Here is a 125,002-nt window from a genome sequence, read left to right as displayed (position 1 = left end):
GTGGCCATTACCCCTTGTCCTGTCCCCACAAACCACTGAGAAGAGGTTGGCCAAATCCCTCTGTCCCCCACACCTCAGGTATTTATACACATTGATTAGATCCCCTCTCAGTCTTCTTTCCTCCGGGCTGAACAGACCCAGATCCCTCAGCCTTTCCTTGTAAGGAAGATGCTCCAGGTCCCGTATCATCTTTGTGGCCCTCTGGGCTCTCCGTTGGACTCTTTCCAGGAGATCCCTGTCTTTTTGTACCGGGGAGCCCAGAACTGGACGCAGGACTCCAGGTGAGGCCTGACCAGGGTAGAGTAGAGGGGGAGGATCACCTCCCTTGACCTGCTGGCCACGCTCCTTTTAATGCACGCCAGGATCCCATTGGCCCTCTTGGCCACAAGGGCACACTGCTGGCTCATGGTCAGTCTGTCATCCACCAGGACCCCAGGTCCTTCTCCTCAGCATTCCTCAACAGCAGGTCATCGCCTAGCCTGTACTGATACCTGTGGGTTTTCCTTCCCAGGTGCAGGACTCTACACTTGCTGTAATAAGCCTCATTTGGTTTCTTCCTACCCATCTCTCCAGCCTGTCCAGGTCTCGATGAATGGCAGCACAGCCTTCTGGCGCGTCAGCCACTCCTCCCAGCTTTGTTTCATCAGCGTACTTGCTGAGAGCAGCGTGTACTTGCTAATCATCTGCCCTTGATGATTCCCTCATCAAGGTTATTGATGAAGATGTTGAACAAGACTGGACCCAGCACCAACCCCTGGGGAACACTGCTAGTCACAGGTCTCCAGCCAGACTCTATGCCGCTGATCACCACCCTCTGAGCTTGGCCAGTCAGCTAGTTCTTAACCCACCTGACTGTCCACTTCTCTATCCCACACTTTCTCAGCTTTGCTATCAGGATGTCATGGGAGACAGTATCAAAAGCTTTGCTAAAGTCAGGGTAGATGACATCCACTGCTCTCCCCTCATCTACCCAGCTAGTGATGCCATCATAGAAGACATCATAGAAGGCATAGAGGTTGGTGGAGTACGACTTCCCCTTGGTGTGTCCATGCTGACTACTCCTAATAACCTTCTTATTTTCCAATTGCTTGGAGACGGCATCCAGAACAAGCTGTTCTAACACCTTTCCAGGGACAGAGGTGAGACTGACTGCCCTGTAGTTTCCCAGATCCTCCTTCTTGCCTTCCTTGAAGACCGGAGTGACATTGGCTATCCTCCAGTCTTCAGGCATCTCTCCTGTCCTCCAGGACCTTTCAAAGATGATAGAGAGCGGTTCGGCGATCACCTCTGCCAACTCCATTAGCGCACATGGATGCATCCCATCAGGATCCATGTATTTGTGTGCGTTGAGCCCTCTCAGATGCTCTTGTCAACAAGGGGGGAGATCTCCACTTCCACTTCCCAGACTCTTTCTCCTCCCTCCAGGGTCGAGGAGTCCATTGCGGCCTAGCTAGTGGTCAACAGCCGTTAGATGTGTTGTTCTCATGGGTGGGGAGGATTGCTCTGCCCTTCCTGAGCGCGCCCTGCCCACGCAAACTGCTGCACTCTGCCCTGTTTGTCCACCCTGGTCACCGCTCTCCCTCGGGGCTGCCTTTGAATGCCAGGGTAGAGGGGGTGCTGCTGGCTCCGCCTGTGCCTCATCAGCCTCCCTCAAGAGGGCTGCCGGGCCCTGGCAGCAACCTCTGCTGCCTCAAGGGGCCTCAATGCTGGAAAAAAAGCCCTGCCAGTCCCGATCCCCTGCTCTACGGCAGAACATGTCTGCCCCAGAGCCAATTTCCTCAGCAAATGATCTCTTCCTGAGACAGTAATCTCTTCCTCCAAGACAGGGCAGTCTAGTATTACATAGAAACTTCCTTCAAAGAATTATAACCTGAAATCTGCTGAAAGCTTCAACTTCCTCCATTCAGATCTGTGCTCCGAAAGCCTTCTCCCACCACTAACCACTTGATGCTCAAATGTAACTTTGTATAATGCCACCATAGAGATTAAAAACATTCTGATTCAGAAGGGGTAGTTATAATCACTGGCATAGCTAAAGACCCAAAAACTCTTTTGCAAATGACAGCATCATGCCTTGACTGATGACATTCTGTGTAAACCTTGTTAAGTCTCATGCAGAAAAAAAATAATAATAAACTTTCAAGTGCTCTGCCAGGAACACATCTGAGAAAACTAGCAGCCATTAAGATCAAATCCTCTGAGGCATTGGTTGACACTGCTTTGGGCAGTACCTGCTAAGCAAGCCTGCAACTCCATAGGCTTATGTTGCTGTTTTACCTTCTCACTTCTTGTGGTTTATTAGACTAAATACTAATCCAGTGTAAACTGAATTGACTCATGCATTTGACTGCAGCATTGTAACAAGATTTTCAAGACAATGTAAGTTTGTTCTATTATGTCCTGTTTGTTCTGATTTGCAACAAATAAAACCTTAGATTTCATGCAATGCCCTTTGAGATGTTAGTTTTCTTTGGAATCTAAATTTAAACTAAAATCAGTCTCTAGTTCTACCAAGGACAAATATTTTTAAACTGCTGCCAGCCATGCCTTTTAGCCTGCTGTCTCCCTTTTATAATTATTGATGTTGGCATTATATCAGGAATAATTTTCTTGGTATATCAATAGATTTGTGTTTATTTCGACGTTTTACTTTCTGAATAAAAAACTGGTTTTATTCATGGCGTCAATTTCAGTGGACATTTTCAAACAGTACAATCAATTATACATGCATTTTAACAGCATTTTCTTTACTTTATCTCATTAAGAAAATCATACAGTCTTTCTCCACTAACCAGTTTCCAGAAAGGAGGAGATTAGTTACAACAGACTGCATCATGCTGAAAGATTGAATATGCCTGAGAATTGCTAGTCAGCCCCATAGCTTTTCAAAGTGAGGTCAAACCTGGATTAGAACCAGACACCTGGCTGTTCCTGGCTGATGCATGTTCTAAAAAGAAACTCTGTGATCTCAGCCTAGTTCCTAGTAGAAGCATTCCTCATCACATTCAACAAGCATAAGGAGAAAACAATCCTTTTCTTTCCACAGACCTATTCTGGTCATGGTCCCAGATTATGATTAGCTCACTTTGATATGTTAACCTCTGAGAATTTGGGGCAACAGCTGCATGAGCTATTAATTAAAAATATACATATCAGTATTATATTGAAATAAATGTGTAATCCCTACATCCACATTGTAGCTGTTCTCACCTATCTTTTACCTAGGTTGGGATAATGTTACATACATGTAGTAAAACTCTTAGCACAGTCTTATCAGTGGGCTCAGGAGGATCTCACTGTACAGTAAAGTTCTGTCTGTGTAGGAAACTATACCATTCTCTGCCTCAAACACTGCCTCATATCCCTGTTGTATTTTCTGGTACAGATATGTTCCACACCCTTAGACAGAAGGTTACATCAAGATACAATGAATTACTGAATGCTTAAGAATATTGCTTTCCGAGTCTTCTTTTAATCTGAACATTTACTTTAAGGTGGGAATGGGTTGAGGTAAATGTCTCTGTTTTTGTCTCGTGTGTTCATTCAGTTGTTCTACCATAGGCACTTTCAGGACATGAATTATTCACCAGATAAGACAAGAAGACTGAAGCTCAATAAAAACATGTTAAGTTTCCAGGTCCTATTCAGATGCTAAGATTAGCTTTCATCTTTCAGATAATACATATTCAAATTCATTAGCTAACCTATTATTTGACAGAGGAACTACAGGTCACATTAATGTTAATTTACTAAATCACTTTACTGAAACTCCACACCAGTCTTTGGCTTTCACCTCTCCAAAACATTAGCAGGCTATATCACATATCATTGGTCAGAATCAGAGACAAGTGACCACAGAGCAGCATGAAAGCTGATTTTAAGAAATGCAAGTCTCAATCAACTTAATTTCAAAGGCCCCTGAAACTTAGTTTTGCCATCACAGCACTAATCCACACTTGTCAGTTAGTGCAAGATGTATGCATCTGTATACTATACATTTCTTGAAGGTTGTGATGGCAGTGTTTCATCATATAACATACTGAAGAAACATAATCAGCTTTTGATGTTTCATCACAACACTACTTACTAACTCCTGACACTTCTCTGTATTAAAATCAGGAGAATTGTAACATGTAAAGAAGTTGTCTTCTTACCTTGTAAACTATAACCCTAACTTTCATGAAGTTCACATGGTCATATTCAAGACATAGGGAAACAGGAACAAACTGCTGTGACCATAAAAGCTTAAGCCCCCCAATTATTCCTGCTCATGTAGTGAAAAATCAGGAGGGGAGAAAAAAAAAAAAAAAAGTTTCTACTAAAATATAGCAGAAGGTTTGTTTTTGTTTTCCAGAAAGAAATGTTCATATTTCTGTCTAGTCAGTAGATGTTCAGGTGACGCCAGATTCCAAGTATTTGTAATTTTCTGTTTCTACGTTTGATGAGGAAAAGTCATCTCTTTCACCCTCTTCAGACTTTTCTATACATCTTTGTCAAGCTCCAAACACAGGAATTGTCTTTACCAAAGAAGGAACTATTCATTCAAGAGAGTTCCACATGCATATGGGCTTTCTTCCTTCTTATTTTACTGGGCTATGGACAGTTACTGCTTGTGGAAGAAAGCTGGGACCATTTCTTCACTGTAAATATGGCATGTTTAGCAGCAAATAATGTATACGCTGCTCTTGTTAAATAGCCCACGCTGTAAGCTGTGTTACTGCAATCATGTTGCTGCTTACAGATAAATTGCTGTCTTATTTAACTTTGCATACCTACATCAGCATAAGAACTACATTAACCTCACTGCTACTGAGATATCACAACAAGACATACAGTCTGTGGACCTCCAATCCCCAAATAAATTTAAACCCCTTAAAAGACATAGCTGGTAATGAGAAAACTCTCAACATGAAGAGCCTTTCAGAAACAAAAAGGTCATAACTAACCTGCACCACATCTGAAATAACTCTGTGTATGGTTTTGGCCTCCAAGCCGGCACTTGATCTTCCATTCATGGAACAATTACGTGAAACTTTACCTTACTACCTTATGCTGCCTTAGCCTGACAAATTCTGACAACAAGGACATTACTAAGAAAGGCCCCCGTGTCCTCTCAGACTCATTACCATGAATTCACTATTTTCTACCTAAAATGACAACCAATTCTGAAAAGAGAAGAAAAAGTAAGTAGAGGTAAAATTCTTCCTTTGGTTCTTCCCTAACAGGTATCGACTCCCTTCTATTCACAAGGCAAATATGAAACTTTAAAAACCCTAACTTCTGGACAGTTTTCCATTTCTTAATACAAACTTGAATATACCTTGTGATTTTTAGTGGGTGTTAAAGGGGATCTTAACACCACAGTGTAAATTTTACATTGAGTGAGAACCTAATCACTAAGAAATAAAGACATATTAAAAAAAAAAAAAAAAAAATACACACTTGATAAACAAAGCAAAAACTAAAACAAAACTTTAAACTCATGCAAAACCTCTGGAAACACATGAAATTTTCACTCAAAAAAGTCTCCCTGTAAGGCCACTGGAAGTGTGATACTCTGCTTGCATACAATTACATCAAATATTATAAAAACATATTAATATATGTTATATGTATGTTATATATATATATACATTATATATGGTTTATGTTTAGCCCAGAGTTGACTGGTTTCACCAGATATAGTTTGTCAAAATAATTCACAAAGTTTTTCATCTCAAGTGCACAAAGGTAACAGAATAAGAATAAATCCCAGATAAGACTCTGCCTTCCTCATTCTGAAGTGAAGAACACATGGCACTGATGTATACTAAAACTTGCACATAGTCTGGCAGAAGAAAAAGCATTGCTCTGACACAACATAACCCTTTGGAAACTGGGAACAGAACAAAAGGGGATGGATACAAAAAGGTTGTATAATAAAGAACAGTTAAAACAAGCTGTTAATTTTTATTTTATTTATTTATTTATTTATTTATTTATTTGGAAAAGTGACAGGCAATCTGCCTGCAAGCTACTGATATATACAAAGACAAATAATTTTTACAGACTGTTTAAAATGATTTTTGATGAGTCTTCTCCCCCAGGGGAAGCACTTCACCCCATTTTGCTTTATTCCTCTAGCACATGGGACAGCATGCAAGATGAGGGAATGGTTCAGGTAATGCTCACATGATTTCAATCTCATCTTTTTTTCTGTCTATAACGGGCAACCTCTCTTCATTCACATGATTAGCAAAATTCTGATATAATGGTGACTACAGTTTTGTTTTGTTTTCATCCTGGAATACCAGGGTGACCTTGGGTATTGGGGCACTTCTTTTTGCACAGACAAATACAGACATCACTGGAAAAAGATTATTTGAAGCAAATGTACCTCTAGTGCTTACCATTAACACTGTGCATTATGACTACATGACTGTAGGTGATAAACATTTTCCTTTTCTGAGGATTGGCATTCTTTGGCCTATTAATTAATACAATACAATACAATCTAAAGAGCAAGTGTGTTCTTGAGTCTTGATGTTCCCAAGTCTCATACTACTGTTACATCCAACTAGAGGAAATAGCGGGTTTTGTTTTCTGCCTTAAATTGTTTCATTCATATGTCTGGCTTTCTCTACATACAGGACGGTCTTTTAAACATAAGCAAGGAAAAGCTTGAGCTATTCCTGTCATCACTTAACTTTTGCAGCTGAGGATTTAAAGGGGCCCAATGCCTGAAATTTATGTTCCAGCCCACCAAGATTTGCCATATCCAAGATCCAATAAAATTTATGGAGTGCCATATAAGGCATCCACTACTTTAGTCCAGAAACCATTTCTGCCATTCTCCCCTACAGCTAGGACAAACAGATACACCAAAGAGAAAGATCAAACTGCAAAGGTTTGGACAGAAACATCCTTATTACCTTTCTCAGAGAATCAGAGACAACAGGGCTGAAAGGTGCTGCAAGATACCATATAGACCATTCCTCAGCCCTGAAGTATTAACTATGCTCTCTTGATAGACCTTAGTCTATCCTCTTCTTAAAGAACTCTGCCAGCTGAGACCTCACTGTCCCCACATAATCTATTTCACGCTCTTCTTAATCTTACTATTTAAAAAAATAAAATAAAATAAAATAAAATAAAATAAAATAAAATAAAATAAAATAAAATAAAATAAAATAAAATAAAATAAAATAAAATAAAATAAAATAAAATAAAATAAAATAAAATGGGAAGGGAAGGGAAGGGAAGGGAAGGGAAGGGAAGGGAAGGGAAGGGAAGGGAAGGGAAGGGAAGGGAAGGGAAGGGAAGGGAAGGGAAGGGAAGGGAAGGGAAGGGAAGGGAAGGGAAGGGAAGGGAAGGGAAGGGAAGGGAAGGGAAGGGAAGGGAAGGGAAGGGAAGGGAAGGGAAGGGAAGGGAAGGGAAGGGAAGGGAAGGGAAGGGAAAAGGATTAGTAACCTGATTTCTAAATTGATTTTCTCTTTATAAAATTGCAGAGATGTTTAGGTGGGAAGGGACCTCTGGAATTCTATAGTCTAACCTTCTGCTCAGAACACGGCTAACTTGAAAGATAGATAAGATTGCTTAGGGCTTTGTCCAGTTGAACTTTAACAGTTTCATCATGAGTATTCTTTTTCTCATATCTAGATGGAATTTGCTTGGCTATAACTTATATCTGTTGTCCCTTCTGTTGCTGGCTATCTCTGAGAAAGAAGAGTGAGAGCACAGGAAGTTTAGAGCACAGGAAGTTCCGCACTGACATGCGGAAGAACTTCTTCACGGTGAGGGTGACGGAGCATTGGAACCGGCTGCCTAGGGAGGTTGTGGAGTCTCCTTCTCTGGAGATATTCAAGGCCTGTCTGGACCCCTACCTGGGCAGCCTGCTCTGAGGAACCTGCTTTGGCAGGGGGGTTGGACCCGATGATCTTTCGAGGTCCCTTCCAACCCCTACAGTTCTGTGATTCAATGATTCTGTGAAATTCTCTTATCTGCAACCACCCAATATATAACTGGTGATAAAAATAATATCCTTCTTAGGTTTTTCTTCCTCTGGCTGAAAACAATCAGCTCCCTCATCCTGTCTTCATACATCATGAATGCTGGTGTTCCTTCATTGGTCTTCCTTCTACTCCCAGATGTTTACCAGCTTTCATCCCACTTATCAATATACCCCAAAACAATGTTATCCTCCTCTTTGCCTGACATCAAAACTCCCCTAATAATTGTCACCCCAAACGAAGCAAACATAGCTCTTTCAGTCATATCCAGAAAACATGTTTACTGAGCCTCCTTGTTGCTCACATGGGGACTTTCTCCAATCTATGCTCATGTTCCTCGACCTGGAAACAGAGTGTTCCAGACAAGATCATGTTTATCCTGAGTACAAAAGAAGGATTATTTCAAGGATATTTAATTCAACGTATTTATACATCCCAGAATAACTTCATTTTCTCCCCATTGTATTATGATTTTGCAGTTTTGTGGTCAATTTGAACCCCAGTATAGCACTTTGGTCCTTTTCTACACAACTACTTTTTTTACCAGTCATCTTCCAGCTTACATGTAGATTAAAATTGGCAACTATATGAGTTCAGGATGCATTTTCTTGCTGAATTGCATTCTGATTTTTCATCTTTTCTTCCAGACCTGTAAAGGTCACCTTGAATTACAATATGTCTCCCCAGCTGCTTGCACATCCTGTGCTGTCTCTGATTCTCTTGATTAAACTGACTCATGACATCCATCCTAGCTTACTCAGCTGCACATCTCAGGGATGGAGTAGTCTTCTCATGAAAGAAGAGCCTGTATACAAATCTACAACCCTTCTTTTATACAAAATTCACTATGCAGTAGTGCAACAAAGAAATACTTTCAGTCACTACAGAACTGGGAACAGAATTTGAAACAAATGGCAGCATTTCCACTGGCATACTCACACTGACTTTGAGCGTGACTTTTATTGGTACTGCAATGTCACATAGACCAAAACATGCACTAGACCTGGTGATCTTCAGCAACGTTATAACTGACGTTATGTAAACAGTGTATTTTACAGATGCCATACTGGTTGGTGTGTTGGCACTTCAACTATTTATGTACACCTCTCACCATGATGCTTAATAACTTCTATTTAGTTCAGACATGAGTAGGACAGATCTGCATATCAGAAGGGACATCTGTATGAAATTTACCTTCATCCCTAAGACCGACAGGCTCTTCTTAGGTTCTTCAGAAGAAACAAACAAATAACAAAACAAACTTTTATTTCCAGGTAGAACTTATTTGGTATTGTTTTTCTTAAATAAACTATTTATTTTTAAATTTCTTCTTAAAGGCAAGTTTTCTAGCATTCTAGAGCCGTTAAAACTGCTGTATGCATTGGAAAGTCACATAGCTGAAAATACAGACTTTTGACGTCCAGTGGACTTTTAGGAAAAAGGAACAGTTTGAATTTACATGGGCCAAAAATATCATCTTACTGTGGTCTAGTTCCAGGCTTATCTCTCTAAGGAAAGATCAAAGTATAAAAGTAAAATAAAGAGATACCTTTTCTGTTCCAGCTATTACTACTAGTCATCCATTGTACAAAAACTGTACATTTCACAACTGTTAAAAAATAATGAAACACACACAGAAAAATGTATATATACCAGAAATATGCCACCTTATTTGTGTACTCTTAGTCTGGTCTGATTGTCAGTTATTTTCTCTATACCCAGCTTGGGTATCTGAGAAAATGATGAGATACTGCTTCAATTACCCGTCCTCCACATATCTTACATCTATATCATTGGGGAATGAAAATGCTCAGAATATACATTCCAGAAAATTTCCTATATTATGTGATAATGGTGCCTCTTACTAATTATTTCTATATCTTGTACCCACACAGATTTTCTTTGGGTGGCATCCACTGATTACTTAGACTCTTTCACAAAATAGGAGATGATGTCCACCATACTCTTCTTTTTGTCTGCCATTCTCATTGTATCCTTACAACTTTATCCCCATGTTTGCCCTAAATAATAAATATATATCCCCATGTTTACCCTAAATCAAGATATTAAGTTCTGTAGTTTCTCACACTATTTTGAGGTTAAGCTTATTAATGTTCTGAGTTTGGTGTTTTTCACCCTCACAAAGGAAATCGAATAGAATCATAGAATCATAGAATATCCTGAGTTGGAAGGGACCCTTAAGGATCATCAAGTCCAACTCTTGACACCGCACAGGTCTACCCAAGTTCAGACCATGTGACTAAGTGCACAGTCCAATCTCTTCTTAAATTCAGTCAGGCTCGGTGCAGTGACCACTTCCCTGGGGAGCCTGTTCCAGTGTGCAACCACCCTCTCTGTGAAGAACCCCTTCCTGATGTCCAGCCTAAACTTCCCCTGCCTCAGCTTAACTCCGTTCCCGCGGGTCCTGTCGCTGGTGTTAATGGAGAAAAGGTCTCCTGCCTCTCGACACCCCCTTACGAGGAAGTTGTAGACTGCGATGAGGTCTCCCCTTAGCCTCCTCTTCTCCAGGCTGAACAGGCCCAGTGCCCTCAGCCGTTCCTCGTACGTCTTCCCCTCCAGGCCTTTCACCATCTTCGTAGCCCTCCTCTGGACACTCTCCAACAGTTTCATGTCCTTTTTATACTGTGGTGCCCAGAACTGCACACAGTACTCGAGGTGAGGCCGCACCAGCGCAGAGTAGAGCGGGACAATCACCTCCCTCGACCTACTAGCGATGCCGTGCTTGATGCACCCCAGGACACGGTTGGCCCTCCTGGCTGCCAGGGCACACTGCCGGCTCATATTCAACTTGTTGTCTACCATGACCCCCAGATCCCTCTCTTCTAGGCTGCTCTCCAGTGTCTCATCGCCCAGTCTGTACGTGCAGCCAGGGTTTCCCCGTCCCAGGTGCAGGATAAAAGAATAAAAAAAGAATAAAAAAAGAATAAAAGATCTGATGTGTAGCTTTCACCAATAGTTGTTTCTGCGGACATCATTTGTGGGGCCCTGTCATCCCACTGAACTTAAATTAGGACCTTTCAGCAGCTTGTGATTCTACTTGAAAGAGAAAACAAAACAAAACAAAACCCAGGGCCGCTGAGAGAATTTTCCCAAGTGAAACTTAACATTCAGAAAGCAAGAAAAGGTTATTTTTTAAAATAAAAGCTTCTATAAAATATAGCACTATAAACTGCTCCTCTGGAATTGAGACAAATTTAGTATAGATTCATCACTGAGAAGCAACTTCTGGTATGCAAGTTATCAGCAACAAGCTTTTGAAGCTGTCTTCTCTAGACTCTATAGAGTAAACAGAATGGCATATATTTCACTGTATACGTGCTCTTGCATGGGAAAATCCAATTTAATCCTCGGAATTTAAACTCTCTGTGTTCTGTTCTTGGTCAGGCAGCTGCTTTTAGAAATAAAACTTGTCTTCTAGCAAGGCAAGGAGTGAACAGCATTGACTGCAAGTGATTAGAAGTGAAGCTTTTACTTCAAATACAGAATGCTTTGAGCTGCTTCAAACATCTGGCTTCTGGTTAATGGTACCCTGTGAGCAAAGGACAGTAGACAAGAGGGAAATGAATGAAACTGGAAATTGAATTATTTATCAGGGATCTAAATAGACCTCTCTTTGGCACACAGACTTCTTAAATTTTATAGGTTTTGAGTTTAAAGAATGGTATACATGATGGAACACAGCTACTTTGCCAGATCAACACAATGAGTTAAGAACTTTACATTTGCAGTATCCTTTTTCCACCTTCTAGTTCTCTGCTGGCTGTCAAACCAATGTACATTTCATGGTGCATGAAGCAAAGCACTAGAGAAAGAAAAGGGAAGCAGCCACTGAGGTCACTGATCCCACAGCTAATATAAGGGCAAATTTTGGTTTTGTCAGGTCAACTTTTCTTCATGTTATGATCAGCTCAGTCTCTTTGGGCTAGAATCTTCTCACATTAATCTGGTGTGCACTAAACTACCTAATGTGAAGACCAGCACTTAAACTTCTCTAAATGTGACAGATTTAAAAAAAAAAAAAAAAAAAAAAAAAAAAAAGAGAGAGAGAGAGAGAGAGAGAAAGCTTTTCCATTGGCCCTTACTTTGTGAATTTATTTGTGCTTACAGATATTGACTTCAATTTTGTAATTTCACACTCATTTCATATCTATAAGCCATTAGATAAGTGCTAGGATGAGAGAACAATCTAAGTTTAGTTCCCTGTGAAAAATAAAATAAAATAAAATTTTATTTACTTAAACTTCTAAATGTGCAATGCAATGAGTAAATACAGAGCAAAACAAAGAGATGAGACAGGGACACTTGGGGCTGGATGGGATCCACCCAAGGGTACTGAGAGAACTGGCAGAGGAGCTGGCCAAGCCCCTATCCATCATTTATCAGCAGTCCTGGCTATCGGGGGAGGTCCCAGTTGACTGGCGGCTAGCAAACGTGATGCCCATCTACAAGAAGGGCTGGAGGGCAGACCCAGGGAACTACAGGCCTGTTAGTTTGACCTCAGTACCAGGGAAGCTCATGGAGCAGATCCTCTTGAGAGTCATCACGCAGCACTTGCAGGGCAAGCAGGCGATCAGGCCCAGTCAGCATGGGTTTATGAAAGGCAGGTCCTGCTTGATGAACCTGATCTCCTTCTATGACAAAGTGACAAGCTGGATGGATGAGGGAAAGGCTGTGGATGTGGTCTACCTTGACTTCGGCAAGGCTTTTGACTCCGTCTCCCACAGCATTCTCCTCAAGAAACTGGCTGCTCTTGGCTTGGACTGGCGCACGCTTCGTTGGGTTAGAAACTGGCTGGATAGCCGGGCCCAAAGAGTCGTGGTAAATGGAGTCAAGTCCAGTTGGAGGCCAGTCACTAGTGGCGTTCCCCAGGGCTCGGTGCTGGGGCCGGTCCTCTTTAATATCTTCATCGATGATCTGGACGAGGGCATTGAGTGCACCCTCAGTAAGTTTGCAGATGACACCAAGCTAGGTGCGTGTGTCGATCTGCTCGAGGGTAGGAAGGCTCTGCAGGAGGATCTGGATAGGCTGCACCGATGGGCTGAGGTCAACTGCATGAAGTTCAACAAAGCCAAGTGCCGGGTCCTCCACCTGGGGTGCAATAACCCCAAGCAGAGCTACAGGCTGGGAGATGAGTGGTTGGAGAGCTGCCAGGCAGAGAAGGACCTGGGAGTGATGGTTGATAGTCAGCTGAATGTGAGCCAGCAGTGTGCTCAGGTGGTCAAGAAGGCCAACAGCATCCTGGCTTGCATGAGAAACAGTGTGACTAGCAGGGCTAGGGAGGTGATTGTCCCCCTGTACTCGGCTCTGGTGAGGCCACACCTCGAGTACTGTGTTCAGTTTTGGGCCCCTCGCTACAAGAAGGACATCGAGGTGCTTGAGCGGGTCCAGAGAAGGGCGACGAAGCTGATGAGGGGCCTGGAGAACAAGTCCTACGAGGAGCGGCTGAGGGAGTTGGGCTTGTTCAGCCTGGAGAAGAGGAGGCTCAGGGGTGACCTTATTGCTCTCTACAGATACCTTGAAGGAGGCTGTAGCGAGGTGGGGGTTGGTCTATTCTCCCACGTGCCTGGTGACAGGACGAGGGGGAATGGGCTTAAGTTGCGCCAGGGGAGTTTTAGGTTGGATGTTAGGAAGAACTTCTTTACCGAAAGGGTTGTTAGACAGTGGAACAGGCTGCCCAGGAAAGTGGTGGAGTCATCATCCCTGGAAGTCTTTAAAAGACGTTTAGATGTAGAGCTTAGGGATATGGTTTAGTGGGGACTGTTAGCGTTAGGTCAGAGGTTGGACTCGATGATCTTGAGGTCTCTTCCAACCTAGAAATTCTGTGATTATGTGGACAAAAAAACAATAATATATTTTTCCCTCCATTTTTAAGAAGAAAGGATAAATAACTACAATCAAAAATTAAAAAAAAAAAATAAAAAAAAAAATATTTTGGAGGACATTAAGAAGGAATTTATTTGTTAGGGTAGAAAATCTTACCTACTTTCCTAATTTACTAAAGCTTCACATGCTAGGGTTTTGGGAAGGAAGGAGCTTCTGCAGATAGTAGTGTCTGCATAAATATTGTTCAGTACCAGAACACTGTCCTGGTGGCAGACAGTTCTTATCTTAGCCTACATAAGAGAATGAGATGCAATCACATTGTTTTATCTCATGTATGGATGATAAGGGCATTTCTGTTGCTTATTTTGTGATCAAGATTCTTCTGACCTGTAAGAGCTTAATATAAGCTTTGTTATCTATTGCAAATGAATCAATGCCACGTATAGGAAATTGAATTATTTCCCTTAGTTATGTTCTGTAGTATCTGAAATATCAAAAAAGATTTCAAATACTGCATTATCCTGCATTAAGCTTTCTGTGAATACGCAAGGGCTGTAGTATTAAGCTGAAGCATAGCAGATCCGTTAGCTCAGTAGGGCTGGTAATTTTTAATCCTATTCGTTAGTCTTAATTTTACCACAAGTCTGAGCTCTTTTATATTTTTCTCTATATATTATTACATAGACAAACACACTTTGAAATATGGGATGTTTATGCACGCTAATTTAGGGTATCTGGGAAATTGTACCACTGGAAGGGAACGACGTTATTCCCAGAACAGAAATTAGAAATATGAGATTTCTCTCCTCACAGATTATTCTTTGCATTTCCACATCACTCCAGCAGAGAGAAAGATTGGCACATTCAGCGCAGGACCTGTTTTCCTTATGGTTCCCAAGAAATTGCTGGAGGCTCTTTGAGACTACAAGGACAGAGGAAAGACTACAAACAGGCTTACAGGGATCTTGTATATGAATGACAGAGAGCTGACCACACACATCAGACCAGATCATCTTCCATGGTAGAATCAATGCAGATATTTTCTACTCTCAGTTTCTGTCTTGATTATCACTGTAGTTTTCTCAGACTTCAGTTTCCTGGCAAATGAGAGATGTCTCATGCAATTTTAAACATAAGAAGACCTGGGAGAAAAAATCAGAACAACTTTCTGCTGGATAACATGATTTGGACAAACAGAGAAGTTTCATCCAATATAAGAGCAAAATTTTGTTTCATTTTGTTATCTGATTTCTGTAACACTTGATACAAATAATTTTGTTTAAGTGTAAGCATAACTTCATTCACATTCTGTTAAAGACACTGCATCTCATTTCAGTTATGGCAAAAATTGCTAGTTTACAAAACATTTCAGTTTGAGCTTTCACTTATACTTGCTTTTCATCAAGTATTTTTCTTCTGTTATAAATTTTGGACAAAAGCAAAAAATATCAAAATATGAGAAGTGAAAATTTCCCAAGTGACAGAAAATGTGTCTGTATATAAAAGATTTTTATGCTGCAATGCACAGCAGGAGAAAGAAGAAATTCTTCCTGTGACAGTCTGTGCTGTAAATCACAAATGCTGTGGTGTGTCTCTGTTGTGGTTTAACCCAGCATGCAGCTAAGTACCACACAATTGTTTGCTTTGTGTATTTTTGCTCCCCCTGTCCCAAACCCCAGTGGGATGAAGGAGAGAATTGGGACCAAAAAAAAAAGAAAAGCTCGTGGGTTGAGATAAAGACAGTTTAATAAGACAGTAAAATGAAAGGAAAATAGTAAAATAATAAAATAAAAATGCAATAATGTCAGCAATTATAATAATAATAATAGAACATGCAAAGCAAGTGATGCACAATGTAATTGCTCACCACCTGCTCACAGATGCCCAGTCAGACCCCGAGCAGTGGCATTCCCCTCAGCCAACTTCCCCCACATTTGTTGTTCAGCATGATGCCATATGGTATGGGATATCCCTTTGATCAGCTGTTCTGACTGTCTGCTCCCAGATTCTTGTGTACCCCCAGATTCCTCAATGGCAGGGCAGCATGCAAAACTGAAAATGCCTTGACCCTGCATAAGTACTGCTCAACAACAACTAAAACATCCATATGATATCAACATTATTCTCATCCTAAATCTGAAACGCAGCATCATACCATCTACTTGGAGGAAAATTACCTGTTTCCCAGCTAAAACAAGGACAGCCTGGCTGAAGCAGCCATGCCTCAACTAAGCTCCTCTGTGCTAGCCACTCCAACTCCCTGTGCCACTGCTTCTCTGCACTGCCCTCTCCCTCTGGGTCTTTCCCCATCAGGCCAGGGTCCCAGCATTGGGCTCACAAGGTCCCCAAGTGCCTCCCCCAACACCTTGCCTGAGGCAGGGTTCCTGCACCCACCCAACCCAGGACCAGAATGAAGCTGGAATCTATACTATTTCTAGACTCACTTAAAAAGTGAATACTTTGTAATGTGGCCCTTGAGTGAAGCTGTTTATTTGCAATTTCATTCAGGAAGAATCATGAAAAAAATTCTGTGAATAGCATGGCTGCTTGAGACAAAAGTTTAACAGAAACTTCCTGCACATGGTATGTTTTTTGTTTATAGATATTATCAGCAGAGTCTAGTTCAGAGATACTAATATCACTTGAATTCAGGTACTTTACTGAGGAAAGGAAAAGTCTGATGAAATCAGTCTACATTGTGAAAGAAAGATAATATTGTCAGCATTAATTGTCAACATAGTCCACTGTGATAAATCCCAGCGTTGTACATGCAGCTCTCTGTTAGATCTTGTTGGCTTTTTTCTCATTTTAATTTTACCCTGAAAGTAAAAATTACAAAAGCCAGGAGGCTACTATTGCAGATGGATGGACTACAAGACAGAGTGCACTAGCTAGATAAAGTATAATTAAATATTTACCAACACCTATGTGAGGCCTTTAAGTAGGCAGATCCTGTGAATGTTACAGCTCAACTTCTGACTACTCATTGACACAAGGTAATGTTTGAAATAAGTAACAGGTAGTTTCACTGAAAATATGCAAGCTAATGAATGGACAGTTCTGGGTTTTTCTTTGTGTTTGCATAAAGACCCACAAAGTTCTTTGTAGATCAGTAGTGCTTTGTGCCCAAGAGAGGTGTTGAGGAGACTGGTTTTGAAAACCCAGTTGCTACAAATTTTCCTACCTTCCACTTCTCTTGCATGCATTTTTTCAGTGACCATATTTGCAGTGTAAAGCAGTGAGACCATGAGATTTAGAGCATCTCATGAAAAAGGCGATGACTACGACGGCATGGTTGGAAATTAGTTTGAAATAGCTTTATGCTACAGAAAACAGTGAATTTCTACAGTGTTTGGAATAGCAGTCTTAAACCACAGGATTGAATAAAGTACAAACAAACAAAACAAACAAACAAACAGATATCCAGTGTGATTTTCACATCACCCCATTTCTACATAAATCTTGGGAGGTTCAAACTGGTCATTAAGTGTTTCACCGAGATCAAATGTAGCCCTAGAGCATGTAACCCAAACTGTTGATTGAAATTCCACCCATGGCGGTTTTCAAGACATGGGTAGAGGCAGCTGACACAGATGTGATCTAGCATTGACAGGAGTCGTGTTTTGCAGCTGAAATCCAGACCTCCAGAGGACCTTCCCAAACAAAATGTATGTGATTCTATGAGACTTAGACATCAACTTTAATACAACTATTCTACACCTTTGGTGTCAATTACAGGAAAAAGTAAGGCTGACTCAACAGTCTGCTTGTTGTCTTTTAAGACAGCCACAAGCCCACGCTATTTTTATGCTAGCAAGCTGAGAGAATGGATTTCATTGGCTTTATACCAGCATCTATTGCTCATATAACAAAACAAATGTTGCTTATTTTTAAAATTGACAGTTTGGGTGCTTGACCATTCTCTATGAGAGAAACCTATGATTCAGTGTGGTTCACTGGGCTGAAATTTGGGGATTTCAATTACTTTTTAAAGTTATTTGCTATTACTTTCTACCCCAGTTTACAACCTTCTATAAACCCATTTTCTCCAAGGCTTTCTATCTTCTTTATACTTTATTGTATCTTTTATTAGCTAATTTTAGAGCAACCTTTCTGTTCAGGAATTCAGTGCATCCATTTGCAAAACTGGATCCTTCTACCTTTATTTCTTGCTACTACACAGAGAAAAAAGGAAGTGTTATACAGCCTGAAAATAGCTTAAATTTAGCCAAAGTTTCTTCAAGATAGACCTGCCATGTCTTTGTGTCCAAGGGGATAACAAGAGAATATTCTTACCTCATTCCACCTGATTCACTTCCTTGTCAGCTATCCCAACTTCTTGGCCTTCAGTCTTAAAGGGAAAGAAATCTATTATTATCCCATCCATACTCTTTCATGCTTTTCTGCTTTACATGCTTATTTAGACTATGGTCCAAAAGAAAATGACTTTTTAAAGACTTTCTCTTTTTCCCACCCTGAACTATGCGAAAACGGTAATAAAAATGATTGATTTCTAAACTAGACAACCTCAAGTAAATCCTTTTAGGCCTGAGCTTAATTTTTGGAGGGTGGGTCAAGAGATAATTAGCTAGATTTTATGCTTGGAATCTCTTCATGTCATGAGTAAGGAAAGTTGTAAGGAGGAACTTTTAATCCTACTTGCACCGATGCAAATCTGGAGAATGGCAATTCTCATTGTGGAGTTCTACACCACATACACCACTATAACAGAGTAAGTGTTCATAAAAGTGGAAGACAAGATATTTGTCTTACCAACAATTTATATGGACAGAGTAAAAGAAGTCAGAATTTTAGCTAAGTGTTACATTTACTCACCTATACTAACCTGGATTGCTAGTTGTTAAAACTAGCATTAACTGTTGTCCTTTCTTTCCCTTTCTCTTTTTTTCCCATAAGCTCTTGTTCATATTCCAAATAGAAACCTATTAGATGATTAGCAGTAAGTGACAGAAACTGCCTTTATTTAAATGTAGTGGAGTGCATCTTGGTGCATTAAAATCTTTTAGACTTTAAAAAGCTGAACATTCAAATAATTTTGCTATTAAAATTTTCTTTTCCAACATGCCAAACCTGGTTTAACAAAACCTCATTTAAAGTCAAGAAAAGTATGCTCAGCTATAAACAGTTGGACTCATCATCTTTAGGGTTGTTTTTATTTTAAAGGTTTTCAGTAGAAGCTTTATTTGTGAAGATTTCTAAAGGACAGTACCCTGTGAGTGGCGGTTTCACAGAGCACTCTGAAAAAAAAATCCATGGAAAAAAAAAATGTCCCTTGACGTTTAAAGATTTTTTATTCTTTCCTCTATGCATAATACCAAGTACATGCAGGGAGTAGACTACTTTCATCTCACACTTGTGAAATATGAAGGGGATGGAAAAAATCAAGCAAAGGTTAAGCAACCCAGAAGCTCCCCCGCATGGGGTGCTGAGCCTGGGAATTCTCTACTGCCACAGCCTGGCAGTGCCAGGGAGGCCCAGGTATGCACATTAGAAGAAGACATGGCATTGCAGGGGCTCTAATGAGAGTTTTGTTTCTAGTATACCTTTCTCATAATGCACCATTGCACAAAACCAATTATTTCTGTAATCAGGAAAGGGCTTGCTCTTACACTTTATTTGACTTTCACCCTGAACTTAAAAAGAAAAGGAAGAGTTGAAAAAAAACTCACAGCATATCAGGATAATTAATTATGGTAAACTGTAATTAATAAAATATTGTTCTGGTTTCTTGTATGAGAATTCTTCACTGTCAGATGGAATTTTTTCTCACAGTCTTCTTTGTGACTCTCTGATTAGTCATTTATATGGATATCTCAGCTCCAAACTCTTGCAGAGAACTGTAAACCTTGAAGGAGCTTCTATTTGTAACTTGATAGCTATGATATGGGCCTGCCCACCTAAGTCTTGTAAGTCTCCTTCTGTTGCTGATACACACAAATTATAAAATCTCAAAGACCTTTCCAAATTGCTACAATAACTCTCTTCCTGCACAGCTGCCTGAAATTCTATGTTAAAAAATCATTATAACCTCCAGCTCTACATAAAGCTGTATCACAGAAGCATGTGAAGAAAAACAGATTTTAAGTACTCATGCAAAAGTAAATGAAAGATAACTGGTAATTTGGTCAGCTTTCTACTCTGCACCTTAGGAGACTGCTCTCTTCAAAATGTCATTTTGCATTTCTTTTTTCAGTGAGTGATATTGTTTAAGAAAATCTCAATTGCTGGTTACCTTTCTGAGAGGTCTATAACCTCTGTGAAGCTGAAGAATAACTCTAATCCATTTATAAAATAAAATTTAGCTACGTATAAGTAGTGCTGAAGCTACTACTACTCCTTCAGCCCTGAAAAGCTATTTAGCTTATTCTTCATTCCCTGATCCTTCTCTTCTAGAAGTCTCACCAGAGCTTCTGAGTCACTGTTCAAGCTGCAAACCTTCCCCATGGCACAAGAGCAACTCCTCTGCTGTGCTTCCTAAGCAAGAGGGGAGGTTCACACACCATTAACTATGGGCATACACACCTGGTTCAAGAGAGGGAGATGCAGCTGCAGCTAACTTCCATGCTGTCATGTATTCCAGTGATGTGTGGGAATAGGGCAGGCCCCTGGGTTACCAGAAGGAAATTAATTCCTCCATCTCATAGCCCCCTTTTCCTTCCCAAAAAACTACTTCAAGCTTTACCTAATGTGGAAAGAAAAGAAAGGCCCTAGACTCAGCCACGATTTAACATGGTTCAATGAGATATGTAGTGCCTCTTCCCCTGGACAGCAGAGAAAGGAATAAGGGGTTGCTCTCACCAGAGGGCCCCTTTGCAGCAACACTCATCCTTCTGCTGCCAAAGGGTCCCAGAATTTGCCAGTCACACACAACAAAGCTCCTATATCGTCACATGCCTCACAATCCATTAATACTTTAATTAATTATTAATACATTAATAATACATTAATTAATTATTAATACATTGATACAAATCTCAGTGACTGAAAGACTAGGGTCAGCTATAACTTGAAAGGTATTTTTAAACCTGGAAGCATATGAGTAAGAGCTCCTTTGTTCTGATTTTATGGATGAAATATGTTCAGGGGCTGGATGAGATGAGACTATACACCAACCTGAAAGAGAAATAAGATGTTCACTGCAGAACTGAACCTGTTAACCTCTGCAGTGACCTCATCTAACACCAAATATTCCCCTCCCCCAGTCTTCCTCATGTTAAATAACTGGGGCATTCTTCAGGAGCCAGGTTTGCTGCTTTACCTATGAGGAATGCAGGGAGAGGGGGAGCAGTGAGTGAAAAGAGACTGGCACGAGAAGAGTAGCTCTTGCTGCAAAGAAAGGCTCTCCAGCTGGGGCTGTGTAGGAGGAAGCAGAGATTCTACCAGCAACCAGAAAGGTGGAGGGTTTGTCGTGAGTTTTATTTTTTTTGTTTAATGCGAGCTAATTTTATTCTCCTATGACCCCTTTCTCATGTACAGCTCTCAAAGATAAGAGTTTATTGTACTGCAGAGCATTCTAAAGACAGGTTTCCATATTGGGCAGACAGGGGCTTTGTCAAAAATCTCAAACATTTTAAATCAACAACAAACACCCCATCCAAAAGTACCCCCACCCTGTCATTAACAAAACTTGCTGGTCATTACTGGATTTCTCATCCTAAGAGGACTCCTAATGTCCTATTTTTGACCTACAGGGTTAGAAAGTGTGTGTGTGCAGGCATAAGAGACAGAGAAATGACAGCTGAGATCCTTTCAGAATTGTGGAATTCCAAGATGGTTTAAGTGTGTGGGTGAGGGGCAGAAAGCATGAAAACAAAACAAAACAAAACAAAACAAAACACATCAAGCTCCTTATGCTTCTTGCCCATCCTCAGTTTATCTATGCTCATTGAACAGAGATGAGAGCAGATCTGCATTAGTATTTTCTGTCTGCATCTGCTGTACCCAGGCAAAAATGCCTCGAGGCCTGCCCCAACTGTCCTTCCCCCACAGTGCTGTTAATGTACTGAGAGGCACTGTTTTGTCCTAGTAATTTTTCTACACATTTCCACTACATCTTATTTTCTGCATGTCTGTGCTCTAATTTTATTTACCAGCTTTTCAACCCCAAAGGTAAAAAAAAATAAAAGGAGATACCAAGAACAAAAAAAGAAATGGCAGGAAACTCATGTCTTTGTTCTTCTCACATGGACAGTAACACTCTCTTTCCATAGCTGCCCTTGCCACCACATGACAAATCGCACCTCTGTACTCTTCTGAGTGTTCCCTCAGTCCTGTCTGTTTTTTCCAACTGGGCAGTACAAAGTAAAGGGATTTGTGGAGTGACAGTTAATTCAGATAATTGTGTTTTCCTGCTGTCTGTTTATTGGAGATGCCAGTGCGCTGAGGGCAGAGGATCCCACGTGCACATGTATGCCTTATGTAGTGCACTGCATGCCTGCAGCTGCCCTTCTCTCATCCCATCTGTTGGAGATGGATGTTGATTTCGCTCATCTTGCCTCCTAAAAAATCAGCAGTAATAATGAATGAGCTCAGTGTTCAGTGGAATGTTGGCAGATTTATCTGGGCACATTAAGTGCATGTGCTATGCAAGGTTTCTGTGCTGCAAAAACACAATCAAATCTGTGGATCTGAATCCCATGATTAAACATCCCATGGTAGTTAGGTCTTTGCATCACTGTCACCTCTGTGGATTTCAATCTATCACTTTTCCTCTCATCAAGAGACCTTTCTGTTGTGTTTCCTGTCTACCTTGAATTTTTTTTACTGTAATTGTCAGCTCAAAGACTAGGCTCAGAGCTCAGAGCTTGTTAGGCAATGTCAAAGGACTTTTTAGATTTTTTTTTTCTTTTTTGTCATGAACAAGGTTAGTTTTTTGAAACCTTCTATAAAGGGTTATTGTGTTGTTGTCAAATGTTAATTCATATTCACATTTTCCCTGACAATTTCTAAGCAAAGTCCCTTTTTCAGGTCAAAGATATTTTCTTTTCATCTTAGTTGAATTTTTATTGTAAATTAAAAGCTGAGTATGAAATGACAGCTTTTTAAACCTTGAAAATATTTGCCATCTTAGCTTTTCATCCCAGCCCAAAGTGTAAATAATTCTGAAAACCTCCTAAGAACAGTACAGAAGAGTAATACCAATTCAGCTACCTATGTGCTGTAATTGTGGAATGCAGTATCACAGGCTTTCAAGTCTGCTACGGAAATATCTATTCACCTAGAAGTATAACTCCTACTAGTGCAGCCCACATGACTATAACTCTTCAAACTGTTCTCACTTTCTTGCTATCCTCTGCTTGAACCCCCTTACTATTTTCTTCCTTATACAAGAACTTCTCTACTAAAGCAAACCAAAATTTACTCTTCCCATGGAAGGTACTTAAGGAGGAATGGTAGAAGCAGAATTCGTCCTCTTAGCCTCAGTCAAATGTTAGGGACATCTTGAAATAAAGGTTCCACACTATGGTAACTGATTCTTTTTCAAGTTTTCTGTTTAGTTTGTTATTTGTTAGTTTTACCATAACATGAATTAGATGTAAAGTCCTGTGTTTTGTTGTGGTTTTGTTTTATTTTGTTTTACTGCACATATATAACAATGCTATGCATTTGTCAGAATTCTGCAAAAAAATAGCAGTAAAGAAATTGTAAAAGTCTTATCTTTGGATTGTGAGAACAGGGAGCAGTGGACACTGTAAACAGTGACTGTCTTGGTAGCATTTTTTTCAGAAGAATAAAGTAAGAAAAGGAATGAAGAGAAAGTCTGTTGCCTTTCGAAGTAATCAAAGTAATTCATGAAGCAAACAAGTCCCTCCAGGAAGTCAAAACTCACTTTCCATCCTCTAATAATGATGAAGAGCAGTTAGAAATAAATTAACAAACACGCTTTTTGGCAAATATGTCTTATATGAAATGTAACAAATGAAGGCAGATGTCCTATAACTAGTAACCTGATTGTGAGTCCCACTTCTTTGTTTAAAAGAATATGTCTTGTTACTGACTGGAGACATCTATATATGCATACTATATCTCCCAGATGTAAGAAGAGTCAACTGTCATTCTGGGGTAAAATGGAGAAAATATTAATGCAGTCCTGAGGACAAAGACTTCAGGGTGTTGGTTGATGAGAAGCTCAACATGAGCCAGCAATGTGTGCTCACAGCCCAGAAAGCCAAATGTATCATGGGCTGCATCAACAGCATGGGCAGCAGGGTGAGGGAGGTGATTCTCTCTCTACCCTGCTCTCGTGAGACCCCACCATGCGTGCCGTGTTCAGCTCTTCGATCCCCAACCTGAGAAGGACACAGACCTGTTGAAATGAGTACAGAAGAGGGCAACAAGGATGACCAGAAGACTGAAATGTGTCTCCTATGAAAACAGGCTGAGAGAGTTTGGGTTTTTCTGAGAATACAAGTCTAGAGAATACAAGTCTCCAGGAAGACCTTATAGTGTCCTTCCAGTATGCAAAGAGGGTCTACAGGAAAGCTGTGGAGGGACCCTTTGTCCAGGAGTATAGTGATGGGACAAGGAGTAATGTTTTTAAACAAAAAGGGGTAGATTTATAGTAGATATTGGGAAGAAATTCTTTACTCTGGAGGTCGTGAGTCACTGGAGCAGGTTGTTCAGAAGAGTTGTGGATGCCCCATTCCTGGAAGTGTTCCAGGCCAGGTTTGATGTGGCTTTTGAGCAACTTGATCTAGTGGGAGATGCTCCTTCCCATGGCAGAGGTATTGAAACTAGATTAACTTGAAGGTCCTTTCCAACCCACACCATTCTATGAGTCTGTGATTCTATAATGCTATGATCATGACCAATGTCATTTCTTACGGTCCTCAGACATCTCACTGGAAGTCTCATTGCCTTTTTCCACTTACAAATATCCCACAAAGTAACAAGATTGAATTGATTCATACTTCATTGTATTTAAATTGTACACTTTTCATTGTGTATGATTTTAAATCTGAAACACAGGCTTGGCATACAGAATTAAATATACAAGAATGAGAAATGTCTTTTCCTCTTTGACTGCTTTGTAAATTACTATATTTGATGGAACAAGGATATGTTCACAACCCACTGAAACTATCAGAAAATTTTGCATCAACTTCCCTAAATTCAGGAATCCAAAAGGAATATTATGGCAGCAAAATCTACTCTTGTATAATGGCCTCAAGTTCCTCCTGCCAATGCACATCTTCTAACAAATATGCCAAAAAAAGCTGAATCTTCCCAAAGCGGAAAAGACATTGGAGGTTTTCATGTCCTTGCTCTGAATGATTTTAATATCTATGAATGCTCATAGCCCACAGAAGTTTGATAAGTTCACTCTGAAATCAGTCTATTTTCAAACACTCAAAACTATCCATAAAAAAGATTAATTCTGCCTCCACATGTGCATATGTGTAGTCTGTTCATGTCAGCTAGGGATACACTTAAGCACATAATCAAGCACCTCACTAGATCTGCTCACTACCAACAATAAATAAATAAATAAATAAATAAATAAATAAATAAATAAATAAATAAAAGAATAGAATAGAAAATGTAGTTGAAAAGCAGTTGAACATCCACATGACAAGGGTGGAAGCCCACCACTTAGAGGCCTGAGGTTTGCATCAACCTACAAGCTCCCCAAGCCAAATTACTCTTTTCTTGCTTGCTTGCTTTTTTTCTTCTTCTTCTTCTTTTCTTTTTTCCCTGTTTCTAAAGAGGATACAAAGAACAGCTTCTTTTAAAAGGATGTGGTTCATATAAATAAGTTTCAGATAAATGCAGCTGAGCTTTCAGGTCCTCAATGGGTATAAACCAGAAGAGCTCCAGTAATGTAAAAGAAATTAGGCTAGTTTATGCCAGATTAGAATCTGCCTGGATTAGACTCCAAAATGGCAGAGACAGGTCTCATAGCATTCAGTTCAAAAAGTAGCACAGGAAAGTAGTGTTTTCACACAAACTCCTCAAGCCTTCTCTTTTGAATTTAACTTCAAATGGTGGAGCAAAGCAACCTGCTTCCCTTGGGTCTGCTGTTTTTGTGCTCATCAGGCTCATTCAATGAACAATTTTCACCAGAAAATGTTGTTTTTGTCTGTTCTCTGCCTCAGAATTAGGGCCCATGGGCAAGTCAGCAAGATGCAGATTCTCACAGACATTTTAGGTGCTGTCCTCAAATTAGTACTTCAGTTAACTTTCAGAAAATGCCACATGGTTGGATTTCACCTAATATACTTGCTCTCACAAAATAAATAAATAAATAAATAAATAAAAGTCTCTGTTATCCCAGGCCAGTGGCAGATCTCTTGAGCTACATTCCTTCTTAAATAACACAATGACTGGGAGCTTTGAAAGGTTATGCTAGCAGTCCTTAGAAACTTGCATATTCTGTGACAAAGGACATATTGCAGACATTTATTAATCCCTGAGCTGAAGTGACATAGAAGTTACTTGCAGCCTGATGAAACGTGTAACACCCAACTGACTCACATGGCTAATACCAGTTCTAAACTTAGCCGCAGTCAGAATTGTAATTAAGAGCATATACATTTAGGGAATAGAATAATCTACTATTCAAGTCCAAACAGCCTTGTGAAGCATTACTGCTAAACTGAATTTACCACTGACTGGTAATTTTTTCACCATCCCAAATCCTATGTCAGAAGATGTTCAGGCTGTTACAGATAGATACATATTAGGCTGTAGATAAAAATAATGATATAGATTTAGATATTTATGACTATAAAACATTATTCTTTTAAAAACTTATATCTGTTATACACATGTGATGTGGATCTGCTGAAGGGGGAAATAATTTTATTGAGTTATAGCCAGGAAAAAAGGCATAAAGAATACAGGTAATGCACATTTTTCAAATAGCAATATAAACATAAACAGAAAAATGTTCAAGTTAGAGTCACATGAAAGATTAGGCTAATCTTCAGATGCATTTTAGACTTGTATGTACAGCAGTTTTATGTTAAAAGTTGAAATACAAACTCCAGACATGCAACGTATCTCAAGATTACAAAATAAATAAAGATGAATGCAAATAAGAACCAACACTTGAATCTTCTTCCAGAACAATGAGAAAATTTGATATGTTAGAAACATTGTAAAAGTTACCCAAAGTATAAGAACTTATTTACAAAAGAGAAAGCACAGAGCCCCAGTGGTTTGGGGGATAAAAAAGAGACATTAATTTATTTCCAAACAAAATCTCAGGTAGTTAGGTCTTCTTGTGCCTGGGAGTGAATTCAAAAGTTTTGAATTTTTATTGCACTCTGAACACTCCTTTTGTAGTACTAAACAATTCCTCTATGAAAGAAACCTCCAAGAAGACCAGGCTTTCAACAGTTTGAAAGAAGAAATCCATCTCAATGAGAGTGCATGCTTCATGGGGATATCACAGTTATTTGTCCAGGTGAAAGTTTTTTCAGCTATTTCTGCTAACCAAAGATGATTAGAGAACAAGGAATAAATATGTTTGGTTTCAGTCGCTGCAACAGTATCTTCCCAATAGTCAGTATCTGCAAGAGGAAAGCAACCACACTTAGGTAATGCAAAAAACTATAGAAAGTATCAAGATAAAATCATTAGGCTCTACACTGCATACAGAATAATGGCTTAGATTCAAGTGAAAAATGCACCATTATTTCACTTTTCTTTCAGAGGTGCTATTATTAACTGAGTTTCACTAAGCATCATCAGTGGTTTTCCTGCTGGAAAGGTTTCCTTCATCAATTTTATGCATAATGAAACATCCTAGAGGAAAACAGTATTGCTTCCCCTATTACTGTTCTTGCAAATTAGATTTTTATGGAGGGCTTTATTCTCTTCAGAAAAATAGGTCAGCTCCCCTGCAGTAATATACACGGTACAAGGCCTACCTATCTGCTTGCAATGAATACAGTAAATGTAACAACCCCTTCATGCTGGGCATTTTGACATGCAACTAATTCAACTGGTAAAATGACTATTTCCAACGGACAGATTTCCCCTGACCTCAGAGTTGAATAGAGGCCTAAATACTTAAACCCTTTTCTAATTCCAATCTCCCACTCTGAAAATATAGGCCAAAAATATCCCCTTCCAAGAGATTAGTCCTGGAACTTTATTGGGCTTAAAGTTACATTCAAACAAACAATGTCCTAAGAAAAACAGTGGCTACTGAATAGTAAACAAAATGTATTCCAAAGGCATCACATCATGATTACAATGACTTCAATTTTTCTATAACTTCTAAAATAAATGTATTTTCTTTATGTATTGGAAAATAAAAAGACATGATACATAAGAACAAGTTAAATAAATGGAAATATATAGAATAAATTAAATAGATGGAAATAAAAATATAAAATAACTGTTTGCTTAAAACCAGTATAAAAAGAAACAGAACATATATTCCAAAATAGCTTCCTAGGCAGACTCTGTAAGACAAAACATAGGGAAAAAAAAAGAAAATTAAAAATAAATAAATAAATAAATAAATAAATAAAAAGGATTAATCAAAGTAGTTTCAATTACAGGAACTGAAGAATTTCTTTTCAACTGGGTCTGAGAGGGAGTAAGAACTGCTCTGACCACAAACGTATACCTCAGCCATAATACTTTACAAACACATGCCTGACTTAAATCATGTGTCTTTAGATTGGTCATGATTTAACAACACCTTTTTTTCAATGTGTGTGCAGATACTTCACTCCTTCAGGCAGCCTGAAAGGACAAGTAGGAGGGAGAACCCTACAAACATTTGTCATCCACATTCTGAGAGCTGCAGCACAGGGACCACACTGTCACCTTGCTGCTTGTCAGAGAAGGTTGCCCTGTCACTTGTTTTCATGTTCCTCAGTTGTGACTTAACATGCAAAAAGCCACATGAAATCCATTTGAAAATTTTTGAACTGAATCCATATGAAGTAAAATAAACACTTCTTCCTATCCCCGAATACAAAAGACATGGCTTCTTCCAAAAGAGATGTCTGTGTGTTAATCTGCAGTGAAAACAGTGCCAGAGATGGTACCCTTTGAAGTTAAAGGAGAGTTTCCTGCTGCCGTTATGATGCCCAGATTCCTGACTGAGTTGAGAAATAACATGGTAATAGGCTTCCTAAGCTTCAAATAGCTCTCTGTAGATCACTCTCTTGCTCCATTGATCGTAGGAGGCATCAAGGTGACTGAGTTAGATGTTTTACTCAAATACTTCAAACAGCTGAACTGAAAACAGTGGTTCCCTACGAGGGCTCCTTATTCTGTTGTGAGTAATTCTCTCAGCATGAAGTTCAGCCAGGACAGGGTGGTAGATTTGAGTAGAAAAATAGGGAATGACATCTCAAACTTAAATACCTGAATTTTCCTCTGCTCTTTCTACTTTTTTTTTTTTTTTCTCTCTACTGAATTGTGTTAGCTTGAATCAAAATTGATTTTTTTTTGTCAGCTTTCTTAGTATTTTTGTACTTTTCTTCTTTCTTTCCTGTTCCTGGAGAACAGGAAGAAAACAAACAAACAAAAAAAAAAAAAAAAAGAAAGTTGGAAAAAGAGAGGAATTTTAAAAGAAAAATTATTTGTTTTTGTTTTTATTTTAAAATTAACTGAATTTTCTTTGTAATTTAAAATTAACTGAATTTGACATATTCATATAAAATATAAAAATGATGAATGCTGCAAAAGTGGCATTTTTATACTCTTTGATTACATGTTTTTACTGTATGAACTTCTTGATTAAGAATTGTCAGACTAAAAGGTGCAAGCATTAGAAGTCCCTGTAAACTGGCATCCTGAGCCATAATCTTTCAGGGCAGCATACAGAGGTCAGTTTTGAGCAGTAGAGCATCTACGGTATAATATAGTAGTGTATGTAATACAAGCTAGGATAACACAGAGTAAGAGATTAATATTCTGCATCATACTGTGCTCTGTTATTTTTATCCTGCTGTTTCTTTCAACTCACCGTCTCATGACTCACACCCTCCCCACACTGGAATTTCTGTCTCAGTCCTGTGGCTCATTGGTGTGCTATGGAAGACGATGCCATGGAAAGCCATCTGGAGACCTGCACTACTGCATGAGCTCCAGACCACTCTGAAAAGCACAGAGACAGAATTATTTACTGATTTATCATGCAACTACTCTGACATGCAGTTTCTCTAGCAATCAGTCTTCAGTATTTGTGAAGGTTGAAGTTCTTCCTGTTCTTATTGCCTTGGTGATGTCCCTAGATATGAAAAGGGTTAAAAAATTCAAATTTCTGGTAGTCTTAAGGAAAACTGACACTGTACAAAACCTTTACAAAAATTACTAGCCTCCTCCTGTGAGGTGTTGCGGGTCCCTTTTGAGACACGTTAATGAAATGCAGTATCAATAAAATAGCTGTTCATTACACATTTCTTGACTAGCTTTATCACCTTAGGGCATGATCTTAGATACCACAATAGAAAGACCATCAAGGATTTATGCTTCATGAACCCAAAACACAGTTACCTGATATGGAATAGTGAGAGCCATCCCTCACCGGCAGACATGTGATGAAGACCAGGTCATAAGAGGAATTAGATGCTTAAATCCTTAGTAATTGCATGCTTAGGTACTGTAATACAAAATCCCATGCCAGTCTGCTGCAGTATAAACCTGTATTCATACTTCTTAAGGGACTCATCTTCTCGAGTCCTAGACTCTAGATTCTGTTGAAATCCAGAAATAACTAGACAGGAATCTGAGTATTATCAAATTCCAGAAATGAGAGTGATCATAGGAAACTCAGTTTTCTAGGCTATTTCCATTCCATTCCATTCCATTCCGTTCCATTCCGTTCCATTCCGTTCCATTCATTTCTTTATGTCTCTGTTGAGTGTTAGAGACCTCTTTCAAGAATCAGAACTTTCAACTCCATTTTCCTGAGAGCATTTTCTAACCAAACAGAAGCAAAGAACAGAGAGGATTCACTTCTTTTGTGAACTCCCTAGGTTAGAGGGAATACCTCAATAACATGTGAATTAGCAATTGGATACCATGTATTCCTTCAAGAATATTATAAATCTAAGGCTAGATGGTCATCTTTTCTCCTTTTTCATTAGGAGAAGTCAAAGAAACATTGTCAATGGAATATCTGCATCCTGCCAAAAAAATGACATTTGTATCAGGAAAGAGAATCTCAGGGCTGAGAATTCCACTCAGTAGCAATATTTGTCTCACACAGCTACTGGAGCAGTGAGGTCTCCAAGGACTTTAGCAAGTATTTAGTCAAAGCATTCTGCTTTTTTGCTGAGGTGGTAGGTAGGAATGGCTTGGATATGGGGTAAGGTTAGCAGAGGGATCATTTGTGCTACAGTGCATTATTCCAGCTTTCACAAACAAATCTGCCAAAAGGTCTCAACTAGCCCTTTATCTATCCCTTTTAAATCATGTGGCCTCCTGCTTTTCCACTCTGTCAAATCTTGTTTTGCAGGTAACAAAACAGAACAAAATAAAGAAAAATATGTTTTATTCCTATCACTGTTTTGTTCTCCAAATTTGTCTCGGGGCAAACTTCATATACTGTCAACTCAACTCAAGTCCTATATGTGGATTTCTGATGGTGACTCAGAGACAAGGCAACAAATCTTTTGTTGGTAACCTAAGCCAGCAGAGACATTTTGCTGCTCAGCATCCAGATGCCAGCTCAAGTCACCCATCACATCCTCTGCTCTCTCTTCTTGTCCATTCCCAATGTAGCTGGCTGCCTGGAGGGAAGAGGATGTGCGTGAGAAAGAACTAAGACTGAAGGCTTGCACATCTTCACCACATTCAAATGTCAGGTCTTCCATGAAGACAAAGGACAGAAGCTTCCCTCAGTCCACTCACAATCTAGAAATGTGACCCCAGACTGGTAAGTCATGTCATTTCTCTTGGATAATTCTTCCAGCTGGAGGACAATCCATGCAAAAGCCTGCGGAGGATATGATTAGTGACCTGAAATGAAGCCTGGGAAAACTGCAGTAGAAGCTTCCACTAGAGTCAGCACCTCAGGACAACAAATGATGTTGCAGTTTGATAGATGATTACAACAACAACATAAACCACCCGCTACAGGGTATTGGAGCAGTTAGAGAAAAGCTTGTTAAAGCAGCAGTGTCCTGCTGTGAGCAGCTGTGGGCTTTCTGTTCAATAGACAGGCTCCTTGGTACTACTGACTTAAACAAAACTTTTTGCTTGTAAAACTCACATCAACAGTATTTTCAAGTAGTGTTGAGCTGCAGTCTCTTGTCCTGAATCTGTATTTGTTTGGAGCTGTTCTAAGATGACTATATGAAGTAAATGGGGCTTTTGAAATATCTTAGTTTTCAGGTTTGTCTTATCATCTGAGAGGCAAAAAAATCCAGAAAAACAATTGCTCATAACAGCTGGGAAATCACTTGTAAACAGGAATTCTTCACTCACATCAGGCTGGTACTGTGTTGCTGCACTTCCTTGCACATGTCTCATCCAGGTGATCCAAACACAAGGGAGGGAAGTTGCAGAGGCACAGTCCAGTGTGCTCACTGCTCACCGGTAGTTGACAAGCAAGGTACTTTTTCAGTGATTTTTTTTTTTTTTTTTTTGAGGATGTTAGGTCTCAAAAGAGATATGTGATATGGAAACATGCCTGTTTTACATGTAGTTCAGAGTTCTCTGGGAAAGGTTCTCAGATGGGACACTAGGTCTTTACCAGCTCTTGCAGACAATATCTTGAAATTCCTTCCTCAAGAAAGCTTGTCCCACAACATGTCTCTGTGACAGCCGCTTGTACATGATTGATGAAATTATGTAAGGGCACTGTAGGCTGAAAGACTATGTGTCCTGGACGGTAACTGTACAATTGTACAATTTTTTCTGGGCCAATCTAAACATGATGCTAACTGAAAACATGAAAAGAATGGTCTCACTCCTTGTGACTTCCCAAGGTAACAGCAAACACTCTCAAACATACACAAAAAAAGAAATTAAAATGGAAGATTCCTGTGTCTTGCCACATTCCCATACACAGCAGCCAGGTAGTCAAATGAAGCTTAAAGGTTGATCTACACTATTTTTTGATATGTGCTAGGCAGTAGATGTGATTAATTGGAGGAGTTTTGAGGGGAGGAGATGGAAGGGATGAGAATGAAAAAGCAGATTTAGAAGATATCCTCTTGGGATTTTAAACAGCCACTTCAAACCCCAAGTTGTCAGTATTCTAATGAGCAACTTGAACCTGAGTCTCTAATGTTGGTTATAGTCCCAAGTCACTCACACTGATTTGGTATACTATTATCCTTTCATCTCACATGAAAAAAACAAATGGTTGAGTTAATGGAGGAAGGAAACTGGGTAGGGAACACAATACACATTCAACTCTACTATGGGTCATAAAGGATTTTGGTCAACCAGCTGTCAAATAGAGCAACCCACAATTTTTCCTCACTACTACAAACCTTCAGGAGATCTCATTCATCTTTGATGGCTTGGGATGTCAAGACCCACCCTCTTCATCTTCCCGCTCATTAAATGAAAAGCTGAGTGAGGCTCTGAGTCCATGACAGATGGTGTGTGTCACTACAGGCTTCAAGTTTATATGTTTACATCCTCACCTAACAAAATGTCTTCTGGCACTGTTAATCTACGAAACTATGCAAATACTTTTCTGAACTCATCCCATTTTAATCCTGTATGTAGGAATTTTCAACCTTATCTGCTAGCAGATTTCTCAAACTTATTTTAAATAAGATTTTTAGTACATGCATCCCCTCTAAATGGATCTTGACTGCACATGGAAGCCACCATTGGATATAAACATTAGCAGGCACTGAAAATAACACAGAACGAGATTAGTTCCTTGCTTGGTGCATCTCTGAAAAGCACTTAAAGTAATTGAAGCAAGACTAAAGCTTCCAGGATGAAACTGAATCTTTAAAGTGTAAGAATTTTGCCTTGAATATGAGGTGTAACCAGTTTCAAGACAAGTATTACAGTGCTATATTTTGAACAAGAGTTAACAGGAAAGAAATCTGGAGGGAAAAAAAAATGCTACTTGATATTTTGGCACTAGAAGCATGTGAGATATTTCTCCTTCTTACAAAGAGTTTATGTCCTAAGAGGAAAGATTTATAGTTTGCTTTTTCAAGTATCTACAAGTAAGTTTTGGACTTAACAGTATTAACTGATTCATGCAACTTTTATACTTTGTCCATGAATGATTTAGTTGCCAATCTCACTGTATTTTAAGTAAGATCATCACCAGATGGTGAGCAAATAGACTCACTTATTAAGGGATTTTATAAAAAGTGTAACTCAGCAAATATACCTCTGAAACACAATACTGATGTGCAAGAATCTAACAATTTTCCCTAAGAAACTACCTGATGCTACTGTAACAGGATTCAAGTTATTGACAGAGATCATCAATATTCTCTCTTTGAAAGGATTGTCAGAATCCTCTCCTCTGTATGAAAGAGAATGCTGAGTTCAATTCGGATCATTGGGAAGTCAGTGGCAAAGTTCCAAGGATTTGAATAGAATCAGGGCTGGGCCTATTGTTTTTGAGACAGACACTGGTAATTATCTAAACTGCACAATTTAACTGCCACAAAAAGGGTCAGATTAGCTTTTCATTTTCATGCTATTTAATTAAATCAGCCCTGATATGTTCATTAATATGAGAGCGATCATCCTGAGGCATTGCTTTTCCTCTGTCCCTGCTTTTGCCCAGGCTATGATGTGAGGGCATACTTCTCTGTGAACTGGGAATGAAGACCAGGAATATAATAACATCAGAAAAAATAAAGAGTCTGCTGAAACAATACCATCTACCTCAACACGAAGAAGTATTGGGCAGGTTTCTGGTCCTAAAGCTACCAGCTGCAAAGGCAAATTCAGGCTGGCAAGGCAATGTTGTGTCTGACAGAATATAACTTCAACAGGTGTTGCTAGAGCCTGTAGGAGGTGTTGTCTCTCTGAGCCTCACAGAGGCTGTCAAAATTAGCAGGACAGCTTGATAAGGCAGTCTCACTAATGTCTTTGCTAGTTGTTCAAAGAACAAGGCCATTCACAAATTGAAAAGAGCAAAAGATGAAACCATCTTTCAGCACAGTCTCACACACCCACAGCCAAGACACACAGATTTACTTTCACTGCAACACTTGAACATCTCCAGAGAAATAAGATTATTGAGCTCCAAATGGCTAACGGACCCAGTCAGTGCTCAGTGGAGTCCTTTATCATTCATTGTTGCTCCTCATAACTTAGAGCATTCACTAACGTATCTCAGCCTCCTGAAGCCTACAGAAACAAGTAAATCAAAACTTTTAGATCTCAGCAGATCATAACATCCTATTCTGTATTCAGGGGACAATTTTACAGTGAATGCAGCAGTCATTTATTCCTATTGAATGTCCACTGTCACTGTCACTAACACATCTCTTGTCATCATTGGTCCATATTGATCTTTTCTTGAATATTTACATTTCCTCTGGAGAGGTGGAAGTGAAATAAAGTATCATCCCCTCCTCCCCCCCCCTTCTTCTTTTTTAACTATTTGGGACAAAAAAGAACTTTGAGGGCCTTCAGAAGGAGGAAAAAGCTAGATGAATATACAACTAAATGGCCAGTAAAATTTGTAACAATATAATGTATAAAGAAAAAATATTCATAAGCATTACAGGGATATAAATATCTGTATACATTCTGGAAAAAAAAAAAAAAAAAGCTAGAATACTTCTGGGAATGTCTATGTGAGCAGTGTAAAGACAAGATAGCCAGAATGTTCAACAGAAGCATTCAAATTTGAATATGCCCAACTCTCACCACAGTGAACATCCAGAAGACCTGGCAGCACCCACTTTGGGTAAGTGCTCCTCTTCAGTTCCTGAGAAGGACTACCAGTGCAGACACGGCCTTTACTACCTGCAAAGTGAAGGTTTTGATCACTATGCAAGCTGCAATCAAGGTTATGAAGATGCCAGGGTGCATGTGGAAAATAAAATGAAGCTGAAAATGTCATGCCGCCTTTACATTAATTAGTGGATCAGCGCCATTTAGGATCCTGTGAACAGATTTAGATGCTGGAGTTCAAAACATGAAAAGGCCCCCAGAAAATATGCTAATGATCCAGGGCCTTGATCAACCGTCATATGTAAAGTTGTAGAAAAGACTGGGTTATTTACTTCATAAAGGATAAGACTTTCAGCAAAATTTATGTTATAGAGAACAAAGTAAATCAGACTAGGACTTTTTGTTCACTGAGAAAAATATGCTAGGGACAATCAATAAAATATATGTCAGGCAGTTTAAAAACAGGAAAAGGAAATACTTTTTTACAAGGCATGCAATTAAGCCATGGAATTAGTGACACAGGAAATTGTACAGGGAAAATACTTAACTGTATTCCAAAGGGGCAGGATATTTAAGGGAATATCCAGATTATCCACAATTATAAGTTATAGACAATAAAAACATGGAATCAATGGCTATTCCAGCTATCTTTTCAAATCCTTAGTATTAGTGTGGCTATGACGCTATACAATGTCTTTAAACATCATTTTGTTACTTATAACTCCTCAGATAAGTTTTCTTAAGGAAACCCCCAAGTCCCATTTGCCTCAAATTCCTCCTGCCTTCTATAGCTCCGTTTTATCCAGGTTAAATATTATGCACTGACAGTGACACCCAGCCCTATATAGTTCCATGTGATGCCTTTCTGGAGAGCACAGAACCAATCTGAATCATAATTTAAGTTTGGAGATGACAGTGAATAATAATTATCTCATCCTTAACCTTTTGCAGACTGCTGTCTCTGATTTTTTTTCACTCTTTCTGAGCAAGGTGCAGACCCATTGCTATTCCATCCAACTGATAGTAGGAAAGTTTACTGAAATCAGCAGCAGTGCTGCTTAAACCCATATTTATTGAAGCCAGTAGCAAATTTTCCATTAAATTCTGTAGTAGAGTATCACGCCTTCAGAGTCCAGATACAATTCAAATCAAATAAAAATAGAGCAGACATTTCTCTGACCCTAATTCCAGGTCACCAGTCTGTTTTGCAGCTAGGAAAGGTAAAGTATTGTTCATAGCTCACAGGATTAAGTTACTCTTCATTCAATAGCCAGGAAATTTGATGAGAGCTATGACATATCTGCATATTGAGCAGCACAGGTCATTCTCAATTCTACCTGTACTTCATGCTGGCTCATACCGATTGCATTCAATACCTACAGATGGCAAAAGGAATTTAGGACCTGGGGGGAAAAAAAATAAATAATAAAAAAATTCAAGACTCAGTGCATTGTAAAATTATGCCATTTGTTTACAGCAAATTATAAACATGGCATGGCTGTTTGTCAATGATTTTCAGTCCTTTCAGACTTATCAAATGACTCTTAAAAATGGGGATTTTATGCTTAGGAAAAAGTCATTTTTAGTCTGTTTAGTCCCTGCGCAGTCATTCTCCTTTAAAATAATAAAGTTTAAATTTGTTTCAGTATTCTGATATGGACTTAGTTATATTGAGTCAGACTTACCTTTAGACTTACACAGAGGTGTATGTACCACTTCCAGTCATCACACCATCACACATCAGATCTAGCTATTATTCAGGTTAAGTTTTCAAAGTGTTCCCATGTAAACGAAGCCTTACAGCTTTTGAAAAAACCTATCTCCGACATGTGGTCTTTCTCTACAGCAGGAAAATTGCAGTAACATCCTAAAGTCTGATGACCCATAGTAATGCCCATATCACAGACACTGCATTTTGCCCAAGCAAATGTAGCTGCCACCAAAATAGGCCAAAATTCTACAATGTAAACTGCATGATGATTCTCAGAACATGTATATATTTTGGCAATGCCCCAGCTACACTTCTGTCCTTTCTTATGATTTATAACCTATAGAAGTAACAAAAGGTAAAGCACAACTATTTGGGGATTTGCCTTTTCTTTCTTTCTTTCTTTCTTCTTTCTTTCTTTCTTTCTTTCTTTCTTTCTTTCTCTCTCTCTCTCTCTCTCTCTCTCTCTCTCTCTCCTCTCTTTCTCTCTCTTTCTCTCTCTCTCTCTCTTTTTTTTTTTTTTTTATTTCTGTAAAAGATGCTTTTGTAAGATATTCCTTGCTTTTAGCCTGTGTGCTTATAGAATTATTTTGAAAAGCTACTAGGCAGATGGTCCCCAAATGTGAGTTAATAACTTGTAGGTAGCTTTTGGGGAAGCTTTTTGAAATCCCTTCATGCAAAATGATTTTACAAACTGCCTGCATGCCATTCTTTGACTATTCTAGCAGACTTTCACAATGGTCAAGAGAAAATAGCAGATTATATTCTATTTGTATTGCAGCAGATTGTTATATTTATTTTCCAATGGTGCAAGAATATAAAGGGAAACAAAATAATTCACAAGGCTTTTGCTGAAGATTTTTCTAAAATTTTGAATTCCTTACTGGATACAAAGTCAGGTTCTGTGTGCCTATACCCCTCTTCTGTAGCCTTTCTGCAGTATTTATTATCATTCAAAAAAGGCTGTTTTTTCACAAAATTGAATAGGCTGAGGATTTGACAACCATGAGTCAGACTTCACAGCATCATAATCTTAATTGAAAAAAAACAGATTTTAAATGTAGAGCTTTTCCTGTCTACCTTTGCATTATTACATATACTGCATTTTTGCATAGTAAAAAGTTAAAAATGTTGTTAGTGTCTGATCTGTAGAGAATTTTACCATTTTTTTTAAATAGATATCACAAGAAAGCCATCACTACAATGACGACAAAATGCTGCACTCTTTCTTAGCAATGGCAACATATCAAACACCTTCTAATTCCCCCACAAATTTTCCATATATGAACTGATGAAGTTTAAGTGCCCTGACTTCAGGATGATCCATAATTTCAACCCAAGATATTAAAAATAAATAAATAAATAAATAATAGCTACACATACTGTTAATACATGTGTATCCATATTTCCTTTTTAAAATCCCCAATTGCTTCACTTCTTACAGCTCTCACAAGGAGAGGATGAGAGAAACAATACACCAAGGCTGTTAGATACATTTCTTACAGCATTGTTGGAGCTGGTGAATGCAGAATCAGTAATGAACACTGTATGAGAATGTAAATAAAACAGATCACAATGGCCAGGAGCAGAAGTGATAAACAAATTTGTAAATTCAACAGCAAATTGTATATAACAACTATTCTACTAGATGTCACTAAATTGACGGTAATTCTGGCCAGGTATACTTAACACTTTCATTTGAGTTTATGATTGTAAGACATGTTGGCAGCAAGTGTGACCACATGGTACTTAAAATTAAGATATTAGTATCCCATTCAGGAAATACATTCTCTGTTGTGCACCCTGGCACTATGTGACCTTGGGAAAGTAGTTCAGGGCCCAGTTATGCTTTTCAGGTCCCATTTTAAACACAGCACAGTAATATTTCTTGCTTTTCTTACCATCTATTCTCAAAGCAGGCCATGAAGTCCTATCCCATAAAGAAAATGCCACCGTGGAAGTAATATGTATGGATAGTTGGTTGGTAAGTAGGGAGGAATCAACAAACTCTCTGCATAGTACTTTATTCTTACAAAAGGAAATAGGATGAGCTGTTATTCAGTTCCAGGAAGAAAAGAAGCTGCAGCTAGCACTACTGCTGTGCATGGATGCTATGGGGCATACAAACTAATCTACTTAAACTCAGCCTTTTTAAAGTCTAATACTAAAGAGAGAGCTTTCTTGAAAACTCTTTCCTCCATTCCTCCTAACCCTCCAAGCACTCCACTTCAATGCAGCAGAAAAGAATAAGAGTTTTGGTTTCAAGATTTTGTTTCCTCAACTTGTAAAACACCAGGATGGCATGAGACAGACCATGACAAACCTGGCCCCAAACTCACTGAAATCAAGAGGGGTCTCTTGGTCTCTGCCTGTCTGTCTCTCTCTCTCTCAGTTACAATGGACTTTAGGAGAAGTTAGAAGTCTGAAATTTGTTCTGAATGTACTGCTAGAAGAATGGAAGGACTCTGTCTAAATATGCTCTTATTTGCCATATTACTAAGCACAACTCTGCTTCTTGCTGTAATTCTATAAATGGCATCTAATCAGTATTTGTTACATTTCAGAGAAGTCTGTGAATACATTTTTTTAATAATGTATTTCATTCACTATGTCCTTCCTGTATTCATAGAGTACAATTTTAGGAAAGCTAATGTAGTAACTTTTCCCTAAGAAAAGCAGTATTCATTTGGCTATCTTTTCTTTGTGCACTCGGCTACCTTTACAAAAGTTTTAAAAATATTTTTTTTAAGGCTAGAGTCCTGCCAAATTTGCTTTAAAACAGCCAAGACATTCAAAAACTACTGATAAAAGACAAAACCAAAAACACAGAGTAACTAAAAAACTCTCCCCTTGGAAACAATCAAATCCTTTTACGGAATGAATCAGAATGAATCCAACTCAGTTCAACATGCTGTCTTCTGTAAGGCTGATATACTCTATTTCTGTGGTACTCCACACAGCAGTTGCAGAGAAATCCTAACATATGTCAAAATAGCTGTACCTAGACTTTCTGCTCAGACCACCAATAAGCCAGAGTGTCCCTGAGTGGGGAGCCATCCATAATATAAGCCAGACCAGGGAGCCCTGCCAAGGACAGAATATGCACTCCACAACACACGGGCTGGTATGTGCAGCACCAGGCACAGCCACATCCACTCAGCCTTGTCAACAAGTGAACATAACATAAGGTAAACAGAAAAGAGATGATGATGAAACGAAGCATTCTGGGCTCTGGAGACTGCTGACTCTGCAAAATGTTCTCATGCTGGGAAAACAATGGTGCATGCTTCAAACAAGCATGCTACCATTCATCAGGGGAGAGGGGAGAGCCAGCTGTACAGAATATGCCAAGCAGGGTGGAAGAAGAGCCACTGATCCTGTTGAGCACTGACCCATGGGGCAATTCAGCAGATTCTGCTTCTCACAGAGGCAAGACACAGCCAGTCAGCAGACAGGGCTAAGCACTGAGCTCAGCTGGAGCTGAGGTCCTGCCACTCACTGAGCACTATTTTGCCTCAGTGAAAAGCACCAGCTCCTGGCCCCAGGCTCCTACTGAGATCCAAACTCAACAGAGCCAGCAACACAGCGGGAGTCGCCTGCAGCCCTGGATATAGACATAGCCAATCTGCTCTCAGCAAGCACTGATATTGTACCCTTAGGTATATCCTGTGTTGGTTTAACCCCTGTTCAACAATCCCCTGTTCTCTTAGGGTGGTCTGCTTCTCCTCGAGTAAAGAGCAGCATTTGACCTGCACGCCGTGAAAGACTATTATTTGTTAATGAGACATTTGCTCTGTTGAGAACAGTTAAAATGAGCATGCTGCAAAGCCTATGAAAATTCACATTCATAGCACTACTAATCAACTGCACTCATCCTCCAAATTCTGCCATCTCAGTGTGAAATGAAAAGACTGGATTCACTGCAAATCAACTCAGCTCTACACTATTTTGTCCCAGTCACATCAGCACCGAACTAGAAGGAATAGCCATGGATCAGGAAGGAAATTTGTCTGAACCACTTTGTTTGTTATCCTTGCATGTTAAATCTTGGAAAATCTTTTGTTGTTGTTGTTTGTGTGTGTGTGTGTGGTTTTTTTGTGTGTGTGTTTGTTTTTTGTGTGTGTGTGTGTGTGTGTTGTTTGTTTGTTTTGTTTTGTTTTGTTTTGTTTTGTTTTGTTTTGTTTTTGCCAGGATCTTTTGCTGTAGTTGTGCCTTCCTTTGAGAAAGATGCTAAATCAGCTGTTTATCATTTGGTCTGAAAGGTGAATAAGTATCTCCTAACAGAATCAGAATCTTCTGGAATTCCCTTCTGCTCTTTTCTTAAATTGAGAAGGCACTCATTGAACACACCCAAGTAGGTACTTCATGAGTAAGACTTCTTTTCTATAAAGGTACCTGGCTCATGTCTCCTGTTCAGTGGGGACTCTAAAACTTTACAGAATCAGCCATTGGCAGAACTCCCAGGATATTTTTCCATTTGCACATATTTCTAAAAATGTCAGCACCAGTCTAACCATTCTCATCTGGGAAGCCTGACATCAGATGTGCCCAGGAAAAATAAATAAATAATTAAATCTAAAATGAAAACCCCTTCTTAAAAGGAAAACAAATTCGAAGTATGTTACACTGGCTCCTGTCTCTGAGTTTTATGCAAATAACAGGAGGAAATTTAACAGTGTGCATTTACACCCATTATAATTCAATTAGAAAATCAGTAGTATAGATTTTGGGGATAAAAAGTGGATGGCATATGAAATTAAAGACTGATTCTTGAATGCTTGGGTTAATTACCCAACAGCAGAAAATAAATAAATAAATAAATACAAAAATAAAAATCCCAGGCAGAGTTTTAAGAGCCATGCTCTCTTTGCAGTCCTGGAATTAGAACCAGACAGCTAGATAACACTACATCTAGCTGTGGGAGAGCTTCCCCAGGGAAGAAGCATTTTTGCATGAGCATTTTGCTCCAGACATCAGTCTCCCATTATTGTCTCTTCCAAATGTGGGCCCTTCACACACCTTCCCAGCATTACCTGCTGGGAAATACATATAGATGAGCAAGATGTGCTACGTTGCTATTTGCTAGCTAAGTTTGGACAATAATCAGTATTCTATCTCACACTTTCTTCTCCCCACAGCACATGTTCTCAACATGCTAACACTATAAGAGAGGTCTCTGCTTTGTTTAGTCTGTCAAAACTCAAGGGAAAAGGACATGACTGCAAACCTCAAGTCTATATGAGTAGGACTCCTGGAACAGAACAAAAGTTGGTTTCAGTAGGACTAATTCACAGTTACAGAGTAAACAAAGGGCCGGATGGAATCCTGAAATATTTTAAATATATATCACTCTGCCCATAAACACTGCAATAATGACATCACAACTTCTCTCTCCAAGACTAATTATTAGAAAAGCCCCTTCTCCTTACCAGCTCCAATAATGATTTTGGTCACTTACCTCTGTGAAAATTGTTCATCTGATTTGTGTCAATATGGAACAATGCTAGGGCCGCATGATATGATGAAATGCTACTTTCTGTCTTACATACCCTTGTATAACCACAAGTCTCAGAAAAACTGAGTGGTTAATGTATATAGTTCTTGTATTTTGCAAAGGAATGGTCCAGCAATTCGTGTCAATAGGGGATAAGAGAACAAAGGGGTTTCAGAATAACTGCTAACTATTGTGACTATTGCATGGAACACTATGCAAGTCTCTGATATCTGGCCAAGAGATTAAGGAGAAGTGAAAAGCTGAAGGATGACTAAAAGACAAAGCTTGCAGGGGATGCTGTATAAGTCTCTGACATCCAGCCAAGATGGACAAAGGAATACAAGAATAAAAGCCTGGGAGGAAGACTACGAGCCTTCAGCACGAGAGACCCCCAGAGACTGATACGCATGCACCAGTAGGAGGGTTCAGATTCCAGGAACTAATTATAATTAGTTCCCTGCCTTTTCTAGAAGTAATAATGAATATGTAGGAGCCTAGGAGCATAAAAACCAGACGCCTGATGTAACTTGTGTTTGTCTTGGTGGAGCAGAGACTCCTGGCGCACCCAGCGCTGTTTGCTTACCTCTATTCATTTAATAAACTGTAAAACTTTGATTGTAATCCTATTTGGGACTTAGCCATTTGTTACACCTCTAAGGTGTGTTTGGTTTGAATTATACTTTTGACTTCTTGTTTTGTTGTTGTTGTTTTTTAATACCCATTTAGGTATGTGTTCTGTCTCTAGGTATTGAATAATTCCTAAATATGATTATTCATTACTGAAACAGACTTTGAAGACTGATGCCCTGGGAAGTTTAATGAAACTTTCCAGGTGGTGTATCTAAGCATTCCAGACTTCAAGTTCTCATGGTTGCATAAGACATAAACCCCACAATAAGCCGGCCCACTCATTTGCTGGAGTAAACCCCCCTCCACAGCAGAAATTCTTCAGAATATTTGTTTAAATTGCCATCATTGGACAGGTCTCCAGTACTCAGAAGTCTTGTCCTGCCAATCCTCCTAGAAGGATGACAAACTCTGTCAGAAAACAGAGACTAAGAACAAAACTGAGTCATTAGAAGAAAGACTAGGTTCACTGGAAGATCATAAGTTGTTCTGCCTACAAACACTAAAAAAAATGAAATCCCCTCGATACATTTACCTGCCCTTAACACTTCATTCAGAGTGACTTGCTTCTTACCTATTTGTTGGGATGGCTGAGGTCATTAACATCTTAAATTATTGCAGTTATTGTTGTCATGATCTACAAATTACTACATCAGAAAAGATCTGAAGTTGAAGTTTACTTCTAGACATCACACTTACTTCCCAATCTGACTGAATGTAACTAATGTTCCAGTCCCTGGCAACCACAACAGAGAAAATGCTGCCACACAGATTCTCCTTGAAGCTACAGAAGAATTCTAGTGGTGGTTCACTCTACCCCTGTGCTGGGTGCTCCACTGTTTTACAGCACTGGAAGCAGTAACAGTTACATGCACTTGTAATAGTTTTGCTTTCAGTATTACATGCAAAATCCTAATGCTTTGTAAGAAAAGCTTAGCAATGCTTTCAGATGCTTTCCTGAATGCACATTTTTCTGAGGCTATCTCACATGGACTTAGAGAAGTCACAAACATTTGAAAGCTAACAGTGGTCAGAAAGTATTTACATATTTTGACCTATCACTAATCCCCTCTCAGTTTTCAATAAATTTAGGACCAAATTTAACTTCTTAGCATATATGAAAAGGAATATAAACCTAACCCACAGTGTAAACAGAGTGGACCAGCACAGAAGGATCTTCAGGAACAAGCTAGGTATCTGCAGATCACTTAGGTGAGGCTGACCATTTTGTTGAGAAGGACACTGGCTTCAATGAGATCTCTGTAGGTCTCCTGCTGCCTGAATTTCTTTGTATTTTTTATCTGTATTTGTATTTTTATCTGTGTTTTCCAATACAGTCTGCCACATAACAAGAACAAGTAATGTGCTGGGCCACCAGGGTCTTTATTGTACTACAGTTCCTAAGCAGAATTACAAGGTGCAGTGATTGACACACAATGGATAGCTTACAACAGGATGGTGCATACAGAAAAGTCAGGCACACAAAAAAGAAAGCAACAGTATCCTGTTCTCACTGTCAGATTCACGTGTTCTCCACTTGCACCTAGGAAAGTGGGGGACTTTTGTAGTGACTTTTAGTATATGTGCTTATACACAAGTTCACGTGGAAGCAGAATTAGATGTGAACAGAACTCTGCAGAAATAATTCTGATCAGTGAACAGAGACTGACTATTGTTTAAGGTTAGAAATTACCAACAGGTGGAATATGTAAAGCTTTTTAAGGTACTCCAAGAAATTGTCTGAAGGCAAGATACCATGCAGTATCAAAGTGGGGTGTACTTCTTAGCCCTAAATGTGAAACAGAAGCTATTTAATGGACACACTGCACTTGTCAATTAAACAGTTTGAGGAAATATTCCTGGGCAATTAATCCCAATCACCTATACTGTTAAAAGCTTCTGGTCACACTGGCAAGTCTGTACAAAAAAGCTCTCTCCCAAATACTATCTAGGCACAATCTGGGAATTAGCACAGGCCAGGAACTGAACCCATTAGGCAATCTGCTTCTGGTCACCTTGTTATGGAGGGAAAGAGCACAGGCTGCTATATGCCATTTGGCCTCAGTGACAGAGAATGGTCCTGGGGGCATTTCATTTTCTAATATAGATGCAGTCAGGATGTCTATGAGAATTCATATCTCCTCCTCAGTGGAATATCCAGCTTCCTTACTAAAAAGAACCTACCCCATTTTCCACTAGCAGGAAGCAGTGCAAATTACATTTTAAAAATGTTTCCAAGCCATCCAGAGTGTTTTCCCTCTCATGCTCAAAAATCCTACACTCCTCAGCCTCTGTTCTTTCATCAGTATGCATCACTGAGATCACTCTTACATCTCTTGGAATTCTTCTAGCATCTGTTTAAAATGGTTTCATTTTAGAATATCAGTCTGAAATTCTCAAGATGAAAAACAAAACAACAACAAAAACAACATACCAAACACAACTAGGACGAGCTTGTGGGGATTCTTTTATGCAGTCAAGCAAATTCTGCATCAGACTGCAGTATTAACTATTAGAGAAAGGTAACAAATAAAAATAAGAAAATGCTAGCTTCTTGTAAGTAACTTTTCCCCATTCTGTAATATTATCACCTTGGCCATAGTTTACCTGTTATAAGCATTGCAACCTGTGAGTTACCTGAGTGAGTAACCTGTGTGTACCTGATAGAGCTCTTCTGTGCTTCATCAGTCATGGGGACAGGGCCACTAAAGAATCAAACAGTGCTCTTCTCGGCTCCAGAGGAATCTAGACTGAAATGCCTTGACTACTACACTGAGAGGTTCAAAGCTTCTCTAAACATTCTACAAACTGACATGAGAGCCACTATACTTAGTATGTTCACAAAAGGTCATTCAGAGATACTGTGTGGGAAAAGTGGGCCCTGGGAATCTGACTGAAATTTTGATGTTTACTGGGATTTACTCCCTGAGGTCCCCACCAGGATGCTGGTATCTGCTTAGGATCTACAGTCTGGATCTCCATAAATAGAGGTACCTGCATCCTTTCTTTCAACACACCGAGTAGACTTTTAAAACATGATCCATTGAGATACTGTGTAAGTATTTTGCCCAAAGCTGTAATCCAGAAGCACCTCTGGGAGCCACCATTCCTTTCTGAGGCAAATGTACTGATATCCCAGCTATAGATTCCTTCTCTTCCATATGTTTCTTACTTGGTTCAATGAATCTTACTTCCTGCAAAACACAGTGGGTAAACTTTAACTGGAAGATACTACTTCTCAGAACTGTTTTCACCCTTCAGACCAATCATTTCTTAGCATCAATTCCCTTTCACGGCCAGAATTTCTAAGCATGTTAAAGATTATATTTCCTAATTAGAACATTCTGAGAATTAATTGTGTAATAATAAAATAATATCAACGTGACATTATTTTTATTATTTCATTATTTTATATTACTGTAGTACTACCACAATAACCTTTCTTGTCTTTACATAAGGCAGCATTGCCTTGAAAATTGTAGTGCTTTCTGAACTAAGGAACTCATAAAATTTGCTCTGAAAATTAACACTTAAGCATTCCCTCAATTACACCCCCTCAGATTTTCAAATAATTTTAAACAACAGAAAAGAAATTATAAGGCTACACTGCTTAAATAATTCAAATCATGTTCAGCTTCCCACTCCCCCCAGCTGCATGTATTTCTACGTACAACTAAACAGAGAAAAGAGAGAAGAGCTAGAAGAGATTTAACTATGCCGAACTTTCTTGAGAGAATTCAGTATGGAGTATCTAATTTGTGTTAGAATCTAAACTAATCCCTATCAACTCTGGAGGGAGCAAAGAAAACCTTGGAATGTATTTCCAGGGAGCTACCAAGTACTAGGACACCACCAGTGAAGTGCTACCACACAACAAAGGAATTTCAGCCTTACTGACCTCTGCTCCCTGCATATACCTCAGACCTTTAGACAGAGGTGCTATCAATCTAGTATTTTTAAATTGTACTTCTTCTTCCAATATCTTCACACAAACTGCAATCCTGGATCTGTTTTTATTATACAATTGTATTCTCATTAGCAGAGCTGCAAGGCTTCATTGTACATGTACTCTGTGTACTCCTACATGACACAGACCACACAGCCTCTGCTACCTGGACTTGGTTGAGGCCATGAACTGACAGAAGAGACTGCATATTTCAACTTTTATCTCCAAATTGGCTTCCTTTTTAAATTTGAGGAGGATGGAATACTCTTGAGAGGAGTACTGTTATTGATTTCCATCAAAGGTGGCTTCTCTAGCAAGATGCTTTCCTATGTCAACTTCAAACACAACTAACTCTAGCAATGTGTCCATCTCAAACTGAAGGGAGGCAACTATGGAATTACTAGCAGTAATCACATCTACTATGCACAGCAGTAGGACAGCTCTGCCAGTTACTGCTTTGCAGTAATGACTGCTATCACTACCAAATGGACGGTGACAAAAGTGAAGGTACGAATGCACAGTGAGGTATTAATCCAAAGGGTAAAAGCCAGGGTAATCTGAGAATGGAATAATCAAAGTTGGAAGAGTGAAGGATCAATAGAAGGCAAAAACATAATCACTTCTACTTGTAGAAGCAACTCTTCATCTCAGATCTTGGTTTTCTCAGTTAATATCTGTGAAAACTGGGCAATCCTCAGCCTCAATCATTACTCATGTGAGAAGGATTGCAATGGGTGACATAAATTATAGAGGAGAAAACAATAACAAACATGAAAGAAAGGCAGTTATCTCTGGCTGTTTAAAGGCTGCTTCCCACAAAATAGGAAATGACAGTGTATGTGGCGTATTGTAGTTGAAACACAGAAATGAGATCCAGCATGTCAGAGAAGTGTTACAACCTGCAGTGATTTCTTTGGAAACATCCTCCTGATGACAACCAACTTGTCTGAATTACTAATACAGACAACACTTTACTTCTAAATTCTATCTGGATAATTAATTCTGCAGTAACCATAAAGGCCACCTGTGCTGGAAGGCCCATGCAGTAATGCTCTGTTGCCAGCTAGGAAGGTTATTAATTTTACTGTTAGATGAAGCCATTTCCAAGTCATGTCACCTCAATGAAAATTCAAAGTAACGTTATTCCACTGGAAAAGGTAACCTTATTTCCATGTCAAATAAGGAGAAAACTACTGAAAACAAGGGGTGTTGCATCTATCTCTTCCCGAACAAGCAGATCCACCTTTCTTTTTTTTTTTTGGATTCACCCAGGTAAAAATGAAAACAAAATTCAGGTATATATCCTTAGCAGAAAATTTCTAAAGAAAGCCCTGAAGATGGGCATTCAAAGCTATTCCAAAGCTAGACTAGTTACCGATTGTGCCCTAGGAATGGGATTTTAGAATGCAGAATGGACAACTCATTACTGTTTTGGATTCACCACATTGGCAAAAAGATGTGATTACTTTACAGAGGCCACTTGAGTTATAAGTTCAGAGGAGAGTGGCCCATCGGCTACTACAAGCAGAGAATCAAGCATCATGCATTTACAACAGTTGAGAAAATGACAAAGTTAAGTAGTGATGACGTTGTGGTGAGAATCTAGAGCTACAATCACTGGGTTCAATCCTTAGGTGTTTTCAACAAAGCTTATAAACATGCTTTCTTTCAGTATTTATGGAGAGAGGTATGCTTTTCTTACACCAGCTGGTACTACTGAGAAAAGAAGGAAAAAAATGCCTCCAGGTAAACAAACCATCTTCAATGCATTAGTTAACAACAACTCCAGGTCTGCCTATGGTTTTGCCTTTTTCAGCCCTGGTAAAAATACAATATGGATACCTGGGAATCAAGAAATACCAAATAAGGACACTATATTAGATTACACAAGCAAGAAAGCACTGCAATATTTAATGCTAATTGTGTATGCATGCTGTTATTTTTCTTTAAATAAGCTATTTTTCTTTGCAACTTCTAATTCCAATTAAGTTTTTAGTCATATCATTACAAGCTTTACTTTTTTTTGTATTACAATTGCCATAAATATTCTTATTTCATATAATTAGCCATGATTTTAATGATATAATACCCATATTTTTCACAATGTTTCATCATACAAATACGGGGGATATTCCAGAAAGTGGACCCAAAAGTAGTTACTGGAGAATTTCCATGTTTATTCCTGGTATGAGTTTCCACAGTAACATCAGACAGCATGATCCAAGTTCAGTGAAGAGTATCAGCACACTTAGGTCTCAAATTAAGGCAAAAGCAACAGAAATCCAGTAAGGTAACAAAGAGAAGTGAGGAGCAGTTAATGCATGCAACAAGACAGTGAAAGAAAAACTTAGAAAAGTTACAAATACACAAAATGGCCTTGGGAGAATGCCTTGGAAGAATGATTTTAATGGCTATAATATTATAAGGATCTTTTCTATTTCATTTTTAAAAAATAACTAAGTTAGCTTAACAGAGGAGGTTAGTGAAGTTGATGGTCACACAATGACAGCTGCACCAAAAGCAGGAATATTCTGTTAAAGTGTTATCTCACAGTTTTCTTGTTGCTGCTCTATCCTGAACAGGATCAATCTCATTACTAGTGAGATCTTTCCAACACGCTGACCACCATACAACATACTGACCCTACACTGGGCAAGTTGCAAGACCAAACAAAGTCATTAGGTCTATCAAGCTCTCTTTTTATTTTTCCATAAGTACGGTGGCAATCTGTCTGCAGGACATTGTCAAATTTCACTACTGAGCATGATATCTTGCCAAATGACCCAAACAAATCTCAGCTGGGCAGCTACATTACTCACTATGGCTAATCAGAACTGTTGCACACCACTAAATGGTCTCCCTGTTTTACCTCAGAACTAGCTTCACTGACATGTTGCAGAAGAGAAAAGCTTTTTACTTATGTATTTTCTGTGAGAGAAAGTGCACTGGTATTTCCTTTGTTACCTATTTTGAAGTGGATGGAAGCACAAGGAGAAGCAAAGCTACTTCAGAGAGTGCTCAATGCGCCGTGACTCAACAGCTCTCATCACCACTACCACTACTGCAAGAACAGCCTCAGGAAGTGGTGTTTGCAACAGGAGAAGCCGAGGAACAGTCAGCGGAAGTGCCATTTTCTCTTTATATAGCCCAAATAAAAATGAAAGAGGGATTTGTTCATGCTGCATCGTGGCCCCCTCCAGATGGGTCCCAGTGCACAGATGCTGGCATTCAGTTCTTAACTGTAGAGTCAGCCAGAGACATGCAGGAAAGCACAAAGGGGACCACAGAGTGAATCCCTTTCCTTCCTTCCTTCCTTCCTTCCTTCCTTCCTTCCTTCCTTCCTTCCTTCCTTCCTTCCTTCCTTCCTTCCTTCCTTTCTGCCTCCCTCCCTCTCTCCCTCCCTCCCTCCCTCACTGCTTCTGGTGATCTCATGTTTCAGATGTCCCAGTCCAGTCAAGCCTACTTACATTTGTGCCTCTCCTAGCACCCTCCCCTATGAAAAGCCTGGTCTTCCCTTCCGCAGCCTTTTCTCTTACACTGCTTGCATGTATTAGATCATTGTACTTTTGTTCATAAAGCACTGGGAGATGAATGATGTTATGTAACAGTTGCTGTTTTATCATTTTTAGAATGATGGAAAAGTTAAATGGGAATATAGACTCCCCTTGGAGCCATGCTGAGCAACCTAAACTCATGTTAATGGTGACCCAAAAGAATATTCAGTTCAGCATCCCCAAAATGGAGGGGTAATGCATTTCAGTGCATATTGTCCTGCCCAAGATGAAAAGCCATTAATAGCTATGGCATACAGGCATGTGTGGCGTGAGGAATCTTTTGTGGCATAGCTCCTAGACAAAGGTTTATAAAAATATGTTGTTTTCCTTTTATTTATTTATTTTTAATGTTTGCAATGAATTGTTATTCATTAAGGCCTGATATCTTGTGGATTGTGATATTTCAGACAGGTTTATTCAGATTTCTTTCAATTCCAGATCAGCTAACATAAAACCAATTATGGTTTGACAGATTTCCTTCTTGAAATGTGCCTAGAATTGGCATGCACAGCCTATATTTTCTTCCTTCTTTCACGTTTACATGAACTTTCTCAGATTTGGTTCTCTTTTTCCTCTCATTTTCTTTCACATCATCAATTTGCATCAACATGTTACAAGGCTTCTGCACTGTTTGTATCCCAGGCACAGAGAGATACATGGTGCCTACTAAACTCAGTGAAGGAACTTGACAACAAAATTAACCAGAGTAAGTGCAGGTTCTGGCTGCTGGAAAATGCAATCACAATCTTATCCAAGCCAAAGTGCTAATTCTTCATGAAAGCAGTCCTGGTACTCAGTTTGCAACTGATCATGTCAAGAGTACTGCTCTGATGAATAGCGGCTGCAGGGACAGACATTCTTTCTGCAGTAAGAATCTGGTGTTCTGATTCAACGTCTTGCAGCACCACTTGTTTTCAGGCTCACAAACTGTACCAAGTACCTAAATATTTGCACTGAAGTCCAACAGAAACTAGTGGCCCTAAGGGTTCAGCAAGGTACTTATATCATCTTTGAGTAACATTCTCCAAGATCTGTGCAACCAAAATGCTTGCTGATTAATGTTTCACTTAAATATGTACTTAAAGCTGAGCCCATAGTAAATGCTTTTCTGAACTGTACTCTAACCATGTTTCTGGTTGTATAACTCAGTGCCTGGCATCAACCTCTCTCTTTAGAAAGCATATCCTTTACTGTCATATAAGCCAACAGAAATTATACATCTTTGTAAAGGTGTCAAAGCTGAGTTCAGACTGCACTTAACAACTAACTTAAAAAGCTAAGCTACACAAATATTTTCAACTATATTTTGAGAATATATTTTTGTTGTTGTTGTTGGAAAGTTCTGTTTTATTATGGAAAAATGAAGTATGTCCAAACTGAAGGTTGAAGAATGATTTGAGAAGCCAGCATCCAACCTTGTGGAAAAAGCAGGTTTTTTTGCTCTCACAGAGCTTGATCTTGATTAAGACAAATTCTACTCTAAGTTATAGCAGCAATCCAGAGCATACTGGCTCCAGAGGGAAGTTAAAGGTTCCCAGCATCTTGCTAGAACAAGTCCTGTGGTATCTCTACAAACACTAATTGAGGAAGGAAGCAGTCATGGCAATGTAAGAGTTTAATGCCACCGAAGGGTGAGGATTTCAGTTCTCCCTGCTTGCTAACTTCTCTGAACCACTGAGGTTCTCCCTCCTTCCTTGCACTGGCTTTGGCATTCACTTGCTTTCCAGCTCACTAATTTAACAGAAAACTATCTACTTTGGTGCTGTTGTTACTGTGCTGGATTTTCTGCCAGAATAGTGAGCTCAAGAGCTCCTAGAATAGGAGGCATCACTTGCACGTGTACTTGTACAAGGACAGAACCAGTTCATGGTAAGAAAAAAAGGGCACAAAACAGAAGGAAGAAAAGTGATAAGCAAGGAGGGAGGCCAGACTTTCCCTTTCTATTAGCAATGAGCTTTTAAGACTCAGTACCAATAGGCCTGATCTGCTTTCACCTACATCACTTTTACACCAGTGTTTCTCCACTAATTGCAATAACTTCTGTTACATACCACTTTCAGATTATTAATATACAAAAGCTTTAGCCACAAGCAGGATTGAACTGTTAAACAAGGGACTGTATTTACACAAAGTCCCTGCTCTGACAAGCTGACAGTCTAATCCACCACAGTGTGTGACTAGAAGAGCTAACTATAGAAGAGGAAAGTGGTCAGGAATGTGAGGGTAGTCATCAGGGGAAGACGCCACCAAAACGTCATCCTGCAAAACTCAATGAATTGTTTAGTACTTATTCAGGTGAGTTAGATGGATTTAATCACTGAAAGTCAATCAATATACTTCCCTGAGTTAAAAACCTTCATTCTAAGTACGTCAACGATCTAGATCATGGCGATTGCAACAGGCAATTATACCATTTCTTTGTTCCATTTTAGATTCAACCTCATCAAAGGGCTAATTCTGCATCTCACCTTGATGCAAAAAAGACTTACTAAAGCACAGACCTGACCAAATCTGGAATGCACCTGGACTGGGCACTTTGTTAGTCTAGTGCAGATAGCTTCTTATAATATTACAATATTATTGTCCATCTAAATAAACAAGCAAAACACCTAAGAAACCAACACCCAAAATTAATGTGAAAGAGCCAGTTCTCTGTTTTCAGATTCAACCTCCTCCCCAGTTCCCTTCCCCCTCCCCATATTTTGGTTTTGGGCTGAGATTTATGTAACAGTTCTTCACACGAAACATGAAAAATTCTACTTGCTTGGCACTCATCATGACTGTTTTACTGAATAGGAAGGAAAATGTCATTCATTTGGCCATTATTGTTGAATGGGCATGGTAAGAGACAAGTAAGCATAATTTGTGTCTGGGCAGAAAATGTTAAAGCACTGTTTAGTAAGGCTGATTTAAATTTACTGCAGTGCATATATCTGAGGTACTTGAATAAACCATAATTCCAACTTAATATTTACTTAAGTGATAGAAAAAAAAATGATAAAAACAAACCTTGAGTGTTGACAATCAAGACTCCTTTCTGCTAGTCTTCCAGTATCACCGTACTTGGTAAAGGCATGAAACATCCTTCAGCAATACAACAGGAGATTGAGGGGATGAGATGTCCTTTGCAAGAAAAATAGTAACACAGCGCCTTGATTTAAAGAAGCAATTTCATGTCAGTCTTCACTAGTGAGTTGTACAGTGCTGTGTTATCAGGATGAAGATAATTTCTCATTCATCTCTCAATGACATCTTAACTGTAATATCCACAGCACTGAAAAGATTTTGTTTGGAAACAAAGGAAAACAAGGATGTGTTTTGGTGAAAGGTAATGCTTTCCATCTGAATCCGAGGTATATGCCACACAATGGTTATTTCAGTAGTGTGGCAAGACATTATATTCTTTAAGTGCCATCCATTTCCAGTCTACAATCATTAAAAACAGTGAGCTATGTACAAAAATGGTATGGATACATCAAGGTGACTGGTACTTGTGCCAAAGCAATCTGGAGTGTAGAATAAAGGAGTAGTTTTATAGATACTGCACTCATATTCTACCTTCATGTTACATCTATCCACTCCCTACTGTTTTTGATCTGTTGTGCACTTGGATCAAATCTAGTCACAGCAGACAGTACTATTTTTCTTTTGGTCTCAAAAAGATAATGAAAGTGTAAAACTGTAAAACTAAATAATAATAATAATAATAATAATGCTGATTTTTTTTTTTTTCCTGAGGGGACAGAAAGCACAGGACCTAATATTTAGAAATTCTGAAACAGTAAGGTAATTAATAAAATTATTTATAAAGAAGTATATCTGCAATAATTAATAATTTAAGGCTCAAAAGAAACTAATATATCATTGAAAATAAACATTTTCTGCTATTGGGTTAAGAGCACCAAATTCACTTCACATACTAGACAAACAGATCTGTACTGATCACAAGTGGAAAACTCTGAAAGTGCTGATCTGCTAATGTCCCTAGTGCTTTAATGAAGTCATATTTCACAGGAATAAGAAAACCCTTTTCACCCATAAATACAGATATACAGATATAAAATATATTAGAATAATTTCAGTTTGAAACTACAGTACAAAAAAACCCTCATCCTTCCCCCCACCCCAAAATCCATTCATTCTCCACACACACAACCCCCAAATCTTGAATATTAAACTTGGAGCAACTGAATTGCTTACCAATGACCCATTTAAAACCAAACACTATTTGCTAAAATAAGTTTCTACAAATTAGATTTTGCACTTTCGTAATTTACCAGCTCCTGCATCATGGAGCATAGCTTATTCTTAGTCTATTTTAAAAATAGGTGACCCTTTGTGTCATGGAAAAAGAACATAAAAACATGTATTCCTGAAGGACTGCTCAGGACAGTGATCAATTTATAAAATATATCCTGATTAAAAAAAACTAACTGGTATGAAAATAATAGGAATAGTAGTAAGTTTCCAACAGCAGCAAATCTTTGTGCATCTCTAAGCTCTAATTTTCTCCTTTCCTTACAGATCTGTTTCCCTATTGGTGTCCAGACAGAGAGCATAGAGGGATTTTCTGAGATCTACACTACTTTTAGCTTTGATATTGGTTTTCTCTAAAGAGCTGGTGCCATTGTTGAACCCCTCACTGTTTTCCAAGTGCACAACAGATTTGTTCAGAGAGTTTTTACTGGATCTTCTCTTTGCATCTCCCCCCATTGTGCTGCCTTGAGCACTACTGTGCTCTTCTTTGAGGATAGCTTGCTCTTCATGATCAGTCTCTCGGTGGTAGAAGTAATTGAAATTGGACACAATGACAGGGACAGGCAGGGCAATGGTGAGCACACCCGCAATGGCACACAAGGAGCCCACAATCTTTCCCCCCACGGTGACAGGTCGCATATCCCCATAGCCAACAGTGGTCATGGTCACCACCGCCCACCAGAAAGCATCGGGTATGCTGGAGAAATGAGACTCAGGGTCATCAGCCTCAGCAAAATAGACAGCACTGGAGAAGAGGATCACCCCAATGAAGAGGAAGAAAATGAGGAGTCCAAGCTCTCTCATACTGGCTTTCAAAGTCTGTCCCAAGATCTGCAGCCCCTTGGAATGCCTGGAGAGCTTGAAGATCCTGAAGACCCTGACCAGGCGGATGACTCTGAGGATGGCCAAGGACATGGCTTGCTGCTGGCCCCCACCCCCATTGCTACTGCTAGCCCCAGGCTGCTGCTGCTCATGGGCCAGCTCTGTGCCCAGGGTGATGAAGTAGGGGATGATAGCTACAATGTCGATGATGTTCATGATGTTGCGGGAGAACTCAGGTTTGCTGGGGCAGGCAAAGAAGCGTACAAGAAGCTCAAAGGTGAACCAGATCACGCAGGTGGTCTCAATGATGAAGAAGGGGTCTGAGAGGCTGCTGGGTGGCTGCATGGGTAGCGGGTCCCCAGTAGTGCCATTCAAACCTCCGCTTTGTGGGGGCAAGGGCACAGGCATCTCCCTCTCATCTCTGAATTCGGGCAGGGTCTCCAGGCAGAATGTGATGATGGAGATGAGGATTACCAGCACGGAGACGATGGCGATGGCCCGGGCTGAGCTGGAGCTCTCGGGGTACTCAAAGATGAGCCAGACCTGGCGCTGGAACTCGTTGCGAGGCAGAGGTTTCTCCTCCTCCTTGATGAAGCCCTCATCTTCCCGGAATCGCTCCATGGCCTCATCGCCCAGCTGGTAGAAGCGGATCTCGTCAGCAAAGACATCGATGGAGACATTGACGGGCCGGCGGAGCTTGCCCCCCGACTGGTAGAAGTAGAGGATTCCGTCGAAGCTGGGCCGGTTGCGGTCAAAGAAGTACTCATTGCGGAGTGGGTCGAAGTACCGCATGCGCTTATCCGGGTCTCCCAGCAGCGTGTCGGGGAACTGGTTGAGGGTGCCGAGCTGGGTCTCGAAGCGCAGCCCGGAGATGTTGATCAGCACCCGCTGATGGTGCAGGGCGCCCCGGCTCGCCGCTGTCGCCGCCTCCTCCTCCTCCTCACCCGCCGCCGCCATGGCCATGCCCCGCCGGTGGCCCCCTTCCTCGGGGGGTCCCATTTCGTGTTGAGGTGCCGGTTGGGGCGCTGGTTGGGGCGGCTGGGGCGGCGGCGCCCGCCCGTTGAGGCTGCCTGCCCTGCCGCTGCGGGGGCCCGGCGGTGCCCCCTCCTTGCCGTCGCTCAGTCGCGGCGCGGCGGCGGCGGAGCCCGCGATGTGGAGCAGGTCGCTCCGTCGCCGAGCCCGCCCGCTGCTGCCGCCGCCGCCGCCGCTGCCGCCGGTCGCGACATCCTCGCCGCCCGCGATAGCCGTGGCGCCGCCGTTCTCCAGAGTCACCAGCGCGATCTCCATGGGCAGCGGCGGCGGGAGGCGGGCATGCTGCGGTCGCCGCCGGCCACCTCCGGGCGGCCCCCGCCTCGCAGCGCCGAGCGGCCCGGGGGAGCCGCCCGGGGACCCGGATATGAAGGGGAGATCACCGCGATCGCCTGACGTCAACGAGGATCCCTTCTCCTCCGCGCATCCCCCTCCATCCTCCTGGTTGCCGCGTCCCGGACCCGCCCCGCCCCGCAGCCCCCGCAGCCCCCCGACCCTGCAGCTGGGTTTACCGTGCGGCCCCCACGCGTGGATGACTTGCCAAAGGGGCTGCGCGCAGCGGGGGCTCCGGCTATCCGACCCCGCTCCACCTATCAGGAAAATCATAACCGAGAGCCCCGGGGATTCCCAGTGTGTGCCCCCCCCCCCCCCCCGCCCGCTCCCCCAGCGCACTGAGAACAAAGAAAGGGATTGGGGATGTTTTGTTTTGCTTTGCTTTGCTCCCCAGCCTCCCCCTCGCCCTCACCATGCAGCTCCAAAGGGTGTTTCTAAAGCCAGCGGAAAACAATGTTAGTAATTGCAGTCTGGGACCATGCTTTCCCTGTGATGCATCCTTAAAACCAAATCCAAGGCTGATACGTTTCAATAGATGCACATTTTATTAGAGAAAATGAATTGAAGCAGCTTTATATGATATGATGACTTCAATTACAATTCAGTAATACAATCAATGCTAAGATCTTATTTTCTCTATTCAAACCATGAGTTTATCTATTCTATGCAAGGTCTACTGGAAAATATTCTCAATATGTACACAAATAGTGTAGGATTAAAATGTATACATATAGTCTTCTAGAGTTTCTGGGTTTCTGACAATACCAAGTGTAGGAAATATTAAGTGAAAAAACACTTTGCCTTTCAGGTGGTATCACTGCAGAGACATTTTTATTGAATCCTTGTGGTAGTACTCGTAGACAATCAAACACTTTACTTAGATTCACTGGGATTAATGGGTTTTCACTTAATTTAATCCATTACCTCTGTATATGAAATATGCCCAAAGATATTAGAAACCACACCAAAATAGAAAACCAGGATTAATTTGAATGATTATTGCAAATGATAATTTGTCTATGACATGGTCATGTTCTGTAATGTACCTCTGAGATCTGAGCACAGAATCACTGTCCTATTATGCCATTGTGCAGGTGAAGTAAAAGATCACTTTACTCACATGAGTAATTCCTAGAAGCAAAATTACAGATATGTTTTCTAGAGCAGCCCTTTGAAAATAATGGGCCTTTGATTTATAGGAATATATCAAACTGCTAAAGTGTATTACAATAGCCTTTGGAACTGGAAAACTCTGCAATAAATACAGGCACACCTGTGTACCCTGACAAATAACAGCTGACCTGTTATCATTGTGTATCAGGGATGATAACCGAAGGAAGGTCTTGCATGCTGGAAACTAGTCTGCTTTTCCAGCTATGTCAGCTCCTCTAATGCAAGATATTTCCCCTCCAAACCTTGCCTCGGAACTAATCTTTTATTTAAAGAGGAAACATCCCTAGACAGGTTCACATAGATCTCCCAGAGGCAATGCCAATTGGAATTAATAAATTGCACTCCAGGAGCTGCAGTGCCTGGCCATCACAGCAAACACCTTTGGATTCTTCTTAATGAATATGTCTCCATCATGGGGCCAAATCATAGGTATCCACAGATGCACAGGCTGTGCTTTCATCTGCACAATAATATTATCAGTAACACAACAAAAACCAGATGACTTGACAGCACCTGTGTTTGTTCCCTCAACTCTATAGGTTTTTCATTCAGTGTGCTGTTCCTGCATGTGTTCAAACATAAATACCTGCCCTTTCTCCATCTGCAAACCCCCCTTTCAGGGAACTCACCCCACAAGGGTAATATTTAGCCTTTCTGTGCAACCACCTTCAGTTTACATGACCTGTCATTGCATGAGACCTGTGTCTGCAGGTTCCCACAACCAAACCAACCACCTAGAGGGACATATGCATGCTAACCCTTTCTCACACTTTCAAGCATCCCTCAGAGAAACCCACATCCATTCTCAGTCCTGTTCCTACATTTCACCTCCCACTCCTAGAGATACTTTCAAAAATTTCCCTACTCAGTATCTTCAGTGTTATGGCAGACAGCCTTTTGGGGAATTCAGCCCAGGAGGGATGACTCTGTGGGCAGAAAAAAAGGGCTGCTTCTTGCCGCTTCTCAGACTGATGTATCCATTCTCCCATTCCTTCATCAACAAGAGGGAGCTGCACTTCAACGATGCCTGGGAGAGATTACGCTGAATTATGCTACCCTGTTTAAAGACCAAGTTTCCAGCCCTTTTCAACATTGCGTTACAGTGTTCACATCCTGAGTTTCAAGCAGATGGGATTATACTGAAGTGCTAAGAAAAAGACAGACTTGCTCACTTTCATCTTACTGAAAGCCTTACTGAAAACCTGATGAAGAAAATGTACATTATTAATTGATATAGCAGGAAAACACAGCTACTCTGTTTAGTTTAAGTAGAATATATTTACATTCTTCGCAGCTCTAACAATTCTGACAATTTAGGATGCTGTCTGTATATGTGGGTACAAGGGAAGAGGGGAGGAAAGGGTGAAGAGAAAGTGGGAGGATAATGTTAAAGGGGAAGAAACATCTACTTCAATCAGCAAATTTCAAAGGGCAATGCTAAATAAGCATTCCTAATTTTCTCACTGTGATGAAATGACTACAAACACTTTCTTGAAGAACAGCCCAAACAGCAAAAAGCAAAAATATTGAGAGAAAATATGACACAAGACTAGTGGGACATATCAAGTGCTGTGCTAATGATGTTATAACCAGGTATTCTCTGACAAAGAATTTAGTTCTCTCTCTACTGGTGAGTTAACAAAAAAAAACTTTTTTTTTTTACCCTAAACACATGCACATGTGCAGTCAGTCCCATACATTCCAGCACATCCACAACCAAATTTACCATTCCATGAAGTTCCCACTGCCACTCAGTTATCCTAATCCAGTCATGATGCCTGTTGTCATCCCCTCTAAATTAGGTGATGCTAGTGTTGCTTCGCCTCTCCCATCTAGTGTGTGACTCTTCCAAGATTCCCTGCTTTACCAACTAGTTCCTATGAGAGGCACACACAAGCTTTGCAGAAGAAATTCTGTCCAAAATAGAGATTTTCCATCTTCTCCCTAAAGGTGAGATTCCCAGCGCCCCCTTACCAAGGTCTCCATGGGGATAAAAGAAGGACCTTATCATTTTGCCTTGCACAGCATCCTGCAAGGGACCTGAATTACACATAACTATGCTCTGATCTGTTTAATCATGTGCACCACACATGAGATGTCTGTAATTTCTTTACCTCATCAGTGTGGCCTGCATATGATGTGTATTCATACTAGCTCTGGCCTTTCCCTCCTCTGAGGTACTGAGATAGATGCAGCTGGCTGACCCAAGCTGTCATGGGCTGATGAGTAGCACCCATGCTATTATGCAGCAGCAGTAGCTTCTGGGAGCTGTCGTTCAGTAGGATGCTCCCACACTGCAGGATGGTGCCTTCCTGAGAAATGAATGACCTGCCCTATGTGGGGGTTTCATATGTAGAGAGATCAGAAATGGAGGCAGTCTGTAGATGCTGCATTAATCTACCCATATGCAGACACATGTGCTATGCATGTTCTGGCATACTTGGCTGGAGGCACCTTGGAGATACCCTTCCCTTTCACAAGCACTCCTGGGCCAACTCTATCACTGACAGCAGCTGTGGAGCAGCAGCATCCCAAAAATTAATATACAGTTCTGAGATGTGGATACACATCCACCAGCCTCCACAGGCTTGATCTGCCCACAGCCCCAGCCTTCAGTGGTGGTGGAACCAGGCGTGTGAGCTTCAACACATTTTGTGGGGACAGGGATCCTACAAATACACCTTGTGGGACAACATGGGAACTCCACTTTTTTATCTCCATGTATTGACCAAATAACATTACCATCATGTCATATGGTGAGAAGGCCATCCAAAGCTGAGAAGAAATCAAAGGGTTAAAGGCAAATCTGATCCTCCTCCAATTGGTTAATTCCCCAGCAGCCTGATCCTCTGTTGTGATGATTCAGGCCAGAGAGAGAGTGTATGACAGAGAGACTGCCACAGTCCCCAAGGGAGACCCCAGAGAAAAGACTTATTTCCTGTTCAGGAGGATTAAATACAAGGCCATTGACAAATCACACTAAACATCTGGATGCGAGCACTTCATCTATCAAGGCCTAATCCATGAAGTTATTCATTAATGAATTCAACAAATTCACACTCTTCTATATATAGTATCAGCTAATTTATTTATTTATTTTTTTAATATTTAGCGTGGAGATGTCTTGTATCTGCATCAACAGATGTTTATTTATTGTACAAAGCAATCTGAGGCATCCTGCTTTTGCTTAATTGATTGTTTAGAGTAATTCTGCTTTTTCTTTCTTTTCTTTTTTTTTAATATATACTGACTTATTTTCTGATAGCATCCAGAAATACTCCAATAGTTAAAATCCAATCATGTTCCAGACTTTTATATTGTTATGCAATTTTAAACATAAATTCTGGAAACATTCCATCACACACTAATGGAAAAAAAAATAAATAGCAATTAATTTTTTTGTGTGTGTATTTTGTTTTGATTAAAATTAGAATCCCTCTCATTTATCTTCCAAGAGAAAGTAAGCACTGAGTAAGTGATCAGGTTAATTTGAAAGTAATTTCATCAAAACATCCATAATTTACATTGACTTGAACAGTAGAAAAGATGTTGAACACTACCAGCTATCAGGCTTATTCATTTAAACAGACTACTTACATTATGCTTTAATTTTGTGAGTGCAAACTACTCCAAGGAGGTATAATGACCCACATTTTACAAGGGATACGCCTGCACACAATTGTGCCCTTGGAAGTCATCCATTGAGCTTGAATAGCACTTGAGTCTGCTCACACCAAAACGACACCATGTAGCTGAGTGTATTGTTTTTCACACAGCTGTGCCATCTTGTTTCCAGCGAAGTCTGCAGGCTTTGTCATTGATATTGGTGGGATCAGCATTTGGCCCAAACGTTTGCATAAATCCAGCTGCAACAGGATATCTTCAATTCAGCCTCAAAGTGTTGGACTCTGCCAGACAGTATGAATCATCCAAACTTGCAATTTGTAATTTCCAGCCCTTGTGACTTACAGTGCATTACTGTGATGTAATCTTTAACTCTGGGGACTTAGCTTAGAGGGGAAATCTCATTCTTTGCCTTTATTCTCTTTTAAATTCCAGAAGTGTGTACCTGTACTCTCAGCTTTTTGCTTTTGTCACAACAGGAAGTGGACAGTACCAACTCGGATATCCCAATTTAAAATAGAAGAATGAAGACAAAGGAATGCAGTCTAAAAGAGGAAAGAATCATGACCTGAAGAGGCAGAAGGTTACACCTATGCAACTTTATCTTCCCTGTTAAAGCAAGTAGTCTCACAAGTGAATTTTGTGTTGATGCTTTTGCAATTGTTGTGCTCTACATAAACATCTATTTAAGTATGCAAAGCAGGATGTTTCTGGGCAAACTTAATCCTTCCTTATCACCTAAATGAAAATAATTTAATTTTCATCCTATGCCCACTGAAGTCACGCTGACAAAATGTTTCTACCAGTTCAGAAGTGCAAGATCAGGCTGCTCAACCAGGCTAAGGAGGAAGGACAGGTATAGATAGATCAGAGGTTACTTGTCTAGGACAAACAGTTACAGTGATGTGTGTTAGGTACTTGGTCACTTATAACAAGATAGCAGGTGGCAAACTCATTCCTTTGCATTTTGTCATTAACTATGCTGCCAGTCACAGTCTAGAATCCATTGCAGTAATCTCTGTCATACACAAATTAATCTCCATGCACTGCTTAAAACAACAATAAAAAGTTATATATATATATATATAAGTGCTGGAGAGGCCCCTTGGGAAACCTTGACTGTGAATACAGTGTGCTAGATACACAGAAGATTTATTTTTCCTGCTTCACCAAACAAAGAGAACCAAGGACTCACCCAGAGGTTTATCATTTAAAGCTCTAACAACAGTTGCATTATATTATGGAAAAGCAGCATAATTCATATAACAAGTAGCAGAGAGAAATATTTGGCAGGAAGAACAGCTAACACAGATTGAAATAAGGCCTGATTTGCTTTTCATATTCACCAATGAAAATCAGAATACTCAAATCAATGGAATTACATTTATAATGTATCACTGTGGTAGTATCATAGAATCATTGTGTGTGAAGAAGGAATGGAAGAATACTAATTTATCTTATAAATGTGAATGTAGCAGCTGAGGGAAAAGTTTGGCATATGCACACAGATCAGTGATGAACAAGTAGCGTTTATTTTGGATATCTAGTAAGTTCCAAATTGATGTAAGATGTGCATTATTTTTTTTTTGTATGCACTCATTTAGACAGTAGATTACTCTCCTGGACTTTCCTATAAAATATAGACCGTTTAAATTTAATGTGAATTTGGCTTTTAAGAACTTTGCATTTCAACTGTGAAAAAAAAAAAAATCACTACTTTTAAATCACTATTTTTAATTAAAAAGGTAGAACGGAATAAATAAATACAACTACATAGTTTAAAATCTGAATTTTAGATTTTCAAGACCAAATTTTTAACATTACTTAACTGTCTATGGATGAACGGAAGTGCCAAACTCTAGTTCTAATTGATTTAGGAGCAAAAAAGGAACCAACAAGTGAATCAATAAATTCACCGGAGCTATGCAGTTTTGCACTAGCCAGTGAGTTGACTTCATAAATTTTGTATTAATGCTCATACAGTTTGGTATGAAAGATATTGCTTAAGGTGGTGGAAAACTTTGGTGGAAATCTTTGATAAGAGGCAAAAGTTTGAAATAATAATAGTAATAACAAATGGGAGAAAAAAGTTATCAATGGAGAGCCTTAATTTATTCTTCCTAACCAAAAATATGGCATCTATAGCAAGCAATACCAAATAGTCCTCATGCATGAAAACTTCTCTATTGATATGAAAGCAACAAAAGGCAAATAAGAATTCCAGCATTCCAGAAAGTGTTACATTATGATTCTTACTACATTAGTTTCCTAGTCAGGATGGAAAGGCTTATGTGACATATTAGAGACAATAATGCCGTCTTTAGCTTCAGAATAGTGAAAGAACAGAGGCAGCTGTTCAGTTGGGCAAAGTAATATCCAGTTTCTTTCATGGTTACTCTAACATAAAGTGAAACCATAAGGGCCATATAGCTGTAATTCATCCCAGTCCTACTGGAAGTTTCCTCAATAGGAAAGGCTGGGGTGAAGTGTACAGGTGAGTGCATCCCACAGTTACAGTAATTCCTGGCTGCTGCTGTCACATGGACACTGCTTTGAGGCTGGAGGTACCTGAGCCTGCCTGGTCTACAATGGTAAGCTGAGATGGTCTTATGAATGGAAAGAAACTCTACAGAAATGAGTCAAGGACTCATAGTTGAATGATAGACTTTGCAAACCATGCTGACAGATGGAACGGAAAGTGGAGCTCTTCTGGTGCTAATTTCACAAAGACTTCTGTATTGATGACTACGTGGCTTGGCTTTGTACCAGCTTCAAGTAAGTGTGCCCATTAATATCTTAACTCTTGAGTTTATGTTGTTCTTTTTCTCTTCCTAACTCAAAATATCTGAAGGCAACCAAGGGTTTGCACACACGAGCCTCACATACACTCCCCAGATACATTTTCCTTCATGCAATCATGACAGAAGCAGCAGAGAATTTGCAAATAGGCTCACACTCCTCTTTGGTTTTCTTTAAGTTAGCTTCTTCTTCTTTCCCCTAGTGTACGTCCAATAGTAGTAGTGTAGGAAGAGAGCAATGAGGCTGAGAATGTAAAGGAAGACTGCAATGTTGAAACCATCAGGGAACGGGCATTCTGTGAAGAGGTTGTAGGAAGAATGAACAGCGATGGCCACAAACTGGCACTGGAAAAGGTGGAAAAAAGAAGCAGACAGATTAGGGATCCTACATATCCCAACTGAATGTTTAATTCATCATAAAGAATATCACAACATACTACATACTCATAGCATTCTCAACCCAGAGTAATACTGGCTTGTTTCTCCTGACATCCCTGAAAAACTTGCTTTTCAAGTCCAGCAGTGTTTTCCCCAATTTAAAAAGGAATACAACGTGTCCACCAAACATTGAGTCTTATGCACTGCTGCAAGGAGCACATTTGAAATCCAGCCTCTCCCTCCTAGGAGAACACCATTGCCTTTGTGTCACTTTTCTGTCGCAAACTGGTAACAGTTATTTTGGAATATGGAAACTAACGGTGGGAGAATCCATGTCTTCCCTATTGGTAATCAGATTATTATACTGATAATGGTTTTGATTGCTATTTTAGCTTAGAGAGAGGTGGTACAGATGTTACTTTTATCCATTTTGACATGAATCCTTTTTCCTTTGTATTCTACCACATCACTTAATACTCTGATGCAATGAGTTCTACCTACTGAATGTATATTAAATGAAAGCTGATTTCCTGCTTTTTGCATCACAAGTATCTTAATTTCTTACAAAATTTTCTTGTTCTGCTTTTGCCATTGAGGATAAATAAGAATTCCGGACCAGCCATCTAACCAACACTATTTTACATTTACCCTAGCTTTTCCTTCTCTTTTTGGCAACTGAATACTTTTTGTTTCCATAACCTCTCTTTATGTGGCATTAGCTCTCCCACATGCTTAACTACAACCATTGTCCTTGTCTGTAACATGGCCTTTATTCTGTATCTTTGAAAAAAACAAAGGGTTGTACAAATTTGTCACCTCTTCAGAGATGAGGAAGAGAAAATTCAAAGGGCCTATCTACACAGCAAGTGAAACTCACACATTTTTCTTTAACTCCCCTCTGTTTGTCTGCAGTTATATATACTCTTCCCTTCTGAAGAAATTCAGTGAAGGCTGCCCAATCTCCTGCCCTCCTGAAAATCCAAAGCTTTCAAAATTAACTGCCACACACCTCTCAAGATCAAGCTGTTTTTCGGGTTCCGCAGGGTGAAAAGGTTGCCACATAAAGCAGAAGAGGGATAAGTGTTGGAAGCTAATGCAGTCACTGAAGGCCTCTTGGTAGTTTCCTGAGAGTACCATTTAGAGCCAGTAATCATCCAATTCACCTCTATTACTGATACATTAGGAAACCTAAGGACATGGTGGTTTCCATAAACAGCAAGCACAAAGACCTGTGCCAGTGAAGGAACAGAAAGAGACAGAAGGTGCCTTCACACCCAAGACATGGAAATGTAGAGATAAACACATGAATTAATTACCAGCTGCATGATGGTTAGGTAACGTTTCCACCACAGGTAACAGTGCATCTGTGGTCCCAGGCTGGCCAGGGCATAATAGCCGTACATGAAGATGTGTACAAAGGAGTTTAGCATCCCAATAAAGAAAGCTGAGGAATAAAGAAGTCAGTATGAACAAGGCATATGAACCATTCAAAACTAACCTTTTGGTGAGCTCACATCCACTGTGATGGTGCTTTCAAAATACTACTCATGTGTGTGAACTTTCAATCGAGATTCTACCTAGGATGTATTTCATATTCTCCCTGTACCTTTCAACATATTTCCATCCTATATCTAGTGTTCTGGGACAGAGAAGTGCCTCAAAGACAGAGGTACTTGATCTTCTGACCCAGGCATTTCATACCATTCACGTGTCAAGGCCATGTAGTCAAAATGACTCCCCCCAGAGAGTTTACCCTAGCTTCTTGTGTAGAGCCCACCTATACTGGTAAAAGAAAGCAGTCTGAATACAGACCAGAAAGGAAGTGAGGGAGAACTGGGTACAGTCAGAACAGGAAACAGAGACAGAACCTGTACCACTGCATCAGGCCCAGCTGAATGGAGAGCACTGGTCTAGATGGAGATATAAATAGGCCTAGTATAGGATAATACCGTTTCTGCGTGGACAGGGAATGACTGGCACATTCTTCTGCTGGAAGAGGCAGTTAATATAGCAGTCTAAATAGCCCAAAGAGCTGAACAGATGTTACCAGCTGAAATGCACATGTTTTTCACACCTTTGGAAATAAGTGAGCTTCCTACCTACCAGTCAGCCCATCTGCACTGTTTACGCTATCTCCACAAGAAAATTAAAACACAAGGTGTCCACTTACCTTGTCCTCCAGGCACGTATTTCACCCCTGACCACCAATTGAACAGCATAGTGCCATGATGATACACATGCAGAAAAGTCACCTGTTCTTGTTTCTTGCGCAGAATAATGAAAACCTGAAAGAAGCCAAAGGAAAATCTTGAGTTGGTATGTTTTGATAGAAGATTTTATGCTAAAAGTGATAGTGATAACAGCAGTGAATAATGATTCTAAATCTTCCAAAACTCATTTCCTCTGCTCTTGATAGAAACTGGTGAAATTCAAAACATGCATTACATCCCATATTATCTGTAATGAAGAGAAACTGAAGGATACCGTTTCTTCCACTGAGTCCCAACTATTTTTACCTTTGGATTCAGGTCCTAAGGTCCAAAGAGGACTCATCCGAATCTCTGACTGAGCTTCCATATAATTTACAGCTGCTTTGGTCTGATCCTTTTCAGGACAAAGATTAGATTCTTACTGGTACCAGAGAATGATATACAGTGCTGTGATGAATGTCCAAATCCTCTGGAATTTGCATTAGTAAAGAGAATGATTTTCATATATGAATATGTGTCATGTCACTGTACTTCTGCGCGCACACACACTATCAAAATGTGAATCTGCTTTTCAGGGACCCAGGACTGACAAAAAGCTGTTTTTCTTGCTGATGAAAGCAGAGAGAGGATTGGTGAACTCACTGGCAAGAAGCCTAGGAGGGCTCCATGTGCTGATTCACTTTTCAGAGAGTGTGTTATCAATTTTTCTCACAAAGAGCACTAGACTGCGAAGTCTTTGGTCAGGATACAGTTTACTCCTGCTGACCTATCAGAGAGATATGATTCCCTTGTTAGTTCAGTCAACTCTTTGTTATATAGGAGAACACCCGACAGACAAGCTATAAAATAGTACTGTCTTCAGGTGAACTTTCAGTTTTACATGGGGCACAAACCTTTAACCCACAGCTCTAGAACAATGTATCAGATAAGCAGAACGCATACTTGTATGTGTGCAGTTTCTTTCCTGCCCAGCTAACCACTGTTATTCAGCCAAATGGCCAGTGGCATGTTCTGTCTGGCAGCAAATACTCCAGCAGCCTTAATCAACTGGTAGCTAAGATTTTGGGAGACCATCTGTTAATAGCCATTCTTAGAGCTTCTCCCCAGTACTGTGGTCAGGAGGGAATGTCGTCCCACAGGGAGAGTGCTGGAGAGTGGAAAGTGTGCAACCACTGGAACAGAGATGGGCAAACTGCACAGGAATGATTCTTTTCTTCTGGAAAGAGGTTTTTGAGGAAAACTATCAGCATGATATCCTGTGGCATTGCTGGGCGCTTGCATACAAAATGCTGTCATAAACCAGCACACTGAAGCTGCACCCTCTCCTTTAACAGTATCAGCCTTACTCACATTAGCAGGCAGAACAGAACGCATGAAAAACAGCATTTACTAAAAAGCACCAACTGAATCAATACAGGATCAACCAAGGACATTAGCTTATGGCACTCTGCCCCATTCTGACAAGGAAGCAATTTGTTTACAGCGCCAGTTCTGCTGCGGAGCCGAGCCAAGCTTTCCTTACCGTATCAAGCAGTTCGATGACTTTGGAGAAGAAGAACCACCAACACACTCTTGCCATCTGCCGGGCATCACAAGGAAACGCTGTTAGACCTCAACGCAAAATGACTGCCCAGTCTTACTGCCTGAGACTTTTAACTATGAAGTGTGTGAACACTGCCAACCTGGGATGGACAGCAAAGGAGAAAAGCTAAGTGTTTTGTTGTTGTTGTTTGTTGTGGTGTTTTTTGTTTGTTTGTTTGTTTTTTCTTTTTAATGACAGTTGTTTAGTTGTTTTTTTCAGGTTGGGAGCTCAGGAAGGACTGTTGATCTGCAGGAAAAGCATTCCAGGTTTCTTTAGCAGTATAGATGAGTGTTTACTAAATTCCTTGCTCTTTGATAAGGCAAGGGTGTGCTGCCCTGAAAACATTTCCAGCATGATGGCAAATATTTGAAAAACTGGAAAGCTGATATCCATGCTTAGATGTGTTCAAAACCTGTTAGCATCCAGAAGAAAAACAATACCTCTATAGTCAGACAGAAGAAACTCAATCAGCATTTTGGAAAGCTGAAGTTGGTGGGACCTAAATCCCCCTGTGATAGGCAGACAAGGAATTTTTTAGTCAAATCCTCCACCTAAAAGAAATTTTGAGTAAGATTTGTGCCATGGAAATTTTGGTATATGAAAATTGTTTTCCTAGTTGGCAGTGATCACTCAGAATCCTTACATAATCAATGGAAAGAGACATATTTTTCAGATGTAATTTACAATAGCTATACAAGATGTCTACCTTTCAGGTGGTAGGAACACCTTCACTGCAGTGATCAAAGGCAGAACTTAGATGGCTATATTAGCTGAGATGATTAATTTGTTGAGAACTAAAGCAAAGTGTAACTGTTGACTAAGTTCTTAGGGATGACAACTGCTGTTTACCAGGCAAATAATCTGCATACCAACAGGAAGAACAGGGACTAAGGCAAGTTTTTTATAAAAGTATACCCTCATTCCTAGTTCACTTTGGCTATAATCCACCGGCTGGCACAGGTAGCTGTAGTCATCCAAGACTGAAGTTATCAGAAACTGAAACAAAAGAAAAGCAATGAGATCTATTTTATGTTCAACACCATCTGTTCCAAAAAGATGCAAGTATTAACGCTAAAAGTCATAGGATCTTTATTTAGTATTCACTGATAGAAGATCAACGTAATTTATATAGCTGAACAAATAGTAAAAACCTAAAACAAAATACTTCACATCTGTGTTGGAATGTGAAAAAGAAAATTTGTTCTGTGCATATTTGTAACTCTTTATGTAACAATGAGAGTGCTCAAAAAATTTAGCAGGAATAATGAATTCTAGGCTTCAGAATCTCTGCAAGAATCTCTCTGTGTTCTCATTTGCAAAGACTTTGTACTATTTTGTTTTGGCTGTTTGCATTTGCCTATTAATTGGAAAACCAAGAACTATATTAATTGTACCAGTGCAACCAAACAACCAAGCACAGACAACCAGTAAGAATTATATCATAAATTGAAAGGGCAAATTTGTTGATACTAAAAAGTTTTTCAAAACAATTCAGCAGTACTATCTTGAAGAGTTTTCAGTGGCATGTTAACTTGTAGAAAGGTTTGGACATTGAGAAGAAGAAAACAATGTCATCAGTACTCTTGACAGCAGGAAGCTATAGTGTGCTTGGCAGTCCTGGAGAAGATTGTACAAGTCTGAAAAAGCAGTTCTCCTAGAGGTGGGTCCCTCACCAGCCAGGCATGAGAAAAAGTGTCACACATCCTCCATACACTGTAGGATATATCAATTTTTAACTTGTTCATTCAGGATTATTTCAACATGAATTTTATTAATGAGAGGAAGATTCAAAAATGGTAGGAAATAAGGTATACTTCGGAAATATTTCATCCCTTTCAACACGGCAGTATTGCCCCTCTTGTGGCAAAATGTAGACATGTCCAAATCAGCACCCACTCCATTCGTTAGAGTCCACCATCGAAAGCCGTTAAAATGTTTCTGGCTTTCAAACAGTTCCCAGATTCTTATCCAGAAGGGAGCAATCCTGTCTCCTCACCTCATAAAACATGTAACTTGATAGCATCATCATGGATAGATTGTAGGCGACCAGCAGACCTCGCAGCTTCAGCGGTTTCTGGTTACGCATGTAGAAGGGCCCCAGTGCCACAACAAGGAGGTAGAAGGCAAAAAGGAGTGTAACTGGCAGTGGAGAGTGGACCAGAGGCCATGGGTCTGTCCTTGGATCTGAAAAGCAAAACACACAGTCAAATTTGCTCATCTTCCACATTGTGTAGCAGATATATTTAATTATTTCCTTTCATCCTGCTCTCTGTGGCACGCTCAAAGGCAGAAAACCCCGAGGCTCCATGTGACAGACTACTAAACAGCTTTAGCACTACATTAGGATTAGGGCTGTAGTGCCCATAGGACTGCTTTGCTGAGCACCAACCTCCTGTGGCACAGTAGGGAACAGGTCTTTCCTGTCAGGAGCTGGACTCCTCACCCCTGGCTGCAACACTGTCCCACACACTGGAAGAAAAAGTAGCTTGAGACACCTGCATCAGAGATGCACAAAACAAACCAAAGAGTTCCTGAATCTTCAAGAGCATAAAACTTTACAGCTAAATAATAGATTGTTTCCATCACTAATGTTATTTCCTTCATGACACACAATGTTCAGGACATCTGAAATTCTCCACCCCCTTATTTTTATATCTACTTATAGGGTGGACCCTCTTAAAAGCACAGCTTTTTTTTCTGCAAAGTCACAAAACTCTTCCCTGTGCTAAAGTTGCTCTTCAGTTCTTCATGAAAAAAAAGCTCAACATATTTTCTGTCACTCTTCCTCTAATCCTGCCTCATCCCTGACCCACAGAAATGCAGGAGGCAAAAATGCTGTTGTTCTCATCCATGCATTCCTCTTCTATTTCCGAGTCAGTCACTGCTCTACTAAACTTCCTCATCATCTCCCTTTGCTTCTTGACCTGCCAGTCCTAAAGGCCTCTCATAGGGGATGCTTGCTGAAGTCCTCTTCTGAATTTTATTCATTGGCTCAATCAACATGCCATGAGCTCCAGGGTATTTTTTAAAAATGACATTCCTGTCCACAGCACTTTGCTAATCTCCATTCCTTTTAGACCTCCAAGTTTTTTACTATTCCTGTTTTATGTAATTTAAAGGCTTTGTCAAGAGCTCTTTGATATTCCACTTCTGGATTTAACAGTCTGTCAGAAGTCCTGAATTCCCATTCAAACTCTTCTGAAATTCAAGTTCTGAAACATTTATGACCAACAGTCTATGTCCCATGTCCTTCCCTTACCAGAACCACCACATAAGCCTGCCACGGCAGCTGCATACAAACTTGTGACATTTAACCTTGGAGTTCTCATAGAGTTTTGCCAAACTGAATTTATAGCTACTGAAGACCTGAGGTCTCCTAACTACAAAGTGGAAAACCTCAAACACCGAACTGTGTTTTCTGTCAGTATCTTGATTACTGGTTTGACTTGAACTTGCATCACAAGGAGTTTAAATCTCAGAGTATCAACTCTTTGATTTACAACACATGCATTAAAAATAAATTAAAAAATCTATAATATTCCAGACTTATAATATAGTCCTTAGCACATCTTTCTTGCCATCCTGTCAGAGCCCATTGTAAGTTGAACAGAAAGTTGTTGGGAATTCCCCAATGTAGGAAAATCCCCCATCATCCTTACTCTCATACAACTGGAGTGTCCCTGAGATATATTTGAAGACTTAAAGGAAGTTCAGGATGATGATGAAAGAAAAGTGAAAAAATGTGGGCTCATAAGAGGATCACACTGATAGGTTTGTTCTTTGTGATCATGCTGTTCATGTGGAAATTTCTATTTAAGATAGCATCTCTACCTACCTCCACTTTCAAGGATCCAGTTGTAGAATTCTTGAGTTTTCTGCAAAGTTGAAGCCATCACAAGTTCTGGAAAGAAATCAAAATGAGCATTCTCAGGATCATATCAGCCCCATTTATCCTAGCCTTGTCTGAGTCCTGAAAAAGGAGACACGTTAGACAAAGCTCAGGACTCCAGCCATTAAAAACAAAATAATTTGCTCTCTCTAGGAACTGTAACTTTGGACCAGGATCAGAACCATATTTTAAGAAGGAAGGAGAAGAATCCTCTTGTAATGTTTAGCTATTTGTTTACCTTCTGTATGTCCAGATTTCACTGCCTTGTTGATGTTTCACCAGCAAAAAATACCTTGACTATCTGTATTCAAAATATAAAGAGCTCTGTCTACCATGTGATTATGTTAGGCACAACAGAAAAAGCAGTGGAGGCACAACATTTGCACTAGGACATAGACCAGGTGTCAAAATTGAATTCTTTCAGAGGCTTTCATGGAGATTGCATGCTAACATGCAGTTTAGGACTAATTTATCACTCTTGCAACTCTAGAGATGTTGACTAAGCTATGTTGGTTATTTAGCTTTCTGAGGAACAGTATAAATTGTGTGGGTTTGTTTGTTTGTTTTTGCTTTATCTAGTTATACTATAATATAGTATATTATTATAAAGTATAATACTCATATATAAAATGTTGTTTCTTCTGTTCCCTGTTTTCCTTTAGTAGGGAGATCTTTTCAATGGTATTCAGAAGTGCCAAAGTTCACCTAGAAAACACTTTATTGCAGTGATTTCCAACAGCCTTTATTATCTGTTGTAGTTTTGTTTCATTAGAAAATATATAAGGACATCTTCTTCCCAGATTCATCTCCTCCTGGTACTGAGAAAAACACATTTTCTGCTTTGACTTCTCATAGATTGCTGAGTCTAAGAATACCCATACCACCTTTGGAACTGTCTCCTCTCCTGTGCCCACTGAGGTTCCTGCTGCAAGAACAGTAGCTTGTACATTTCATGGCAGGAAAAACTGTGGCGTAATATAAGACCTCTTATACTAGTATAAATACATTTTTAAGGGGCTTTATGAATATAAACATTTTCCTAATACCCAGACCACACAGTTCTGCTCGAACTACAAATGCATAGAGTGCACTATTTACCAGCTGTACCTATGTACAAAAAAAATAAAATTAAACTAACATGCCTGACTATATCCCAATTAGTACATGGATTTACTCTGGTGAAACACAACAAAACGTACCTTTACCTATGCCTCCCCATCTGCAGACCTCACAGCCTGACATGCATCAGCAAACACAGCACCATTATGCTGATATAAGCATAGCTGCACATATTTCTCTTCTGCAGTCAACCACTGCAGTCAAAACACTCTTTGGTCTGCTTCTCTGACATAGGCTCTGAGAGTGAGCGAATCTTGTATGCATCCTGGCACAGAGGCACACACCCTTGTAATCTGGGCAGAACCTGCCAGCAGAGAGATTAGTTAGTGATTATCAGCTGGCTCAGAGTCAATCCAGCAGGGATTTCATATGGCTACATGCCCTTGGAAATTCCTTACACATTCCAGATCACTCCACTCCACTTCTTTTGCTTCCCCCAAACCATAGACTTTATGCCTCATGAAAGAAATGAGTGAAAGAAAAAAACTGTGAAGGAAGAACAGACTTACCCCACCAGTTCAGATGGCTTAAGTCTCCCTTTCTTCAGGGTGTCCCCAGCATATCACCAGTTTTCCTGTCACTCTGGGTACATGCAGCAGACAGCAAAACAAGAAGCTGCAAGAGCGTGTGCCGTTAAGCAGACATCATGCCCAGCTTTCCTCTGAAGAAACGAAGTGAGTAAGTAGTCTGTCTGGTGGGTCTCCCACAGATGTGGCTGATCTTCATGCCTTTTAAGTACAACACAGCATCCCCCACGAGTACCCACCGTAAAATCACCACGAGATGCAGACAAGGTGTTGTTGCTGAAGGCAGTTTCGTAACTTTGCAGGAGACAAGGTTACATCACATACTCCTCCCCCTCCCCCTCCCCACATGATTTATCAGATTAGGGAACTGGAAAGAAAAGGAAAATGAATGCTGAACAGGACTGGGACTCCACAGGAGTGAACCACTGACCTTTAGTCTCACACTTGGGAGCCTAGCCAAATCTTCATGTGGGAGCCAGACCAGCATTTCTTCTGCAGATTTCTTCAGGACATGACATGACAGCTTTTCAAACAGTAGAAAATGAAGAATCATGCCTAGACAATATTCTGGAAAACAGTCTGTTGGACAATACCTGGAAAACAGTCTGTTTGGAGCATTGCTTCAGCCCATCACAGGTAGCCATTAGTTTTCATTTTGTGTGCTCAAATTCAGTCAAGACCACAAAAAGAGAAAGCAGAGAATGGTAGGAACACACACCCACTTACTCATTTATTCATTCACTCAAGGAAAGGAGAGCAAATTCAGGGGGAATTGTCCCCTTATATCCAAGCTCTGGGTAGTCACATTTTCTGATTTTAAACAAACATGAAAAATTATTGAGTTTGACAGTGATACCAAGTTTTCCTATCTGTGATCTTCGGCAGCCATACCAAGGAACAATACAGAGAGCCTTAAATGGCACTGGCTTAAATCAGTAATTGTGATTTATGTGATTCATTCCTCTGTGGAAATACCAATGCTGAGACAGCACTCAGGCTCTATCCCACCAATAAGCAGTGCAATGCCATGCTCTGTGGTTCTGCTTGGTCATCTGAGGTGTACCTGCATCTGGGGTGCATACATTCCCTGTTATTTTTCCAGTGGACATGGTTTATTAGCAGAACTCTGAAAAAAAGAGAGTAGCATTATAATGCAGTTCCACTGCATTTTGTCAGTTACCAGATATGTCATAAGCACTTCTGAAGGGCAAAACACTGAAGATTAGCTTTTGACAATGGGATAATTAGAAATATCATGTGATAGGAGGTTTTGATCCAAACACATCCCTCTGTTAATGCTGTTGGACAACTAATATGCTTCATGACATGGAAATTATAAGGGAGATTAATCACCTTTAGAAAAGGTGGTTTAGGATGTGGGCTTTGAGGTTGGGGGTATCAGAAGGGTAACCCAGATTAGGAGAAAGTTGGACTAACCTTTAGTATCATGGTTTGTTTATTTTTTTATTTTTATCCAAGTTGTCATTGCTTCAGGTTCAAGGACACAACAGTCTACATGCCGTTTTTTTTTGTTGTTGTTGTTTGTTTGTGGTTTTTTGTTTGTTTGTTTGCTTGCTTTTTTGTTTTTCATAATTTTCTATAAATATCCTTTCTCAGAGTTTTTAATTTCACTTTAGCCAATAAAATTCATTTCTAAAGTTTTGGTGCCCAAATTCTTAAAAGGTTTGGGTGATTTATCTGTGTGAGTCAGTAAATTAGACAAGCCTTTTCCATCTGTTATTATGTATAGATGAGAATATTTTATTACTGTTTTCTAGTAATTTTAAGTAATGTTTGCTGAGAAGATATTTATATGGTAGTATAAAACTCAGGAATACAGACACAAAATTTTCCATCAAACCTTTCTACACTGGAAAACAAACAAACAAACAAACAAACAAACAAAAACATAATCTAAGTGAATTTTCACAAGTGCACTTCATTTGAGGCAAAGTATGATATTACTGATGTAAGCTGAAATGAGTTCTTCCAAAAACTACCATGAAGTGTATTTCATTTTTTCAAACTTGTCCTGTTCCTGAAGTATTCCCAATGGTACTATTGCAGATGTTCATTAGCATGACTGGCGGATGGACAGATTGCATCAATAACATGGTACTTTGTGCACTTCTATGATGGGTGGCCTTTGATGGATTTCAGTACAACTGTCAGAGCAAGTCTATGGGGAACATAGCCTTGTGGCTTTCAGTTTCATGAAACAGAAAAAAAAATATAACTCTTTCACTGCAGAAGTATTAAGGGAGCTCTGAATGCCAAAGTGAATTGAGTTTTTCATTCAGTGACTGGTCAAGAAGAAAAGGTGTTGTAGGAATATGTATTGCTGGCATAGTAAAAGCAATTCAGTTATGTACAATATACGACAGTCAGTTCAGGCAAGTCAATCTGAGATTTAAAAGATTGCATATTCTACCTATTTTAAAACCTACAAATTTCTTGCACACTACATTGGTGTTTTCCACAAATTAGTTATCAGTATTAATACCATCAGTAAAATAGTTCTGAGAGGTTCTACCCAATACAGTGTTTGTTGTTTAGTCTTCTGATTGTTCTGAACAAAATTGTTAAAAGAACACACTAACAAAACAAACCTGTTTCAATACTTGAGAAAGATAAAGAGAAGTGGATCAGTTTGATCTGGATATCCAGGCTACATCCTTCTGATGCTCTTTACACCACAGTGGAGGCTTATCAGATCTGACAAGCTTGTGTGCTTTGCTTTACCCACCTACACCTCATAAGAAACAGATGTGCTTTTGTACTCATCTAGATTTCAAAACATAATGGGTTCTAACTTCACCTCTTTTAGCCATGCTCCTTCTAGTTCTGGGCATTTAGCTAACTCTCTTGTAAAATAAGACCAAAATTACTTAACTACCTAAAAAGTTTCTTTCAATATAGATAAAATTGCTTGAAAAAGTGAGAACTGTTTCTTGATATTAACCAAGTTATTACACCAAATTTAAGACCTTTTTTTTTTTTCTCTTTTTTTTTTTTTTAACTTTTTCCAGTTTTTAGGCCATCATTATATTATTTCAGTCATCCACAGAGTCAAAACCAAATTGTATAAAGTGGGAAAGTCTCAAAGTCTCAGACCTGATATGCAATTTATTTTCATTTTCCCAGTGTTACAAAGGTATAAGCCATGTTCAAGGAACTTTAATAATCAACAACAATTAAAAAAAAAAAAAAAAAAAAGGCTGAGGTAAGTTTACTAAACAAGCAAATTGACTTTCTTTATCAGCTCTAAATTGCAGGGAGGCATGGGGTGATAGTGAAAACAGTGAAAGACAAGATCTTTTCTGCAGTGGAACACACCTTCAAGTGATATCACCAGCCTGCTGAAGTCAACAAAACAACAAATAATAGCAGAAGGAGTTTCAAGCTGGTTTAAAGAATATCTGACCAGCTAAGGCACCAAAACCTTAACTATCAGTACACATTTAAAGATCTGAGGAGGTCAGATGCCTCCTGAAACTTGCATATCCCTTGGAAGACTTGAATGCCAACAAATTCACTTCATATGCAATTTAGCTGATGTATGTATGTATGAAATGTATGTATGAAACTTATGCTTCCGGATGCCTGACCAGAGGTGAAGTCCGAAGGATGACTTACAGCACTAGGTTTGCAACATACATATAAGGTGGTACTTTCCTGACCAGCTTCATCTGACATGAAGGGTACAGGAGAAGGAGAGACTTCAATAAGGTATAAATGGAAAAGGTGCATATGCACCAGCACAGAAAGAAAGTCCCCCCTAAATCAAGTCTCTAATTCAGCTCATGTCTACATCTACACTCTTGCTAAAGAAGATCTAGAGCTACCTGTGGGATAATATGCCTCATATGGTGTGTGTAAATAATCAAAAATCAAAATTATGAGAAGTTCAAGAAAGACAGGATCATACTGTTAATGCTACCAGCAGATGAAGTACTACCTTATTACTTGGCAAGACTGTCATCCAAACAAAGCTCTGAACTTCTGAAATAGCATCTTCATGAGCAGATTTGTCAAGGGATATTCATGTAATCCCACCCTACCTTACACTTTTTAATATCACATCAGCATTCAATTGCTAGTGACAGAAATAAGTAACAGCTGTTTTTATGAGTACTCTTGCAAGAATGTGTAACATAATAATAGATGTTTTTATGGTAATAGAATTTCCTACAGAATCTAATTGAATGACTCAGTTTGTTATGTTTATATGCAATTACCAGCTCGTGTATATTTCTGGAGAAATACAGCTAAATGTATTTCTGTATTATGAAGTTCATTTTGAAGAATATTTTAGAGGTGATTTAAGGTGATATCAATCATCATTGCAAGACTCTGAAAAACATTGAATCATACAATCATAGAATTGTTTGGGTGGGAAGGGACCTTAACAATCAGTTCCAACCCCCCTTCCAGGAGTAGGGATATGTGCCACTAGACCAGGTTGCTCAAAGTCACATCCAGCCTTGCCTTGAACATTTCTAGGGATGGGGAAGATGTAAAACACTTCATTTTAAAAGAGTTTATTTTCATGACAATTGTTGCCTGCTATACTTTTCACTATGTGAAAACCTTGAGTGGTTCCAAATGTACCAAACTTTTCAGTATATTTGGCTATAGTCCACAAAGCTATTGTGCATAAAAAAAATCGAAACTCTTGCCTCTTTTGAACAAACAGAAGCCCATAAGTACATTGAAACTCTTGAAGGAAGAAGCTCCTTCTGGCACAGGAATTCTGTTCCTGTATTGCCTCACTTCTACGCCATGCAGCTAATTGCACAGACCTTGGAAGGTTTACAGGAAGATAACAGGAAATAAAGGTTTTGGCATAAGTGCTGAGAAGCCTGTCTCTGTGCTTAGGACTGGAAAATTACAGCATAGTCTTAAAAAAACATATTTTTTTTTGGAGCACAGATTTTTCAGTGTCATTCTTCTGCATATGATATATGAAGTATATGCCGTGGACTCAGAAAAGCTCATCAGCCTCTCTTTGCCTCAGTTCCTAAACTGTAAACCAGAGGGAAAACTTGCCTATCTCACAGGAGTGTGGTGAAGGTGACCTACAGTTAGAGGCAATGAGTCTATACCAGCCATGTTCTGCCAGTTTGGGTGCAAGAACTGTGTTCTATTTCTGACTCTAAAGCTATTATATTTGTGACATTGGGCAATAAAATTACAGATAAAGATAACTAAACTTAGGTGTCAACATATATGTATCTACTTCAGTATTAGCTCCTATTATACCTAAGGAAGCTCTAAGAACCAATTTGGCTGCCCACACAAAGGCACCTATTAGCATTCAGGATACCCCAAGGTATCTCACTTGACCTCCTGCTCACCAGAAGGCAAAGGATTCCTTCAGGTTTTGTGCTGTATCTGTAAGTTCCACATGGATATCAGAGGTTCCCTAAGGCATCTCCAGTGGCATTAGATACCTATGCATAGGTTTCTGATTAAGTCCTCTTTATTTCTATTCCCACCTTTTGTCAGTATGTTATTGCCTACTTACTTGACCAGTTCTTTAAAGAAAGAGTTTCTCATTACATGTTTTTATTACAAAGCATCAACTTTGGTGGTAGGAGCCTGAAATATCCTTGTCTTCAAGAGTGCATTTCTGAATGATGTAGAGGCCTAGAGAACTCAGAAACCTTTGAGTTTCATCTCTAAATTTACTGAATGGTCATCATGACTTGAATTTGTATTGTGTGAAACCTGGGCCATTACTAGTAAGGGGAAGTGACCTAATGCTGATTCTAATTATTCAAAAACCCTCCTAGAAACAAGCCAAATAATATCTTAATCAATTGGGTATAAGGGTATTTTACACACAAAACTGCAGTCTTTAGGGATGGTGAGAGAAAACAAGTTTTTCATGCTGAAATCTTGGCCTGAAGTGAGGAACCAAAAGAAAGAAAGGGTGGAACAGATGAGCTTTCATCTAGACATTAGGATGGGGGTTACCTCACCTAGCTTTATATGCTCAGTTCTGAACTGGTGACTCCAGAATCCATGAATAGTTGCACAAAAAAATAGGATCCTCATGGAACCAGCTTGCCTACAGTAACTCAGAAGCCAGTTATAGAAAGGACTTGCCATCTAGACTTGCTTCTCTCTCTCCATTTACTATAGAAAGGGTCACTGATTATGAGCTCAGAATCAGTGCAAAAAAGGTGGAAGGAGGAATCCCAGCCCAAGGGATGTCAGGAATATTACTCTAGTCCTAGAGCTCTACAAAGCACACAGAATGAACTAGCTTGTTCAAAACCTCTGATACAGACAGCACTTGGTACCTGTATACAAAACCAGACCTCAATGTTTACAATATGCATGAGCCACACAGGCAGAATATACATTGAATTGCTGCTGCCACTAGTGCTGCTGCCACTAGTGCAGTATCCTCATAATAAGACTACAGTGCAATACCTGTCTGGTCTGCAATGATTGCAACTGTCTCTTGTTTGTCCACCCAAAGTCAAGGGAATACAAAAACATTACAAACTTCTCCTTTTAAGACTCGAGTGCTTCATGTTTTTTTAAGTTTTCCTCTTGCATTTCAGTCCCAAGCATAACCATCAATAGCACTGAACTGAGAATGCTGTTCTTATCGAAGGGAAAATATTTGCCAGTGAGCATCCATTGTGACTGGAGAAGAAGTGTCATTTTCTCTACCTGTACCCTACCTACCTATTCTTCCACTATCCACACCAAGGTCCACAGTACAGGAAAGAGGATGCTCTTGTAATCAGAATGCTGGAATGAAGAAGCAAAGCATGTGTATTCTGAGTTCAAATTCAAATGCTCTGAAATAACACAACAAAATCTGTCAACCTTATGGGGATTGTTACAGTTTAAAGACACAATTCTCTCTTCTTGTTCACCTGTAAGACACTAATCTCACTTTCCCTCTTTAAAGATGTCTACTTCAGATTAGTTTTACCTAAATCTCTCTGTGATGCCACCATGCTTTCATACCCTTCTGCCTCAATCCTACACCTGGAGAAACCTCCCTGTCAAAGTATGTATGGCTACTGTTTCACTCCTTTTCACCTTAAAATCTTTCATTCTAATAATGCCTGCAAATCACTGATGTGGTACTCAAAAGGTAACTGACAAACCAGGATGTCTCTGTAACTCTAACCACTTTTCTCCACTTTATTCCCATTTTGCCTACTCCTACCTTTATTCTGCCTATGTCTGCAAAGCACTTAATCCTATATAACATGCAGATTGCAAGCTCTTCAGGTTCCAATTCCCTCTACAGTGACTACAAAAGTACTTATAATAGCAATACAAATTGAGGATGCAAAATCCTCTTTCCTCCTCCAGTGATGAGGTATGTCAGCACCCAATGATCTGGAAACCAAATAGAGCACATATTTATAGGAACCAGAAATTGAACGATTCAACTTTCCATCTTCTAATAGTGGATCGTGTAGCCAATAGGTAATACATCATGTTCCAATCTGTGTCCTTCAGGTGCAATTACAGTTTGGAAAAGAGCAAACACCTTCCTGAAATTGCTTTGCATTTACAATAACAAAAAAGATTTGGCTTTGTTATGACCCTTCCATAATCTGAATCTATTCATGGCCTATGAAAATAGAAAGCTTTGCCTTGAATTACTATAGATCATAAGAAAAGGTACAGTGACATGAAGTCCTTATTGGGGCAAAATACCTTTCTTCAGACTAACAGTGGGTACTTGCTTACTGCAGGGGGACTTTGTCTGGGATTTGTATACTGCTATCACAGTAATGAAGGTAGCGTAGGTAAGCAATAGGAAAATGCTTTTCCATTTCCTGTATAGGCCTCCATTTACAGAAGGAAAAACAAACAAACAAACAAAAAATAAAACAAACAAAAAAAAAAAAACAACTTCAGACTTCAGTTATGGCAGTCTCCTTCAGTTAGCTGTAAATCAGTCCATAACTAGCAAGACCATACGCAGTCAAACAGCTGCAGAACTGCGTCATAGATGTGAGTGACGTGAACCCTTTTTAACTCCTTGGGGTGTTATGAAGTTTAATTACTGTTTACATATGCTTGGAGATCTTCAGATAAAAGGTAATGTGTTCATATGAAGCATCATTAATATCACTGTTGCTGCTGGCCAGTAGAGTCCTCATAAATGTGGATAAATAAATTAGCCAGAGTAACATGCAGGAATTTTCTCTCCTCCTACTGCAGTGTGCAGCAATAGGAAATCTATGGTTTTCCATTCCCCTGCAACAGCATGATGTACTAGAAAAAGTTGTCCTAGACTATAATCAGAAGTCCTAATGTCTTTACAGGTTATAGGCCAAATACTAAGTGATCATGTGGATTAGCAATCCTGCTTTAGTAGCTCAGTATAGTTCAGACCGCAGCATACATTCCTTCCCACTTTAACTATTGAAAGAAGCTTGCAACGGATCCATTCAGTATTGCACTTGCTCCTGGGCTTGCAGTTTTGTCTTTGTTGCCCTCCAGTGTTTTGGAACACAATTTTACTAATATCAGTATAGAAAATAAACATTCTTAGTAATAGCATATACTCCTAATTGGAAGTCAACACACTACCATCTAGAGAAGAAAACAATTTGCCACAGGAGATACAATGTAATGCAAAGCAGACACTGACATTGGAAAGAAGGACTCTTTATGAGTATGCAGATCACATACTTCAATCTCATTTGTTTGCTAACATAATGGATAGTGTACAGCTTGTTCCCTTCATATCCAACATACCAAGGAAGCCTTTCAAATGACTTTTTGTTATGAAGAGATTTAGATAATTAAATGGGATATAGTATTAGACAATTAAAATATGATTACAAGACTATGACTAGGAATGTCAAAACTAATGATATAAGAAAAGAGGGCACAGTCAAGGGAAAATCTTATTTATTTATTTGTTTGTTTTTCAATAAATGTTCACATGGTTCGCAGGCTTACGTGAGGTGGGGGTACCTCTAAAGAGATGAGGATATCTTGACAAAGTAGAACAGAAACAGAGGCAGAGGAGTTTTATGAGTTGCTTGAAGTAGTCTAGAAGTAGGAGTGCCCTAGGTCTCTTTATTTCTAGTTCCTTCACTGTGGTTTGTCTGTGCACTCAAATGAGAATAATATGCTGAACCTCAGGTTGCTGGTTCCATCTTTCTTCCAAATGGGTAACACAGAAACACAGATCTAATGGTTTCCTTCTGCTCCCTGCAAAAAGTATGCATTTAGGACTTCAGTAAGTAAAAACATGTTGCCAGCCTAAGTAGTCTGGTTTGTGCAGTGAACTTCTGACCAGTAGTGTAATAGCCATCCACATAATTTATCATTAGGTTCCTACCACCCCATTAGCAAATAGATTCTCTTGGGCATTTTGCAGCCTCCTCTCCTGAGCTCTGTTCCTCAGGAGTAACTACTTAGAAAAACAACAGCCACTACAGTCAAAGGTGGTGAGTTAAGGGCTTAATTTGACATCTGAGCACTTGCAGTCATATTCTGAGAAGCTCTTGTTTCCCTTGCTGTGAACCCTGCTAGCTCACTAACATTTTGAGATTCCTCTGCTTAAAGACACTGATTAACATGCACTGGTCTTGCTAGTGGTCAATGTTTAATACATGCAGGTATTCCTGCCCCTGTTATCCCAAGCAGACATAATTTTCCCCACATCCCCAGTCTTTGGGTTTCATTATCACTTTCCAGTAAGTATTATCCAAAGTTCAGGAATCATCACCGTCGCATCTTCCAGATCTTCACTCCTGTTCTCCACCTGAAAGTCTTAACTCTTAAACATGCTACAGAAGAAATAAGGTAATGAAAATGGCACAAAGTCCAGCCTCAGGAAGTGTAAGTTCACATACTGTTTATCTCAGAAATTAAGCTATTTTAAAGCATATTTTTTATTATTATTACTGAAAAATTGTTGTTCTCAAACAAGAAAACCCCTCTCTGGAAGTAGATTAGCCACTGTGTAGTCAATAAAATATCAAAATAAATTTGTGCTGGGCTAAAAAAATGTTAAATGCTACCTAATAAGCCTGGCAGGAGGGCATGCTCCTTTACAGAAACTGAAAAGAGGATGACACTGGACAATTAACAACTAAGATGCTGTCAGGGGGATGATATCCATCAGAAAATGTCTAGTCTTTGAGATGTACTGGTAGGGCCCTGTGTATGCACACGCCAAGCAGAAAAAGCAGTGGCCTCACTATATATGTTGTGGCATGGTTGTAACCTGCCAGGACCACTGAAAGGGCTTGAATTGTACTTCTTCTGGCCACTGAAAATAGCCTTTGACTTTGAGCAGGAGCAGGGTTATACACCATGTAATTGCCTCTTTTTTGACCTAGCTTATTTTTTCATTGTGGTTTTCAGGCTAACAGAAATTGTCACTAATATTTCTGGTCTCTGCAGAATTTTCATTTCTTTCAAGAGAGCAAACTAGCAAGCCAAATCTATAAACACAAAGCATTATGCATTTTATTGAGACTGGAATAAGAACCATCAGGAACAGTTACACAGATATGTATATATATATATATAATTTCTACCACTAGAGGCCTGTAATGTTCTGCATATTTGGCAAAAAGCATATGATCTGTCAGTGGCACAAGAGTACCTTAAGTAAAAATCTGCATAATATCTTTAAAGAAGATTCTGCACATTTTATTTTAAAGTCCTAAAACAACTCTGCCAAAGACATAACAAATTTCTCATAACATAATAAGAAACTATTTGGTAGTTTAATAAGACCATAAGAGAGAACACTCAATAACTAAATCAGGTAATATCTATGCACATGTACAACTTTCCTCAGCTCTCTTTAGAACTCATGGACTGATCCCTCATGTAATGTTACTCAGATTGAGATCTACTGGGCAGACACATAGCCAGCTAGTTTCCAGTTAGGAATAAGCACAAGTTTAGGAATAAATCTTTACACACTGTATTCTTGTGCATTTGATTTGAAGATACAGCCTGACATCTTACCTGTTATTGGTACTGTGAAATATGTACCTTTCCTATACATGAAGGCTATACTAATGCTGTTGGAGCAGAGTTTTTGTTTTTGTTGGAGATTGCTTATGTTTTACTGTTTGATAACTCTGTTTTGTTCTAGGGATTATATTTTTTTCCTTGGGTATAAATAAACAAGCTGAGTCCTCAAACCAGTGTTGTTTTTTTTTAGTGCTGACATCCTCCAGGTTGCCACTGCAGGTCTAACAGCAACCCCTGTGCTCTGAGTCCCTTACAAGCTGGCCATAGGTAAATGGGTAGAGCCAGTAACATTTCATGATATTGATTTCAGAGCCCATGCTCATTTCTTACAAGTCATGGCATATGTTTCATTGGAAGCATTTGCAAAGGAAGGTGAGAAATGGCAGGAGAAATTGCTTCCTGAGATAACATTTATCTCAATTAAATTTACCTATCTGGAAGTTAGATGTCTTCAGCAAATCCACAGCCAGTGGAGACATACCAGCATCATTAGAAGATGTGTCCCTGTACCACTAACTGTTAAATCAATCACAGGGTGGCATGAATCACCTGGTATCAGTACCTAGCTTTTTATACTAAGAAAAGAAAGCTTAGAAAATGAACACAGAGTTTATGCCTAGGTATTAGATAGTTCAGTTCAAGCAAAGTATCCCTTACATGTCTTCTAGTCTCTTTATTGACAACAGTACTGAGAGTATGTGGTTTTGGGGCTCTCAGCTTAGGGCTCTGCAGTAATATCTCTGTGTGGAGCATAGTGCAAAGCAAGCAAAGTCTAGTGTAAAGAAATGGAGAAGCTTTGATTTGTTAGTGCTTCCTTCCCCACTTACATGAGTGTACCGTGACCATGTAAAAGATAGGGCAGTCAGACTTACCCACAGCCCCTAGGCCATTCTTCTAAGAGCTGACCAAATTCACGGTGAAAAGGCTATGTTTTAGATAGCCTTTGAGATCTGTGTAGCAGGTGCTGCACTTCCCTGCTCTGCTCTTCCTACTTGTGTAGCACTGCTATCCTCTTTGAACTGAGAATCAAAGGTCACCACAGAGTCTGAGAGGAGAAAATCAAGTGAGGAAGCAAAAGGAGGGAGAGCTTTGGAGATGGAAGTACCTCCCCTGCTATCCAAGCCAAAGCCTGAAGGTGACTCACATCCTCCTCTGCACTAGTTCTTGCACTGCTCCTATACTGGGGAGCTTCATGAGCTGTTCTTCCTTTTTTTTTTTTTTTTTTCCCTTTCCCTCCTCACCTCTGAAATGATCCAAAAATTCCTCCTCCTCCCCATGAATGACCTTCCTAAAATTCTTTCTCCAGAAAGTGAGCTGTTCTGCTTGGTCACTGGCATATCCAAGTCCTGTTATTATGCATTGCTCCAGGCACCAAACAAGCCTTTAGGCATTTACTGCAAAACAGCATAGCAAATCTGACAAACTTGGTAGAATACACATTCAAAGTCAGGTTCTCAGCAGATATAAACTGATGTATCTCTAGACCAAAGATGACCCTCAATACTCACTTGAGACAATCTGTACAAAATGCCCCAGTAAAGTCTTTGAAAGCTTTCTGGTTTTAAACTGGTGTAGCTTTACTGATTTTAAACTGTGCTGCTTCTAATTCAAAACAGCACAGGAATGTTCGATAACAGCCTTATTGTGTGCCTCAGTGCATGAGCAAAACCCATCTTCCCACACACAGAAAGGAGATATCTTATAAAATAAAGTGTCAGCTTTAGTTAGCATAGTAACATGCTGAATTTTCATATTGAAATACAGCATATTGAAGAGCTGATAAACAAATCCTCAGAGCTGAAGCTTCAAATAGGACAAGACAGCAAAGCAGAATTATGCTGCCTTTTCCCAGCTATAGATTTGGTGCAGTAACTCTGGGGAACAGAGACCATCTAAATCTCCATGTTCCTGGCACCACTGAGTATTTATTTTTTCTGACAGTGCAGAAGAGCCAGAGGACTGGGTGACCCTGGGAAGTTGATCAGCTTCCAACTCCAGTAAATTCTTGCCATAGGAAGCTAGTATTCCCTTTTTAGGGTTCCTAAAGAATATATGCACCCCTAGAATAATCAGGCTTGCTTTCTCCCTGTCTCAAGACCTCATCAGTAAGCTGATGTAAATGTTGCAAAAAATATGTGGGAAGTACAGAACTACTCATTCTCTCACGCTAAAACAAGTCCTTCAGCCTGGCAGAGGCCACCCTTTAAATAAACCTTTAGCTTTGCACAAAAGAGACTAGATCACTCAGCTGCTGTTAGCAGGTGTAGTTACTCTGATGTCAGTGGATACCAGCTGAGGCTCATGTCAGACCTTTGTCTTGTGCCCATATGCTTCACAGGACAGTGGTGCCAAACTGTTGTATTTTAAACAATCACTCAACTCCTGGAATTAATAAAAAACAAAACTAAGCCTTCTAGAAATGGAGACAGAACACCTCAGTGCAACTCCATTGAAAATTGTTCCCCTGCCCTGCACTGCACAGTGAAAACATGAGGAGTCATCAAAGCAAAAGTGGGTAGTAACAGTCAAGTGACCAGGTCCAGGGATGAAACCTGCAAAACCAAATCTCGTTTTCACCAACTCTGCAATGAGCTTTCCTTGGCACTTCTGGAAATCCCTTGCCTTCCCACAGAATAAGGACATTCGCACCAATACCCTTTAGAAAAGCAAACTCAACACTCCACTGAAAGATTTACGAGTGCCAACTTCTCTATTTCTGTCCTCCCTCTTTAGAAGCAAAGGTGTTCATGCTGTCTAGCTGAAGACTACTAGCTTAAAAATTTCTAGTGTGGAGACATCCCTTCATTCCTGATTGACTGTATAGCAAAATGAGTCTTTAATGTCAGTTCTCTGAATGACTTAAAAAAGATCCAAACACAAATAAAATATTTCAGGCTTTGCAAAATGAAATGATTTCAGTAAAGCCATGAAGACATTTCAGACTCACCAAACCCTGGCCAAAATATTCTGCTTAATCCATGATGATTGGTCAGAAGTTGCAGCAGAGGTTATGCCAACTAGATATAAGGATAAGAAAATCACCATGAGAGTGGTGCCACACTGGAACAACTCAGCCATACTTATGGTGGAATCACCATCCTTGGAGATTTTCAGACCTTGACTTCAGTGAAAAAACATGTCACCAAGCAAAACAGAAAGTCTGTAGATGAAGATGCAGACTGGGTTGGGCAGGAACTACCCATGTTCTGGAGCATAATCTTAGCCACTGCCTATATCATGGAATAGTAGAATATCCTGAGTTGGAAGGGACCCATAAGGATCATCTTGTCAAACTCCTGGCTCCACACAGGACCACACAAAAATCAGACCATATGTCTGTGTTGTCCCAATACTTCTTGAACTCCAGCAGGCTTGATGTCATGACCAAGACCCTCAGGAGCCTGTTCCAGTGCCCAACCATCCCCTCACTCAAGAACGTTGAGTTTCAAGAACATCTAATTTGAACATGCTCTAATGCAGCTTCATGCCATTCCCTTGGGTCCTATCATTGGTCCCCAGAGAGCAGAGCTCAGCGCCTGCCCCTCCATTCCCTTTATGAGGAAGCTGCAGATCACCATGAGGTCTCCCCTCAGTCTCCTCTTCTCCAGGGTGAACAAAGTGACCTCAAGCTACTTCTCATATGTCTTGCCATCTAGGGACTTCACCATCTTTGTAGACTTCCTTTGGAAATTCTCTAATAGCTTTATGTCCTTCTTGTATTGTGGCCACCCAGATTTTGCACAGTACTTGAGGTGAGGCCACAACAGTACAGAGAAGAGCAAGACAATCACTTCCCTTGATCAGCTAGCAATGCTGTGTCTGATAGACCTCATGGTACATTTAGCCCTTTTGGTGTCAAGGCATGCTGTTGACTCATATTCAACTTGCTGTTGACCAGAGGCCTTAGATCCCTTTCTGCAAGTCTGCTGTCCAGCTTCCCACCCCCATCTGTAAGTAGAGCCGGGGTTGCCCCATTCCAGATGCAGAACCTGGCACTTGCACTTGTTAAACTTCATGCTGTTGGTTGACAGGCTGTATAATTTGTCAAGGTCTCTCTGCAAGGCGTCTCTACCCTCAGTGGAGTCAACAGTTCCTCCTAATTCAGTGTCATCTGCAAAGTTACTTAGTGTAACTTCAAGTCCAGCATCCAAGTCATTTATGAAAACATTGAAGAGAACTGGCCCTAAAATGGAGCTATGCAGAACCCTGCTAGTGACTATGCTACAAGCTAAGAAATCACCAAATGATTATAACCCTAGTTTAGCAAAATGTTGGTGAAATAAAATAGACAACATAGGTACTGCTTTATATTCAGAAGTAGGCCCTGCCTTCTATATTAAAAGAACCCATCTCATCAAAAGTTATGCAAATCATCAAGTCTTTCAGCAGTCAAGTACCATTATTGGTGCTGATAAAATATCTGTCCAATGCATGTTTTGCTATGACACTGATAATTATAGTGCAAAGTATGATCACTCACCTGCCTGACAAAAGAAATATGACTTCCTAAGATTGGTGGGAAAAACAGACAGACATATGCAAATACACTCACTCTTACTATGCACATAGACAGACACAGGTAGTTTTATTTAATAAAAGGAGTCCATACAGTAAAATATATATAAACTTGACCAAAAAAAAAAAAAAGATAGGTTTCACTTTTCTCCTCTCATTTCAGTTTCTTGATTTATGGATATAAGGAACAATTCTCTTGAGAGTTGTTGATAGAGTTTCTGCTTCAACCAACTTTCCCTTCAGCACACACACCTGGAGGTGGTATAGCTATTGAGGAGGACACAAATGGAGGAAAAGCAAGTTCCTGCAGGGCTTTCAAAACCAACAGTTAGATGTAGAACTTGTGAGCATCCACAGGCTCGCATATTTAGCTTGAGCCAGGTTCAAAACAGGCAAGTGCTGGGTAAGTAGCCTCTGTAGCGCTGATAATGCACCTCACTTCCTTAATTTCTTGGCACTTGTCTGCTCTGGCATCCACTTTACTTGACATCTGCTACTCACAGCCTCAATGGACAGCTGTGCCCTTTGGGACTTTTGTTCCATTTTCCCCCTGCTATCCAGACTAAGATGGGAAACAATGACAGCAAAAATCACACAAGGAAGGAAAGCATGCTGCATTTATGTGTATTGCTGAGACAAGGAACTGGGGAAAGGAATAACAGAGGCTTGTTTAGCCCTTTTGGAACTTTTCTCCTGAAATACAGACCTGAGTATCTAATCAACAGCTGCTGTTGTGTCATCCTTTATGTTGAGATTTACTATTGTCGTGAACTATTAAATTCAGGTAAAGATGCTGTAAAAGTAAAGGTAGAAAGAAGGCCAGTATTTTATTTCCTGTTTCTAGATTTTATTGGAATATTTGGGAATGTGGGGTAGAAATAACTACTTTCTTCCTTGCAGACCTTTTGCCATCTGTGATACTCAGGTACTCAGTTGGCCTAGAAGATTTCTCTGTTTAAAACTGAACTTGCCTAAATCTACTAGTGAGCTAGACAAAATGATCCAGAAAGTAAAGACTGATTGCTACTGTGAAAGCTGCTAGTATTTTGGCCTTTGATCATGATTGTGCTGCTCAGTTTCTTAGGGGAAATGACTGTAAAACACATCCAGACTTCTGGGGTTTCAGACTGTCAAGTGACTGGAAAGAGACTTGCTGCACTTGTATCCTAAAATTAAGTCACACTGAAAATAAATAAATAAATAAATAAATAATCAGAAGAGTGGACATCGAGTTTTTCTAGCACTTCCATTCACTTGCAAAGGATATTCATATGCTTGTATTAAGAAGGAATCCTGTGTGCTGTTGCCACATCAAATGCACAGGAAACATTCCTTTTGTGATTCCATGCAGACCCTTCTGTTGCAACTCTCTATGCATGGAAGGTAATAGGATTTCAGCTGTGAAAAAATGAGAGTCCTCATATGTTCCTACGCTAGTATATCTTGTAGGATTCTCATGAAAACTTGGAGAAGCTTATTTGTTATTTGTTAATATAATTCAAGGGGATTTTAGTGCAAAAATAGTACTTTGAACATGACAGGCTAGTGCATACACTGATGATTGCTCTCAGACTCGGGGCAAGTGGAGTAGTGGAGTGTTCATTGTGGCTGATGTTTAGAACCATGTTCTAGAACTTTGAACCAAAGACAGACCACTATTGTAACCTTTCTTCAAATTGTGTCTATGAAAAATAAATAAATAAATAAATAAAAACAACAGCAACACACAAAAAAAAAAAAAACTTGCTCTTTTTGTGTCTTCTGCACACTGCCATAATATGCACAGCAAAAGATTTGTAAACATTTATAACTCCAGGGTCAGCATTGCTAACCAAATTCATTGAGGCTGTGCTGATTTGCACCATCAGAAAATATGACCCCAAAACTATGCATTTTCGTTTAGTTTGCTTCATGTTTGCAAACTGCAGAACACTGAGAGACAAACTGTGTCCCACTCAGTGGTCACAGAATATGATGGCACAGACCAAGTTGTTCAATTCTCTATGTAGAGGAGACCATGATCAGGAGCTGTGTACAAAGAGAGAATGTAAATGGAGTGAGTCTATTCCCCATACCCTCTGCCAATGACAAACAGCAAGTGGATGAGGCTCCAGAGATACCAACAGTACTTACTCCACCTACACATCTCTCTGTGGTGTCATGCTAACCCCATCACTACTGCATCTTTTTATCAAGGAAACTCACTCTGCCTTCTAATGGAGCACATTAGGATGCTGATGTGATATTTGTGGTGCAAAAGTCAAAAGCCAGTTCTGTGGTAAAAAGCAGTGGTTCTCTTTCCCATAGATCTCACTGGGACCCAACCTAGTAACTCAGTCTGTATGACAATTTGCCCCTAAAGACTAATAACATATTACCCTGTTTTAGAGATCATTACCTTCTGCCTACTCTGTTTCTATAACGTCTTTCTGACTGAGCATCCATTAAACTACTCTGTATAAAGCACTGTTAATTCCGGGCATGGTGTCTTGTACTTCAGATGAACTCTGGTTCACCCTTGTACTGCTATCTGTTTTCAAATGAGCTGCAGTCCTCCAAATGATCTATACTGACTTGGTAGTCTCACTCTGGTCTCTCTTCATGTGATCATATCATTCTTAGAAACATTAGTCGACTTTGCAATGAAACAGGTCCTTTTTGCATGTTCAAGGGTGCTTTCTAGAATGCTGTGTTACTCTTATCCTGCAACTTAAATCCCCTGCACTCAATGTGATTCTTGTATGCAGAGTGCTGCAACACCCAGAGGATTCTGAGTGGTCAAAATACAGAGAAACAAGTTTAATTGTCAATAAACCACTTTCTCATTCCTCTTGTTGGCTGTTGTTCATGAGAAGGACAGAAATTATAAAACACAGTTACAAGCAAAATATATTCTATGTTCTCATGATTCCCATCAAAACAGCATGGAAGAACTTTGTGGGTTTGGGGGAAATTTCCTGAGTAAAACTTTAGAAACACAACAAAGGGCTATCTCTATCTAGAAGCTGAGGCACAGGACACATTGCAGTTTCCAAGAGCAGATAAAAGTGTGACATACCACAGTTACGTCATATGCAAGAGATTCCCCCACTCCCTCCCTCCAGTCCCTAGAATGAGCTCTGCTGAGAATAGCCAACTTGAACTTCTGCCTCAGTCCTGCAGGAACAAAACAGGGCAAGCTGTCAGATGCTGAATCAATGGTGGTCATAAACCCAAAATGGCCATCAGCTGCTACTTGGGCAGGAATCTACCTTCAGGGACAGAAAGTCTCAGCATCAGGGAAAACAGCTCAAGCTTTCAGAACTCTCTATGTATGTTTAACACTTTGTATCTGCAAGGGCATAGGTTCAAGAATGATTCGTGTCACACCTTATACTCTGATTTATCTTAATAGACATTGGAAGGCTTATCTCAGAGTAACTTAGATAGCTGAAGCACAGGAAATACAATGCTATTTCCCCTCCTTGTTACAGGAGGCCCACATGGAGGAAAATCTAAATACATCTGTGCTTATACTTGGCTGTGTTTTTGTCCCCGGAGATACTGTTCTATGTGATTGTTTAAGATACTGCAATAACAGGTGCTCCTATCAGAGGTTACTCTCCCTGCAGCAGGAGAAAACAGGACCAAACATATGCTGGCTCTTTGTCTGCCATTGTCTATATATGGTGTATTAGTTCAAAACACCAGTCACTTTACTCAAGGCAGCCAAAACAATGATGGTGTGCAAAGGTGAGGTTTCTGTAAATTGTATACCTTTGTCTGTGGCCAGAAAAGTAATCTCTGCCCAAAACAGCTGGGTACTCCTTTTCTATGGCTATCCAACATTTGAAAATAAGTGGAAATCATTGAACTAGATAGGAACACTGACAATATGCTCTTGGAGATACCAAATTTAGTAATATATATTTAATGTTAGGTCATTAAGATGATGTTGAGCTGGCTTCACCCTCATAAATCATATTTCTCATTACTTTACCTAAGTGGATTGTTCCAATTGTGTTTCAATAATATTTCATAGCCTACGCAAAGCTGTCCCTCTATAGAACAAGTTATCTTCTGTACATTTGATTTCATACTGTCTCCTTTAAGTCCAGCTTTGCCTAATATTTCTGTGTCTCATCTGATAGCTCCCAGATTGTTTCTGAGATGATAAATGTGAGGGGAAAATTTGTATTCTTTCTAACAACAAAGACTTTCATGGTTCTTCTGCTTGTAGAGTGCCTGACCATCCTTCCTGGAACCCTATAGAATCGATCATCCTCATTATTTTAAGATTAATTCCAGCATTAAAACCTAATTTTCAGGAAAACTCAATGTGGTTTGAGAAAATGGAAAAAAAAATATATAGAAGATGAACCAGGAGGCTTGATCCACTGGTAATGGTATGGCAGAGGCCCCATACTCTTTCAAGACTAATACATGGATGATAATCAATAAGCACTGAGGAGACTAAAGAAGTAAAATCTATTTTAAATAGTGGCTATGCCCAACAGAAATATTCATTTTTTCAGCCCCAGTGCTCCTTCGAGTAGCACAAGTGTATCCCCAGTGGCACTTCAACCTTCCTGGGTTCTTCTCATCTCCATGCTGAGAAAGGGACGGATCACGTGAGAAGCATCAACATGATGAAACTGGAGTGAAAATACTAATTGAGTGCCACTTGGTAAGTGCTAGTTTCAAACAAAAAAGCTAGTTTGCTGGTAAAGCTGATAACCTGTGCCAACACATTGAAGTTGGGCTGTTCCAAGCAATCTAGACAGAAGTGTCTTTTGGAATTAGCTGGACTCAGTACTAAACAAGCCTCTGAGGCTGCTTATGAAGGCAGAACAACTTCAGATCACAAAGGAAAAACTTGGCTTCCAAGTTGAATGGATGTTCAAGTCTGCAAAAGGAAAGTGGAGAACCAGCCACTTCTTTTAGAGACACAGCCTCAAGCTACTAGCTTCCATGACTGTACGACATGACACGATAGCTAACGAGTGCAACAGACCTCCAGGTTCTTGACAGTTAAATAATGAAGCTGACCCTCACTGTTTGGTGCAGTATCCTAAGGCAAGAAGGCTCACACGGTAACCACTTTCATTTCTTTTTCTTCACTGCTGTTTCCAGTCTTTCTTTTGCCTAGAAACCAAGGTTTGTTAATGGTCTCAGCAGCACATTACACAAGCTGTCTATCCTTTGTTTCCTAGAGGAACTCCTTTTAGTCTGGTGATGCTCATATTCTTTGTGAGTGTCCATCCTCTGCCCTAAGAATAAGGTCTATGCATGTTTCAAGAATTGTTTAGGTAGTACAAATTATTCTGGCAGATTACAGCATGAGGCAGGGAATCGCTGATAACAGAGTGAAATGCATGTGAGAGGTGTTGGATGGAACAAGACTAGGACCAGAAGAGCAGGCCCAGGAAACAGAAAGCTGCAGAGAGCCCTGAGAACAGAGTCAGAGGCAATCTGTGTGCAAAGCAGAGCTGTGCTTAACAATAACCACAAGAGCAAACGCCTAGGGCACAGAAGAGGTGCTCAAAAGCAAGGAAGTTCTGTCTTTTGTGCTGTCTTTCTTCATTGCATCTGCTCTTCACATAATCATACCCACCTTCCAGAAGTTACTGGCAACACACTCCCCCAGAAACACCTCTTTCACATCTGTTTCCATCAGCACTCCTCTGGGTCTCAGCAAGACTTGCTCAAGGGAGACAGATAACCACTGGAACTGTTTGTCCTTGGTATTCTTGGGATGCAGCTTACCACATGTGAAAGCATGACAAACTCTTGCATTCATAGTGACACCTGGCTCACCTGGGGCTAAACACACCTTCAGTGTCTGCTGGTGTGATGCCCACCTATAGCTCAGGATCAGACAGGAGCGTGGGGGTGGTTACATGCTTGGAGGCACTTCCAGCGACACACACATACGCACACAAAAGAAAACTCAGAGAGGAACATCTGCCACCCACTGGGAGCTGCTTGCTGCAGCACAGTTGCTGTGAATGCCTCCTCTCTGCTAACATGGAACAGGTTCAAAGTGGGGGGGGTTGTTACAGGTCAAGAACACAGAAGCAGAAACAAGGCAAAGCTAATCTACGGGGTATTAGAAGAAAGAGATGTGTAATAAAAGGTCAGCTAGTTCAAGAAAATGCCCTTTGATGTTTCAGATCTGACTGACATCTGAGAAGCCAGCTGCTTTATGGGGCTGGCAGCAGGAGCAACTGTTTTTCTCAGGCTCTTTTCTCCATGGCTGCTGCATGCAAAGCAAGGCATTCAGCCAGCTCGACCTGCTTTGAAAGATCTGCTTGTCAGGACAAGGGCATTCCAAGTCCTACAGCATCAGTGCAGTCGGTGCTGGGGAGACACAGACATATTTTAACACAAAGAGCCAGAATTCATTCTCATTCCTGTTCCCCTTCCATTCAAGATCATAAATGCAAAAGAGCCATGTTGCTGAGCTACTACTGTTCTGCCTCCCCAGCTTTTTTTTTTTTTTTTTTTTTTTCACCCAGCAGCAGCACTGCTGAGGGTGTTAAATCACAGAATGGTTTGGGTTGGAAAAGACCTTAAAGTTAATTTAATGCCACCCCCCCCCTGCCATGGGCAGGGACACCTTCCACTAAGACCAGGTTGCTCAAAGCCTCACCCAGCCTGGTCTTGAACACTTCCAAGGATGGGGCATCTACAGCTTCTCTAGGCAACCTATTCCAGTGCCTCACCACCCTCATAGTAAAAAATTTCTTCTGAATACCTAATACAAATATACCCTCTTTTAGTTTAAAGATGCTACCCTTTGTTCTTTCACTATACTCCCTGATAAAGAGTCCCTCTCCTACTTTCTTGTAGTACCTTTAGGTACTGGAGGCCTCATTTTTATCATACCTAGGAAACAAAGGATGCCAGCCAGCCTAAGGAGCCATGTCACTTAGATGGGAGAGAACTCAAAACCTTTGCTATCCTACTTTTTGTGGCACAGCCTTAGTGTTGCTAACCAACTCAAGGGACTGGCTTCAAGGATTCAGGGCTACATATAAGCCAGAAGACTGACATCTCACCACCTGACCTGGCTTTATTCAGTGATCATGGCTTAATATGCTTTGGGCATGACTGTACTTACACGTGGGAAAGGCACAAGAATCTCATATCTAAGCCAATCCTTCATTATAAAGGCACTCACTGGCTTCTCAGCTGGTGGAAGGGAAGGGAGGGAGGCAGATGAAACCCTGTCATTTCGGCTGCACGTACCTGGAACCACGTAATTCTGCAGAGGAGATGGTATTGGACACTGCCAAGAAAAGGACTTTGCTGTACTAAGGTTCCTCTGAATTAGATCTGTTTAGGGGTACAAAAAGTGAGTTGCTGTTACAAAATCTCTCCTATCCACAGAGCTCTAGGTAACATTTTCCTCATGACTCCCAATCTTCTCAGTCCCCCTTTTTTGACAGAGGGTGGAAGAAAACTGTGATTGACTTTAAAACACAAACAGATGCACACTGCTGCCAGCTACATCAATCCCAAGGCTTTTGCAAGGGAAATCTTTTCTGAGGGACTACATTTAGAAGAGAAGAGGAATCCATTGCTTTGTTCCACTTTGTAAACTGCTCCAGTCCTGCACTGAGAGCTGCATCATGGCTCATCTCAGGTCACATCATCCGCAACACCAGCATCTGCAAAGTCATCTAGATTTGGCTGCAGTCTGCAGTGCTAAACTGAAGCACAGCTCCCCAGCTCCACAGTCACTGTGCATTAGTGCTGGCAGGGCAGCAGGGAGCGCAGCAGACAGGGAATCAAGGCAGACTCACTGTGACCTTACAAAGTCAGCAAGGCTGTGGTGGAAGGGAGCCAACCTCTTGCCTTTCTGTCTTCTGTGAGTAAGCCTCCAATAGCTGGGCACAGAGAGTGGCACCTGTCACAGCCTCCATTTTTAATTCCCCAGTTGCTCTGCTCCCTTTTCCCCCCATCTCTGATGGAGGACAGGAGAGGTTACTGGATCACCTGGTCATTTTCAGCTGTCATCATGATCCTGAGCACCCTGATTTAATTCTAGGAAGTGGATTTGGCCCAGCTTCAGAAGCCAGGGAGTCAAGATTGACAGCAAATCATTCCTCTACCCCCAGACTCATATCATGTGCCCCTGTAACTCAGGCAAACATCTCTAGATGACTTGGATTTCTAGCCTATTCCTTTAGAGGTGACTGCCCCTTGGTCTTAACGGAAAACTTCATCACAAATGGCCCTCCAGGTAGGAATTTCTAAGCAGAGGACTATAAAATAATGGTCACACTTTTCAGAAAAATGAACTACAGTGGCATTATACATAAACAAAATGAATCAAGCAGAATAAAAATAAAAATAAAAATAAAAAATAAAAAAAAGTAATCATACCTGGATTCACCCAGGATGTCAGTATTGCACTGGTAATTAAGCCAAGTCTCCACAGTTTATAGAACAGTAATAAAAATTGATTTGTTCTTTGATTCCCTACCTCTTCTAACCCAAATTAGCCTGAAAGGGATGTGTAGATGGGTGTGTGAAGCCATTTCATATACCTATAGCCCCCATATCTTGTGTCTGCTCTTAGGCTTATATAAGGAAAAGAGACAGATGAAAATCTCTGAAATGGCAGCTGCAATGTAGCAGATTACTTTTTCCTCTTCTCACACCGACACAAGAACCCTATCTGCTTAACCAGGGAGCAACATTTTTACTGATAGATGCTGCTTTTACAGATTACAGTCAAAAGTCAGAGCTGATATTGTCTAAGGAGGTAAAAGTCTCCACATCAGCAAGTTGCACAGTCCTCACCACTGGCAAAATAACGAGGAGCTTGGGATGTACCTGGTAGTGTTTGTCAAAAGAGAGAAAGCTACCCCTACTGTGAGTATAGGCATCACTCCTACTACAGGAAGTGGAACACTAGGGCAGGCCTTCTAGGGACACGAGGATTAGCTGGGACAGATAAATATGACAGTAATAGAAAATGAAATGCAAGCCATTCGTTGCAAATTTAATTCTCCTCTTAGTGATGCATGTCCTTTTCATTTGCGAGGCTGATGTTGTCACCAAGGTCACAAATGTGCTGTCAGCTGCAGTAAACTGGTGGAAAACTGAGCATTTCTGAATATATCCTGGATTTCTGATGGCTTCTGCAAGTGCCTGCCAGGCACTTCCTTGTCTTGTCACAAGCCCCACTTGTACAGCTAAAGAAATTTTATTCATTTAGGGTAGAGAATATATCCCTCTTCCTCCCTAGCCAAGAGAAACTCTCCCTGCACAGTGCCAACACAGAGGGTTTAGAAGGGGTGAAGAACATTTCTCCCCTGGTTCTCTGGTCTTAAAAGCACACCAGTGGCTGAGGTCTGTGTTTCTTGCCAATAATCCAGCTCTCACAGCAAATCACAGAGCTGGTCCAGCCAGTACCGTACCCAGTCTCCAACACTGGTTTGTGCCAAAAGCTCTACAAGAAGCTGTGGAGCAAAGAGGTGCTAGAAAAGAATGCCAGTAAAATAGCACTTGTTTCATTCTGAGACTGTACCACTCTGAAATGTAAGAATATTGCTGCAGTCGTTATCTGCCAGCACCACAACAGTGCAAAAATCTTACTCTCTGTAGGCACACTTTGGAATGGGTGGGTTTCACCATCTGTCTGCTCTACACTGCAGAGAGCACAACTCATCCTGCACATGCTCTGACATGCAACAGCAGATAGTAATGGCTCCAGCCCCAGCTCAGAGTGGGCAGATGCAAGAAAATGGGATTTATCAGTTCATCTCTGTGTTGCTTGAGAGTTGCACTGGTATAGATCCACTGAATTCCACAGCACTGAGCTAGAATAATACCTCACTGGATCTGTTGTTCCTTCCCTTCCCCCTGCACTCACTCTTCACTCCAGCTATGACTTTCACATAATGGCCTATAGACAGGGAGATTTACAGAACAAAACACTGCTAGAGATGGCAGCTTGGCAAAAGCTTCTTCTTTCTCAGTGAAGCCACTTGTGAAATGGATTGGGGAACTAGCACATCAACCACCTGCAATAACACTTAGCACCTAGACAGTGATGGTCATCCAACAAGCGAAAGTATGGGGCTTCTCTTCCCTCTGTGTGTTGCTTTCCAGCTCTTTTAGCTGAGGGCAGGAAATGTTACCTGTACATACTGAAAGGACCAAGGAGGGCAACTAACAGGAATCATATTTTCTGACTCTCAGACTATTCCATGTCTTACAGACATGATTAACTATTTATTAAACCAACACACATCTGAGCTAAAGGAGATGAGACTGGCCATCAGGTCTTCTTGTCTCCATCAAACTTGTCCCAATGTAATGTAAGTGGATGATGTCAAAGACATCAGAGTCAAACACTGCCAATTTTTCTCTTAGCAACACCGACAGTTGCCAAGAGACAGCAACTTGCTGTTACTAGGGTGACACCGGGTACAAAAGCCACATGTCGCAAACACCCACCTGCAAAGGAATGCAAGAAACTCACCTTGACTCCCTCATCTCATCCTACAGGTGAGGAAGTAGGTAAGGAACAACTCCTCTAACGTGACAGAAATGATGCCAGGATAAAATAAGCTCAGTGTCCCTGACACCTCCGGCCTAAGAAGAATCCTGGTCCCCTGGACAGATCACCAGTAAGCTTTGTACTGCACATCCAGGCAGCAGCAAGAGGATGTTGCAAGAATGGAGGACCTGGTTGACATGAATGCTAAGGAAAGGTTACAGGTTTCATAAGGAGGAAACAACAAATACAGGGTGTCAGAGGTGTACTGGGACATCCAGAAACACCATCACTGAAAATCAACACACACAAGAGGGAATAGAAGACACGTGCTTGGGCTGATTGAATGACAGTGCTGTGTATTCTGTGAGAAGTAACAGCAGGGACAGGATACAATATTTTTGATTCTTCGTTGTTTGCTTGAAATATTTCAGTTCCTGAACTTTGACACATAAACCTGCAGGACCATGTAAATACCAACTCGTTTTGAGGCATCGACCATTCAGGCTATGGATTAAAAGAACAAACACCCTGCACAACCAGAGATAGACAGCCTGTATACTATAGTGGATTATTTGCCTTGTTCAGCAGTTTGAGGTTTCCCACTGTGCCACCATTATCACAGAAAAACAACAGGATAGCATCCCTCTTAGGAAAATGGAAAGGAGGTTGCCTACACTTCCTCCAGTCTGTTCATGACCCTCAACACTGCAAACCCACAGCCTCACACAGAATGGTTACATGACTCCATTTTTGACTTCGCAAATGTGTTAATTTTGTCTTCTCCTGCCTCAGAAGAAACCAAGTGTCAGTCCAGAATGGACCTTTTGCAGAATGATCTATATCTATCTGCTAGTGGAGCTGTGAATCTTGACATCAACACAGATTTTTGTCCCCTCTTACCAGAAGCCAAGTTCCCTTTCCTGGCTATAGAGAAAGAAAAAAAGGTCTCAGATGTTCCCTCCCTGGCCTAAAATTGGCTGACTGTAGCTCACACTCCAAGGACAAAGTAGGTGAAATATAAAATGGGTGGGAGTATAGACCCACCAAAATGTCCACTCTTCCTTATCACCAGTCTGCGTGGAAGTAAGTCAGGATGAACACTGCATTCTAGCAGAATGTGTGGTGCAAAGTCCTTCCATCCTAGTAACAGAACAGAGGGGCATACTTTGCTCTTAGCTCCATGCAAAGTAGCACATATCCTTATATCCTACCCAGCAGGTGAGGTCAAATGCTACAGAAGACTTCAGACCTGACACTTTAGCACACATCACAGCCATGAGGATTATTTCAGTCAAAGCAGATACTAAGCTCTGATCATCTCGTTCCAAATTACAGATTACTGCTACATGAGCCATGAAGGGGGCAGAAGAACATGAAAAACAGCTGACAACAAATCAAGCCAAAACATTTCTCTCAAAATGGAGAATGATACAAAAACTGTGTGTTTTGTTTGTTTGTTTATCAGTTCAAATACTGGTTAGGAACATTTCACTCAAAACTCTTAACAGAAAATGCAAGCAAAATATTTTTGATGGAATCTACACACACACCAAAATAATAATAAAAAAATTGATCTCTTGAAGTCACATAGATTTCAATTTCATCTGTTCATCTCATCACAAAGCACTGTGAGATGTATTCAGATAAAGTTTTCACTTCCTGAAAGCTATTCAGTTTTGAAAATATCAAGAGGTGGAAATACTTCCATTGGTCATTTCCTCCATGTGATAACCACCAGTTTCATAAGCCCTAATTTTCTATGCACTTGGATGCAAAAGAAAACGCTAGATCATTTGGCCTAAACTATCAGAGGGCATGAATCTATACTATCCAGTCCATTATATTAAAATTATTAGAGTATTTCAAAGACATCCATCACTAAGACCATTTATTATTTACTCAACTCTGGAAGGCTATGAGCCTCTAACTGCAGCTGAGGTCATCAGTGGCATTCTTCTTCCATCCTATCTGATTGAAGAGAAATAAAAATCCTGGCTAGTCTTTCTGAATGCGGGAACCATGCCATTTCACCTCACTTGATGTTTCCAACAAACCTATTTATGAAGCCACACAGCCTACCTCTGCCTTGGGACAGTTGGCTAGGAAGATGATGAGTAGTCTGGAATTACAGTAAGTTTTGATATGGGGCATGGTTTGTGTTAGGAAATGTGAGTTCCTTCACATGACTAAAATAAGCAGACCTGCATGTCATGGTCACTGTAAAGCATAGTATTACAGATGATCACCAGAGAAATCAAAGTATTAGATATTCGAAAGAGACTTAGAACAAAGATATAACTAAATTCAATTAGAATGATTTTGCTTCTTTTCAGTTTAGCCCCAACTTGAACAAAATCAATGTCTAGCTTGAATATTCAAATACCAAACAAGGCACAGTGGAACTGGCATTTATATGGTGAATGGAGTTCTGATATTTAAGGCAGACTCACTAAGGAAAAAATTATCTTAGTGAGAAAAAATCTTGAACAGATTCCTTGTGATTCACTGTGTTCTTCACTCCATCTGTTTCCCTTAATATCTAATGTAGCTACACATTAACCTCACATTTTAAGAATGAATTATGAAAGCTATAGCCAGCTTTATACTCTCCAGAGAAAAAGCTCCATAATGCTAAGCTAAAAGAAGTTAACACTTCTAAGTGGTATCTTTCAGTGTAAACCTGTCAAACTCTCCCAGCAGTACAAGCCTGGAACGCTAACCTGCTTTAATATGCAATAAGTTGTGTCTACTGTTTGCTTCTTCTCTATTTCCATTTCTTTGTTTTTACTTTATTTTTCCCCAATGCTTATTTTCTACAAGTGTGCTAAACCTAAGGCCTGAGCCTTTCATCAGCCCTGCAGTCAGAAAACTCCAGCAGGCTGCGCTGTCAGGAGCTATTGCTTCTCCTTGCTGCACACTATTTGCAAGCCCAGCCTGAAGCTATCTCAGCTGCTGGCAGCTGGGAGGTGCTGCGAAAGCAGGTATTATTTCTGGGCTGGAGTCAACGAGCGCAAGCAAGGCCTAACACAAAATGCTGATGAAAGAGAAGAATCACAGAGGTGCTTTGCAGCACAGTACAGCTCCAGGAGACGTTGCATCAGGGGCAGAAGCTTGCAGGAGGCAACTTTAACAGCATTCTCTGATAACATCAGAGGAAACTACTTCCGGCACAACCCTGACAATCCAGGACACCTGGTCTTCTCAAACTTGCCTCTTTATTTAACGCAAGCCCAGAACCCCACAGCACACCCAGCTTGTGTAGGAGGAAGTTCTGTGACCTTTGGGGAATTTACTGCTCCAAGAAATCTCATAATTAGCTGTCCAAACCAGGATTAGGACTCGATCTTAGTTTTCAGAAGAAATATCCTCTCCATGAAACTGCGTAGTTCTTGGCTACCCAAAGCAATGGAGCACCATAGAAAGTCACACAGTACCCTTCATTTTTAAAGAAAATGGATTGGTATTGAGTGAAAACAGACAATTTGTGTTCTCCTTTACATACCTTGTAATTATGGTTGGAATAAGCTGAAATTAGACAGCTGTATATTGCTAAACAAACCATAATTAATGTTGTTTGAGATACAATACAAATAGACTCACCAAACAAGTTCACTTTATTATTAATATTGTTTGTGGCACAGCTAGTCGTGGTGAGATTCAACTGTCTTAGCTTCAGGCATTTGATGTGGCTGCCTAGGCTTTCAGAGTCAATGAAAAGTACCAGATGCTTGTACAATACATCCCATTTCCATCATAATACAGACACCTCCACTAGACCAGATAACTCATGCTTTTTGTTTCTGGATATCATGGGAGTTGAGATAGCATGCTCAGATATAAATGTCTGTATTTTTGCTGTAGATACCTACAGGTAAGTGAGGTAAGTCCCGCTGTGTCTGCCTCTGAGATTTACAGGAATGTTCTGATCAGTTTTTATCCCTGAAGTTATAACTAAATGCTTAAATTACCATAAGCTGATATCCTTACCTTCTTGGAGACTTCGGAATTACAGGTTCCATCCAGGGCATTTCATATCTGCCCTTTCTAATCCTCGCTTTAGGAAAAGTTACTAATTGTGAGAACCAACTCTTTCATAATACTTTATGTAGGAGAAAATATTTTTGAGTACTCGTTTTAGATTAACGTCACTATCAGGATGCTGTTGCTTTCCACTAACTCTTGTCTCACAACACTGTTATAATGGTTTTAACAATATCTTCCCCTAGACTTGAGCCAACAAAGCACCCAGGCCTTGAACAAAGCCTAGTATCTGTCTGCCATCTTGTCACAGCTACTGCTGATGAATATTGATTATTAGCTAATTAGCCAATTGACACCCTCCCAGTTTTATTGTTGTTTTTTTTTTTTTAAGGAGTTTATCATGAGATCTGTCAGACTATTCAAGAATACTTCATTAACATAGCACTAATACTTGAACACTTTTGATGAATAATAACATACAAGACAAATCTCTTACCACGCATTCTTCCTACTTCCCTCCTGGGGTGACAAAGCCCAGCAGATGATGCTTCACAAATCTGTTTCCTTTCTTCACCCCAGAGATTATATCTGATTGTATCTAATTTTAATAAAGCAAACTTCACTAGAAATAAGGCTAAAAATTAGAAAACATACTACTTTTTTTTTTTTTTTCTTGGTACACTGAGAGACAATCCAAACCAGCTTTTCAGTAGTCTTGGAAGGTGTCAATCAGAAGAGTTAACATCCTTGCAGAGCTACTGTGCAAGTACACCTTCTTTGTTTCCAACATGTAATTGGCTCAATTTTAAATAGATTTTCCTGATCAGGATGAGACCAGCTGGCCTATAAATTGACCTTCTTCCCTCCTTGAAGTAATTAAGCTATTATAATGTCATAGACATTTGATTTGAGTTTTATCTTATTAGTTTTGAGATACTCAAAATTCAACTAGACTACACCCTGATCTAGCTTTGAAGATAGCCCTGCTTGAAACAGAGAGTTGGTCAAGATGACCTCCAGATGACTTTTCTAAACTATTTTTTTTCTACAAGTATTTAATAAAAGGCTTCTGGGAAAACCTGGCCAAGAGTCATTCCATAACTTCATGCCTAAGACAAGTGAAAAGCCCTGCGACTATAATAGAGTAACTCTGTAGAGCAGTAACAAGTAGCTTTTAAAAGATACTGGTGGACAAAAGCTGAAGATGTTCCATTAGTGCATCCTTGCAGTGAAGGTTAACTACATAATAACCAAGAAAGTAGAAAACAGGTCAAAGAAACTGACTCTTCCATCTGTTCAGCCTTATCAGGACTATTCTGTCTAGTTTTGGGTTTCCCAGTTGTCACACGTGGAAAAAAAATAGCTGAAATTGTGAATGCTAAAATGCTAAGAGGTAGCAGACAATTTATTTATTGTGTGCTTGAGCTCAAAAGTTCAAGCACAGGATTTCTAGCTGAAATCAGTAAGGAATGTTCATAAATTTAGATAGAACATGGACTAAAAATAGTGGCCCATCCTGAATCCTCCAGTTAATACAGAAACATGAGATAAAACAACAAATTAGAGCAACAAACTATTTAGATTGGGAAAACCAGGAGCATGACTTCCAGAATGAAGAGGTGTCACCAAAAATATTTCCCCAAAAGACGAAGGGCTCTCATAAAGAACAAGATGATCTTGTTTGGAGGAAAGATCCTGTAAGAGGGGGGGAAATCCTAGGGATCAGAGCTGAGTTGAGATTAATGCTGGGGGATTCTTAGGGTACCTGAGAGGGGCTTCACAGAAAGAACTGAGCTTTCCAGAGCAGCAACAACTTCTTTGTCAGAAAGGAAAAATGAGCTGTAGGAACTGTAGTCCTAGGCTGGGGAGAACAAGTGACTGATTGGTTTTGTGGAAGAATCAAGAAGATTAATGCTCCAGTATCTTTGGATATTAAACCCCCAGCTGAGGGAGTTTGGTTTGCAGTATAGAAGGATTGGGGAGGGGGATGAGATCTGACAGCTGTCTGTCACTGACTTCTGGCAGATTATAGGGAAGAGGAGGACAGTCTCTCCTCAAAGGCACACAGCAGATGAGAAACAGTAGTCATAGATGGCAAAAAGTGAAATTTGACTTGGATATGAAGAAAAAAAAAATCTTCTCTGAGAATGTTTCAGCACTGAAACAGGTAATCTAGAAAGCTGTGGAGCTTCATGCTTGGAAATATTCAAAGTTCAGCTGGACAAGGCCCTGAGCACTCCAATCTAGCTCTGAGTTGGATCTATGATTCTCACTCTACTTTGACAGGTTATTGGACCAAGTGGATTCTATAATCCAAATCCTTTTGAAAGCCAGTTTTGCCATAAACCAAAGTAAGGTCAAGGGGCATGCACAGGAGATACAGTTTTTAGGAGTAAAATAGCAAGATGGACATTGTCAGATCCCAGTGGATGTGATCAGCAAAATAATAGCTATGTCTCCACCAGCTAGCAAAAAAGAAACGTAAGTTTTCTTAGGCATTGGGGGTTTGGGGATAATGCACATTCCAAATTATAGTCTGATTTTAAGCCCTCTCTCATATAAGATAATTTAAGTGGTTTGGAGCTGTAACTATCTGACAGATAATCTTTTGCTTTAGCTTTGGGAAACAACTCCATCTAGATAACGGTAAAATTCAGTTCATACATCAACTTTTATATTGAGTCTACTTACTCAGAGCACAGCAGAGCACAAACTTTTGGTGAAACCCAAACAAACATTCTTCCTGATATTTTCCTTTGATTTTCTTCTTCAGTCCAAAAAAGAAGAAAAAGAGCAATGCACTTTGTGCTTTGAGTTAGAAGGGCTGAAATAATTTTCAGAACTCTTATGGTATAAATGAAGAACCACCCTGCATTCTAGCTCTTTTTCTCTCAGCTGAAGTGAAATATGATTACAAGATTCCCTACATGATTGGACAAAGGTAATCAGCATATCACTGAAAAGGTGATGCTGAGATATGCGGTACCATGCATATGGAAGTCAACGGTATACAATCATGTTGGCACAGCTACTGGTTATCACAGAACTTCTCTTTATTGTGTACCCACAGGCATAATCATTTTAACCACTGGCTCATACATATCATAGCAGAAAAAGAAAAAAAAAAAAAAAAAAAAAAGACCATTAAAAACAAACAAACACTGCCAATATTTTAACACTAATAGAGATGTGCCCACTCATGCCAAGGGTGAATCTTTCCCAAGGTTTTCTTCAATGGCGAGTCATTTCAATCTATCAATAACTGTTAGATATGGGCAAATATGGATCAAGTTTTTCTCCCAAATGATTTTAATATAGTAGCAGTTATTCAGTCTAAAGGAAGTACTATGTGTCTATTCGGCTTAAAGACTTTAAATGCCTTACTTACAAAGCAATAGACCCAAAAAGTGATCTCTTTGAAATAAATACAGTGCTGATTCAATTCTCTATCCTGGACTGAAATACCTTCCCCCTTCCCTACCCCCACCCCCTTCAGGAAGCCAAAGGTAGTGTAACAAAAAACAAACAAACAAGACAAAAAAACAAAAACAAAACAACAACAACAACAAAACATATACAAGCATAAAGGACACAAACAAGATTTAAAATATAAATATATTCCTCAATAACAAAAGTGAAACATTTCAAAAGCAGAGTTATTCTTTGCCAAACTCAAACTCCTCTTGCCTCAAGTTGTGCCAGGGAAGGTTTAGGTTGGATATTAGTAAAAAAAAATCATGTTTTGTGTTGTTTAGAAACTATTTTTCTAACAGAAGGATCTAAAGAGCATAAAGTGCTTAAAGCTTGACTCTGTGGAGAAGGACTTTTGGGTTATACTAAACAAACAAACAAACAAACAAACAAACAAAACAATAACAGCAATGGCAAACCTTCCCTGGAAGGGACTGAAGAATGAAGACTAACTCATTCTGTGAAAGAAGCTTAAAAGAAGGACTTAAAATCCTCCTCTGTTAAATACATATTTTCAGAAGCCAAAATCATGGATTTTCCTGTCTTCAGTGTGTTTATCCAGCATACAGCATGATCAGGTGCATGATATTTATTTCTCTTTATTTCCTCCCATCTAGCTGGTCAAGCCTTTCAAAGGAGTGATTAGTTCAGCCAAAGAAAGAATGGCATTCCAATACGTCTGAAGAGAAGCAATGGAAAAATCTAGCCTTTGATGACAAGAGCAGCAGAGTAGTGGTCACACACTGATAAAAAGTGATGAAAGGTCTTTCAAGTCTATTCAAAATGGCCATTGCTATGAGAGTGAAGAGATTTGCTGCTAGATGTGAAACAGGTAGAGGACACAAATACTGTTTGTTCCATATCAGTTTCCGATTCTGGTCACTTATGTAAGCTAATACTCTCCCAACTTCTTTTGGGCTCATTACAGTTCTTATATTACAGCTTGAGCTTGACAGCATAGTTCTGCCTCTCATTCAATATGGAAAACATGATGCTTTCTGCCCCTAATATAAGCATGTGATTGTAAAGAAAAAACTTTAATCTTAGAATTACTTTCACTTTGCATCAGTGATACTATCAACTCCACGAAGATAAATTCTCTTTTTTATTTATCTGGAGAAATATGACCATCCTTCACACGTATGTACTGACCAGTAACTTCGTCCATTCTGATGAACATAGACAGCCTCCATTTGTGCTGATGAGAAATTATCTTAACACCACTGTTCTTAAATAGGGTTTGTGCTATATCACCCCCGCCATGCAATGCAATGTTGGAAGTTTAATATTGAAGAAAAAAAAAATCCTTGCTCAATATCTATTATGAATACATTATTTTCTGTACACAAATGAAATAAGTCATAACTGTATGAAACAAGTGAGTTCCTGGTAGTGGTTAACTTTCTTCTGAAAATCTGTTCCTACTGCAGTTGGCTAGACTTTAGCTATTACTTGCAAGATAACAGCATCAGAATCATCCCCCAAAAGCAATGCTCCAGAACTGGTGCAGTTTCAGTTGTGATGAGTTTTTGTGATAGCTAAGGAAACATCATGCTGAAATACAGTCCATGTTCTGCAATACTGTGAATACTGTATGATGTACACATCTACCCAGTAGTAATTAAGTGAAAATGCTAAGAACATAAGCTCTGTCTCTCTATTCAGCACTTACAAAGCAGTGTCGGTGTACTAGGTCCAGTTTTCATCCTTCAGCAGAAGACAAGTACAACTGTGTAAAGTTATTAAGGAAGGTGAGAGGCTTTGCTTCATTACTGTTATCCAACCAACGAGCCTTTCAATGCAAAGGGGATAACAAGTAAAGGAGGAACAGACAAATAAGAACATGCAGAAGCACAAACCTAGTAGACAAAGGATAACAGAGACAGTGGCCAATTTGGATACTTATTGTTGAATGACCAGGAAGCTCCAGGCACAGCTTTGGAGGTGGCCAGTCTGGGCTTTGTAACTGATGAGAAGGAAGAAACAGGAGGATTTGGGATATTTGAAGGGCACCTGTGGGACTGCACAAAATTTGTTAAGGAACATTTAAGGGAGGGAGTTTATAGAGAAACAAAGGAGGTGAAGTGGATAGAAAAGAGTATAAAAGGGCCCAGTTTCATGTAAACCACTGTTTTCTAGTACATTTGTTTGACCAACCCTGCACTTGATCACTACGGTATGTTCTGTCCCCTAATTAAAGACCTTCTTAACTTTCTTTCTGTGCAATCTCACACTTTCATCCCACAAATCATCCCACGCGTGTTGATGTTGAAAGGATAAGGCACAAAGAAGTGGGGGGACTGGCATAAGGGGACACAGGTCTAGCAACTGGAATCAGATGAGGGTGCTGGCACCCCAGGCTGTAGTGCCAATAGCTGGGGCGAGTAAGATGGTGGCACTAGGATGGGTGAGTGGCTCAGTACTGGTGGTTGGAAAAGGATTATGGATCACAGACCACGTGCTTCAGGAGCACTGAACTAGAAACTTACAGACACCTTTTCCCACGTAAATCTTTCTATGATTTATTTTATGCTATGGAATTCAATGAAGCTATACAGGTATAAGCCACAGTGGTAACAGTTTCTCATCTTCCAAGGGTCAGTGGGAGTCTAGCCTTTGACCAAAACAACTATCTCGTCATGACGAACTCTAAAAATGCTATTACAGGTAAGCACAGTTTGCCTTTACAAACAGTTTCAAGTATCACTGTTTAGCTCCAGAGTCATTGTTTCAATTCTCATATCCCAGTCAAGCTCTCTGCATATATAGGGTTCACTCCCAAATTCAAGCAGGAACAGAATAAGTGGTTTGGTTAACGAACATGATAAAGAGCACTGTGGTGCATACCCTTGAAGTCATACAGCTACTGGTTGAAATTAAATGCAACTACCTCATCCTGGTATGGTCATAATAACATCTCCAAAAATGCCGAGCAGAATTAGGATCTCTGGGGTTATTTTCCATTCATGTCCTCCCTCACTACACCAACAGCTCAAAATTCCAGTCAGCCAGAAGATTTTTCATTTTTGTGCCATCTGTAAATCATTTCCAGCTAAAAAGTATCTAGGCATAATAGTCATAAATCAACTTATTTTTAACATTATCTTCAATATTGCAACAAAATAAAACTTTGAAGGTAACTTCACTTTTCATGAGGTTTCTACATTTAGTATTCTGAAAAAGTAAATAGGGTGAAATATTTTCTAAACTAAGACTGATTTTTTTTTTTTTTGCCAGACAAAAGAAGCTCAAATGTTCCGTTTTGTGCTAGTGAATTTCCCTCAAAAAATGATTTTTCTGAATACCTCAGATGACATGTTGACACCACTGAACAAATGTTATACAGAAATAAATCATGACCTTATTTGTAAGGACCATACTTGAGGAAAACACAGAAGACCTCTTGAGTTAAACCAAAACAGTACTTAGTGATGTTTTCTATAGAACTTTTATCCTCTTGGATGGACTGTAGAAAAAAAAAAAAAAAAAGAAAAAAGAAATATATATATATATATATACGTGTGTGTGTGTATATATATATCACTTTTTAAGAAAGATGGATTATTATATCAATGACATCAATGGGAAAGGTACCAAAAACTTCTATCAACACACTAGAGCAGTTGTTTAGCTGCAGATTGGGAAACCCTGTATGTTGGTCTCTCCTGAATAACTAATGCAGTTCTGAAACCCTTCAGGACTCAGCAGCAGAACTTCAGGACAGGTAGCAGTACATACTATTTTATTTTATGCATTGCTGTCTTTGAAGAACAGTCATACTCAGCATAAGCAAGAAAGGTAGGATATATCCTTAAAGACAGCTCTTTCTCTCCAGATGCCCATCTGACCCCTTTCAATTCTATTCTTTTTTAAGTCATGTTTTATCCCACACGGGACACAACCTATTTCCTACCCAGCATGATTCTGCTGGTGAAGAAACTTCCTTCAGCTCAACCCTTAAAAAAACAAACAAACAAACAAAAAAAAAAAACACCTATGCTTATGTGTCCAGCTCAGTCAGCTCAGTCTTGCTGGTTGGTCACATCGAAGACAAAATACTCATCTTATAGGAAACAGATATGCTGGCTGATTGCTTATTTAATCCACGTATTCAGTCTATATGTTCTCATCATCATGTAACTCTACCCCCTGGTTTTGTTTAGTATTTTTTATGAAACAAAATAAAGCCAACCCTTCTATCTAAATGTTTGTTTCCGTGATTTTTTGCATTGAGATCCTGCAAAGATAACAAGAACCCTTCTCAGGCAATCAAGTACTGTCAGCATCAATCAGCAACCACAGTACAAAACAAAACCTCTTCCAATATGCTAATGCAATAACAGTGATCAAATTCCACTCAGTGCAGACAAACGAGGACTTGCTTGTACTCCCTAATGATTTTTACGTGACAGCTGCTTAAATCTACAGGAACTGTGTTGCACTATTTCTAAATAAAGGGATCAAAGAATTGTGGGTATTCAACTAATCCAGGAAAAATAGTTCTCTCTTCCCAGGGACAAATGCACAGCCACATGATCTACAAAACAGATAAATCTAATTAAATTTCAAGGGTGCTTGAATCTTAACAGTAGAGACCCAAATGCAGTAGCAAGCAGGCTCAGTGCTGTTCTGTGATGGAATATCCATGTTTTGCTGCATCTAAGACTAGATCAAGATGTCAGTATTTCAGACAAATTTCAGATATGTCTATTCTGGTAGAAAACAACAACGAGCCGTTTGCTAGTAAGATCATACTTCAAAATGTGTGTAACAAATTCTCCTTTTAAATAGTGTACAGCAAAAGTCAGCCCACTATGACATCTAGATTTACACTGATCTGTAAATAAAGTACAGGGCATTCCCTTCATGATGCTCTCTTCTCTGTCCTTCAGAAGTCCAGTACTTCCTGAACACTGTGAAGGGAGAACATTGGACTTTATGATGAAACAATATGTATTTTGGCCTCAGTTACAAATGTTTATATACAAAGTTTATGTATTATGAAGGTATATTTCCTGCAGAGAAATGCGTGGTTGTGATGAAAACAGGTTTACACTACCAGAAATTCTGGCCCATTCTGTTTACCTTGCTCACTTGCTGAATGTGTTGACAAAATGGAGATCTACCACTGATAGTCTAAAACCTCCATTATGATGCAGATGAATAACTCACAATCACACTGCTGAAAGAACAGAAATCAGTGGGAAGCCTCATCTGGAACCTTCACTCGTGCACCTTCTTCATACTGGGTCCAGAGATGTATTTAAATTCAGGTCCATTCGCTTTGCCTGAGCTATGCCATAGGTACACAATGCCCAGACTGCAATCTTCCCAAAACTGGTCTTCCTTTGTTGACTTCCAGGCTTGACCTTGGACCAGTCTTACCACTTGAGTTCTCTGGCGGTCATTGGATTGAACATTGACCTTGATTAACATCAATGGATCTTCTTGGCTCTGAGTAATATGTGCACATCTTGTCAGCGATATCACAGCTTCTTCTACATTGCTGTCAACCTGAGCTCAAGTTGCCTTCCCTTGCAACACAGCCCATTATTGCTGCTCCCTGAGACATCCACAGAAATTGGTGTTCATTTTCTTGTTTATGCAATTCAATTTACAAAAGCATATTAGCCCTGAAATCCATAGTCCTCAATTCTATCCCAAAAGTCAGAAAGACTATTAATGTGGGAATTAAGTTCTTGCAATAGAGCTGAAGAACTATGATCCTAGGCTATGTCACTGGGCCTCAGGTTAGGCTGAAAACAAGTGGTAGCTGGCTATTTGGTTCTCCTGAAGTTTCTGAGAAATTAGATTTATTTTTTTTTTTCTTAAAGGAAAAGGCATGGGCCTAGGTCTTTGTTGTGGCTTAACACAAAAATATATAAGTGAGAATTTCTCATCAGTTTTAACATGCTTCAGGTGCCAAAGTCATAAGAACCTTGTATTTTTTTCCCACTTGCTTTGAAAATAATTGATTGCACAAGACATTATCAACAATGAAGAAAAAATGTTCATAAAAAGGAAAGTTTCTCCAGCAAAGCTTCCATGATTTGAAAGCATCTGAAGCAAAATTATTCCCAGGGTTTGTTGTGAATCAAGACTCATGTATAGTTCATCTTTCCCTAGAATTACTTCCACGTTCCTCCAATGTTTTCTCTTCTACTCATCCTCCGTCTCCAGTAAACTGTACCCTTTTTAATTCATGGACATAACTGAATGTAATTCATTCCACGAACCAAAGTGTCTCTATTACAGGTCCCTTGTTTTTTTGTTGTTGTGTTCTTCCCCCACCTTCCCTGCACACACCACTATATAAGTATTAAAGGTTCCTAATTGTACCTGGATGAAAGTTGGTTGCTGTGCCTTACCTCCCACAACCCACACACCACTAGCTCTCATCCTCCATCTCCAGGACTCTTTAGTGACTGAAAGAGCCTTCTATATCCTGGAGCATTCCCCTAACACTTATGGCAACACTAACCATAAATTTCACCCTGTTCTCTTCTAGCATTGTCATAACAATTCCTGTCTCATCTCCGCTTTTTACAAAAGCAGAAATGTCTCTCTCTTCTTAGTCTCTTTGTTTTTACAGTAATATTCCATTTTCCCAAACATCTCTTATGCTTTCTGGAGTTCTCCCACCTGCCCTCAGATGTTTTTACTGATGGCCAAAGAATCCTATTGGAATCTCTCCTATATTTGTACTAATGCCCCCATGAAAAGTCACTAACCTTTTCCCAGATTACTCCTTCATATTTTAAATATTTTTCTCAGCATGTTCCACAATTCCACAGTGAAATGAATAACAATTTCTCCGTCACACCATCAATATTCTCCTGGCATGCACTAGTCTGGGGAGTGTAAGAATTACTCTACCATAATTCATACGTTTCTTGCATTAAGAAAAAAAGAGATATCAGAAAACTAAATTCCCTAGAACTATCTCCATGGATTCAGCTCTATGCTTTATATTTCAGAAGTAAATTCTCTAAAGTTCAGTTTCATCTTCCACAAAGATTACTGTGCAATATCGATAACCCTAATGGATTTCCTTAGTATTGCTTCCAGTTCTTACCTTTTCTTCCACTGTACTTGGTTCTTTATAATAGTTATTCCTTAAAGTAAAAAGACTTTTTCCACAGTGCCTAAAAAATAATGTCTAGATTTCCAAAGGCCTTTTGATAGAATGGTAATAAAAAAGTAAGGACAAAGTTACTCTGTAGAGCTACTCATAGTATTTTTGCTCTTGTTCTCTTCACCCCACCTCCAGTATTTATACCCTAGCTCACTATTTCTTAATGTTGGTACCTAGGAGGCAGAATTCAGTAATGATGAAATTTGAAACAAAGATAGATGATGCAGACATTGTCATGCATCTTCTATATGCTTGCTATGTTCCCAACCTACCTTTCTTCTTCCCAACACAACTCATTTAGTTTGAAATGCTTCCATGCTAGATTCCCAGCAGAATGAATCTTGATTGTTTTAGAACACCATATTCTCTTCTCATTTTAAAAATAGGGGATTCTGTCATACAAGACCTTAGTACCTATCAGACCATCTCCATGGTAAATATATACATGTACTATCATAGTTTATAGTAAAACTTCATTTACTCACTCCACTGTCTCTTCTAGCCTCACTTTACTAACATTACCATTACATACTATTAGAGCATTTTCCCTGGGGTCTCTACAAAACTCCTTCCCCTACAGTCCTTGAAATACACCCTTTATATTTAAGTAGTCATCTCCCAGTCACACCAGCATTCAGCAGTGTTCCTTCAGCCAATCTTCTCTAGGGACAATGCAACCTTCCTTACAGGGACTGTGTTCCTCTCAAACTTTCTTGTCAGCACCACGACAGAAAAAGCGGAAGGTGGGGACAGGCTGTATAAGAACTAAAAGGAGCACATTAGCCTGAAAAAGATATTGTTCCCATTTCCAAAGCTAACAGTGTCTCCTTAAAAATAATTACTTTGGTCTTAGTCTCAAATGAGTGGCAGAATGCCACATCCATCAAAGAGGTATTAAAAGCTCTTCAAGGTCTCTAGACTAAACAAGTTCCTCTTGGTTCTTTCTCCATGAGATGAAGTCAGTGCTGTTGGACTGGGTGACTAGAAGCAAAGGTAGGAAAACAATGTCCTTTGATTTTGTCCCAGCATTCTGCATTGCATCGGACATCTGCTTATGTCTTACAGGTATCAGGCAGACAGACTAGTCTGACTTTAGCTCACATACCTTCCTCCCAAAATTGCAAGCAGTACAAAGAATTGAAAACATACAAATCCAGGATTTTAAATAAGTGAACATGGAAACAGTTGCCATTTAGCTAACATTTTCAATCTTGCTGTTTCTGCTTGTATTACTGTCAGCTAGATTGTGTGCTGTCAGGATTAAAACCAGTTTCCTAAGTTTCTGTTGAGTTGTTGCTTAGGCAGTGCAGACTCCCACTGGCGTTTATTTAAGCACATCTGTAACTGGCCAAAACACTGGGCAGTGAAGAATCAAACCTTTTCCATCAACATTCAAGAGCCAGCTCCAATAGTGCTGTTTTCTGTCTAGTTTCTTTGAGGAAGTTTATATAAATTTGTTGTTCAGCACATACACGTTTCTTTTGTTGCAATGAGTCACTGTAAATCTAAATGTGAATCCCCGAATTCACCCCAACACGTAATTAAATTGAGAGCATTCATACTGTCTGTCAGTATGTGTCAGTGCATGTCACATTTTCTTCAATCATAACAAGGGAGGCAGGGGGACACTTGTTCACGTGTTTTCACTTCAAAGGGAGGCTTTGCTCAAACAAGTACCATACAGTCTGGTGAAATCCCAGATGGAAGAAGGCCAATGCAATTGGACACAACCACCCTTAGTAACTCAATGTTTTCTCTAGATTAACTATTGCTGATTTGATATACCAGGAAACGCAGTTGATGCTCACCACTGATTAGACAGTGCTGCAGATCACAAGAGACTAAGTCATGCTTAAAAAGTAGCAACATCAAATAATACTTGCAGTAGTTGAATTTGCACCATAGCTTTCTTGTAATGGTGTGCAAGCCAACTAGCTATCATACAAACCCCACCATGATAAAAAAGATCCCACCGAAACAAGAGTGTGGGTAGTAATAAACCACAAAGCCTTGGAATGCCAAAGGAGCACTGATTTTTCTACAAGCACACTAAAAAGACTGGGGAGGAAGTGGAGCCTGGTCTTATGTACTGTATATGCTCTGGGAGACAAGGACTGACTGTACTTTTTCTATTTGCTAGAAACTCACTTTATGTAATCAGGCACCCTAGAAAGTATTGTTTTGTCATACACTGGAGTGTCTACCTGGTTGTCAAACCACACGCAGCACTCATGATACCTGTAGCCCTGCTTGGATTAATTTTTCATCAGTGTAAAAAGCTTCCAATTAACCTCACTGGTAGCAACAGTTTCTATGGGCTATGTTTAGTTAAACACATCTTTTAACGATATTCCAATCCTTCACTCCAAGATCAGTGCAAGCAATTACTCTAATCTCTTCATTCATCTACAGTAATACCTTTTCATGCATTGAACTTACTAGAATAATTTGGTGATTACCAGACTTCATGCTCCAATTGGAGCAAAACTGGACCTATGATGGTTAGAAAACAAAATTGGTCATACATAGGCACAATATCGACCTCTTCCACCAGTGCTCAAACATACAAACTGTCATTTACATATGTAAGCTAGCCTACATGTCTAGAGTTAGTTATATACAGTAAATACTCTTATGACTAATTTTAAGTACTGTATTCCACCTCAAGATGGTGTATTTTTGATAGGGCTTATAGCTCAGCCTTGCTAATCTTTTTGGTGGACTCATCTCCATGGAATTTTCTGGAAGCTTGGAGAATTACATTGTCTTTTCCTTCTCTTTTATTATCCCCATTTCAGTTCACGGGGCCTTCTTCCACATTTTCTTTTCATCCTTTCTCTTACTGAACTTGTGCTTGACTAAACTCCAGTTTATACCATTAAAGCATTCTCTTGAATCATGCAAAATGTGAGACTTAATGCTAACAGGATTTGTGACAAGGGAATTAAGGAACAGAGGAAGCTCTACTATGTTACCTTCAACACTCACTTTTATCTCAGGCCCATCTGTGGCCCCATAACTGTAGTAACTGAGCACTTCAGTATTTCCCAGTGTCTGAATCTATCTAAGATTCCATGCAGGAATGCATTAATATCTGTTCAAGTTAGCACTATGAACCATAAAGTCTGATCCAAAAAGGACTCTGGTGTTTACTAAAAATGAAAACAACAACAACAACAAAATACAGATGCCTGAAAAACAAAGGTTGTTTATGAAATATGCATAGAACATGATGGGCTTAAATTCTATAAATATCACAGATATTTTGCCCTGTAGCTTCACAGAAAGACACTTGGACATGTTTAGAGGCCTTGCAGTGTTCATAAGGCTGAAAATGATCAAACCCATATCTCTAACAGGTTCTAGAAACTAGAGGTAAGATTTACCCTGGTCATCTATAGGAATTTATGTGATTACTAAAGCATCCCAGATAGTCATCTAAATTTCTGTTGCAATGCCTGGAGTCAAACAAGAAATTCCACAACATAACCTACTTATTTTAAGGTCAACATTTAAGGTTGTCAATGAATCACACTCAGAAATTCCTTTTCCTTTCAACTGAATATAAAGGGAACCTAGAGTGAGGCAAGTGCAGTGCTCTTAAATACCTAGAAAAGAAACCTTATTCTTCCTCCTATTCCTAGTGTTTTTCTTCCCACAGATGTGCTAATGCAAATGTGCATTTTATCCATAGTAAAACCACCACAACAGTTGCATGGATGCAAAACAATCCATAGTAAAGACAAAACACATGACACTTATATTTAATTCCCATACCTGAAGATAATGTGCAGCTGTTTCCTGTTTACCACAGAACAGTATTCTTCCAACACAAAACCAAAAGCAAAATGTTAAATTAAAAAGCGAAAGGAAGGAAAAGAAAAAAGATCCCAAGGCAACCTTCCGTTTTGAAACTTTTTTTCTTTCACTGAATTATTGCGTTCCTTCATTAATATCAACTAGTCTTTGAACCAATATTCCTTTAAAAATATATATCACTTGTCATTGGATTAGATTAACAGTGATGCTAGGTTGCTAGATACGAATTCTATAACATACCATTCAAACTGTATTCCTGCCTTTTATTTATGGAAAATAAAAATTGGTTTAAAACCGTGCCCTTGCAGCAATGAAGACTAACAACCTGGACTGCACTAGAAAGCTTAGCCAGCATGTTCAGAGAAGTGATTATTCCCTTCCTCTTTAAGAATTGAGATCACATTCGACATACTGTGTTCAGTTACACACAAAGCTCCTGTAAAAATAAATAAATAAATAAATTTTAAAAATGCTAAAAATCCAGGACTATCAAATGATCAAGGGTTTGGAAGATGATATGAAAAGATACGAAAAGGAAGAAGATATGGAAAGAGCCTCGGAGAACCAGGTTTTACTTAGGCTGGAGAGGAAATGACTAAATGGGTGGGGAAATTTATTACAGTTTTCCACTTTTCTGACTTCTTGGAAATGTACAGGGAAGAGGCAAGGAACATAAGTTGAACCAAGGAAAATCCTGACTGGAAAAGGAAGATGTAGAATAAAATCCTTCCCAGTGAGATTGGTGCAGTGTTGAAACAGATGCACAAATATGCTGTTCAATCTCACTCCTTGGAGGCTCCTAAAACTCAACAGGATGAAATACTGAGCAAGCTGGTGTAGCTTTGTAGTTGGTCTAGCTTTGTACAAGACTATTAGAGATCTCCAGGGGTCCCTTCCAACCAGCATTTCTCTGAAGTTTTACAAAACTGATGATTCGTAAGATGAGAATATAAAAGTAGAGCCCTGTATGTCTGATGACAATATGAGAATATACCACCTACTTCCACATCCTGCTAGCAACATAACAGTAGAAGAGATACATGTTAAGTAATCTGAATAGATCTAATAGACTGTCACTTATGTGGGATCTGGCCCCATTGACATTTGTAATAATGAACAGATAGCATTCACAGGACATACAAAGCTGGAAGCGCTTGCAAGCATACAAAACAAGCATGAAAAAGCAGACAAAACTTAAGTAGGACAACAAAGTGATACAAACGTGCTTTCAGAAAGTAATTTACAAGTATGAAATGAGGATGATTTATACTTTTTTGTCATTTGTTCTCCCAGCAGCAAAATCAACATGTCTGAGCAACCCCAGCAAATTCAGATCCTCAAGTACTGCTTATTAGCTACATATTATATACAAGAACTTCCTACCCACTTTTCAGCTCTGACTGTTCATATAGCTCTGACTTATTTTTAGCAGTCTTCAAGAAACCAGAATGCAGTGAATGTCACCAAATGTCTCAGATTATTTTAACAATCATACAAGTGGATTCTGACATATTTAATGCTTTAAACAAGTAGATATGCAGTGGGAAGAAGAGAACTGGATAGCAGCACTACTGCAGAATGTCACTGAAAGCCAAAAGTAAAATACATGAAGCAATCTGTTTGATGATACTACCAAAAATCCTAAGCCAGATTGTATAGGAAGCTATCGTAGTCTCTATCAGAGTTCTGAAAGCAGAAAACACTGGAAGGATATTTAACTTATACCCATTGCTATCTATGTTTCAGATCATTAGACAGGCAGATTAACAAGTGATGCTGAAAAACAATAGCCATCTCCAGTCATTTAGCATGCTCACAGGGCAGACACAGAATGGAGAATTAGAAACACAGGCTAAAACTAAAATTGATAAATACATGTATAATTAAAAAAAAAAAAAAAAAGTGACAATTGTCAATGGAAATGTGTCCTAATGCTAAGATCTGTAAAATAACCTTTCAGAGGGGAAAGCATCACCAGATCAGCCGTTTAAAATAAAAATAAAGATCTAAGGAACACCCTAAAAGGAATTATCCCATGTTGGCTGGTAGATGGACTCCAGAGTGTTGTGAATATTACAATTCATTATGTCTCCCATAAGTATTGTTTTTATCAGCTGCTAAAAAACAGCAGGTAGGAAACCAGAAGACAGGACATTCATGTCTCAGTCCTAGCTGGGTTAGTCAGAAATCCCTTGTGTATTTCCAATTGCAGTAAATCAAAAAGCAAGACCTTCAAAAAAGGAGGAAATGTAGATCCTCTGAAGCTGTTCTAATACTTTCCCTGAGTGCAACTGAGTGCAAGATGGTCTGAATTATCCTACAAACTTCAACAAGTTTCAAAAGCAAGAAGCAGGAAAAAGAAATATAAGCTGACAGCCATCTCTCACCAGTGTATTGGCTGGGGCTGACATGAGGAGGAATGTCACTGCATTCTTCCAACCCTTCTTTGCAGGTATACCTGCAGAAACCCCAAGCCCTTCAGCCAAGGCTTCCACACTGGCACACTGAGGCCCAGGTTCTCCCTTACGTGGGGACAGATCACACAGCATTTCCCACTTGTTAAAAATGTATAGTACATGACAACTGAAGAGTCAAATTCTGAAATAAAAAGCTACAAGGAGTTCCTCTTCAGAAACTCTGTGGTTTTCGCATGAAGGCAGGATAATGGTGCTCATCTGATAAAAAGTAGTCTAGAAACTAGCCTTCTGTTAAAATTAATAAAACAGACACAGTCTTCCTTCTCTTTTACTTCAAGGGGCAAGAAGGAATATCCAGGAAAGTACAGTCCAGCCAACCTCACCTTGATTTGTGGGAAAGTAATGGATTACTCATCCTGTAAATCATTTCCAGGCACAAAAAGGACTGGAAGGTAAGCAGGAATAGTCAGGATGGACTTATGGGGGGGGGGGGGGAGGAGGGTCATACTTGACTAACCTAGACAACCTTCTGTGATGAAATGACTTGTTTGTTAGATGAGGGGAGAGCAGTAGATGTTTTCTACTTATACTTCAGTAAGATTTTTAACACCATCTCCCATGAGATCATCACAGAGAAGCTAACAAAGTACAGGCTGGATGAGCAGTCAGTGAGGTGGACTGAAAAATGGCTGAATGGCCAGCCCTATTGGGTGGTTGTTAGTGGTATAATGTTCAGTTGGAGACCAGTAACTGACAGTTTACCCCAAGAATAAATACTGGGCCCAGTCCTTTTTCACATCTTTGTTAATGATCTGAATGATGTGGCAATATACCTTCAGCAAGTCTGCAAGTGAAATAAACTGGAGGGAGTGGCTTGGATACCAGACAGTTGTGGTGCCATTCAGAAGGACCTGGACGGACTGGAGTAAGGGCTAAACCATTGGTCAGGACTTGCATAAAAGTTCAATAACCTCTGAGTGACTAATACTACTACTAGAATTCAACAGGTTCCCACTTATGCATGGAAAGGGTGTACAGCTATCAACAGAAAGGAAAGCAGCAGATTATCAACTTAAACAGATACCTAGAGCTGCCACCACACAAGATGCAGTAAAGCCGTAAGTGGAAAAAAAACACTTGTGTGCACCACAGGAAACCTTTCCCAGGAAAGCCCTGATTAAGTACTGGAGATCAGCCAGATGATAAAATGAAACATCTCTATGAAGATTTCAGTCACTGATTCACTTTGGCTGGATGCAAAGTTTTCTGAAAAGATATTTATTTTCCATTGTACATTTAAAGTAAACAAGAACGCAAAAATTTAGGACTTTTCCATTCTTCCTCCCACCCCCCACCCTTAAACTTTCCTGCAATTCTTAAGCCTCTCTCAACAGCTTGCAAATAGAGCAAGTCTCCTTCTACACCTTCTTTTACCACCATATATGCGCCAATTCTCTTCTTCCAGCAGAATTGCACACAAGTGTGAACCATGCATACATGCTGGTTCAGCACTAAAAAACAAGAAAAAAAGGGCATCTTAAGACTGCCTGGCCTCAGCATGCAAGAAGGGGCTGATTTCTACATACTGTGTCTATTATATCAATTAATTTATTGTGGGAATTTTGTTTGTTTGCTTGCCTCTGATCAGAAGAGAATAAAAGCATTTTCCTGTGGAAGAAAAACCACTAGGTGAAGTCTCCAGAAATCACCCATTTACAGCAAATGTGTCTTAATTTATAATTCATCTCAATTCTTAATACAAAGAATTTGTAATAAGCAAGTGTATGTCAGTGAAAACTAAAATGACCACAATGAATCACTTAATACATCTTTGTGTGAAGTGGGCAAAAATCATTCCTTTGACAGTAACCACAGCCCCATTAAAGCAACAAAAGATGCTGAAGGTGAGCCTATACCACATAATAGAATATTTTGCAGCAGTATGTAAAGCAAGCTCCAGCCCCATACCAGGCCATTCATGCTCTGCCCCATGCTTCGAGGCAGAGGTTACACCTTTAGTCTAATATAAGCAGAAAAATAGCTCAGGGACTGCCTGGGTGAATAACTGCTGCCTCAGTGGTAAGCAGTGGTAAGCCCTTTCCTATCGTAGAGATGACAGACTTCCTACACACAGAAAGACTTGTGCTGAGGTTCTTTGCTCTGCCATACCCACAGTGGCCTCAGTGGGTATCTTTAAGATGAGGTCTCAGTCACTTTTACCCCATGTGACACTGTACTGCCACTTGAAAGATTGGTCATAGAATCATAGAATATCCTGAGTTGGAAGGGACCCATGAGGATCATCAAGTCCAATTCCTGGCACCGCACAAGTCTACCCAAAAGTTTAGACCATTTGGCTAAGTGCACAGTCCAATCACTTCTTAAATTCAGACAGGCTCGGTGCAGTGACTACTTCACTGGGGAGCCTGTTCCAATGTGTGACCACCCTCTTGGTGAAGAACCTCTTTGTGATGTCAAGCCTAAACTTCCCCTGCCTCAACTTAACACCATTCCCATGGGTCCTATCACTGGTGATTAAGGAGAATAGGTCACCTGCCTCTCCACTCCCCGTCACAAGAAGTTGTAGACTGCAATGAGGTCCCCCCTCAGCCTTCTCTTCTCCAGGCTAAACAGGCCCAGTGACCTCAGCCTCTCCTCATATATCTTCGTCTCTAGGCCCGTCACCATCTTCGTCGCCCTCCTCTGGACACTCTCCAACAGTTTAATGTCCTTTTTGTACTGTGGTGCCCAGAACTGCACACAGTACTTGAGATGAGGCCGCACCATCGCAGAGTAGAGCGGGACAATCACCTCCCTCAACCAAATAGCAATGCCATGCTTGATGCACCCCAGGATACGGTTGGCCCTCCTGGCTGCCAGGGCACACTGCTGGCTCATATTCAACTTGCTGTCAACCACAACCCCCAGATCCCTCTCTGCAGGGCTGCTCTCCAGCATCCCATCATCCAGTCTGTACGTATAGCCAGGGTTGCCCCGACCCAGGTGCAGGACCCAGCAGTTGCTTTTGTTAAACTTCATGCGGTTGGTGATTGTCCAGCTCTCCAACCTATCCAGATCTCTCTGCAAGGCCTTTCCACCCTCATCTGAGTCCACAACTCCTCCATGTTTGGTGTCGACGGCAAATTTGCTCAGAACACCTTCTAGTCCTACATCCAAATTGTTTATAAAAGCATTGAAGAGGACTGGCCCTAAAATGGAGTCTTGAGGGACCCCAGTAGAGACCATCCGCCAGCCAGATGTGGCTCCATTTACCATAACCTTTGAGCCCTGCCCATCAGCCAATTGCTCACCCATTGTATGATGGTTTTTTTAAGTTGTATGCTGGACATTTTGTCCAGTAGGATCCTATAGGAAACCGTGTCAAAAGCCTTGCTGAAGTCCAAAAAGATCACATCAGCTGGTTTCCCTTGGTCAACTAGATGGGTG

General features: G+C 39.9%; 2 protein-coding genes across 6 annotated transcripts; both read right to left on the bottom strand.

The window, feature by feature from the left end:
• Nucleotides 1–20,732: 20,732 nt before the first annotated feature.
• Nucleotides 20,733–57,575, bottom strand: LOC137841430 (potassium voltage-gated channel subfamily A member 5-like). Of its 2 annotated transcripts, XM_068654329.1 has the most exons (4): nt 53,999–57,575; nt 35,634–35,732; nt 29,788–29,918; nt 20,733–27,367 (listed from the first exon to the last, which is right to left on the bottom strand). In XM_068654329.1, the coding sequence occupies exon 1, from the start codon at nt 57,353–57,355 to the stop codon at nt 55,508–55,510; it is 1,848 nt and encodes a 615-aa protein (XP_068510430.1). In that variant the 5' UTR covers nt 57,356–57,575; the 3' UTR covers nt 20,733–27,367; nt 29,788–29,918; nt 35,634–35,732; nt 53,999–55,507. The 2 variants fall into 2 exon arrangements, with proteins under 2 accessions (XP_068510430.1, XP_068510441.1); XM_068654340.1 differs by lacking the exon at nt 35,634–35,732 and having other exon boundaries at nt 20,734–27,367.
• Nucleotides 57,576–57,952: 377 nt separating this feature from the next.
• On the bottom strand, nt 57,953–106,018 carry LOC137841420 (very long chain fatty acid elongase 4-like). Of its 4 annotated transcripts, XM_068654285.1 has the most exons (12): nt 104,720–106,018; nt 97,468–97,554; nt 75,161–83,937; nt 74,713–74,818; nt 73,031–73,096; nt 71,192–71,379; nt 70,111–70,191; nt 69,136–69,192; nt 67,574–67,688; nt 66,720–66,847; nt 66,413–66,632; nt 57,953–65,370 (listed from the first exon to the last, which is right to left on the bottom strand). In XM_068654285.1, the coding sequence occupies exons 5-12, from the start codon at nt 73,086–73,088 to the stop codon at nt 65,306–65,308; spliced, it is 912 nt and encodes a 303-aa protein (XP_068510386.1). In that variant the 5' UTR covers nt 73,089–73,096; nt 74,713–74,818; nt 75,161–83,937; nt 97,468–97,554; nt 104,720–106,018; the 3' UTR covers nt 57,953–65,305. The 4 variants fall into 4 exon arrangements, with proteins under 4 accessions (XP_068510386.1, XP_068510397.1, XP_068510408.1 ...); XM_068654296.1 differs by lacking the exon at nt 97,468–97,554; XM_068654307.1 differs by lacking the exon at nt 97,468–97,554 and having other exon boundaries at nt 75,161–75,856.
• Nucleotides 106,019–125,002: the final 18,984 nt, after the last annotated feature.

The sequence above is a fragment of the Anas acuta genome, chromosome 1, assembly GCF_963932015.1.
Source record: "Anas acuta chromosome 1, bAnaAcu1.1, whole genome shotgun sequence".
Classification (NCBI taxonomy): Eukaryota; Metazoa; Chordata; class Aves; order Anseriformes; family Anatidae; genus Anas; species Anas acuta.
This window is presented reverse-complemented; position numbering and strand designations above follow the sequence as displayed.

Bases quoted from the DNA above. Each gene is read 5' to 3' on its own strand.
- LOC137841420 (XM_068654285.1), bottom strand. From the start codon at position 73,088: ATGGCTTCAACTTTGCAGAAAACTCAAGAATTCTACAACTGGATCCTT. The intron at 69,193-70,110 runs GTATACTTTTAT...GATGCCCGGCAG, and splicing joins AAAGTGAACTAGGAATGAGG to ATGGCAAGAGTGTGTTGGTG. The intron at 66,848-67,573 runs GTAAGTGGACAC...TTTATTCCTCAG, and splicing joins ATACGTGCCTGGAGGACAAG to CTTTCTTTATTGGGATGCTA.
- LOC137841430 (XM_068654329.1), bottom strand. From the start codon at position 57,355: ATGGAGATCGCGCTGGTGACTCTGGAGAACGGCGGCGCCACGGCTATC.